Source organism: Hevea brasiliensis, chromosome 17 (assembly GCF_030052815.1).
Source record: "Hevea brasiliensis isolate MT/VB/25A 57/8 chromosome 17, ASM3005281v1, whole genome shotgun sequence".
NCBI classification, from domain to species: domain Eukaryota; kingdom Viridiplantae; phylum Streptophyta; class Magnoliopsida; order Malpighiales; family Euphorbiaceae; genus Hevea; species Hevea brasiliensis.
Genome location: NC_079509.1, coordinates 6,693,331 through 6,820,208, shown reverse-complemented (window position 1 = coordinate 6,820,208; position 126,878 = coordinate 6,693,331). Strand labels below are relative to the sequence as shown.

Below are 126,878 nucleotides of genomic sequence, written 5' to 3'. Positions count from 1 at the left end.
TTGGGCCCATCCAAACAGTCATCAATCACAATATATAAAATTATAGTTTAGTCCTTATAATTGACCCTTTTGCAAAAACTACCCAAATGAGCTCTAAAAATTCTAAAACTTTGCCCCGTGGTCCTTAGCAATATTACTAAACTAATGCAAAATGAATTATAATTTTCTAAGCTATCACGAATATTTTATGGATTTTTAATCCCATTTAAGCACTAGATAATTAAGAAAAAGTAAGGTTTGGGTTTACCTATGCTGATTCCGACCTCAAGAACGCGCTCGGGACATCTGACAATGATGGGGTAGCCAAAATATCGACCCAATTCCAAGACTTTTTCGGTAGTCTGCCTGTCTAACTGGAAATTTACAAACTCGGGAAACTGTCGAATTTCTGCGAATTGAAGGTATCTACATAAAGCCCACAATACGAGAGTTAGTATATAATTTTTATGAAATTTTCTAAGCTCATTTAATGCTCGGAAAAACACTACGAAGTTTCATGGGACCCATCGAAAAACGGTGTCGAAAAATTTTGAAATTTATATTGCCGCGAAGCTCTCGATGAGTGGAGCTCTCTGGTACTCTCGGTTTTCTCTTGGGTTTCACGATTTGCTAGAAATCTAGCCCAAAAGTCGAAATGGGCTAAAACTTCTCGGGCAAAAATTGGGCAAACCGCTCAATGGATTTTAGTGTTCTTAGTGTCTATGGAAAGCTCTCGAGGTGTAGAAGGGTTTAAACACAAGACCCAGTCCGATCAGTGGTCGGATCGGCCGAATTTTGGGTGAGAAGCTGAAACGGCGCGGGCGGGCAGGTGGGTTTTCACGCGTCGTTTCCGGCAGCCTGGAGCGTCGGCCGACAGTGGGGAAGGGCTGGGGTGGGATGTCGGCAAGGTGGGGAGGCTGAGGTGTTACATTCTTTCCTCCTTACAAAAAATTCGTCCTCGAATTTTATACAAGGGAGAATAAAGTACATAATTACATATGGAATAGATAAGGGTACTTGCTACGCATGTCCCGCTCTGACTCCCAGGTGCACTCTTCCACTGACTGACTCCTCCACAAAACCTTAATCCTAGGGATCTGTTTTGATCTTAGTTGCCTCACTTGATAGTCCACTATGGCTACAGGTTGCTCCTCAAACGTTAAGTTTTCTTTCATCTCTACTACATCCGGCTGTAGCACATGAGAAGGATCAGGAATGTATTTCCTGAGCATGGAGATGTGAAATACAGGATGAACATGAGAAAGGTTGGGTGGTAACTCCAACCAGTAGGCAACTGCTCTAATTCTATCAGTAACCTCAAAAGGTCTAATATACCGAGGTGCCAACTTGCCCTTTTTTCCAAATCTTATGACTCCCTTCATCCGAGAAACCTTCAGGAATACGTAATCGCCTACTGCAAACTCTACATCCCTCCGTCTAGGATCTGCATAGCTCTTCTACCTACTGAAAGCTGTTTTCAATCGTTCCCTGAGTAAAGGAACTATCTCTGAAGTGTACTGCACTAGGTCTATATCATACACCTTCGCTTCTCTCATTTCCATCCAACACAGAGGAGACCTACACTTTCTGCCATATAGTGCCTCATAGGGTGCCATCCCTATGCTGGAATGATAACTGTTATTGTAGGCAAACTCCACCAAGGGTAGCTGATCATCCTATTGACCTCCAAAGTCCAAAACAGACATGCGAAGCATGTCTTCCAGTGTTTGGATTGTCCTTTCGGACTGTTTGTCTGTCTGAGGGTGGAAAGCGGTACTAAAGTTCAACTGTGTGCCAAGTGCCTCCTGCAACTTCCTCCAAAATCGAGAAGTGAACTGGGGCCCTCTGTCAAATATTGTGGAAGCAGAAACTCCATGCAATCTGACTATTTCTGGAATATATAGCCGAGCATACTGTGCAACAGAATATGTGGTCTTCACAGGTAAGAAATGAGCTGATTTAGTTAGACGGTCTACAATTACCCATATCGAATCATATCCCCGTGTGGTATGAGGCAACCCAGTCACAAAATCCATAGTAATCACTTCCCGCTTCCATTATCGGATAGGGAGCTCTTACAGCTTCCCTGACGGCCTCTGGTATTCAAACTTCACCTTCTGACAAGTCAAGCACTTGGACACAAAGTTTGCTATGTCTCTCTTTATGCCATTCCACCAATAGTTATCCTTCACATCATGGTACATTTTGGTGGAGCCTGGGTGGATATTTGATCTTAATCAGCTCAGAGAGTGCGCATATTTGATCTTCTTTCTCCCATAACACTCCCTCGGCTATTACCTTAGAGAAATATGTTGCATATTCAATAAGACTTTTCTGTCCACCAGCACGGTATTTCTTCTGTGCGAACAACTTAGAACTCTCTCTATCCTAGTGTAGCTTTCGGCTTACTTCTGCATTCACGATCTCACCAGAGTACTTGAATTGAGGTCACTGCGGCGGTTGGGTGGAAGAAGAAGGCTGTCCCGACTCACCTAACAATTTTATTATAATTATTTAATATATTTGTCTCTATACAAGTTTAGAAAACACCAAAGACACCCTAAGTTATGCTGAAAATCTGGCAGAGTCTCCAATATACCTATGACCTACCCAACCTGCAAAATGATTCAAACAACACTTTTAAACTCAATCCATATCTCATCATCGTTAAATGGCCCCTTCTGGGCCCTCCAAACCAAGCAATAATCACAACATCAGACAACTCAATTATAAGACTTCAAAACTAATATTTTTTAAAAACTATCCAAACTAACTTTAAAAATTCTATAAACCTGCCCCGTGATCCTTAACAATATTAGAAGGCTATTGCAATAGGAATCGTAATTTTCTTATCATCCACGAATATTTTATAAATTTTATTCTAACTCAGTACAAGTCAAAAATTGAGTAATGTAGAGTTCGAGTTTACCTATGCCAAATCTGACAACTGAAACGCGTCCAAAACGTCTGAAAACTATGGGGTAGCCTATAATCTTGACCCTGGTTCTGAAATGGTTCCAGCAGCTTATCTGCTCGGCTCGAAACTACAGATCCGGGCGACAATCGAATTTTCACGAAATAAAAGTACATACGCGAAGTCCACAATACCAGGGTTAGAATTATATATATATATATATTGAAAATTAGGAATGTTACATTCTTCCCCCCTTATAGAAAATTTGTCCTCAAATTTTACACAAGGCAGAACAATGACACATAGTTGTATATCAAATTTATGAGTACTTGCTACGCATATCCCACTCTAACTTCCAAGTGCATTCCTCCATAGATTAACTCCTCCACAGGACTAACCATAGGGATTTACCTTGACCAAAGTTGTCTCATCTGATAGTTTACTCTGGCTATTAGTTGCTCCTCAAAGATCAAATTCTCATTTAACTCCACTGTGTCTGGTCATAGCATATGAGAAGGATCGGGAACATACTTTCTAAGCATGAAAATGTAGAATACTGGGTGGACATGAGAAAGGTTTGGTGGCAACTCTAACTGATAGGCAACTGCTCCCACTCTTTCCATGATCTTAAAAGGTCCTATAAAACGGAGTGCCAATTTGCCTTTTCTTTCCAAATCTTACAACCCTTTTCATAGGAGAAACCTTCAAGACAAAGGTCACCTATTGCAAATTTTATATCTTTCTGCCTTAGATCTGCATGGATGGTCAAAAATTTTTATGTCTATCTGCCCTTGTCATAGTATGCCAGCTACCATCCTCCTTCTGAGTCTAAACCATCACATCTGACTACTCGTTTACCCCTCTTTTTTTTTGTCATCTCTAGCACTCATTATAACTCCACTACTCTCGACTTGATATCTGATAACATTAATCAACTTTGAAGCTTACCTCACTTTTATTATCCCCTAACGTGTCTCTTGGTGACTTCAGTCCTCATTTCTTTGTTTTCAATAATATCTGTTTCCCAAAAACATGACTTATGTTTCTTACCCTATAGTATCATATGAAATGCTTTCTTGTAGCACCTATCATATACATCTCGTTCGAAACCTTTACTTGTCCTATGACCTCAATGGTCAATATAAATCTTCTCACTCCCATGATACTTCAAATTTTCAATCTCTTTTGTGTTATTACTAAGGTCCTTAGACCAGCTCTTGTCCATCTTATGTAACTAGTTATGTAGAGCTCTATCCAAGTGTCAAGTGTACCCTACACCACTTATCAATATTGAAAAGTGAACTGGGTCTCTTCTCTTATAGGACAAATGTATTTGAATTCCTTGACAACCCAGTTAATGCAACTTTATCGTTTCCCACTCCTTCTCTGGAATGAAAATATCTAGACTTCTTCCTAAAGCTTCTTAGTATGTGGCCTACTTCTAACACATTGGCACTCAGATCGAGGCTCTACTACTCCTTTAATCTATTATCTCATAATAACTTGTTTCAAACATCTCTTAGTGTGATCCTAGCATACCTATTCCTTCTTATCCTCATCATTATAACTAGCTCTACCGAGCTTTCTTCCTGTCCTTTGGATCTTATCCACTTTCTTTTCCTATTTCTGCTATCATTGATATCTTTTCAACATGTTGTTCTTATTCCTTAATCTTAGTCCTATCTCACCCTTACACCTTTTCCTCTAAGGATGTCCATCCCATCATCAACTTTAACTTTTTTTATTTTTTAGTCTTATCTTGATTACTAGTTCCATTACTTCGAGAATTCTAACTTTACGATTGACTCCTACCAGCACATTCTTCACATTACATAACACTTGTAATTAACCATAGAAAATTCTTTTTGTATCCCCTTTCCCAACTTACCTATCAGAACATTATCATTCCCTACCAGCCTTAGTAGGAAATTGCTCATTCTGGATAGATAAGAGCCCTAGAAATTATAAGTTCCATCTGAACTAACACGGCTGTGAGAAATATATGCCATGCCTTAATTCTGAACAAGATACTTCACATGTTCATTCTCCTTAATATAAACACATATACTACCCATAGCTTTCCAAACTTTAGCCTCAACTTTTCCCATTAGCAATAATTTCATTCGCTGTAACTCATTAGAAAATAGCACTTCCTCTAGCTTATAGTTCAAAAGGGTTGTAAGCCCTAGTAACTAGCTCGATTTAACTCCTATCACCTCTCTGATCATTCTTTCATACTTAACATCAGGTACACCATTTTCGCCTCAAAAGATTGGATATGTACTAACGCCCATCAAATTTTCAATTAATTGGGTCACTTTAACACGATCTCTCTTCTTAACATAATCTCCTAGAATCAAAATACGAGCCAATTTGAAAAGAAGGAAAAATATTCTCCCACCATTTATGGTATACCATTGTTTGATAAACAAGATTTAGCTCATACCCCTTAGTCTCCCTTTTTAGTTTTATTATTTCTTTGTAGTTATTGTGCATTATTACAAGATATCAGTTGTATCTACCATTTGTTATATTGTTGTCATGCCTGACATATCATCTTAGAATTTACTATTTCCTTTTTACTCTCCATTTATCTTCCATACTTATAATTATTTGTTCAATGCTCCTTATACTTAGTTATATTCTAGAAAGTAAAAGCACTCACAGATTCTTTCAGATCTACTCCAATCTTATCAACAATCACTCCTCTAATCCATGTACTTCTCAATATCTTATAATTACACCTATACCTATATTGTCCTATTCTAACCGTTATTAGCATTCTGCTACATATTATCATACTATTCTTTATTTATTTATTTATTATTACTCTTTTTTTTTACATAATTATTCTATCAATCACACTAAAAATATATGTCTAACTCTAATTTTTGACTCTAGGTCTCACCACTCTAAATTTTAATATCAAGCCTCTGTGACATTATCCCTCATCTTGCATATTTATATCCCTTATGCTGACTTTTATCCAACTTACTCCTACTGATCTTGCTTCTTTATCTGACAATAAAATTCAAGTTACCACAGCACGCTCAACACTTACTACCTACTTTGGTCGCACACCTCACCTAATTTCCATTATACTGTCAACAACCAAAAGGGTTCTTATGTCATTGCCCCATTATCCTAACTTGGGGGTAGAAAACAGATAAGGTCTAATCCAGATCCTGTAACTCTAAGCTCTAAGCTCAGGCTCCTAACGCTACATCAATTATGACCTGCTCTAAGTCCTATACTTATGAGTTTCATAACTTAACAATGTTCTTCCTAATGCCATCCTTTTCTACGCTCTCTATCCTTTTTTTTTTGTTTATCTCGTTTACCCTTCCTAGAACCACATTCACCTCCTTGGTATTTTGGCTCTATTCTTCCTAATCTTATCCTAATATGTTTTTCCAGTTTATTCTTTAGCCAACTCTTTTTATCTTACCCAAATTCGAACTTTCACTCTTCCATCCTTTAGCTCTATTTTCTTTTTGAACCTGGTTATCATATCAGAAACTTATACCTTTCCACTATCCCTACCACGTCATCTATACCTCAATGTTACTCAGAATTGATCCTCTAACTACCCTAGCTAGATTTCTACTAGCATTCAGGCTATCTCTCCTACTGCATTTAAACTACACTCCATCTATATATATATATATATATATATATATACATATTCTATGATTTATCAATGCTAACTTTTATCCTTTTTCTTTTACTTTATTTGGAGTATACTTTAGTCTTAAGCATTAAGAAGCTAAGGATGAACTTAGGGAATAGCAGTCACACTTCTCCTGCGTGATCTTTATTCTTACCCTTTTGGACTACATACTACCCCCTACTACCTTAGGGAGGGGATCTGTAGCAACTTTAATTTTTCATATCCATTTAATTAGCTGAAACTTAAAATACTAGGTATCCAAACCCGTCATTTAATGTAAAGGCTTACATACATCTTGATCTTACATCTTATAATTCCTACATGGAACTTGTACCCTCTCCAGAACACCTAAGCTAACAACTCTCTATCTCACACTACAATCCCATCTGGGACACTAATCCATAAGTCATTATTATCAGTAACAACCTTCGATCCCTTCTGAAAAGATAGGACTATATCCTAACTTACTGTAACAAAGCTATTATATTTACCACCTTGCCAAAATCAGGTCAAATTAATGACTCTCTTATCATATCATAGCTCTGTAAATCATCAATTCATAGTTTCGACCTTCCCTAGGCAGTAGGGTTGTACTTTACACCTTGCTGATACATACAAGATATACTATTCTCACTAAGCTCTAAGCAAAATATCTGTCGTACTGCAAAAACCATCCAAAATTTCATACCGAAGACCAGATGGTCTTACTCTATAGATGTCATCTTTACTTTGCAACTAATTTGTAACCTCTGGTCTGATGGCAACTCTTGATATAACTCGAGCTCATGCTAGGGTAACCGAGTTACTCACTCTAGTTACCACCCAACTGTGACCTTTCGATATTCTAGCTCTACATCTCTAACCAGGAGTTCCTAACTCCTCTGCAGATATAGAACTCTGTTATGGCATAATTGTACCAAAACAGAGGCCATTCGCAAACACCCTCATTGTGGAGCACCACGGGGATGCACGCAGCTCTACACAATAATCTCATGTCGGTACTGTAATCTGCAGCTTAAAGAGCATACATCAAGAACATTGTATAGTTACTACGATACGTCCTAAAAGACTAGGTCTCCTAATCTCTTATCTCTCTTGAATCTACTATTATCATAAACTTACTCTGACTGGGTCATCCACTGACGACTGCCAGCAGTGGTATCATCACTCTTATCTAGTGCAATTATACTATCAAAACTCACCTTTATGTACTCGTGCCTAGCACCAGATAGGCACAACACTTAGACCCATACTGATAGAAATATAGTGTTTCTTGGAGAACGTATTTCCATGGCAGACCTCAACATGTCTGCTAACTCTATTTCACACTTCTATGTACTTCACAAAACTGAGGTACTAAACAAAAGCACTCTTATATTAACCGAGGAATAACGTAGAATCTAGAAACGAAGAATTACAGAAAAAAGACGAAACAGAATCTTATACTCTGCATGTGACAACTCTAGGTGCACACTTTCCCATGAATCTAAAGCCTAAGCTTTGATACCACTTTTGTCACAACCCAACCTATGGGCCGGATCGGCACTAGGACCTGGGCCAGTTTAAAGCCCCTGAGGTCCATAGTAAGCTTAACTATTCCTCAACCCAACTCTAAGGCCCATTTGGGCCCAATTTTCAGAATTCAACCAGACAGAGTCCGACCATAAAATGGACCATTCAAAGGAGAGTTTTTGACTCGCCCGACCTGTAAACACAATATATAATAAATTGGGGAGCTCAGCTTATCCTCCACATAATCAAAATGTCATAACTCAAATAGGAGCTCAGCTCCCTCATCCAATTCCATCGTGCATACAGTTAATAATTTTACAGGTCCAACATAACTTTTATAATACAGGCCCAAAATAAAAATAAGTGCTTCTAACACATGCGGAGTCTAAAATTTAACTCAATTATACAAAATACATTAAATACTATTAATGGACCTGCGAAGAAGAAGAACAGGTTAGCCACAACAAATAATCCTCCTGTAACCTAGAAAAATATATGAACAGGAGTGAGCGTTTAACTCAGAGAGTAAAATACTAATTTTAATCATAATCTCTATAAATATCTAAAACTAATACACCCTGTGGAGTGAAATACAATATTGTCATAATTTTCATATCATAACAGCAAAAAGACAATTTGGAGCACTCACACACCCAACACTGTCAAGCAATACATATATGGGAGCTGATCCCTTATACAGCCCTCTTAATCCAACCTCTGCCAATGAGTGTCTCTCAAGCTGGACTTTCACTTAATAAACCAAATGCGAGGTCTCAGCGAGTGTCTCTCAAGCCGTGTCTACCCCGAAGGATCGGGTCCCAGCGAGTGTCTCTCAAGCCGTGTCTGCCCGTCCTATCAATATCCAATACCATACCACACGCACGCCATGCACACACACTGCTCCAAATTACCACAAATAACATCCATGGCACTTCAACAATTATGAATGCAATATAAAACATGCCTAGTGTTTAACTACATATATACATATTTATAAGTGATGCATGGGCATGCTTGAACATATAATAATATCGAAATTATAATTAAAATTAATGTTTTACTCACAAACTTGAACTGAGATCACTGCGGCGGCTGGGCGGAGGAGGAAGGCTGTCTCGACTCACCTGACAATTTCATTACAATTATTTAATATATTTATCTCGATACAAGTTTAGAAAAGACTAAAGACACCCTAAGTTGTGATGAAAATCCGGCAGAGTTTCCCCTATACTTATGACCTACCCAACCTGCAAAATGGTTCAAATAACATTTTTAAACTCAACCCATATCTCATCATTATTATATGGCCCCTCCTGGATCCTCCAAATCAAGCAATAATCACAACATCAGACAACTCAATTATAAGACTTCAAAACTAATATTTTTCGAAGACTATCCAAACTAACTTTAAAAATTCTATAAACTTGCCCCGCGGTCCTTTACAATATTATAAGGCTATTGCAATAGGAATCGTAATTTTCTTATCATCCATGAATATTTTATAAATTTTATTGTAACCCAGTATAAGGCAAAAATTGAGTAATATAGAGTTCGAGTTTACCTATGTCAAATCTGACAACTGGAAAGTGTCCAGAACGTCTGAAAATGGTGGGGTAGCCTATAATCTTGACCCGATTCTGAAATAGTTTCAACAACTTATCTGGTCGGCCCGAAATTACAAATCCAAGAGACGATCGAATTTTTACGAAATAAAAGTACAGACGCGAAGTCCACAATACCAAGATTAGAATAAAAAAAATTATATATATATATAATTATTTAAAAATTATGGATGCTACGATATGTATTTATAAGAATTTGGGAAGCAAGTACAATGTTTTGCGGGAGCTTACGAAATTTTGATTGAAGGGGTGTTTTTTTGCTAGGTAGGACGAGAAGCAAGTGCTTTACACACGCAAACAGTTTGAATTCACATAAATAAAAATGTTAAAAAAAACTTGGACGCTAAATTACTTATAGTAGCGTTAAAATTACTTTTCTATCTTTACTTCATAACACACGGTAAAAAAACACCTCCTTTAATAAATATTTTATAAATCATTATTGTGAGTTTATTTTTCATCAAACACACCTATTGTTTTTTTTAAAAAAAAAAAAAAAAAAAAAAAGACCTGACTTGCAAACCTGGTTATTAGTATGACATGGGTTGTAATCTCCTTTTCTTTCAATCAACTGTAAAGGGATTTTCTTTCTCCTTTTTCCTTGTCAAAGAAAGGATTTTTTTTTTTTTTAGATAGTCTTTTCCCTTTAAATTCTCCCTCCATTTCAGGCCACGGCACCATACTAGACCTATATATAAAGAATCCTATCTCTTTTCTTCTGAAGCACATCCAGCCCTTCATCTCCTCCTTTCTCTCTCTCTCTATCTATATTGCATCTCTTTTGTGCATTATAGATACGTGGGTTAAGCTTGCAGGCACTTAGCTTGGTTAGAGAGGGAATGATGAAATTGCCTCCAGGTTTTCGTTTCCAGCCAACAGATGAAGAGCTTGTCTTTGAGTACCTCAAACGTAAGGTTCTTTCATGGCCGTTGCCTGCTTCAATTATCCCTGAGATCAATGTATGCAAGTACGACCCCTGGGATTTGCCTGGTTAGTAGGATAATACTTCTTGTGCTTTTGTTTTCTATATATAAATACTTCAATGTACTAGTGTCCCGCGGAGTACATTATGATTCTGTATTAAATTTATTGACATTTTTTTTCTCTTTCCAGGTGATATAAAGCAAGAGGGGTACTTCTTCAGCAACAAGGAAGTCAAGTATCCAAATGGAAACAGAATCAACCGAGCAACTGCTTCTGGATATTGGAAGGCGACTGGCTTAGACAGACAAATTGGTTCTTCACACAAGAACCAGTGGGGATGAAAAAGACTCTGGTTTTCTATAGAGGCAAGACTCCCCATGCTACTAGAACTGATTGGATCATGCATGAATATCGTCTTGTTAGCGTAGGTACTGTAGCTTGCAATAATAATTTTCCATTGACAAAGAACTGCCCAGGCAAGTTAGTTATCATTATACACAAATAGATGGTTTTAGATGAATATATATACATGTTTTCTTTGATTATGTAACTCAATGCCAAGCTTTTGGTTTCTGCAGAATTCTTCTGATCAAATAGAGAAGTGGGTTCTATGTCGAATATTTTTGAAGAAAAGAAATAGTGAGATAGATCAGGCTTGTAAGTTGTAAGGATGATAGAGTAGAGAATGTGGCGGTGAAGTCTCATTTTTTTATTTTACGAGGAAGGACAATATTGTTTTTGATTTTGTTTCGTCCTCTTCGTCATCTTCAAGCTCCAGTGTTATCACTGAGGTCTCTTCAAATGGAGAGGATCTTGATGAAGAAAGCAATAGTAGTAGTAGTAGTCTCAATATCTTCTGACCTTCTGTAATTGCAAAGAGAGCTATGGAAGTATCGAGTTTTTTTCATGTTACTTGGATTGGCTGTTGTGTGCTAAGGAAATGTATATTATATTGACAGGAAAATATATCCATAGACAATTGAGTTTGGATATATGATCATGTGAGTAGCAGTTTTCTTTGCAATTAATTGAGGATTAATTGTCTAGCTCAAGACTTGCTCAGCCTTTAAAAAAAGAGAAAAAAGGAAATTGAGGTATTGATAGAGATGAAAGAGAGAATCGGAATACTGTGTAAAAAAAAGGTAAGAAAGATTAAATTGAAGCTTAAAAGTTTTTGCCATGCAAATTAAATTTACAATAAAATTAAAATAATTTATGAATTAAGGGATAATGAATAAATATTTGCCATAAAAATAATATAAGTATTAAGATGAATTTAGCGACGGATTAAAATTTTATTGCAAATAATATTGATTAGCGACAGAATTATCACTATTCTATCACTAATACTTCACTAATTCATCCTGAATGCTTTAGAAATGATGATTTTAGTGACGGATTAAAATTCATTACTAAAAGTCAATTATTAAATTAGTGATGAAATATAGTTGCTGTTGAAAACCTTATCACTAATAGACTTTAGATACAATTAATTTATTAATTCATCACTAAAATTTTTTTTAATAATTAGTTTTGGATTAGAGTATTAAATCATTAATGTATGTTAAGAACTAAAATTGTTAACTTTAATAATGAGAGCCAAAGTGCAAGTTTGAAAAAAATTTAAGCAGAACTTTTGTCAACATCTGTTTTTTTTTTTTTTTTTTTTCTGAACTTCCTTCATGTGCTTGACTTTATATATATGTATAATGCTACAAGAAGAGCGACGGCCTGAATAATCTTGTAATTAAAAAAAAAAGGCATTTAAAAAAAAAAAAAAGATAGTGACAAGGAAAGAAAAAAGAAAAATAGGCGAGCATATATGTCAACTTTGCGTAAAGAAATTTGCTTTACTCAAAGCACCAGCCACCATATATCTCGAATATATGAAGAGTATATATATATATATATATATATATATATATATATATATATATATATACATGCACGTTGTATTCACTCGATTTCTTTTGTTTGTGGTTTGTAAAAGTGAAATTCCTTTAAATATGGATGCCCATGAAGTGTTTTGGTAGGTATCTTTGCCTTTTTGTTTGTAAAAGTTGATATTCATGCGTAGGATAAGCATAACTCTGCTTCTTTTATCCCTTTAATAATTATGAAGTAGAAATCAAAATTCTGGTGACACTATAGGGGGATGCGTGCCTACCCATGCATTAAATTAATTAAGCGTAAGTTTCATTGCTACTTTTCTTTCAGGGCACAGCAAAATGCTCACCAGTAGTGTTATTTCTATTAGACCTCATATGGATTAGATCAAAAATTTAAGTGAAATGGTAGCAATAAATCTGAGATGTTTTGATGCAAATACAAGTGATGCAAACTTGCAATCTAATTCTGAACTTAGGACCTCTTTCCAGTTTTTTTTTTTTTTTTTAAAAAAAACATGTGCTAATTTTTCGGCCTCGAGTGAGTTGTTTATGCCTATCTTTGCAGCTCCTTAGGTGCCTAAAATGAGAAGGGTCCAAATTCCTCACCACAAAACCAATTGGAAAAATGGAAATATTCTATCTTAGATTAATTAAAATTAACAATGATGTGTCCCAACCGCAAGTTCACGGGTCGTTCAAGTAGTATAGAAAAAGATATCGTTCTTGTGTAAAATAAAATATGTTAAAATTGTATTTTAATCAAATTAATAAAAGAAATCTAAGAATTTGAAGCATAAGGTATGAAAATGCAAAACTAAATTCAAACAATGACTAATTTAATAATTCACAAAATAAAAAAATTGATAATAATGAAAATTAATAAAATGAGATTAAACTAAACACTCAAAAGTAAAATTCCAAGCAATAATTGATGAAAGACAATTCTTGAGTTAAGGGTTCATATTTAAGTTATTTTGAAAATTTTCCCTAGCTAGCCCAATCTATGAAATTTATGGGTTTAAAGGAGATTAATTCTAAAATCTTTTGAAAACTCTTTCGAGTGAGACAAAGAGTGCCTTAATTAACTTAACTTACTTTAAATCAACCAAACCATTAGGTTCTTTAATCAATCTATTAAAACCCTATTAACCCTTAGTCTATTTCTAGATCTTTTCTTGATTAACTATCACCAACCAAGGATTAAGAACATAACTTAATGGCATGTGACCTAGCTAGCCCAATCTATGAAATTTAATTCTAAAATCAACCACCATTAGGTTCTTTAATCAATCTATTAAAACCCTATTAACCCTTAGTCTATTTCTAGATCTAAGTTAATTAAGTTCAATTTCTTGATTAACTATCACTTGGTTTTCTTTTGCTTCAACCAAGGATTAAACATAACAGCCCTTCATTAAGCATGTGAATAAGCACACAAGAAATGGATTAAACCTCATAAATTCATTAAATTGGGACTAACCCAGTTCAAATCCACAAAAATAATTAAAATATTACATCCCTTACTCCAGAATCAAAGGAAACTACTCACAATCCATAATATTTACAAGATATTCTAAGTTAATATGGAAATAAAGTTTTAATCTAAGCTAAGAAACAAGCAACCCAATACTAGAAAGGTAGGAAATATGTAAGAAAAGAAGGAAAATTCCAAATCTGGTTGGAAATGGTGTGGGAGACGTTTTTGACTCTTCAGCTGCTGCCCTCTTCCCTTTCCTTTTCTTCCTCTCCTCTTCTAAAATGAGATAAGGGTCTATTTATAACTTTTTCTGATAAGAAGCCCTAAAGTGGTGTGTTTTAGGTGTGATTTTCTAAGGGAATCTTTAGTCTTTGTGGGTATAAGTTATAAGTTACGATGCCCTTATGCATTTCTCTAGCTTTCTTATGCAAGGGCAAGATGCAAGGTGCATAAGTTGCATGCATAGTGGAGGTTGCATAAGGAGGAATGCATAAGTTATGCAACTTATGCAAATTTTCAAGTAGGGACAGATTTCTTCTCCTTATCTGCAAGCATAACTTATGCGACAAGTTATGCTTTGATATTTCAACTTTGAAACTTTTTTTTTATCTTTGGGTTGTAAAATCACTCCTCATCACATGGCAAAATTCTTTCTTTTAGTCCTTCAAAATACCATTTTTAAATACAAAACAAAGTAAAATTACAAATTAATCCAAAAAATTAGTAATTAAAAAAACTATCTAAATAACTAACTAATAATCAAATAATAATCAAATAAAATGGTCATGAAATTAAACCTAAATGATTATGCAAAATGTATGTTTCAAACGAACATTTTGACTGTTTCAATATGTCATAATGTGGAAGCGAAGCATCAGATTAAGCAAAAAGATTTTCTTTTAATAATGAAAACTCAGGCACAACTAGAAAACTGCTTGTTAAGATGACTATGGCTATTTAGGGTGAAGAACAACTGTGACAAAAAAAAATAGACTGTTTACATCATTACCCAGCACTCCATGGCTAACCTTACTGCCTTTCAACCTCTTCTTTTTTCCTTTCAAATTCTCAACTCTCACGTTCATATTCTCTGCTCATCTTATTCTCACCCATTTCTATCCTTTCTTTTTCTCTTTCTCCATCACCATCTCCATCTTCCTTTTCCATCAATATGGGTTGTTCGGGTTCAAAATTCGGCTCTGAAACAGAATCTGTGCCCGCCAAGCTGAGGCCGCTTCTGCTTCTAAGGTTTGAGGAGAAGATTGAGGCATGGAGTTTCTTTCAAAGACAACGACTCAGCCACCCTTTCCAAGGAAGAGCTGCTCAAAGATGATTTAATTTCTGACAGCGATAATTCCTCTCATCCTTATGATTTTGATCATAAGAGCATTTCTTCGCAAGAGGATCATAGTCTCAAGATAGCACCTGCCCCGGAGTCTGATGAAACTGCTCCTAAGAATAAGATTGACCCTAATAAGGTTGCAAAAACGGCGCCATTGCTGCTGATGTCACCACATAAAGATGTGAATCACAAGGCCGTGGAAGCACCTTTGCCAGCAGGGTCTCCAAGGGGTTAATTACCAAAAAGGGGTAATCAAAAATGAAAATTTACCAAAATAAGTGAGTTTGAAATTAATTACCAAAAAGGAGTGAATTGTGACTGGCTGAGTATGAGACGCTAACTCTAATAGCGTTTTTAAGGTCCGGACGCTATTATAAATAGCATCCGGATGCAAAGTTTGAAAGGAAAGCTGGACGCTATTCAAAATAGCGTCCAGCTTTCCATTAGATAATAAAAAATTAATTAAAAAAAATTTAAAGGTTGGACGCTATTTATAGTAGCGTCCAACCTTTTTTTTTAATTTTTAATTATCTTATTTTATATTTTAAATAAAATATAAATATTATTTTAATAAATAAAATTATAATATTTAATAATATATATTATAATATTTTTATTATAAATATTATTTTTAATTTAAAATTAAATTAAAATGTAATAAAATAAAAAATAAAAAAATAAAATAATTAAAAAGTTTAAGAAAAATTGGACGCTATAGTAGCGTCCGATTTTTCTTTAAATTTTTAATTATTTTATTTATATTTTAAATAAATTAAAAATATTATTTTAATAAATAAAATTATAATATTTAATAATATATATTTTAAATTTTTATTATAAATATTATTTTTTAATTTAAAATTAAATTAAAATTTAATAAAATTAAATTAAAATTAAAAAAATAAATAATTAAAAAAATTTTAAAAAAAGTTTAACGCTTTTTTAAATTTTTAAATATTTTATTAATAATAATAATAATTATTTATTATTTATTTTTTTAATTTTAATTTTTTATTTCATTAAATTTTAATTTAATTATAAATTAAAAAAATAATATTTATAATAAAAATATTATAATATATATTATTAAATATTATAAATTTATTTATTAAAATAATATTTTTATTTTATTTAAAATATAAAATAAAATAACTAAAAATTAAAAAAAAATTAGACGATACTTATAGTAGTGTCCAATTTTTCTTAAATTTTTTAATTATTTATTTTTTTAATTTTAATTTTTTATTTCATTAAATTTTAATTTAATTTTAAATTAAAAAATAATATTTATAATAAAAATATTATAATATATAATATTAAATATTATAAATTTATTTATTAAAATAATATTTATATTTTATTTAAAATATAAAATAAAATAATTAAAAATTAAAAAAAAATTAGACGCTACTTTCCAATTTTTCTTAAACTTTTTAATTATTTATTTATTTTTAATTTTAATTTTAATTTTATTAAATTTTAATTTAATTTTAAATTAAAAAAATAATATTTTATAATAAAAATATTATAATATATAATATTAAATATTATGATTTTATTTATTAAAATAAAATTTAATTAAATAAAAAATTAAAATTATTTTTCAATTAAAAATTAAATTAAATTAAATTAAAAATTAAAATTAAATTACATTACAAATTTTTATATTTTTTTAATTTAATTTAATTTTAAATTGAAAAATAATTTTTTATGATAAAAAATTATAATATATAATTTTAATTATTATACTATTATTTATTAAAATAATATTTTTATTTTTATTTAAAATATAAAAATAAAATAATTAAAAAATTAAATAAGAAGTTGGAGGCGCATCCTGATTTTTATTTAATTTTTTTTTATTTTTTTATTATAAAAATTAAATTAAAAATTAAAATTAAATTACATATAAATTTTTTTATATTGAGTTGAGTATATAATTTTAATTATTATATTATTATTTATTAAAATAATATTTTTATTTTTATTTAAAATATTAAAAAAATTAAAACAAAAGCCGGATGTTACCTATAGTAGCGTCTAATTTTTTTCTTTTTTTTAATTTAAATTCCATCTGCACGTTTAGCGTTTTATTTGAACGATATTATTAATAATATTTTAAACATTAAAACATTATTATTACTAATATTTTTAGTCTATTAACTTTTCTCATCCTCATCTCGTAAATTTTTTACGCTACATCCAATTTTAGCAATTTTTGTTTCTGACTTACACTTATACGGTCAATTTCCCGTCTCCAAGGGTGTCTGAAAAAACAAGGAAAGAGAAAAATATCCAACAAGATTGTAAAGATGAAAATAAAGAGAAGGAAGCCGAAGTCAAGGCGGTGGAGGCAATGCCCGACGTCGAAGAGATGGAAGCAACAGAAACAGCCGGAGATGAGAACGGAGAAGAAGAGGATGGAACGCTCAGCAGCTTGACCCAAAAATGCGACGGTCCTGGATCCCCAAGTTTCAGAGTTTATTTTATCGAATCATTAGACAATATCAAGGAAGATGGCATTGGTAAGTATATATTATCTTCAAAGCTTCAAACAAGATTTCTGGATTTAATTATAGGGTAAATCAATTTGTTGGGGTGGCTTTGGTTCATGCAGTTAAGGATGATGATGGTGATGGTGATGATGAGGGATCGGACAAAAAATCAGAGTGCGAGGACAGTCCCGCCACCATTGAATTTACAAATGCGGTATGTGTCTGTTCTCCTTTTGTTGCCTTTATTAATTGTTTGACTTTGTGACCAATCCAAATGGAAATGTCTAAAATAATTTAATATGTAATAGAAGTTTTCCTTTTTACTTATTAAATAATAATTTATGCAAAAAATTTATTCTTTAAATTTAATTTATCGTGACTGAAAATACAGTATAATGAAAAAATAGATCGAATTCACATGTTTTTATCTTTTGAAATACACGAGTATTGCTCATGGAAATGCCTCATGGAAAACTCTTTTTCAAACGAATGAATGTGGAATTTCTCTTACGTCAGGGTTCTGAGACCAAGACAAAGAACAAAGGAAAGAAAGGGATCAGATTATGGAGGGTGATACCCAAGGGAAGATCAGGAGTTGTAATGAATCTGTTGAATGTTAGATCATGCTATACAGCCTGCACTCGCCACGATAATGCTAATCTACTTGCGGAAAAAGCAGCCTCTTAATTTTGTTAGAATTTTTTTTTTTTGGTTATAATCTTTTTCACTAGACCACGGTCCTGTTCCTTTGCAAAAAGATGGTAAGTTTTATGTAATCAAGGGTTCTGTGTCTATAATCTGTAATCAGTGAATGGAATACTACCATGTTTCTCATGTAATTAGTGACGATGATATGCAAAGTATTCCTGTTCTTAATCGTCTTCGCATCAACTCAATTCATAATGGCTATAATGTCACCTGGAAATGACCCTGCAAGTTGCCAAGAGATTACAACAACGAATATTATAATGAGAATGATTGGCAAATTCAACTCAACTGAACAATGTGACCGATGCTTTTGATTGGTAGCTTCCTAATCCATGCTCATCAATTTTAACATTACTAGCTGTCCTATGAACATCCCTCGCGAGACCGGAGCAGGTGCAATTACGCTGGGATTGGCACAAATTGCACAATGCAGTAAAAAATTCACGATATAATAAATACAAGAATGTTGAATACATTTTGCCAATTCCCTGCAGTTCCTCAGATAAAAAAAAAAAATTCCCTGCAATTCAGTTAAGCCAAGGCTCTGACAAAACACCACAACATACATGTAAGGTCAAGCAAGAGAAAAGGCATTGAGAAACTGGTCCATATATTACATATTACATAACATTTTTCACTCCAATAATTACCATGCTCCTATATATATATGCAGAGCAAACAAAGATCTAAAAGTGCAAAGTTGCAAACACTATGGTTTACAAATCAGACACATACCTCAAATCGATTGCACTCAATATGAAACACGCACACGCGCAAACAATGCAAACTTTATATTACATATGCACCACTCATCATGCAAGGGGAATTGCTGCCTAAAGAAGCAAAAGAAGAACGATGCAAATATTTAAGGATTCATGATGGACCTAGCCAGACGGGAACGCAGCTGACAAGAACGTCTCATCCTCCATGAAAATTTGCAGATTCTTGGACTTCATCAAGTATTGAACAGCTGCTTCATCGAAATTCAGCAGGAAAGCCAACTTAATCAGCTCAGAGAGTGCGCATATTTGATCTTCTTTCTCCCATAACACTCCCTCGGCTATTACCTTAGAGAAATATGTTGCATATTCAATAAGACTTTTCTGTCCACCAGCACGGTCTTTCTTCTGTGCGAACAACTTAGAACTCTCTCTATCCCAGCGTAGCTTTCGGCTTACTTCTGCATTCACGATCTCACCAGAGTAGAGTGATAAACTATAGCTTACATTTATCGGCTCCAAAGTCTCCAAGACAGTGAGATTGAAGAGGCACTGCACAGCTTCATGCCTCCTCCTCGCTTCCATATTAAAAGAAGGATCCGCTAGAAAGCCAAGAATTAGTCTAACTAGCCCTTTTCCAATCAAAATGTCACTTGGATTTGCCCGCTTAAGTTCCACACTATCTTCTAAAGAGAGTTCTTTCATTTGAACGGATTCAGAAATTGTTCGGACGCCAATTGCTCTGTACAAATCAAGCAATTTACTCTGGGGCAAAGAAGGCAAGCTTGGCTGAGGATACCAGACAAAAATTGGGCGGGGTGAAATCTTCTCAAAGAGGTCCTTCAGAAGAAGGTCATCAGCTATAAAAACACCACGCTTGTCAAACAATAAGATTTCACCAGAGCCCGAAACAACAGGCAGCTTTACCAATTCGTCGGGCAGAGTGTCCTCCATTTTTGAGTTCCTGTGCTTCACGACCCACCTCCAGAATGCACAGCATTCAGCAGGTGTCAATTTGCTTCTTGTCCTTTCCCAAGCCTTCCAAAGCTTGCAGTAATCATCAAGTGAAGGACTCGATTTAACATCAAATGCCCTGGAAAAGAAACTCAGTAATTTCGGATCGTAGTATTTCTCTAGAACATTCAACTGCAAACCAAAGAGATTGTCTTTGTCATACAGAACACACTCTCTTGGATCAGCCCATTTTCCTTTACCAAGTTCATCTTGACTTCCTAATGGAACCCATATTGTGCCAGTTGCTTCATCCTCTGACTTCCACTGGTACACACTCAAGAAATCATATATTCGAACAATTGCAGCAAATTCAGAATGAGAAGCTAGGTGATTGGCAAGCAATGAGCATCCCTTTTCTGAATCAACAATAACTCCGACTATACTAAGCTCTTTTTTGTAGGACTGGATGTCAAAGCCATAAAACTCTTCATCAATGAAAGGGCCATCAGTCTGCTTCACATATAAACCCCACTCGGAACCAAACAAGCAACATTTATCTGGAGCTCTGTAACCAGCTTGGGTCTTTATCCATTTTTGAGAAGCTTTTTGCAGAAAATCATCTGCAAATGAGTGTCCCTCCTGCAATAGAAGCCGAATGCATCCCAGTAGTGAAAGCACATTCTTAGGAGTTATACATCTAGGATTCTGAGGAAAACGAAGACCAGCAACCACAAACTTTAAACCATGTTTCAATTCAACAACAACACCCATACCCTTCAGTTCATTTTTATATCCATGAATGCTCATCCCATAACCATTGTCACTATCATCAATATGGGGAAGGAGAGTAATGGGAGAGATCGACTCCCAGTCTCGTCCAAACAGAATGCAGTCTCGTGGAGATCTATAATCACCGAGTCGAGTCTTTAACCACCTTTCTTCACGGATGCATTTCATTAGATCTGAAGGAAATTTACCAGTTCCATTAAGCTGTCTGCAGCATGACAGTAACGAATATACATTTTCTGTTGTAATGGAAGACGATGATGCCCGCCGCTTAAAAGTGGGCACAAAGACTTTGACAGCCTCCTCAATATCTACCTTTACTCCCAGTTGCTTCAACTCCATTTTATACAAAGAGATTCTAGATCCATAGAAATTACCATCAATCAATGGAAAACCTCCAAAAATCTCTAGAAGGCAACCCCATTCAGGATCAAACAAAAAACATTCAGCCGGGGACTTATAACCAAGGTTAGTCTTCAGGCATCTTGTACTTCTACATGCGTTAACCAGTTTTTCAGCCAATCCAGAATAACGCATGCAGTCCAGTACTAAAAGAAGAGCTTCAGCGGTTAGACATGTTAAAGGAGATCTCAGGTATTCACCAACCAAATGGTAACTTCCGTTGAAACCAACTATGACGCCCAGCAGCTTAAGCTCTTCTTTGAAACGCAGAATTCCTTCGCCATAATATTGTTTATCAATGAAGGGGATATCACTTATTTGCTCAGCAATTCTCCACTCCTGATCATATAGTACAGACCCAACCGGAGATCTCAGACCACGGGATGTCCGTAGCCAACTTCCTTTTTTAATACTGCAGATGAATTTATCTGGAGAAAGCAACTTTTCCCTTAGAAATTTGACAAAATTCAGTACTGAAATCACATTGCTTCTGGTCAAGGTAGATGAAGTTGCAATAGACATGAGATGCTTCCCGACAAATTCACATGCCTCTCCATAGTCAAACATGACCCCAATGGTTTTCAGCACCTCTGTGTACTTGAAAATTTCATCGCCATAAAAGCTCTGATCAATTAATGGAATATCAACAAACACAGATACATTCTGCATGACGTCAAGGCAGCCTGACTTCATTGTGTTTGAGCTGAGAAGGAATGACTGTGAAGGTGGTCTATAACCAGTAGAGCCATTCATAGTGATTCTCAGCCAGCTACCCTCCATTATGCAAGTTAAGAACCTTTTAGGAATGTTAATTCCTCTGTATTTCAGGTTTTGAAGCCAATCCAACAGCAAGAATGCATTTCTCTTGGTAAGTGGTCCAGACACAGTAGGGATTCCATCATTGGGAGGAGTTATAAGAGGAATATCAGAAGCATCAAGATAAGTTTTCAGGAACGCTATGAGCTCGTTTCCAGCTGTGCTGTGACCAGCATAACATCCATCGTAAGAGTAGTCTTCCCCTAACTCAATATAGCCATCTTTTACCCAGGGATTTGCCCAGCATAACTGTACCCATTTGCTTACTCTGGCTGGTACAAGAACCACACTCCACTTGGTGATCACACTCCCATAGTTATCTACCAGAGGCATACAACCACAAAAACGTTTAACCTCCGACTCTGAGAGATACCCCTGTAAAAAGGAGTTATATAAAAAGTGAACGTAGGCAATGACAAGCTTCCGATCGCCACCAACATGATTACAGAGTACATTTGCATACTCAAATACATTGTAAGCAGTGAGTTTAGCATGATTGATAAGCCAGTTCCATACCACATGCAATTTGGAAAATGACCAAAGAGCTTGTTGGGTACTCCTTGGCATAAAAAACCACTTTGCCACACATCGGAATTCTCTGTTCCAATCTATCAACCATGATGCATGATCAATTTTTTCGGACAAGCACAATGAAACTCTATTTCTTGCTGATTCATTAACACTGCACAAACGCACACTCCCGTCAACACCCACATATTTTATAAGTGGAATGTTTAACATGTCAGTGTTGCAAAACTTGGACTGCCAATTCTCAGCAAGGAAAATGAGAAGCCCTGAATAAGTTTCCTCTGAGACTCCCATAACAAGATTAGAGCCCCTAATACACTTTGCATACCATTCATTGTTCACTGTTCCCACTCCTAGGAAATTCAGTATTTGATCATACACCGGTTGGTCAAATGAAGAATTCAGAACATACCAACCATGGGATGAAAGATTAAGCAAGCTCACTCCTTCATCCCTTGCATTGTTTAGTATATTCCAAAATTCAGGCATTATTCTACCAATTTCACACGGTCTACGGAAGATCTTCTGCTCCATGCATGATTCACTTGGAACAATGTTTTCTTCAGCCAGCTTTGCTTTGATTGATTCCCTCACAGCATTCAATCTTGGATAGGGAGAGCTGCTGACAGGAAGGAACTCAAACATTCGAGCCAAATTAAATACTGGTGCTTCTTCTGTTGTTCTGACTAGTGAGATCAATGCTTCAACAAAGGCAAAGGGTACACAATTAAGAATTCCTTGATTCCACACGTTGTCCAAAAGTATCGTTTCCCTTGATGATGCTAAAATAAAATCTGCTTGGATTATGAATGGAAAGTTTGTGACCATCTCCGTAGGAAGAAATGCATAAACCCCAGGTGCGTTCATTCCTCTATGCAGACGCTCTCCATTAGGAAAAGCCAAAGTGATCACCCACTCCTCGACTTCCATTCTCCTTTCAACTCTGTTTTCCTGTCTCACAGGAAACTTCTGTTTCCAAATGTAGTAGCTGCATTCTCCTATGGAGTCATTACCATTTCCCTCCGCAGAAAGATGGAGTGTGAAGGATTCAGCATCAATATTCTTCCTTGTCACCCAATTGGTCTCCTTGGTAATTGCTATTGCACTGACAGTATTGAGTCCGGGATCCTCATTATCCTCCCTGACAGAAAGCCGCTTTATCTTTGAAAGGAATAACAGAACTTCAGGATGAATGCTTGAAAGTTGCTGCTTCACAGCTTTCATCTTGTCAGGCTTCAGAGGCAAGATTATTACCGTAGTAGGAAGGGAGGAACCGGGACCATATATTTGCTTTATATCATCAAGAGATGGACTCTCCTCAACCCATTCGGGAACTATGAATCCAAGCTTGCACTGTGGACAAGGCTTTTCATTGAAGCGTATCTGATAGCCATTACTGAATATGTAAGGTTGAGCACTAATGAGAAACACACTCTTGAACCCAATTCCTGCACATCAACCAAAAGGAAGGTCTGTTAGTATCGATGTATGTGTAATTAGATGCGTATAGTGATCATAACTCCTCTAAGTACTCAGGTTCATGCACAAACATGCCCTTCATCACTGAAATAACTGAGTTCCCAATTTTTTTTAATTGCCATTTTTTCTCTGGACTAATCAGTACTCAAGTAAACAAATAAATAAACAAAAATATGTGTAATTAATAAAGAAATCCACTTCAACAATTAAATCAAGGTCTCCATACTTATCCTGTTTTCATAATATTATACAAACACAGAGGACAGGCATGTTACAGCACTTTTTTTCCACAAATATGCTTTGTGGTGGTTGACGTTGCACAAGCAGTGAAACTATAACTAGCAGCCACATAACCCAGAAACTAACAAAACATGCAACGTAGTAATATGGAAGACTATACATCTAATCTAAAACCCCTTGCAAATCGAGTAAGATCTAAAATAAAGTACTGATATTTCTATGGCTCTGCTCACGCTTAGAGTAAGGTCTCCACAGTGAACATGAAAGTTGACCCAGCCTACTCTTGGAAGAGTACTTTCATACAAGAGAGCACAGATTATACAAATTCTTAGATGAGAAAATAATAAAGGAAAGGAAAGGAGGGGGGCACCTTTCTCCCCAATATAACCGCGTTTCCTGTTGCCTTTCTTAGTGGAATTTCCAACGTTGCAAATAGCCTCAATATTTTTGCTAGAAAAACCGTTTTCGTTGTTGAATATGAGCAACGTGGCAGGGGCACCAATAGCTGTAATATCACGAGATGTTATGACAAACTCAAGCGAAGGATCCACCCCTTCCGGGTAATCGTTATCTTCTGCATTCTGTGGAAGAAAAATTCATTTCATCGCTTTGTAAATGATACAGTCAATATTAAGTATAAAAAATAAAAATAATAAAATAAAAAAACATAACAGAGCAGGCATCTGAATTCGGAAGTCCAATTATTTTTCTCCATTTTCCCGTTAAACAAACATGACAAGTAACATTTTCTCATATTTACAAATACAGATAGAGAGGAAAGAGGAGAAGCCTAAGAAACCTGGATGATTTCCATGAGAAAGTGGACATCCTTAGTGTAGAGTTCAGCAGAGAGAAACTCGACGGCATTGGAAAGCATGGGAGCCAGATGATTGGTTTCTCCTCCGATGGAGAACCAAGTTTTCCTAAGATACTCAATGTGATCTCGAGGAGTCGCCATAGCAAACAAAACCAGACACAATTGCACAGAGATAGAAAGAAAGAACGAGAGAGAGAGACAGAGAGAGAGAAAGGGCCTTGAAGAAAAGAAAATGGTGGTTCTTGAAGAAGCAGAGAATGTTTAAGCGGAGTGAGGTAGTGAAGTGAGAGACTACTTCTTGAAGAAGGCAAGGAGTTAAAAGTGGAAAAGTACGTAATTGACGAAGACCATAAGAAAGTTAGTGGAAAGTTCAATTAATTACGATGGAATTTGGAAAACAAACGGCCATGATCTCGGAACACTAGTCCTCATCTTTAAATCAGCAACATTTGCTCCGTTGCTTGGAGTAAAGGGGCTTTTGGTGATCCTTGGAGCAGAGATGAACGAATTGATTTAGAGCATGTAAATAAACAGATTCTCAAACTAAAATAAATTGAAATTGACAATCTATCAAGCTAGTTAGTGAAGTGAGAGACTACTTCAAGAAGAAGGTAACTCGCTAATTTGCTATTGGCTTAAGGAAGGAGACAAGTAATTGACGAAGACCAAAAGAAAAGTTGAGGAAAGTTCACAGCATACGAACAAACATTATTGGGTGCATTATAAAAAAATATATAATATAATTCAAGCAGTTCTGATTCTCCAAGTAGCTTTTGGTGATCGGAGAGAATTAGCATCTCTGCTGCCACATAGGTGCCTGATATCGGAGAAATTATAGAGGGAATTCATGATTCTATATTAGAATCATTAGTTAAAATGACTAACTAATTATACAATGATGAATAAATAATAATAAGTTTCATAAAGTTTAATTTTATTTATATGTTAAAAAATTTTATTTTTTAAAAATTATAATAATTTTTTATTTAATTCACTTTATAATTAATTTATTATTTCATATATTAATTCTAATGTAGCACGTAATTTCTTTGTCCAAGTATTAGAGGAATTGTTTAGTGCACAGAGATTTTATACTCTGTCTCTCACTCATAAATTAGGTGGCCCTACTCTCTAAATTTAAAAAAATATATTTATAAAAAATAATATTTTTTAATATTTTCAATAACTAGTGAATGAATGTGGAAAATAATGCAGATTCCTGCATTATTTTTCAAGCTATTGATTTCCCAACACACACATATATTTGGTCAGATTTAATATTTGGCTTTTTAATTATATTAATCTTTTATAATATTTATTTATTTGACTTATTATAAATTTTTTATAGTATTTATTTTAGAAATATTTTAGCCACATTTATATATGAAATTCTTTGAAAGCATATCTCCTTGTAATTATTATAAATTTCTTCCATTCTCTCATCCAAATGAATTGTTAGAGTGGAGAAATATAGAGATAAAGAAAATATATTAATCTTTTTTTTATTTTATTTGTTTTATAAAAAATATTTTTTTAAATAATATTTTTTATATTTTTTAATTTTTGAGACACTTAAAAAAATATATAAAAATTATTTTCATAATCAAATGAAAAATTAAGATATTTTTTTAAAAAATAATTTTTTTTTTTAAATTGAAAAAGTTATTTATTAAAATTTGATAATCTTATTAAAATGTGAAAATATTTATACGTAAAATATATAAATATAAACTATTAATTTAACATTGTAATCAAATAATAAAAAATATTTTTTAAAAAAATATTTAAAAAAATTAATTTATATAAAAAATATTTATTATGTATAAATTATTTTTATAAAATAAAAAAATTAATTTAAAATTTTCCCTATGCTTTGCTTGGGAGCATCAACTGCTTGGTAAATTATGATATAAAGTATTATATTATAAAGTATTGGGAGCATCAACGGCTTGGTAAATTATAATATAAAGTATTATATTATAAAGTATTGGGAGCATCAACGGCTTGGTAAATTATAATATATACTCAGCTGCATTAAATAATAAGTTTTTACTTTAATTATAAAGAGTGCAAACACATGATGATGATTTGGTGCACTGAATAATTTCCCCTGCGATTTATGTTATGATGGTTCATGGTACCTAATTGGTGGATTTCATTCGTGTTGATGATATGGACTCTACATGTATACAAGTCGCATTAACTAATAAAGTGATAAGTAAAATATAATTTTTATGAGAATTAAAGTTTAAATACTGAATTATGAATGAAGAGATTATTTAAGTTGATGATAATAAAAGTAAAGAATAAATATGAATAAACTTGGTAAAATTAATGAATTTAAACAAAGTAGACAAATATGAAAGCAAGTAAACTCTTAAAACTAGATGAAATTAAACTAAAATAATAATGAGTAATTAAAATTAAATACTAAGTGATGGTGAAAATGATTTCAAGTTTGAGATTTATGTATAAATTAATTGTGATTTATCTTGATTTATCCAATTTTAAGAGAAAATATAGTTTAAAAGTGATCGATTTTGAAATCATTTGATATCTTTTTTAAGCAAACCAAAGAGTATTTTAAGAAAAACTAAACCTACTTTCGTAAGATATTTGATTTACTTAAAACTCATTAAGTTTTATAATCAATTAATGAATCATGTTGAATCCCTATTTTATTTATAAATCAAGGTATTTTTAAGCTTAAATCATTAATTATTTATCAATTATTTTCATCTTTTTTTTCTTCAATCAAAGATTAAAAAATAGACCAATGGAATTAACATTAAGTAAGTCATAAAGCACACAAGAAAAATAATTAAAACTCATATTTATATAAAATTTGGTATAAATCAGTCCAAATCTATAAATTAATTTAAAACATAATTCTCAATTTTGAAATCTAGACTTTTTACTCAGTCATGGTAATATATACAGAAGAAAATGATAAAAAAACATGAAAGAAACATGTAAATAAGTTAAAAATGAAATAATCCAAAATCTTTGAGCTTTGTAGCATCTAAACGTCTCCGGCAGCCACTGATGCCCAAAAAAATTAATGGCATCATTCTTTCATTTTCTTTTCTTTCATTTCTCTCTCTTTCTCCTTAGGGTAAAAACTAAAAAATGATCTTTTTATATAGTCTCCAAAGTTACCCTAAAATAGGTCAAAATGGATAAGGATAACTAAATGTATAGGAAATAAGGTGTAAAAAAATTATAGGTCAGCATGCCTTTTCTTGCTTCTAAGATACCCTCTGGTAGATTTGCTCACCCTACGCAACATCTCAAGCGAGGATCTAAACGCTGAGCTGTCTAGTGGTGTCACGACCCAATCTATGGGCCGGACCGGTACTAGGACCTGGGCTCGCCTAAAGCCCCCGAGGCCCGTAGTAAGCCTAACTATTCCTCAACCCAACTCTAAGGTCCATTTGGGCCCAATTTCAAGCATTCAACCGAACAAAGTCCGGCCATAAAATGGATCATTTAGCGAGGAGCTTTTGACTCGTCCGACCTGTAAACACAATATATAATCATCTGGGGAGCTCAGCTCACCCTCCACATAATCAAATGTCATGAAAATAAATGGGAGCTCAGCTGCCTCATCCAATCCAACATACATGCTTTTAATAAGTTTATAGGTCCAACATGGCAATTATATTACAGACCCAAATCAAATAAATATTTCTAACACATGCGGAGTCTAAGAATTTTAACTCAATAGAACAAAACGCATTAAAAACTATCAATAGACCTACGAAGAAGAAAAGCAGGTTAACCACAACAATAATCCTCCTATAGCCTGGAAAAAAAAATGAACAGGAGTGAGCATTCGACTCAGAGAGTAAAATATCAATTTTAACCATAATCTTTATAGCTATCTAAAGCTAATGCACCTTGTGGAGTGAAATGCAACATCGTCATAAATTTCATACAAATCACATCAAAAAGGCAATTTGGAGCACTCACACACCCGATAATGTCAAACAATACATATACGGGAGCTGATCCCCTATACAACCCTCTTAATCCAACCTCTACCAACAAAGATCTCAAGCCGGACTTTTGCTTAATAAACCAAATACGGGGTCCCAGCGAAGATCTCAAGCCATGTCTACCCCGAAGGACCGGGTCCCAGCGAAGATCTCAAGCCGTGTCTACCCGTCCTGTCCATATCCAACACCATACCACACGCACGCCAACGCACGCACACTGCTCCAAATTACCCCAAACAATATCCATGGCAATTCATCAATTTAAAATGCAATATAAAATGTGCCTAGTATTTAACTACATAGATATATACATATAAGTGGAGCATGAGCATACCTGAACATATAATAATATTGAAATTATAATTAAAATTAATATTCTACTCACAGACTCAACCGAAGTCACTGTGGCGGCTGGGCGGAGGAGGAAGGCTGTCTCGGCTTATCTGACAATTTTATTATAATTATTTAATACATTTTACTCAATACAAACTGAGAAAAGACTAAAGATGTCCTAAGTCATGCTGAAAATTCGGCAGAGTCTCTCCTATACTTAGGACCTACCCAACCTGTAAAAAGACTTAAAACGCATTTCTATATCTACAAACCATACACCCACAACTCAATCACATCACGCAGCCCCTCCTGGGCCCATCCAAACAGTCATCAATCACAATATATAAAATTATAGTTTAGTCCTTATAATTGACTTTTTTGCAAAAACTACCCAAATGAGCTCTAAAAATTCTAAAACTTTGCCCTGTGGTCCTTAGCAATATTACTAAACTAATGCAAAAGGAATTATAATTTTCTAAGCTACCACGAATATTTTATGGATTTTTAATCTCATTCAAGCACTAGATAATTAAGAAAAAGTAAGGTTTGGGTTTACCTATGCTGATTCCGACCTCGGGAACGCGCTCGGGACGTCTGACAATGGTGGATAGCCAAAATATAAACCCAATTCTAAGACTTTTTCGGTAGCCTATCTATCTGGCCGAAAATTCACAGATCCGGGAAACTGTCGAATTTCTACGAATTGAAGGTACCTACACGAAGCCCACAATACGAGGGTTAGTATATAATTTTTATGAAATTTTCTAAGCTCATTTAATGCTCGGAAAAACACTACGAAGTTTCATGGGACCCACCAAAAAACGGTGTCGAAAAATTTTGAAATTTATATTGCCGCGAAGCTCTCGATGAGTGGAGAGCTTTGGTACTCTCGGTTTTCTCGTGGGGTTCACGGTTTGCTAGAAATCTAGCTCAAAAGTCAAAATGAGCTAAAACTTCCCGGACAAAAATTGGGCAAACCGCTCGATGGATTTTAGTGTTCTTGGTGTCTATGGAAAGCTCTCGAGGTGTAGAAGGGTTTAGACATAAGACCCGGTCTGATCGGTGGCCAGATCGGCTGAATTTTGGCCGAGAAGCCGAAACGGCGCGAGCGCAGAGGTGGGTCTTCGCGCGTCTTTTCTGGCAACCTGGAGCGTCGGCCGACAGTGGGGAAGGGCTGGGGCGGCGTGTCGATGAGGTGGGGAGGCTGGGGTGTTACATTCTTCCCCTCTTATAAAAAATTAGTCCTCGAATTTTATACAAAGCAGAATAAAGTATAGAATTACATATGGAATAGATAAGGGTACTTGCTACGCATGTCCCGCTCTGACTCCCAGGTGCACTCTTCCACTGACTGACTCCTCCACAAAACTTTAACTATATGGATCTATTTTGATCTTAGTTGTCTCACTTGGTAGTCCACTATGGCTACAGGTTGCTCCTCAAATGTTAAGTTTTCTTTCAGCTCTCCTACATCCTGCTGTAGCACATGAGAAGGATCAGGAATGTATTTCCTGAGCATGGAGATGTGAAATACAGGATGAACATGAGAAAGGTTGGGTGGTAACTCCAACCGGTAGGCAACTGCTCCAACTCTATCAGTAACCTCAAAAGGTCCAATATACCGAGGTGCCAACTTGCCCTTCTTTTCAAATCTCATGACTCCCTTCATCGGAGAAACCTTCAGGAATACGTAATCGCCTACTGCAAACTCTACATCCCTCCGTCTGGGATCTGCATAACTCTTCTACCTACTGAAAGCTGTTTTCAATCGTTCCCTGATTAAAGGAACTATCTCTGAAGTGTACTGCACTAGGTCTATATCATGCACCTTCGCTTCTCCCATTTCCATCCAACACAGAGGAGACCTACACTTTCTGCCATATAGTGCCTCATAGGGTGCCATCCCTATGCTGGAATGATAACTGTTGTTGTAGGCAAACTCCACCAAGGGTAGCTGATCATCCCATTGACCTCCAAAGTCCAAAACAGACATGCGAAGCATGTCTTCCAGTGTTTGGATTGTCCTTTCGGACTGTCTGTCTGTCTGAGGGTGAAAGCGGTACTAAAGTTCAACTGTGTGCCAAGTGCCTTCTGCAACTTCCTCTAAAATCGAGAAGTGAACTGGGGCCCTCAGTCAGATATTGTGAAAGCAGTAACTCTATGCAATCTGACTATTTCTCGAATATAGAATCGGGCATACTGTGCAACGGAATATGTGGTCTTCACAGGCAAGAAATGAGCTGATTTAGTTAAACGGTCTACAATTACCCATATCGAATCATATCCCCGCGTGGTACGAGGCAAACCAGTCACAAAATCCATAGTAATCATTTCCCACTTCCATACTCGGATAGGGAGCTCTTGCAGCTTTCCTGACGGCCTCTGGTGTTCAAACTTCACCTTCTGACAAGTCAAGCACTTAGACACAAAGTTTGCTATGTCTCTCTTCATGCCATTCCACCAATAGTTATCCTTCACATCATGGTACATCTTGGTGGAGCCTTGGTGGACATTGTATAGTGTATAGTGTGCCTCTCGCATGATTTCATTTCTGAGATTGTCCACGTCGGGCACACATATCCTGGAACCTTGCATAAGGGCGCTATTATTGGCAAATCCAAACTCACCACCTTCACCCTGCTGTACTCTTTCTATGATCTTTATCAATTGTTGGTCTCTGTGCTAGGAAACTCTGACGCTGTCTTGCAAGTCTGGCCTCACTGAAAAATGAGCCAATAATACCCCCTCATCTGAAAGATCTAAGATCAGACCTTGATCCATCAACTCATGTACTTTCTGAATCAACGGTCTCTTCTCCGCTGATATGTGTGCCAAGCTGCCAGAAGATTTTCTGCTTAAAGCATTTGCTACTACATTGGCCTTCCCAAGGTGATAGTAGATGGTACAATTATAGTCCTTCAGAAGCTCCATCCATCTCCTCTGTCTTAAATTTAAATCTCTCTGTTGGAAGATGTACTTCAAACTCTTGTGGTCGGTGTATATCTCGCACACTTCACCATACAGGTAGTGTCTCCAGATCTTTAGTGCAAAGACTACAGCCGCCATTTTCAAATCATGGGTGGGGTAGTTCTGCTCATGCCTCTTTAGCTGCCTTGAAGCATAAGCCACTACTTTTCCATTCTGCATCAAAACACACCCTAAGCCAACTCTGGAGGCATCACAGTACACGGTATATCCTTCACCACTCATCGGTAATGTCAACACAGGGGCGGTGGTTAGACATTCCTTAAGCTTCTAAAAACTCTCCTCACAATCATCTGTCCAAATGAATGGAACATTCTTCCGAGTTAACTTAGTTAGGGGAGCTGCTATCCTGGAAAAATCCTGCACAAAACGCTTATAGTAGCCAGCTAGACCCAGAAAACTTCGCACCTCAGTGACTATTATAGGCCTAAGCCAATCAGTTATAGTCTCAATTTTCTTGGGATCCACTTGAATACCTTCACTAGAAACCATGTGTCCTAAGAATGAGATGCTTTCTAGCCAAAATTCACATTTTGAAAATTTGGCATATAACTGGTGCTCCCTCAAAGTTTGCAACACCATCCTCAAGTGCCACACGTGTTCTTCCTCGATCCGAGAGTATACCAAAATGTCATCTATGAATACAATGATAAAACGGTCCAGGAATAGCCTGAACACCCTGTTCATCAAGTCCATGAAGGCTGCTGGTACATTAGTGAGTCCAAAAGACATCACCAAGAACTCATAATGACTATATCTTGTCCTGAATGCTGTTTTGGACACATCCTCATTCCTGATTCTCAACTGATGGTAGCCTGATCATAGGTCTATTTTGGAAAAGAATCTAGCCCCTTGGAGCTGATCAAACAGATCATCGATCCGAGGAAATGGATACTTGTTCTTCACAGTCACCTTGTTCAACTGTCTATAATCAATACACAACCTCAAGGACCCATCTTTCTTTCTGACAAATAGAACATGAGTGCCCCAGGGTAAAGTTCTCGGATGTATGAAACCCTTGTCCAAAAGCTCCTGTAGTTACTCCTTTAACTCTTTCAATTCTGCTGGTGCCATCCTGTAAGGAGGCATTGATATGGGGTTTGCACCCAGTACAATATCAATGCAGAACTCTATTTTCCTTCCTGGTGGCAACTCTGGAAGCTCCTCAAGGAAGACATCCATGAATTCTCTGAAAACAGGAATATTTTCTATGTTGATACCTTCTACAGATGTATCTCTCACCAATGCCAAATACCCTTGACATCCATGCCTTAACATTTTTCTAGCACTAATTACTGACACCAAATTATATGGAGCCACACTCCTGTCACCATTAAAGCTAAACTCTTCCACACCAAGTATGTGAAATACACCTTTTTGTTCCTGCAGTCTAAAGTGGCATAATGAGTTGTCAACCAATCCATTCCCAAAATTACATCAAAATCTATTACTGGTAAAGGAACCAAGTCTGCTGGGAGGATTCTTCCATCCACTACTACTGGGCTACCCGAAAAAATCATGTCTACATCTATATTGTCACTAAGCAGGGTAGCTACAGACAAAGGGCAGTCTAAAATTGTAAGGTTCCTTCCCAATCTCATGGCAAACACTGGGGAGGCAAATGAGTGCATAGCACCCAGATCTATCAAAACACGAGCCTCAGAGGAATAGACTAGAAGAATACCTACCACAACTACATTGGAAGCCTGAGCATCCTGGTGGGTCAGGGTGAAAACCCGAGCTTGACCCCTACCCTGCATTGCAGAACCCTGATACTGACTTCTACCTCCTGATCTGCCTCCAAATCCACGTCCTCCTTGTCCTCAGCCCTGTTGGCCACTGAACTGACTGCCTACCATGTTGGAAGCACCTGGTCTGAATCCTCGAGATTTGTGTCTAAAACCACTCTTCTTATTCCTACTACTTCCTCTGTAATTACTTTGGCTTCTGCTATCCGTAGTACCCATATGGGGAACACCTGAAGAACCCTCTGCTCTATTTTTCTTTGCTCTTCCACTGTTATCTCCTGCATAGCTAATCTCAATCTGTCATGCTCAATCAACTACCATATCAAAAGACTGATCCGACATCAAGGCCAAGTTTGCATATACCTCCTGTCCAGCCCCTTTAGGAACCTTTTCACCTTCATACTTCCTATAGTTATTGCTGTAGGGACATATCTGTTCAGTTCCAGAAATTCTATAGCATATTCATCTACAGACCTGCCATTCTGCCTTAAGGCCTCAAAGGCCCACTACTTTTGATCTCTAAAACTTTCTGGCACAAACCTGTTGATAAACAGTTCCACAAACTGGGTCCATGACAAACCTTCCATCCTAGGTAATATATAGTCATTCATCCATTATCTAGGCATAGGCCCCATGACATGCTACACACACTTTATAAGTCTTCTATCAGTCAACTGCAACTCCATTCCTGCCTGTTTGCAGGAATCTAAAAATCGATAGGCATTATCTGACACATCATAAGTATCAGGCACCAACTTCTTGAAATTTATTATTTGTTTATAGAGTTCCCCTCTTGGTGCATCATATCGATGGTTCTTCCATGGGACCCGAGGCCCGTGGTAGCTCTTCTGCTTCTGCGCATTTTCCTGAAATTCAGCAGCATTAGCCCACAAAAATTCAAAACGACATGTTATACAGCTCTATAGACTCATATTTGCACACAGTTATACAAAGCAGAAACTAGAAATAAATATAACAATGCAAGACGAATGTGGACCCTATATTCCGCATGTGACTCCTATTAGACTCTTCCTAACACTTTAGATAATTTTTCCCTATGAATCTGGAGCCTAAGCTCTGATACCATATTTATCACGACCCAACCTATTGGCCGGACCAGCACTAGGACCTGGGCCAGCCTAAAGCCCCCGAGGGCCGTAGTAAGCCTAACTATTCCTCAACCCAATTCTAAAGCCCATTTGGGCCCAATTTCAAGCATTCAACCGGACAGAGTCCGGCCATAAAATGGACCATTTAATGGGGAGTTTTTGACTTGCTCGACCTGTAAACACAATATACAATCATCTGGGGAGCTCAGCTCACCCTCCACATAATCAAATGTCATGAAAATAAATGGGAGCTCGACTCCCTCATCCAATCCAACATACATGCTTTTAATAAGTTTACAGGTCCAACATGGCAATTATATTACAGACCCAAATCAAATAAATATTTCTAACACATGGAGTCTAAGAATTTTAACCCAATAGAACAAAACACATTAAAAACTATCAATAGACCTGCGAAGAAGAAAAGCAGGTTAACCACAATAATAATCCTCCTGTAACCTGGAAAAAATATGAACAGGAGTGAGCGTTTGACTCAGAGAGTAAAATATCAATTTTAACCATAATCTCTATAGCTATCTAAAGCTAATGCACTCTGTGGAGTGAAATACAACATCGTCATAAATTTCATACAAATCACATCAAAAAGGCAATTTGGAGCACTCACACACTCGATAATGTCAAACAATACATATACAGGAGCTGATCCCCTATACAGCCCTTTTAATCCAACCTCTGCCAGTAAAGATCTCAAGCCGGACTTTCGCTTAATAAATTAAATACGGGGTCTCAGCGAAGATCTCAAGCCGTGTCTACCCCAAAGGACCGGATCCCAGCGAAGATCTCAAGCCATGTCTACCCGTCCTGTCCATATCCAACACCATACCACACGGACGCCAACGCACGCACATTGCTCCAAATTACCCCAAACAACACCCATGGCAATTCATCAATTTAGAATATAATATAAAACGTGCTTAGTATTTAGATATATACATATAAGTGATGTATGAGCATACCTGAACATATAATAATATTGAAATTATAATTAAAATTAATATTCTACTCACAGACTCAACCGAAGTCACTGTGGCAGCTGGGCGGAGGAGGAAGGCTGTCACGGCTCACCTGACAATTTTATTACAATTATTTAATACATTTTACTCAATACAAACTGAGAAAAGATCAAAAATGTCCTAAGTCGTGCCAAAAATCCGGTAGAGTCTCCCCTATACCTAGGACCTACCCAACCTGCAAAAGGACTTAAAACGCACTTCTATATCTACAAACCATACACCCACAACTCAATCACATCACACAGCCCCTCCTGGGTCCATCCAAACAGTCATCAATCATAATATGTAAAATTATAATTTAATCCTTATAATTGACCCTTTTGTAAAAACTACCCAAATGAGCTCTAAAAATTCTAAAACTTTGCCTTGCGGTCCTTAGAAATATTACTAAACTAATGCAAAAGGAATTATAATTTTCTAAGCTACAAAAAATATTTTATGGATTTTTAATCCCATTCAAGCGCTAGATAATTAAGAAAAAGTAATGTTTGGGTTTACCTATGCCAATTCCGACCTAGGGAACTCGCTCGGGACGTCTAACAACGGTGGGGTAGCCAAAATCTCGACCCAATTCCAAGACTTTTTTGGTAGCCTATCTGTCTGGCCGGAAATTCACAAACCCAGGCAACTGTTGAATTTTCGCGAATTGTAGGTAACACAAAGCCCACAACACGGAGGTTAGTATATAATTTTTACGAAATTTTCTAAGCTCATTTAATGTTTGGAAAAAAACTACGAATTTTTATCGGACCCACCGAAAAACGGTGTCGAAAAATTTTGAAATTTATATTGCCGTGAAGCTCTCGACGAGTGGAGCGCTCTGATACTCTCGGTTTTCTCGTGGGGTTCACGGTTTGCGAGAAATTTAGCCCAAAAGTCGAATTTGGCTAAAATTTCTCTGACAAAAATTGGGCAAATCGCTCAATAGATTTTGGTGTTTTTGGTGTCTATGAAAAACTCTCAAGGTGTAGAAGGGTTTAGATACAAGACCCACCGTCGGTCAATCAATCGGTGATCGATCAAGTCGAAAAGCAGTGTGCGCAGGTGGGTCTTCGCGTGTCGTTTTCGACCGCCTCGAGCGTCGGCCCCAGCAGTGGGAAAGGGTTACGGCGGCGCGCCGGCGATGTAGGGAGGCTGGGGTGTTACAAGTGGGGTAAGCAAATTTTTTTAACAAATCTTATCATATTTGTGTTTCAATTGACTTACGACTTAACCCATGTTACATCTTAAATGTCGCGACATGTATTAAGCAGGATCTAAAGCAACTTCTTAAGAAAATCTCAGCAAGATTTGTGTTATAAATTCTGAAGATGCTAAAATTTAACTGTGCTCCCCTTGTAACTTATCCAATAGCATAGGCTAAGCAATGTGGCATTCTATAAGTAAATTTTCAAGTAATATCTCAAGCAATTCTCGACAAGTGTTAATTTCAAAACATCATTTCTTCAACAATTTCTATTTTCCCAGATTCCAAATCTCTTTAAATTATCTTCTAATGCATTATTGACCTTTAAATCACTTCAAAACCTATTAAAAATATAAAAAATTTAAAAATCAAATATCAACTAACTAAAATTAACAATTTAATTAAAATTAAACTAAAAACATAAAAAATAACTTAATTATAAAGACAAAATGGATGTAAAACTATTTTAAAATGTATATATAAAATAAATGTATCAATTGATGAAATAAAAAGTTGGCCTTAATGGGATAACTACGGGAATTTTGCAATTGCTGTGGCACGGCAACTGAATCTGACGTATTTCCTGCTTGGAGTAAAGCAACCCGTAACTTTCGTTTTAAATCTTCGTTTCAAGTTGGCCTCTCTAATTTTAAGCTGTTATTTTCTCCTCCGCGGAATCTTGCACACAAACATTCGATTTTGAAATTAAGCAGAAAATCTCAGCCAATAAAAGCCTACCTCTGAACAAGATGCTCCATGAAAAAAGCAGTGTGAATACAGCAAGAAACCCAAGCAGGAATCTCTTCACTGATAGCTTTGATGGTCGTAAAATGGGCATTTTAACTCGAAAACTACTCTTTATCTTTTATGAAATACCTCAATGTATACCTTGTGAAAACCTTAAATTTTCCCCTTTTTTTTTCTATGTACTTAACTTTTCACCCTGGAAAAATTAAGAAATGACCTTAATTAAATGTAAGTTGATATTTTCCAACTCCATAGCTTCAGAAATGACATAATACTGGCGCATTAATTCTACGTATCACCTGCATGTGCGATGATGACTGCCCCGATTAACTTAATCACTACACCAATTTACAAACTGTAAAACTTCTGAATATGATGGCAAAATTATCACAACTCGCCCACCAAGCCCCAAGGTGAAAAATACCTGACATTTCTATCGTAAAGTTTAGGCTGTACTTGAATAATTGACAAGGTGCAATACACTTGATATTTCACAATTGGACTTCAAGACCTGCCAGTCAATGTCTGTCTACAGCTAAGACCAGTCAGGATAACTATTAATGGATGGCCCGAAGCCTCGTACAGATAATTGGGCTTCTTGTCGATGAGAAAAGCAATCCAAGCCTTGAGTCCCCATTAGCACGAAAGTCTACTCGTACGAGCAGAGACCATAGACCAATCTGCACTAAACTCAGCTCTCCCGAGTTCTCTAGAGGTACAGAATGGCCATACATAAAAAAAAAAAATTCGTAAAAAAGCTAGAGAAAACCACTTTCATTCTCAATTGAGAAAGCAATCGCTTCTTCCAAAAACTGTACATGAACGGTGGGATTACATTTGCAGATTATACAGTCACTGGGGCTTCTGTTATGTGGATTGTACACCAAATAGTTATTTGATGAGCCATATAACAAATGGAAACTCTAATTAAAAAGAAAAACAAAAACGCATTGAAGCCCCAAGGTGAAAATTTGAGCACCTAATTCATAAAACACAGCAATTCATTAATCTCTTTATCTACCTGTGGCCGCCTAAAACTTCAGATTTACCCTTGAATGATAGATCCATGGATAGTCCTATTGTGGATGGATTGAAGGGGTGGTATAAACTTCCAAGGAGGAGCCATCTGGGGGTCTTCTTTATTGGTTTTCTTCCTTCTGGAAGAGGCCCCGATGGTCCCAACACTTCTAATGGATGTCGATGACTTTGAAGTGAATATTGATGAGCTGAAAGAAGTATTGGGAGCATCAAATGATACAGGGCCTTTATGTGATGCATCTATAGGATGTCCAACTGCTGCATCCTGATGGGGAGGTGGAAATTTCTCACTCTTGCTCTTAGGATTTGATTGTGCCATGACTCTCAATCTCTGGAAATTATTTAGAAAAACAAGAATTACAAAAACACACAGTAGGAAATTTAACACATCTATAGATAATAAATCAGTAACAGAACCTAACCAGTGGATGTTACAATTCTATCTACTTGATTTATTAATTATTAACCTAAGACATACAGTTCAAAGTTCAGTTTTACCTCTGATTGAGGACATTTTGTAATCACAGTGAAATAGTAACTCGACATAGCCCACAGAGTATAGCAAAAGAAATATCAAACTGACACGCATTCCTATTGATGATATTAAAAGAACCTAAAGTCTAAAGAGTACACTAAGTCAACAGACTGCTATTCACCTTTCATTGGTGAAGGATGTAGATGAGACAAATATGGATTGGTTTAATTGGGTTAAATTTCTGCCACCATCTTGCATGATAATTACTAAACTGAAAATCAAAAAAGAAAGTCATCTACATACATCTAAGTTTGATGGAATCTCTGCATTGGCTTCAGGAGCTGGAATTGCCCTGCCAAACCGATCACGAATTCTAACTCTTCTAGCACCATCAACCATATTTGCTTTTCCACTAAGGCCTCTTTGCCTGAGAAATAAAAAAGAAAATTATCAGCAGTCACAAATAGTCAAGACCGGCACAAAACAAATACAGAAGGCATGAAGAGAAAATAAGCAAACCGTCTTGCTTCCTCTTCTCTCAACTTCACATCCATTTCTTTGCTGGGAGGATACTTTGGCAAACTTGATGGCTCACAAGCACAAGGTTCGGCGGTAAAGAACTGTGGTCAGAAAAAAAAAATTACATGATTACACTTGCAAAATGTATTCAACATACTAGTGGTAACGAACTGTTGTCAGGAAAAAAAAATTACATGATTACACTTGCAAAATGTATTCAACAGACTAGTTTGAGGATATCTACATCATGCTATTTTGAGTAAATAACACAGACTTGTTTAGTAATTTCAAAAGACCACCATGCGTTGCAAGACATGTCACAGTGAGATAAATATCGAATAATTAGCTTGTCAAATTTTGCATATAAAGCTATCTTCAGATGTATGTATAGTTTTGCACGTTCAATATCACTTACTTCACTATTTAGAGCAGTAGTGGCTGTTCCGCGACTATCAGGGTCAACTGAAAGAAGAGTTTCAATTAAAGGCATAGAAGAAGGTGGGAAATCCTTGAAGGTTTCAGTTATACAGCATTTGTATGGCTGCTGAGGTTTAAAAAGTGTTGCATTAGGCAGTTTTGATTTCTTCCAGTATTCCTCAGATGGGGAGCCACATAACTTAAATATCTTGTGCAGTTGTTCTACCTAAACAGTAGAAGAAATAAGCGACAAGTCAAAGGTGAACCTACCAACTATAAGACACAACAACAAAAAATAGCATCAATAGAAAGACAAACAGGATATAGTGTCAACTCAAATTAAAAGCAACGTAAATTCTAAAACCAATAGAAATACAATTTCGTGTGGTTAAAAGGTTTCCATATTTACATGAATGACTGGAGACATTATGTTTATTTGGCTTGAGACTAGGAGTTCCATGGCAATGCTCAACATTGGAATAGAATAACCTGTCACTATTTACAATAATTTGATCCAATGTAAGTATGCTAGCCATTTGATAATCGATGAACAAGCCAAATCATTCAGAACTTTGATCTTCCTTTTCCTCCTGCCTCACCTAGCTGCACGTTTGAGAATAACTCCTCGTATTACATCAAAACCACAAGCCAATTAGCTTATCAATGTGATCATCTTCATAAATGTATATAGTGAAGCGACTGAATTTTTTAACAAGCAAGACATGAGACAGGACCATGGATTTCAAAGAGCAGAATAGTCAGACTAGACAATGTGTACTCAAGACTCATGTTGCAGTAGTAAGTAACATCATTTAAGCATGTGGAATAAATTTGAATAGAAATCATTGAATGTGATAAAACAAAACCAAAACAATACCTCAGTACGCCCCGGCATTATTGGCTTCCCAGCAAGTAGCTCTGCCAAAATACAGCCAGCACTCCAAAGGTCAACACCAACACCATAATAAGTAGCCCCAAGAAGAAGCTCAGGAGGACGGTACCAGAGGGTGACAACTCGACTGGTCATGGGAACCCTTCGCTCAGGGTCAAAGAAAGTAGCCAGCCCAAAATCAGCAATTTTTAGAACTCCTTCATTGTCAATAAGCAGATTGGAACCCTTGATATCACGGTGCAAGACACCATGACTGTGGCAATGCTCAAGGCCACATAGCAGTTGCTTCATATAGCATTTGACCTAAAAACGAGAAGAAATCAAGACCTTGATTTTGACCTAGAAACAAGAATAAATCAAGAACTTGATTATGTTATACCATAAAAGGATTAATATGAAGACGATTGTTTTCTTTTCATCAAGACACTATTTAAGGTCACAGACCTATAATCTGAGTTAAACAATTCATTTGGGCAGACTTTCTCATATTGAAAAATCCCGAATGCAATGTACCAAAAAAATAGTATCCCAAATGCAGCTCCATCAATCTTCCTATATGTGGATTGAAGCTAAGATGTTTTCCCACGAAGATTAGGGGCACATATCGGATATGAAAGGTGGACTTCATTCGTAGAAATAAATCATCTCCAACAAGCATGGACTTATCACCACTTACAGATGAGTCTAGTTCCACAATTAATCTGATGGAGCTTGATACAGAAATGAAACTACAGGCAAACAAATTTGTCTATAGTTGCATGCAGGGATCACTTAATTTTTATAAACAGAACTCCAGAAAGCTTCCTTGTGCTGCTTATAAAAACTTCACTGGCATAACTTAAAATTATTATTAAGAAAACTAAAAAGCAGGCAAGCAATCACATTCTCTTCATCGTAAGCTAATAATGGTTCTATTTAATTAGTTAAAACAAATGAGAAAAGGAAAAATTAACTCAATTGAGAAAGTATATTTTATATCCTTGTGCAATAAAATTTCAACTTTTCAATCAAAATCAGAATAAACAGTCAGGAATTAATAGAGTTACTGTTTGCTACCAAAAATAAATAATAATAATGCACAAGTTTGCATCACTCTACTTGGGATAGATGGACCAGAGCTAAGGACACAAAAACAAACATTCTGTCATTTGTAATCTCAATAGGAAAAGAAATCACAGGCATATTTTGCATGGAAGGTTCTAGAACCCTTCAGGATTAATATTCACAGTTTTGCATTAGCACAGTCAGAATGACAAGTGAATGAACATGTATGCTTATGTCCACCCTTGTATTCTTCTTTCAGAAACGAAAATTTTAATTCAACTAGATAAAAGGCCAAACATTAATCAAATGAATAAAATATCAGTTCCTTTCAGGCCACAGAAACTAGTATCTTGAAGTTTAACCTCTTTTTCTTTCTACATATATTCAATAGAAAGCTATTTGAAATTGGCAGAGAGAGAGAGAGAGAGGGGCTGCAATTTTTATGATACAAGTAAGCAATAAGGATACAAAAGCGATGCCTCCAATGCTATGTATCCACATGTTGAGATGTAAGATTTGAAAGTTCGGTGAATTTTCAGGCCCAAACTAATACAAAACTTAATATGCTCCTATGAAAGCCCCATACATCATAGCACCACTAAATACACAAAATGGGTATACAAAGTACCACGCGTGGGGCCCAATAGCCTTGGAGAGGTCATATAATAACATCAAAATTCTCAACAAGAAAAACAAAAAAGGACATACATAGCCGCATAAACTCAAAAGGCCTAGCTAGGCAAACAAGAGTAGAAATGCACTACGCATCCAAAAGCTAAAACAACCCTGAAAAGCACATGCCCAAAGACATCCACACCACCAAAAAGTCTACCTTAGTCACATACCCCAATTAAATCAAAACTACCAGCGAGGAAACATATTTAATCCATCAACTAGTGAAAAAAATGTACCTGAGCCTCAGTAAACTTGACTTCCTGGCGAGCTGCTAGCCCAGCAAGATCATGGTCCAGGTACTCAAACACCAAGTAAAGGCTACATGACATTCTTGAGGTAACCAAACCCTCAATCTTAAGCACATTGGGGTGATCTAACCTCCTTAAAACAAGAATTTCTCTTGCCATGAATTTTACGCTCTCCGGCTCTAAATTATCAAATCTTACTTTCTTCAGAGCTACTATTTTTCCTGTCATGAGATCCCTCGCTTTATATACATTGCTGTATGTTCCTTGCCCAATCTAATCAAAGCAAGATAATAACAATTATCAATGTTAATGACACTGCTAAAAAAATTGGTTAACACCTCTCTCTCTCTCTCTCTCTCTCTCTCTCTCTCTCTCTCTCTCTCTCTATATATATATATATATATATATATATCATTTTACCTTATCAAGCTTCTCGAAGGTGTTCGCCCGGCGAGGAGTCCAGTCACCGATAGCATCCCCGGCGACAGCCATTAGCCACGAAGGCCAACCTTGCTGGTTCCTCAGGAAAGGCTCCAGACGTGGCCGCCGGCGTTCAGTCGTCAGAACATCGGCCTGCAAATCATCAGTACGTCTAGCCTTTTGTCTCTGCGTAACCCCCTTCTTAACCCTGACAGCGTTAACGGTGACAGAAGGTTCGTCGGAGCTCCGGTCACGGTCGGGAGATCCGGCGAGGCTCCGGCGCCGTCCGGATATCATCTTGCCAATAACGCAGCCCATTTTTCAAGCGTTTGATCGGTGCGCATACATGGGAGAGATGAGTAGTATTCCGGCGCGGGTAAAGGCGTTATAACTGAACCAAGGGGCGATGTTGGTTCTGCTTGAAACGACAGCGTTGAGGACAAATGAATGACAAAAAGCAAGGTAAGAAAAAAAAAGTGCGATGCAGAGGCTGAGAGAGAGAGAGAGAGAGCTGCTTAACGGGGAGACGACGAAAGAAGAAGACAGATTTTATAGTTGCTGGGAATCGACTTAATTAGCGGCAATGTTTTTAGAGAGAGAATTTCTAGCCCGCACAGGTAGCTTAGCTTAGTCTTTGTTGAGCAAGCCACTGAGGAGGACAGTGAGTAAGCTCTGGCTTTAGGAGACGAGGCATTCATTTACAGAATAATAACAATATTGCCACTTGATGAGCTGTCGAGTGTCTATTGTCCCGGTTCAAGATGGGCAGGATTTTTTTCACTCTGCTTCAGCAATGTTGCAGACTTTATTAATAATATTATAATATAATTTATAGCATTGAGTATATAATAAAAAAGTAAAATAAAAAATAAACTAAATAAAATTATAAAATAGAATTTAAAATTTAATCACTTATATAATAACTAACAAATATAAATATTTACTGTCAAACAATAAAATATAAACATTTATATCATATCTCTAACCATAAATTCAAAGATGAATAATAATTTATATTTATTTTATTAAATTTCTTATAATGATTCAATATACTATTTTTTTTAATTTTTGTATATATTATATAATACGACATTGGATGAGTTACTGAAAAAGTCAAAAAGGGGTGAAAAAGAAAAAGTAACTTTCGGGGTCGAGGTTGACTTTGTTTCACCGCAGTTCACAGTTCTGGTTCACAGGGTTATAATAAAAGGAGTCTTAAAAGGATGAGATCTTTCCGGCTGCGTTCGCTACAGTAGCGTACCATTTAGAATCCACTCCCGTGCCCTGGCTCTGGCTGGGCATGGCAATTTCAAGGCACAGAAATTGGAGTCTTTCTTAAGAGGTTTAATTTTATACACGATGAATAAACACGATATGAATATAATACGAAAATATAAAATTTGAATTAAGTTTAATCGTATTCGTGTTGATTCATTCATGATATTATTATAATCGTATAGTATCACAAGTTGACCTGTTAATCTGACTTGGCACTTTTATAATATTTATAATATGATTTAATATTCATGTCACGTGTTGACTCATGACTGACAAACTCATTCGACTAACTATGATCCATGACTCACTTATATAACGTGTTAAATGAGTTAAGTCGTATTAAACTATGTTAAATAGGTCATTCTATGTTAAATGAATCATATATAATTTAATTAATCGTATCGTATTAATCGTCTTAATCGTATTCAGTATTGACACAAAATGAACACAGCCCATTGACCCGAATTGCCACCATTAATCTTTCTTTGCAATTTTTTAATGTTAGGTATGACTAATTATATATTAGATAGATCATAATGTTATATACATAAAAATTAAGCATAATTACTCCTTTAGTAAAATTGCAGTTTTTTTTTATTTTACCATTAAGCCTTCAAACTGTTACAGTTTTTATTTTTGATTGTTGGACTATGGCCATGCCATTTGCATTAATTTATTTATCGAAATTTCATGCTCATATATTAGGGACCACAATGTTTCGGTCAAAATTTTTTATACAATATAGAACAAAAGCATGCCTTGCTCATTTAAATGAGCTAAACCTTTTATAGATTTACAAACATGTAGTGCTACTCAGTAACACTCGATGAGTCATTAACTTTACACCATCCAATCATTTGTATTATTATAATTAATAATTTAATATGAATATAATATATATATATATATATATATAAGTTTGGTGCTTGTTATTAACTTATGTTAGCATTGTTGTTTTAACTGTTATTTTAACTGTTGAGGAGAATATTTTTTTAAATATATCAGTTAGAAAATATTAAAAAATAATTTTAAAAAATAAAATTAATAAAATTTAATAAGTAAAATTAATAAATTTTAATTTAAAAATATTAAAATAATAAAATTATTTTTTAAAATTATTTTTTTAATGATATGTAAGATAATTTTTTTATTTAAAAATAATTTTAACCTTTCAATTTTAATATCAAACAGGCACGCACGTAGTTACCATTCATGCATGATGCATGTCCGTCATCCTTAGCAATGGATAAATTCCAAGGGTAAAAGTTGTGATCCTTTACTTGAACCCACCACCGTAAGGAACCTTAATATTGCAAGCAAATCGGCAATTAGTCTAGATAAAGTGGGTCAAATCTGTATTTGTATGCGAAAAGAAATTTGGTGATGAGAAAGCGGCGGATATATGCGAAAGGACACGGTGTAAGTGACAAAAAGGAATTAGCTAAACAATTTTTAAAGTAATTTTTTGTGTTTTAATCACAATTAAAATAAATATTATTTTTATTTATACTATTTAGTGACATAATATTTATATTAACTTTTTGATATTAAAAAAGTAATTTATGAAAAATTATTCCTCATAAGTTTTAGAGATTATGAGAATATTTTAATTATAATTAATAACATTTTATCATTATTTTTATATTTAACAGTTAATCTAATAACTATTTTTACGTAATATTTTTACTTTAATAGTTATATAAACAATTAAATTATATTCAATAATTTTAATTTATATAAGCTATAAATAATAAATAAATAACTAATAATAATAATAATAAAATATAATTAATAAATTAAATAAATAATAAAAATTAAATATAAATATAATATATAATAATTAATATTTAATTAATATTATCAATATTTTTATTAAAAATTTTAAAATTTTATTTTTTAATTTTATTTTATTTAATTTTATCATTTGAATTTTATGATTTTTTATATTTTTTAGTCAATAAAATCAATTTTTTTTTATTTTTTTATATTTTCTAGTCAATCAAATATAATTATTGTTTAAGTTTCAATAGTAAAAGACAATGATTATTGGAATTCGCCTTTAAATCTGCAATATTGATTTTGCTCAATTTTTTTTTTTGATTTTTAATTTGCTGTTTATATATTGCTCGGGACTTTGTTTTTTTTTTTTTTTTTTTTTTTTTTTTTATTTTGTTTTTTTTTTTTTTTTGTTTTTTTTTTTTTTTTTTTTTTTTTGATTTTTTTATCTTGTGAAAATATTTTTAAACAAATTAAATCTTTATTTTTTTCAATTTTTTATTGAAATGATGTGTTTTTCTTTAAATCTAATATTTTCATTTTTTTTTCTAAACTTTTGAATTTTTATGCATTTTTTTAAATCTTTGTATTATTTAATTTTAATCTTCTAATAATTTATATTTTATCTGACTTTATATTTTTATCAAGATTTCATTTAACTTTTATTCAAAATTTATTCTTAGCTTTCAAACATAAATTTTGGTTTCACCCGTGCGAGTGTAAGTGGGGATAGTAATAGATACGGTACTCACAAAAATTATCATACTCAAATCTGAATTTGAGTCCAATTAATATTATCAATACTCAAATTAGTCTTAAATGTGATTAAAATTTATTTTTAATTATTTAAAATTGTCACAAATTTAATTATTATTACTTATAAATGCTTGAACCTATTTAATTTTATATATTTTAATTAAAAATGTACATAAAATTTTATTTTTATTAATAATTTATATTTTACAATTTTAATAATTCTAAAAGTATTTTAATTTTATTTTATATAAAATAAAATATATAAAAATTTATAAATATTATTTTAAAAAATATATTTTATATTTAATTAAATATTTATATAAATAAATTTAAGTAAGAGATACCTAATATATGAAATTAAACCCATTACATAAATATTAAATTTTAAATTTAAATTTATTTAAAATTTAATTATATATTATTTAAATTTATCATATTAAAATTTGATTAAATCAAATATATGTAAAAGTAAAATCTTACTTGTCGTTATCTCTAAGTGTAAACATACATCGTTAGGCTAAAGTCAAGGAATAATAGAAATAAGAAGAGTTTGGAATTTAGGCTAGGGATCGGCAATGTGTCAAAGCATTCAAACGCTCTAGTTTGAACGTGTTGAATATGCAAAATCCTGTCACCATTTATTTCACTTATTCGATGCCCACATCCATCCACTCTCTCAATTTCTTTTTCTCCCTCATTATCATGGGTAACCTCTAATCATTCCAAATTTCATTTATTACCCACCAAAATTCTAATTCTAATTTCTATTATATATATGTATTATTGACTATTAATTCATTAGTTAAATGACTATATCACAACGTAAAGAAGTTAAATATTTATATTTTGATAATTTATTTTCCATATAAAAATTTCAGATTTCATATTTATAATTTTTTATTGAAAAATTTGCCCAACAAATTTCACTTTATTCGTTTTTAAATTATATTATTTTTTGTAATAATCACATCCCAAATTATTGATAATTATGTAATACCCTATCATTAATCATATAATTAGAAATTAACAGAATCGTTATCTAAGTTATACCAATCTCCTAAATTAAACTTAAACTCTCATAATTTAACCTAATTATGTTTTATGCAAAAAGAAAATTTTAAATTATCCTGTCTCAAAATAAAAAAGGGGAAAAAGTCCAAATGAACCCCAAAATGAAAATAAATGCGATTAGGATTTAGGATGCGGCTAATTTGCAATTTGTTAAAATATTTATGCAAATATGAAAAAAAAAAAAAGAAAAATAAATTAACAATCAGACGGCGTCGTTGCAATCCCTTCTCCAGCCCTACTCTCCGATCCATAACTTGGCCAAGAAGACAGAAACCGATCAAAGATAAAAAAAAAAATTGCTTTGGCAGTATTAGGTTAAGCACTCGCTAAATCGTTCTCTCTCGCTCACTACTTTATTGGCAACTCATTCTCTCAAAATATCAGGTAAAGCATTACTACTCTCTGGATATGGTTTCTTTTACTTTAATCGGTGAAATGGTTCATTTCACGAAACGCTTTTGTGATTCATCCCCTTTCTTGTAATCTCATACTTAATCTGGACATCAATATTTCCAATTCGATAATCAATGTAGTTCTTTTCTTGTTTTGAATGTGATTCAATTTTCATTTGGCTTCTAGGTTCTATTGCAAGCAGATCTGCGAACGAACCCTATATTTTTATTTTTTTCCTTTTCTTTTTTATTTTTATTATTATATAATAATCTATTAATCCTTAAGAGGGCACTGCATAGGCCTTTGGCGTAATTATTTAATTGATTTAGGATTGTTTTCTTGTTTTGGAAAGCCGAAAAGCGATGGAATTCTTCGTTTCCAAGACAAGCTAAATGTTCTTCAAGAGGCCTTTTTTTTTTTGGTGACTTCCTTGAAATTGCAATGCAAGTTACGAATATTGATGGGTCTGATTTAGACAGTGATTCTGTTGCCCATGAAGAGTTTAGGTTGTACATTTTATATAAAGCATGTAATCGGTTATCTGTTTTATCTGATTTTTCATCTCTTGGAATTTGTTTCACTGAAAAATTCTGTTTGTCTTAGGATCACGAATTGAAGCAGCTTTTTGAGTGTGTTTCTTGGATTAATTCTGTTACAGTGACAGATGTTCTGGTTATGAGAAAATTTCTCTCAAAGCTAAAGAATCATTCCCATTAGATTTGTTTGGTTGACCTACCATGAGAAAGTAGAATCGTCTGATGGGATGGTTCTAGTAAATATTCCTGAGTTTTGGGGAACTGAATTTACATGTATTAAATGTTGACGTGGTCATGCAGCATATGCACTGATAGTAACTGATATTGAGCCATTTAATGTATTAATCCTGGCCAACTATACTCGAAGTGCACTGCACTGTGAAATTGTTCATCAACTAACTTTGTTTCCAATTTATAAAGTTTGTTTTAGGATGATTTTAACAGGTGGAAAATATTATGGTACCTGCACAAAATTGCGTCCATATTGCATACCTATTGTGCTTATGGTATTGCTGTGCTTTAAAGTGCTAAAGTTGGTTCATTAATACAATCATATTATCAGAAATGTTTTCATGGATGAAAATTCGTGTTTCTCATGTGATAAGCTATGAAGTCCTTTTTTAAAATTTAAATTTTCATAATTGTTGCAATAATCTTATTTAAATTCTGCAAGTTGCTTTTGTGATGATAAATAATAGAGCATATTTGATTACATTGGTCTGGTACATGCAGTGAACATCTATTCCACCATTTGTTGGTATGGCATGATTATTTATTAACAGCCTTGAGCAGTTAGTGGCACACTGATTGCTTAGATTTTCATCCTGAAAGGAAATAAGTATGTCGTTTTTATTCAGTCTTTACCCTGGTCCTATTATATTTCTTTGATCATTTTGAAACATGTCATCTGTGTTTCTGTGCAAATGCTATTATATCTTCTCTAGCTGATTTAACTTTTTGCTTTATATTTAGTGTGATACAAAATGTCTCGAAGATATGATAGCCGCACAACAATCTTCTCCCCCGAAGGTCGCCTATACCAAGTAGAGTATGCAATGGAGGCCATTGGAAATGCAGGAACTGCAATTGGGATATTGGCAAAAGATGGAGTTGTCTTGGTTGGTGAAAAGAAGGTCACTTCTAAACTCCTGCAGACTTCAACATCAACTGAGAAGATGTACAAGATAGATGACCACGTAGCATGTGCTGTGGCTGGCATAATGTCTGATGCCAACATCCTTATCAACACTGCTAGAGTTCAAGCCCAACGCTATACTTATGCCTACCAGGAACCAATGCCTGTTGAACAACTTGTGCAATCTCTTTGTGATACCAAGCAAGGTTACACACAGTTTGGTGGGCTCCGCCCTTTTGGTGTCTCGTTTCTCTTCGCAGGGTGGGACAAAAATTTTGGTTTCCAGCTTTACATGAGTGATCCTAGTGGAAATTATGGTGGTTGGAAGGCTGGAGCCATTGGGGCAAACAACCAGGCTGCACAGTCAATGTTGAAGCAGGACTACAAGGATGAAATTACAAGAGAAGAAGCAGTTCAGCTGGCACTAAAGGTGCTCAGCAAGACAATGGACAGTACAAGTCTCACTTCTGATAAGCTTGAATTGGCTGAGGTCTTCCTCCTGCCCTCTGGAGAAGTGAAGTACCAGGTTCGTTCACCAGACTCCCTCAGCAAGTTATTGGTGAAGTTTGGAGTGACTCAAGCTCCTGCTGAGGCCTCTTAAGTTACTGCACTTTTATTTCAGATGTGATTTCGGGAGTAGTTTGGGATATGTATGGCAAATTGTGTGATGGATGCAACTTTTTCCCAAAATATATTCATGCTTTGATAGGACTAAATTAATATTGATGCCCATGTGTTGGACCTGGTGTATGAGGTTGATGTCTTGATGGCATCTAACCTGAAGGCATTTCTGTGGAGCAAATGTTATTTCATAGCCAGGCGCTCTCTTCTATGAGCTCATCCTTCAGTTCACTAGCCTTAAATTTCATTCCCTTGATAATTGAGGAATGCTTTTTCTAGTTTACTTTCATTTCAGCTGCGTTGGTAATTGCACTAAAAATTCCTGTCATTTGAGATGTGTTGCATGTGCATTGAGTTTTACTTTTATGCATAGATCACTAGTATACTTAAAAATGAAACACTTTATCACTTTTGCTTATGCCTTGGAACTTTTTCTACATTTTGGTGTTATACACATGGATGGCAACGGTACTGTGACATTGAAGCAAGGATAGTTTAACCTATGGGTGCCCGTTGTTTTTAATTTTAAGAAATTATTGCTATTTTTTCTTACAAATTTTGGGGGAAAAGTTTTGGTGATTATAAAAGGATAAGAACTATGAGTGGTTGCTAAGTTTTTACAATGTATTGTTAGTTTTCTCTCTTCTCGTTTATTATCTTTAGCCCCCCCTTTTTTTTTTCCTTAAAGATATTATGTTATTGATCAACCCCAAATTTGAAGATGTGTAAGCGTAAAGGAAAGGATGGAGTAAAACAAATGGGACATAAATTGCTGCGTAGAATTGTAGAGGTCAAAGTGACAAATCTAGAAAAAGATTTTTGGACGGGATCATGCCCACTTGCCCAGTAATTTTCTAACTGGATTCTATAGAATAGATGTCATCCCTGATCCCTATCTGTTAGCACGCACTTAGCGTACATCACGCTGTAGCTGGCTAATCCTCTCGGGACATTACAGTTTGCAACCGCGTTAAACAACAGCTCAATTGTGGAAAAATTTCAAAAAAGATTGAAAAGGTCTCTGTCTGATATATGTTCAATTCTTCAATTCCTCTAGCTTTCTATTATAAAACACATTCATACAAGGGAAAAGTTTAAAATTGGAAAACTTGGTAGGGTACATAGGAAAAAGACAACCATATGAAAAACGGTAAAGGTGTTGACGCACTGTGTTTTTTTTTCATGAAGTATTGGGTTAAGATAATGTGATGAATTTTTTTGACAAAGTGAAAATGGAAATGTTTTTTTTTATAAAAATATTACAATGATTAAGAGCATAGTAAAACGAGTCTGAAGTCTATGAAAAATATCTTAAGCTAAATATCTTAAGCTATCTAATTAATATTTTGCAAGATTGAAGAGAAAGAAAAGGCAGGGGCCAGGCCATGATGATAAAGAGAGTCTTGATTTAGCGGGCAAAAAACAATGCAACACCCAGTGAATGTGCCAAAACATTTTAAAGCTGAAAATCGCATGAGATGAGATAGATGGTAAGACACTTGATAAATGTGCAGTCGGCCTCCTTCAGTTTTTAATGGGTTGTTTCTTTCACTTTCACTTGCACTTGGCAGTTGGTAGTCATAAACAATGCAACTAATGCTATATTGCTTCCTTCACCGTCTCTTTTCTTGTCCATCTCACATCTCTAAGAAACAACCCAAGTTAAAGGCTAATAAATTTCTAGACACTCTCCCTTGCAAACTAATTTTTAAGGGTGAATTCTATCTAGATGGTCTACTCCTCACCTGGTTCAACCTCAGCAACTTCTAGTGCATAGCAATTTATGTGAATTTGGTAGCAGAGCCAACCTCATCTTGCAAACCCGATACCCGAAGGGGAGTGGTGACTTATGGAATGTTAGCCTAGACCCATTAAGTAAGGACACGTGTTTCGATATATCGAGTGCTAGCCATAACTAAAGTAACCATAACCAATATGACCATGACGAACTTATTAACCTCTAACCAAAATTATTCCTTAGTAATGTGAGTCCATAACAAACCTTGTTTTGGTTTGAGTTTTATATGATCGATTACGTCGTTTGATGACCGTCATTATAACTATAATGGTCTCCTACTGAAAAATAGACGACCCGTCGTTCTCTACTAGTCAGCAATACTCCAGTTTTGGACAAAAAAACAATAGATATAGAATTCCCTAACCAAATACCCCACAAAATTCATTAACCAAGTAGCCCAGGTCTAATAAAGACAACTGAGCCAGGTTTTCGCTGGGCTTTAGTTACCATCTAATTAGCCTGCTAGCCAGCAACTGTAAATGAATAAATTATCCACATTGAAGAGATGCGTTATCGAAAATTACTTGGTGCCATATCATCATTAATATTAAACAGTATGTGAATGAATATAAAACAATGAAATAAAGCACTAGATCGCAGTTTTAAATTTTAATGCTAGATGAAAACTAAATTAAGCCTCGCTAGAACATAAATAATTTTTCATTTAGTTTAAGAGCTACTAACAACATAATTCAGCTTTGGCAACTCCATCCATATGGTGTGAGATTTCCACCAATTAATGTGATCAGGTATCATCCGCATTCAACAGTGATGTTCAACAGAGTATGGCAAAGGTAGAACAATCCAAGAGGGAAAAGTAAGGAAAATCTACAAGAGGAAAGAAGACTAAATTACGAAACTCTATACTCAGTATGAACATTTTGTATCTTTGATAAGACGATCAGCGTTGGCATCTAATCCTTTCTTAGCCAGAACAAAGCTTTTCAAGTGCCAAATTTTCGTCACCACCAACGGCATCCAGCGTACTCCTGACTATAGCTTCATGGAAGCCCATCTCAACAAGTTTCTGCACCTATACGAATCCAAAACTAGCTTCTCAAGTTTTCTACTCACATTAAATCATTCATTCTAGATATAAGTAAAAGACAATACAAATATTGTTCTGCTATAAGGCAAGCATCCAATTCTTACTGGCATAACTCCAATGAATTTGCTGAAAATATTGTAGACACAAACAAAAAGAAAACTGATACTCTCAATACCTTTTCCTCTACCCCAAGAGATGAGGTCTTGGCAAAAGTTTCTGTCCAGTAGCGGGCTGTGCCAGAAAAAGTCTGATAGTCTTTAAGGTACTGCAATGTCCACATAAACTAAGTTAAAAGGTGATGAAGAAATTTAAGTTGATTACAAACAGACCCTCATTGAAACAAGATAAATAGCAAATCCCAGAAAAATAAGTTTATATGGCATTGCATGAGGGTGTCCACCAGAAATCTGGTACAGATTTCATTATTTTGCAAATACCCAGTTATTGCCAAAGTTTATAACCAGTTTTTCCTTGAAAAAGATATCACATGCAAACCATGAAAGGCAACAGAAGTAACACAAAATAGACACATTTTATACATGATACAATCAAATATGAAAAATACATAGTAGATTTTTTAAAGTTATTAGCACTGATTTATGCATGCAGTCCACGGTTTTAGAAAACCACAACTTAGTTCCCCACCTCCTTTTTTTCTTGCAGTAAATGCACGACACAATTTCAAGAAATTAGATATTTGTTCAAGCTCAGACCTTCAGCAAAAAATAAACAAATTTCATAAATAAATATTATGCCAAGTCTTCCAAACAAAACAATTGCATAAATCCATCATTGAAAACTCAAACCTGCAGCCAAACATGAAATCTCAAGTGAAAAGCTACAAGAAATCAAGACAAAGAAAGGTGATACAAGACAAGGAAGAAACCAAGGAGAGTGAAGTTAAAAGGGCACTTGATTGCGATTTTTTTCTGCAGTCCAAATACTCAATAAAAGCTCTCATAGTCAATGAGGAAAGGGTAAATAGAAGAGAGAGAGAGAGAGAGGGAGAGAGAGGAGAAAGAAAAACCTAGAATGGTCTATTGACTTACAAAGTTATTACCAAAACCCAATTAAAGCAAAAAGTATATGAAACATTGTCACGTATTATAGAAGGAGATAATGGAACAAGAATAGAACAGGGAATGAGATAGAAAAGTCAACAACGGTGGCTGAGTGTTAGAGGGAAAATCAGTTACTAGTTTGTTAAGGGAGTTAACTGTTGTAACAACTCTATTAGTGGGAATAGAGTAATAAATAGAGATGAATAGCTTCCGTATAGATCATTCAAGATCTGAATCAATAATATTCTCATATTCTCTCTCCCTAATTTATCTATTCTCTATTTCTGCTCTTCTGTTCTGTAACTGCCAAGTTAGGGTTTCTATCCTAACAAACATAAATAGAGATACCAGAGCCAAGAATTGCAGCAAACAACACCTGTTGTGCTACTACAGCATCTTGAGGGTCATCAGGTTGAGGAGCAGAGAGTAATGCTTGGACAGAAAGTAGTGCCGTCTTTAGAGTGAGTGCTGGGCTCCATTGATCTTTCAAGATGTCCAGGCAAATTGCCCCACTCTGGCTGCTAATATTGGGGTGCCTTAAGTAGGCAGATCACAACACAAAAAATGATTGCAGTGTTAATCATCTCAAACATCAACTGAACCCCTAACATGTATCCACTATATAATTTGAAACCAATATGATATATTTTAAAAGCTTAAGAGAGCATATGCAGTTGAGAATGAAAATCGTAATCCAATAATTAAAATTCATCCAGGAAACCACAAAACCTAACATGAGCTTCATATTATGATAGAAATTTCAAGTGGCTTATGCATTCAAACATCATTTGTAAGATGCATTGCAGATGGCAGTGTCAACATAAAGATCGAATATTTTAGATCTGAAAGCACCACGCAAAGATCTGCATCTCCACTGGATATATAATATAGGAAAAGGAAAGAGGATAATTGGGGCAAAAGATTAATGATGTAGCATGCAATAGGATGCATACCTGCAAAATTGAGCATACAGGCCAAATTAAGCTGAAGGCCTATGTTTCAGCAAGCATTAACAAGAAAAGATATAAAAAGTGAAACATGCCCATTAGGTTGGCCACTTGAAACGCTATTTTTACCAGGAATTCTAAAATCATCCTACATGAAGTGAAAAAAGAACTTGCAGCATCCAGTTTAACATGTCCATGATGTACAGGCAACAGAAGGCTGCATTATTCATGCAGAAGCTCACATGCATGGACACGAACAGCTGCACACCCTTGAAAAGCATGATTATAACCCCTTAACCATTTATCAATAAATGAATTCTTAAACTCTGATTGCATCTCCTTTCTAGTCTCTTATCTCCATTATGTATTTGGGCTTGGTCCACCTAAGTCATGGGCAATTAAAATCCTCAGCCAGATTACAAAGAATTTTGTGATCTACTGAATTTTATGATAGTTCATCAGAACCAAGTTAAAAGAATTAACAAATAAACAACATACTGCTTATAAATTGAGTCCATGACATGCATAAACCAATTTCATCCCTAATTTTAAGATGATCAAAGGCACCAATTCTGTAGCCTTTTTTTTCAATAATTCCACACCACCAGATACCAATTAGGAAGATATAGAGAATAAAAAATAATACACATGACAAGCTAAAATCAAATAAAGAAAATCAAACAAACATCCAGAAAATGAGAACACTAGGAATTGAAGAATACAAAATACATTGTTGGTGTATATTTAGTCCACCAATCAACATTAAATACATAAAAATGACTTTTTAGGCTATATATATATATATATATATATATATATATATATATATAACTCCCAAAGATATACCCATCTCGTATTAAGCATGCAGAGACTACCATATACATCACAATTATGTATAATATGCTACCATTTTTGCAAGTCAAACCATGCAAATAATAGCAGATTACAACAAATATTTCCTACCAGACTTTTGTTGCGAACTGCATTTTGGGAGGCTCGAAAGGATATCCATCTACAAAAAGAGTCACGCATCATAAATGCAAGTTAATAGAAGATTTTTTCAACTTTTTATTTTTTAGCCTTCTACAGTCCTACTCTGTAAATATATCAATCAATCAGACGAACAATTAGCTAGTAGTAATGCTAATTTCTGGTGGAAAATAAAAGTGCCCACTGCCCAGTATTTGGCCAATTCTATAGTTCCTTCTCCTGAATTCTATCAACCAAGCAATTAATACCCACTTGAAACACATGCATTCAAAAGTCAACAGATTGCAAAACCATTATCTAATACAGCACAAAATCTAAACCCACTTGAAACCCTAAACCCATATAAAAAATTTTTACCCAGTATCTAAGAGTAACAGTAACATATAAACAGTCAAATGCAACTCAATTAAGAGAAAACCCAACAAATTAGCATAAAAACAAACTCTAAATAAGCAGAATAACTCAATCCTAGAGGCATAAAAAAAAAATGGTGAAGGAGCGAGTGTGTATACATACCAGGCAGTGAAATATCAATTTGGAAAGTGCCACCCTCATAAGGAGTGCCGATTGGTCCAGGAATGGTGCCAGTCAAGCGAGCAAGATTCTCGGATTTGGGGGTGACTTTGATGCCAGAGGCTTCTATGTCTCTGCTGCATTCTTGAAGCTCTTTTTGTACGCGAGCAAAATCGATCATTTCTGGATTAAATGATGAAAGATAGAGAAGCCCTAATAGAGAGACAGCGAAGGAAAATAAACAAAGGTAAATTGCAGTATGAAGGGAAAGGAATAAAGGCTCTTCCTTTGCCTTTCTCTCTCCAATAGATGCCACTTTTAAAGATAGAGAGAGAGAGATATTAAATATTTATTTTATTATAATTTTTTGAAAATTTCAATTACTATTTTAAAAATGTAAAACCTTTATTTTTTTTTTTCGATAATCTCATATATGATTTATTTGTATAGTTAGTCATATTTATTATAGGAATGATGAAATAGTTATTTTTGTGCTATTAGATAAAATTCATTTTTATTTATGATAAAATAATAATTAAAATTTTATTATATTTAAATAAATAAGAGTAAAAAATTATGTAGTCACATTATATTTCATAAGAAACTTAAAAAAAAAAGTGCAGAAGTAAAAGAAAGTATAAATAGAGTGAATCATTCATGAGATTTGTTATAATTAGAAAATGAATTGACATTTACCATATGGTTATAATGGTTCTTTTATAATTTAGAAACAATGAAAGTGTTCCATCTTTTTTAAGTATATAACAATATTAATTCAATTTAATTTTAACATGTTAGCTAAATATTTTTTAAAATTCATTTTTAAACAAAAAAATATTTATTAAAATTTAATGATATTAATTTCATAAAATAAAATAAAATTATATATTTTTTAGCCATAATATATTAAAATCAAGTGATGGCATTGAAATTTAATAATAAATTAAATAATCACATATGAATTTAATATATTATTTTTATCCATCTCATTCTTTTTTTTTAATTTGGTTAAAGTTTGAACTTATTAAAATTAAAATTTTTAATTTTTATAATTAGAAAATATATATATATATTAAAAAAATTATTATAATATCATCTATTTTTATTTTTTATAGTTCACATCTTTTTGACTAAAAATTAATTCATAAACTAAAAAAAAAAGGCATATTTGAATGTATAAATAAATTATAATATAAAAAAAAAAAAGCCAAGTGTAACTTAGAAGTGGTTCAAGTTGATGGCAAAACATTTTGCCACGTATGGACTAAAGTTTATGTACCTAAATATTATTATTCATATCAGGAAATTGGGTAGACAGTGAATTGAAAATTTAAAAGAATGGGAGGATAAAAATGCACTTTGACTATACCTAGAAACAATAAAAGTGTGTTCTATTTTTGTCATATATAATAATTTTATCCGGATGGCTTTTTTTTTTTTTGAAAATGTCAAAGTCATAGTATTAATCAAGCCCCAAGGGCATCATCATACAAAATAGATAGGAGAACCTGCGATTCATTTACCATCAAATTACATGGCAGATTACTTTGTGAACTCATTTTTGCTGTATAATCAGCCGCTACATTAGCAGTCATCTGAACAAGGGAAAACACAACAGAAGAAAAAGTCTCCCAATACTCGTTCTTTTTGTGGCCAATAAGAGTGAAAATGAGAACCTCTGAGTCAAACCTCAAATACAACTGAATCAATGCCCATCTGCCTAGCAAGCTTTAAAGCTTCCAACAATGCCATTGCTTTCCCTGCAATTGGAGAGCCACACCTTAACTGTTTTACCACGTCACAATCCCAATTCTGGGCTGGACTGGTACTAGAATTTGAGTTAGCATAAGATTTTTAATACTCATATTAAGTCTAATTGTTTCCAGCTGAACTATAAGGCTCATCACTATAGTCCAATTTTAAGAAAATAACCGAATAGAGTCTGGCTATAATTTGGACTATCCAACATAGAGTTTTTAGCTTATTCGATCTGTAATCACAATATATTAATATCTGAAGAGCTCAACTAACCCTCACAATCCTTAAACAAATATATATCAAATGGGAGTTCAGCTCCCTCATCCAAAGTGTATACTCAACACATACATTCCAACACAACCATATGATGGATTTACAACTTCAAAGGAATTAATTATTACAGTCTCAACAAGATTAAAACATTTCTAACACATGCAGAGCTTCTAGATTAAAACAAGAAAAAGAAAAATACAATTAAATGGCTATTAGTAAACCTGCAAGAAAGGAAGCATATTAATCTCAAAGGATCCTCCTGTCACCCGATGAAAAATAGTTGAACAAGAATGAGTGTTCAACTCATAGAGTAAGATATTGATTTTAAATACAATTTTTATAACTATATAAAATTAATGCATCCCTAAGTATGAAATACGATATATACAAATATTCAACCAAATTCAAACAATACTCACATAAAAGATAATTTGAAGCACTCACACACTTGTGTATCACATCATTGTATATAAATATGGGAGTTGATCTCCTATGCAGCTCCCTTAATCCAATAACTGCTAGCGAGATCAACTGGAATTGGACTTTCTCTTAATACTCTAAATGCGATGGTTAGCGAGATCAACTTAAAGTCATACTCATCTCGACTTATCCACAAAAAAGATTAGGTCCCAGCGAGTCAAGCTCCAACCATTCTACCTGTCTTACCCATATCCAATATCACACCTCACACATGCTGACACACGTACACAGCTTTAAATTACCTTAAGGTAACACCCACAATAATTTCATCAAATAAAAATGCAATACAAATTGTGCCTAATATTTAGCTATATACATATATTTATAAGTGAATATATGAGCATATCTTGAACATATAATAATATTGAAATTATAAATAAAATTAATATCTACTCACTGATCAATCAGGGACTACTGTGGTGGCTAGGTGGAGGAAGATGGTTGACTCTCATCACCTAAATAATTATATTATGAATTTATTAGTACTAATTCAAATCAATAATTTAAAGAGGTAAAGACAACCTAATTTATACTAGAAATTTGACAGAATTTTTTCTATGCCTAAAATCTACCAAACCTGCAAAATAGTTCAAACAATACTTCTAAAACCATAAGCCTCAACCCCATATATTATCAACATCATATGGCCTCTCCTGGGCTCGTCAAACCATATCAAACTCAGGCATTCAGATAATTTAGCTATAATTTTTAAAACTAATATTATGCAAAAATCATCTAAACTAGCTGTAAAAAAATTATAAATTATACCCCACGGTCCACAACAATGCTATAAATTACAATTTTCTAACTACCCATTAATTTTTTATGAATTTTATTCTAAATCAGGCATTAGGTAAATAAGATAATTTAGAGTTTGGGTTTACTTACACTAATTCTGATACTTAGAATGCATTCGGGGCATTTGAAAATGGTGGCAAGGACTGTAATATAGACCCACTTCTTAAGTGAATCCGGCAGCTCATCTATTCGGCCCGAAAATGCATATCCGGGCACTAGTGAAATTTTCGCGAAATGAAAATATCTACGCGAAACCAACAATACCAGGAGTTAGAATATAATTTTTATTTAATTAAAAACACTCAATAAAGGCCGGAAAAAAAATATTGCAAAGCTCTCGTCGAGTAGAGTGTGTTGGTGGTCTCAGAATTCTCATGGAGTTTCCCGTTTGAGATAAATTTAACCCAAAAATCATGATAGGCTAAAACTTCTTAGGCTTTATTCGGACAAAATGTTTGATGAAAATTTGTGTTCTTTGTGTATTTGGAAAGCTCTCGAAGAATATAGCATAATTGGGACTGGACCCGGTCCAATTGATGGTCGGATTGGCCGGAATCAACCCTGAAAGTCGAAAAGTCGTACGATGAGGGAGGGAGTTTGTAGCACGTTTTCCAGCAATCTAGACGGCAGCCGGCAGCAGGGAAGGGTCCTGGTGGGGTGCTGGCTTGTGGGGAAGGGCTGGGAGTGGTCGGCTGGCGATGAGGAGCAGAGATGAGAGAAAAGAAGAGAAAGAAGGAAGGAAGGACACACTCCTGGGGAAGAGGAAGGGAAAGAAAAAGGGGACCGCTCCGATTTAATCGATCCGATTCGATTCAGTTTGATTTAAAATATTCGAAATTTGATTTTTATTTCGTTTTGAAACTCAAAATGATGCCTTGAAATTTTAAAAAAATTATCTAAAATTTAAAAAATTTTGTGAAGTTTAAATATATTTTTAAATTTACTAATTTTTAATTTACTTTTTTAAAAATTAATGAAATTAATTATCTCAAAAAATCAAAACCTAATTTTAAAAATATAAAAAATTTCAATTTAATTTTTATAATATTTATTAAAATAAAATATTATAATTTATATATAAAATAATTATTTAAAAATCCAAAATATTACACTTGCCATCAACCAATTTACCATTGCAATTTCTGACGGTAACAGCTGCTGCAGCTACCTTGTTTCTGACAAAGCTTCCAGATGGCTTAATTCAGTACACGGTTTATATCAAACGGTATTAGACTCGGACACAGTGTACAAAATTCCACATTTGAAGTGGTGACCCCACATGGTAATGGCATTGGGCAGAATTTTGGAGATGAAATAGGAAAAAAGAAAATGATTTGGTGGGGATAAGGCCCATCTTATTTGACATTGTCTACATTTCTGGGCCTTTATTTACTACTATTGTATTCTACATATTACTTCTGTGGCTCCAAATTTAAAAATAATAATAATTATTATTTTATTATTATTATTATTATTATTATTATTATTATTATTATTTACTACTATTTTATTCTATAAAATTAACTTTGTTGTGGATTGATTTTATTAGCTAAAAATGTAATTATATATGTATAGATGATTTAAAAATAAAAAGGTGACCAAATCATTGAATGAAAGAGGCGTGACATAGCAGTTTAGGATATTTAAAAAATTTTATAAAGATCATTGGAGAAAATTAAATAGAAAGATGAGACACGACATCTTAAAAACTATGCATCAAATCCATAAATGAGCGGGGTGTGGTGTGCCTAATCTATTCAAGTTTGGATGAAATGTGTGGAGTTCTCCACTGCTGAAAATAAAAGATATCTAACTGTTGTGTATCAGTTTTCATCCTTTTTAATTTCAAAGTAATCATAATTATAATTTTTTGTTCATATTAATTTAATTTATATTAAAATAATTTAATTTTTAACCAAATTTTGACATTCTAGACATGATAAATAATTTTGAATAAAAGAATAAAATGAACGGAGGGGCAATTTATAAATGGAAAAAATGAAAAAGGCAAAGCAAATAGGCATTTCGCATGGGGGCCAGGGGCATTAAAGAATGAAGGTGGACAAAGACTGACTGCTGACGAGCGAGGGGAAAGATAAAAGGATAGAGCCGCAAGCCCTCAACTTGAACACACGCACATCGAGAGAGAGAGAGAGAGAGAGACAGAGACAGAGAGAGAGCTCAAGCCCTCAACCTCAGGCCTGTGGTTTTATATGCAAGTTGTGGTCTTAAAAAAAGAAGCGTAGGACACTAAAAATTCGGCCAACCAGAAAATTCTGGTTAAGCAATGGCTCTCAATTGCTCTCTGGCCTCTGCTTTCCAGTTGGTGGGCCTACAAAAATATTGAGTCAGACACATAATAATTCACCACAGTTCCATAGAGAGAGAGAGAGAGAGAGAGAGAGAGAGAGACCGGGCCATACATGTATGGGAACGCCAGGACCCGCTGTTAAGAGAAGAGAAAAGCCTCCAAGGAGAAGAAAGAAGAAGAAGATTTAAGAACAATAAAGATTTCATTTCTTTCTTTTTTTCCCCTTCAATTTTCCGTCTAATTGACTTTAAGATTTTTCCTTTTTTTTTCTGGGTTTGATCGATTGATGGATTTTAGGCTGGCCAGTGCTTGCATCAGTTTATTTCTTTGGGTTTATAGGATTGCAGGTTTCACTGGTGCGTCTTGTGATTGCTTGTTCATTTTTGTAGGTTCTGTTTGTTTATTGGAGTTGAAATGTTGCAACTTTTGTTAATTGTATAAGAAAATCGAGGTGGAAAATGGAATCACAAAATGGGTTTTATGGCTTTTTTTTAATTAGTCTACACTTTCAACTGAAAACCATTATTTTTTTGTAGGCTCAGCTAAGTGCAGGTTTAGTTTCATCAGGGCGTTAATGATGCTTCAAAAAGTATATATGTTTCTCATTTTCTTAGCTTTTGGTTCCTGCAATTTTCGTTCATTTCTTTCACTTGTTGATTGTATAGGAAGAGTGGGTTGGATTCTACTGTATCTGTCCATACTTCTAGCAAAACCCTCACGAAGAATTTGTATTACTTTAAGAACTCTGCGTGGCTGATAGAGCAATTTTTAGTTGTGAATCTAATTTCTGCAGTTTTGACTCATTAACCTTACACCTGAGTATTTACAAGGGTTCTGCAGACGTAATTTTGATGCTTTTGTATAATTTTAATATAGAACTGATATAGATTTGTATGCCGTTCCAGGGTAATGCATCGCTTTCTTCCAGTTCAGCTTGGATATCTGGTATGTTGTAGTTTATCTACACAATCAGATGGGAAAACTGTAGTTAAATTGGAGTTGCAATAGATTGGTGGATTTTAGCAGCCTCTGCCTGTAAAGATTCCAAGTTTAATATTCTTCATTGCACTGAAAATCCGAAACTTGAATCCAATCGGTTCATTGCAAATATGATTGTGGATTCTGGTGTTTTTTTTATTGATTGGGATTTAGTAATTAAGTGACAGAGAGCATACGAGTGGATAAGGTAACAGACAGAGGATTCCTCTTTAAAAAGGATGATATACTAAACTCTAGGGATGGGCTTGCCTCAAGTATCCTCTGGCGGCATTGCTGAGGAAGTGGCAGTATCTCTGAGCACATTGGTGCCAACTCCACCCCGGATTGTTGGTGTAAGCAGCTGTGATTTGAGTGGGATGCGGGGAGGAAATCTTGGTAATAGAATGCAGATGGATTTTCAGTACTTTTCTTTTGGAGATATCCAAAATAAAACCATTGCGGATCATAAGAATGGTTGGTTAACTCATAAAAGTGGAGAGGATATTCAGACACTTATTCCTAGGATTGTGGGTTTTGAATCAAGGGGTTTGAATTCTCCTTTTAATTTATTTAATGAAAACCAATCTGTGTGTACGGCAGTTAGTAGTACTGATGATGCATTTGAGTCTACTGGGTCGCTAGTCAGGAAGCGGTTGCTATCTCCCTTGAGTGGAATGCTTCACCCAGAGCAATTTAATGGTAATTCCCTAGACATTGGTGACGGCACTTACAAGACTAACTTCTGGAGTGGCAAAGACAATTATAAAGTTTCTGTATCACAAGAGCATAAGAAAGCTCATATTGGTGGTTCTAATTATTTCGATTCTCCAAACTTGTGTACAACTTATCTTCCAGAGTGGAAGAATTCACAGGATGATAACTATGGGGCAAATTCACAGGATGATAACTATGGGGCAAACTCCATTTTCTTTTTTGATGGTCCTGTGCTTGAGAACAAAGAGCTGACTTCTTACAATCAAGTTGTTTCACCACCTGGACTTAATAATCCTGAAGAAACAACAAAGGTAAGGTCCCAAACTGGGGCAATTGCAATATCTGTGAAAAAGGCAGTATCATCCTCCTTGTCATTGTCTCCTCTTGGTCCAAAACTTCCTGAAAGAATAAATTCTGCAGGATTGTGCAGCAACGTCTCAAAAAAGTTAAATGATGATGAATACTTGACCTTCAAGGACATAGAACAGTCACTTGATGGAACTTTCCCTGGCATTTTATCTTCCAAGAAGCGTGAAGACTCTAGGATGCTGCATGAATCATTGCAAGATTTTGATAATTTGCAAAAGTTAGATGTTCTTACTTCAGAGATTACTACTGATGTGTTGCAATCATGGAATGAGGATTCAAACCTTACTCCTCCACGTGTCAAATTGAGTAAAACTCTTAGTGGATTGCCCATTAGAAGGTCCTTGGTTGGTTCATTTGAGGAGTCCCTGTTATCTGGTCGGTTATTATCTGGTAAAGCTTGTCAGGTTAGCTCGTATCTTATGATAGAAGGTGCTTTTCATGTTTTCTATAAATACTGAATTATAGATTTTACTAGTGTGTGTGATTTTTCTAATTCCTTTTTTTTTACTTTTATCATTTCTTGTACTTAGAGAATTGATGGCTTCCTTGCTGTTCTTAATGTCACTGGAGGGAATTTCTCGCCACAATCACAGAAACTTCCCTTTACAGTAACTAGTGTAGATGGAGATAACTATTTGCTATACTATTCATCAATAGATCTAGCAGGGAATATGCCATCAAATAAAGGTAGTGGCTCGAAAATGAGAAGGAGCCTAAGCATTGATGATTCGCAAGCAGAACAAACCAGGCTGCGCATTCCTGTGAAAGGGCGAATACAGTTGGTAATTTAATCCCTTTTTCTCTAAATCGGTATGCTGTTGAGTTGTCCTGCCACCCCAATCAAAATTAGAAGAGGAAAGATCAGTGCATTTTATCTAATGGAAGTTTTATTGCATCAAAGAATTTGCTTTTGTCACTTCTTGCCTTTGTTGGAGATAAAGATGTTGAAACTCATGGTTGATTAATTGATTTGCCAGTGGACTTGATCTCATGGGTCAAGTGGGTTACTCAAGAGCATGCAAGAAAAAAGGAATGAGTATTAGAATTGTGAGGAAAGGAAAACTGAATCAAATTGAATTAACAGAGCTGAGCTCAATGTCTTAAATACAGGCAACTAAGCTAACCAACTAAAGTGGCCAGAAATAACAAACTTCCTAACCGAGCTGATTGAACTACAACTGAGCTGCTAACTAACTAACCAACACAGTAACAATCTAAGCTGAAATAAGTTACAATAAACTGTAAATGCCATTCATTCTCTGCATGCTGTGGTAAAAATGAGGGAAAAAAAAAAGCTAAGAGTTTTCACTTCTTGATGCCATTTTCAACGAGAGATTTGGGGAAAATGTGTGCATTTGTCTGTCTGGTGGTGAATTTTGGCACGTACTTCACTAGCAGTTGTTCTATACATTTTCATCTACATTTATGTATTAGTGTATCTGATGGTGCTTTAGCTCAAGGGACATACTGACAGACTGGATTGGTTTTGGCAGGTTCTCAGTAATCCAGAAAAGACACCTATCCACACTTTCTTTTGCAACTATGACTTAAGTGAGATGCCAGCTGGTACCAAGGTAAGTTGGAATGAAAAAAAATTTATGTAATTATGCAAGTGGAACTTAGTTTCACTGAAAGACTTTAGAAAATTTACTTCATAGCTTGACTATAAGGTACATGTTCTGCAGCTATAAGAGTTGATGGCTATGTGATTCTTTTATGTCATTCTTTGCATTTGCTTCTACTCAACTCAACTCAACTAAGCCTTTATCCCAAAAATTTGGGGTTGGCTATATAGATTCACTTTCTCCACTCTAAACGATTTTGGGTTAAATCCTCAGAAATTTGTAAATTCTTTGCATTTGCTTGTTTCATTAAAATTCTTAGCATTTGGATGCTTGATAACTTTCATTCTTCATGGGATATATAGATGAATTGTGAACATTGATTTTCTTTCTTGGGGAGAAAAATCTGTCTGGTGAAAGAGAAGCATTTTCTTTAACATCTTTGACATTGCACTTTTATGATAAGGAGGGAGAGTATAAGGAAATCTGCACGATTTATGGAATCAAGAATCAAGCAGCTGAGACCTGACTAAATGAATCTCTTGTTCGTATTAGTTTTAACTTTTCAGTCAGACTGTACATTAGATACATTATGAGCTCTGCAATTTTTTTGGCATTGTTATGGTTCAGAAAAAAAAATCTAAAATATTCAACAAAAATGCTTTATGTGATATTATGTATAAAATTATTAAGGTGTTTTCTCTATGTTGAAATGGATCAGTTGCATAATTTAAAGTGCATTGATTGAAAAATAGTGTCATATTAAGAGATGAAATCATCTTATATTTTTTCTGTACGTTGATTTATTTTCTTCCGTTGTTTGATATTTAACTAAAACTTGTTGAGATTCCAAAGTAACTTTTTTTGTTTCTTCTTTTCTGTTTCCCCCATGCATTTTTTCAACAGACATTTTTGCGCCAAAAGATCACCTTATCCTCGTCTGGACTGAATGGGAGGAACAGAGATTATGACATGAAAAGTGAAGTTGAGCAATCTTCAATCCCACACAGTAGTCATTCTTCAAAGTGTGGGAGGGAGACTTCAGACTCAAAGGGACTTGATGCTGAACATACAATAAGATCTCCCAACCACAGTAGTAATTGTATAAATACTGGTGCGGAGACCAACAGCCCTCCAAATTCAACCAGTGTATTTGTAAGCAAATCTGTACATAGCCCTTCTAAGGCCAATGAAAACACCGCTGGAGCTGGTGTTCTGCGTTATGCTCTTCATCTCCGGTTTTTATGCCCTTTTCCCAAGAAAAGTCCAAGGTCAGTCCGAAGGTGCAAATCTGACCCTTTATCTGCACCCACAGGAAACAAGGTGGACATAGAAGGGGATCGCCGCTTCTACTTGTGTAGCAATATGAAGGTGGTGTTCCCACAACGCCATTCAGATGCTGATGAGGGCAAGGTAAGTTTTGCGTTTCCTTAAGAACTTATGCTATAGAAATGCATGCTTCAATCTGATTATTGATGTCTTCAATGATGCTTATTTATGGCTGAGAATTTGTGGACAGCTGGCATATGCATGAGTTATCGTGTTCATATAATGAACCACCAAAAAGAAGGAATTAATAGATGGCTTCTTCTGTCATGTATCATATAGTAATGATGCTTAATTTTTTGGCTGAGCATTCATGGATATATGGCATATGCATGACTTGCAGTTTCTTTATCATGTTCATGTTATCACATAAAAAAAAAAAAAAAAAGAAAAGAAGAAGAAGAAGAATCAATAGATGGTTACTTTTCCCTGAATGCTATCACAATCTTTTTGGTTTTTGAATTGTATTAAGGGCTCTTTCCAGCTTGATGAGTAGCTGAAATCGTTTTCGCCTGATACAGCCTAGCTAAATTAAAGTATCTAGGTTCTTTTTATGGCCAAATGCATCTTTCACTACTAAATTTGTACTTCGGAAAAAAAAAAATTTATCGCACACCTAAATTTGTAATTTCATAACAATTCAACACAATTTTACCCTGTTAGTAATGCATTCTATGCACGCTTTATTGAACATGTGAAGATGAGTAAGCCCATCTGGTGTTGCATAAAATTACGTCATTTTTATCGTCCCTATATAAATGATCATTCTTTCAAGCCCTAAACCTAAAGTAGCAACTGCCTCCCTCTTCCTCTCTCATTCCATCTCAACCTTTCCTCTATTTCTCGTCTCTGGCCTCTCCCCTTCCCCTCATCCAGCAAGCACAACATCTTCCCTTCCCTTTCCTTTCCCTTCTTTTTTTGTTCAGTAAGTCCAAAGAAGAAGCCTGACCAGCCCCAAATTGAGCATATTTAGACATCACATTTGTTTTTCAGTGGCAGAATTTCTCTTACCAACAGCAACAGTGACAACTCTTAAAGTCTCTCACTGGAAATCTATGTCGATTCAAAACTTGAAGCCAAAACCCAAGAACATGACAACAACATCTATGCACCAATAGTCTACAAAGGAGAGAGGAAAAGAAGAGGGATTTTAGTGTTTTGTTTTGGGATTGGAGAAAGAAAAATGAAGTGATTTTCAGTGTAAAACTGTACTTGGGGATTTCTTTTTTCTGATTTCTTTCTTATGATTTTTGGTGTGTTTATGATTTTAGTGTTTCCTAATTTCTTTCTTGTGATTTTTTTCTTTCTTTCATTTCAGTATTGAGTGAAATAAAATGTCCTACTTAGAAATGTGACTCTTCATTGTTGATCAATTGTGATTATATTGAATGAAAAAAAATGTTGATATGCTATAATTTGTCTACCTTTTTTGTGTTTGTGATTTTGCAATTTGGATTGTGATTTGCATGTTTTGGGAGCTTCATTATTTTGGCAGAAAGAGAGAGACCAGAGAGAACATGTAGATGGGAAGAGAGCACAAGGTAAGATGAGAGACACTGAAAGCACTAAAATCATAGAGGGAGGGACGGAGGGAGGGAGGGAGGGGAGAGAGATGGAGGGCGAGGTGAATGAGATACTTAGAGGTTTAGAGAAGAGTAAGTACACAAGTAAAGTTGCAAAATCGGCATAAAAAGAGTCCACTTGTCAGATTTTTGACAAGTCAAATGCATAAAACACATTGCTGATAGGGCAAAATTATATATAATTGTTATGAAATTTACAAATTTAGTGGTGTGATAGGTTTCATGAAAAGTTTAGGGGTGTGATAAGTTTGTCAAAAAATTTTGGTGTATGATAGATTGAAACTTACAAGTTTAAGGGTCAAAAGTACCTTATTTTTGTTCTAATGGTATCCCTATAATAATAAGGAAGACTTTAGAGTTAAAAAAAAAAAAATGAAGAAGAAGAAGCAAACTACTTCTGGACTTAGTGGTTGATGTTTCTGGGTCTTGCTAGGGAAAGCCATTTTTCATTCATTTGTACAATTTGAGGCATCAATTATTGTGCTCCGGTCAAGAAAATATCAGAATCTTAACCCTCAACACTGTTTGAAGGCATTCATTAATTACTTATTTACCTACTATTGATGAAGTTCTGGATGCTACATTCCGCCGCCTTCCTGACTGATGAAACATCTCCTTTTTTTTTATTCACATTGCAGCTACATGTAGAATATGATTATCCATCGGATCCCAAGTACTTTGACTTTTAAAAGGTATCCTCTCAATTCTCAAAAGTTGGTTATACAAATATAACTCTTGTACAGATGTGTACATACAATTTATTGTCATCCTCTGATGGGGCAAAAGCTCCCATTTTATTTGTACATATTTTTCTTTTTTTCTTTCAAATAAATCAGATGATCTAATTTGATAATCATCATGTTTCATTGGCCTTTCTTTACCGATTACTTTCAGACAAATTCATTACTTTCTCTGGACTGCATTCTTCTTTATTGTTATTATTATTGTATCAGAGCTGAAAAGAAAATTGGCTCCTAAGTAACATAAACACGTAAAGAAATGAAAAATTAATATAACAAATTAAGGCATACCTGAAAACAAAAATAGCTATAAATGACGTTCCATACATCAACCTGGAACAAATTACAACAGGGAGACTAATTAATAACGAATGACTGCATCTTCTTGCTGATAAAACACTATTCCTTGCACTGTTCTACGCTAGTTAGTTTCTCAAGGATGTGTGAAATATGTTTGGTTGATCTTACACTAAATTCCTGCAAATGCATGCTTACTTTTCATAGGGAAGCTTTTCTATATCTACTCATTAAAATGGCTAAAAAAAATGGACACAAATTTAAATTCCAGCCATAAGAATAATAATCTCAGTTAGTCAGTGCTATTAAGCCGTCTGCCTCGTCAAAAATACTTGAATATTAGACTGAAATTGAATCATTGTGGCTTCTTTTTCGTGCTCTTTCCTTTTCACTATCCACTTCCCTTCTGGTGTCTCCTTCTTCTTTGAGCAAAGTTGTCATTTTCGTCAAGTTATGATGATTTAGACATTTCCTTATTGGACTATCAGAACTTGTACAAGTTGAATTGGTTATTGCAGTTGGTTGTTGATCATTATTTATGCCCTATCCACCATGGAAATCAATGCATTTTATATTCAAAAATATATAAAATTTATCTGAAAGAAATCTCCATTTTTATAGGGAAAATAAAAAGGATAAGAAAGAAGGGTAGGACAAGGATTGCTTGAGAAAGTGACAAAGAAATTTGTCACATTCATATTGGTAACTAAAAGAGTGTAATTACACATGAGGAAGTTGGGAGCCACGTGAGATTGAAAAGGAAACCCCATGGCCAAGCAAAAGGCCAAGAAATCGATCATAAGCTCTTGGAAGACAAGCCGTGTCAAACTCCTTTCACTTGCCCTGATTGCCATTTCCAGCATTATCTCATAGCTAAAGAATTTTGCAGAAGTTCTACCAATTCAAGGAAAGAAATGAAATAGTTGGATATCCTTATTGAGAGTTCATTGGTACCACAAGATTAATAAAGATGAAAGGCGAGGCAAATGGGTAGATGTGGAATTTAACGGCTTCAGGCACATGGTCTTTCTTTTCAGTTCTTGTCCTACCTAGCTACTGTGGGTGCCATAAGATTTGAACTCATGATTGGTCCAAACAAACATGCATCTAATACAAGTGATGGGTTCTAAGTAGGCACTCATGCATCACTGGTAAACTTTTTGTTTTGGGGGGCAAGACTCGAACTTGAGTATATTGATATATCTTCGGCCACTAAATTAAACTGCACAATTGTTCAACAAACTTAGTATTCAATTATTCATGGCACTTAAGAAGAAGACACTTTAAAAAATTCGTTTCTATACTCAAAATATTATATTAAAAAAAATGATTAATTGTCGCATATCATAAATGTTGACTAAACGTATATATAAACCTTTGGAAAGTTGAGAATTCGGATTTTATATTTGTTATAGTCTAATATATATAATAAAGTTTTTGATATTGAAATACGTAGAAGAAAATATAAGCATGAATCTGAACAGTAGGGAAAAATGGAGCCACAGCCTCTTTATTATGCTGTGGCAGTAGTGCTGGCAAGCAAGTTCAAATGCCATTAATGACCTTTGTTTCAATGTTAATGGGAAACATGTACAATTCAAGAGCTTTAGTTATAGCATTAAATTCTCTACCAAGAAACAAAAATATTATTATTATAGAAATAAATGAAAGAAAGAACGAAGAATCCATAAAAACCTAGCCTACAGCATTTAACGGAATGTTAAGCCTAATTCCAATATCTTATTGTAACAGGCTTTTTTCTATTACCACCAAGCAGGAAACTACTGTTGTTATTTTAGATCTTCTCTGGTCCAAGAATTTAGCAAGAAATCTATAATTTAGTGTTGTAAATTGAAAGCAGAGATTTCTGTTTTTGCGCTTGAAAAGCTTCATCACGTCATCACTGTGGCCTTGAAAGATTCCTTGCTCGTCTCTTCTATAAATACCCCTATAACCTCACACTCTTTTCATCTACCCTTTCCCATAGCCTTTTTCTTATATCTTTCCCCTGTTTCTGAGCTCTGCTTTCTACTGTCTTTTTTCTTTGAAACGTCTCTAAAAATGGAAAACGGTGAGGACAAGTTTCCAACAAGCTTGCCTTTCAAAACCCAAAAACTATTCATTGCTGCTCAGATTTGTTTGAGAAGTTTCGCTATTGCAGCCACATTTGCCGCAGCTTGGCTGACGCTCACTAACAAGGAATCCATTCATGTTGGTATCTTCGTCGTAGATGCTAGATATAGCTACTCCTCAGCTTTCAGGTAAGAAATTAAAAGATCATACACAACTTATTATGGAAGCCCACCAACGTACAAAATTTATAACACTACAATTTTTTTCTCTTCTCTTGTCCTTTGGAATCATTAATCCTATGCATTGCAGGTTCTTTGCTTTTGCAAATGTTGTTGTATGTGCCTTCTCTGTGCTGTCCTTGATGTTCCTCTTCGTTGTTTGTCGTTATGGCTCGAACCCTGCCTACTTTTTCTTCATGTTCCTCAATGATTTGGTAAACTTGGGTTCTTATTAGTTGATCACTCTTATGCCAATTCTGTAATCTTAACTTTAAAGAAAAAGTGAATATTTGCATAATATTTTCTTGCGTTTTGATTGTGACAGATGATGATGTGCTTGGTTCTTGCTGGATGCGCAGCTGCCACTGCAGTAGGTTTCGTTGGGAAGTATGGGAATAGCCGCTCAGGTTGGATGCCCGTCTGCGACCACTTTGGCAGATTCTGTCACAGAGGAACAATTTCTGTGACACTCTCTTACTTGTCCTTGATTTTCTTGTTGATGCTTACAATCACTTCTGCAAGCAACTCTAGGCAAATTCAGAAGTAGAGCTTGAATATAATGTTGCTGATCATGCAATGAAATAAAAAGCATGAAACCAAAAAAGGGGAAGATTATGGTGAAATGTGTTTCTCTTGTAAACTTGTAATGGCTGCTTAATTTTCAATATGAAAGGGAACCGACTTAGTGCTCTCTCCATCTTTTTCTATTTGTCTCTTCTTTTCTGCTGCTGCCTCCATTCCCATTTCTGGTTTCCATGCTCGGAGAAGGGGAGAATTAAATGCAGTACCTACTTGTCTGACATCTAAACAAATTAGATGCTTATTGATGAAGCTTATGCTTTACTGACTTTTGTCATCTGAAGAATTTTCCTAGTTATGTTTATTATTATTGTTGGTGAAATAGATAAATATGTTCTAAATATAATAGTAATTGAATGATATTAAAAATTAGTTTCAAATTATACTTGATATATAAAAACATTATGTCACGATTTAATCTTTATTACATAAAATAATAAATTATTAGTAATTTAATTTAAAGGTGAACCGTTATAATTTTTTTAAGAAAAATAAATTTCAGATTCCTCTCTAATAAATCCATTATTCGGCATCAATTTTAATTTGAGCTAAATCGGACCGTGGACGACACTGCACACCTATGGGCTGTTTCTGCAGGGAATTAAGAATACAAAGCCCAGTTCTCGTTTCTAGATGGACCCGCCCCTTGGGAATGGATTAAAAGATAAGCACTCCCTTTGTTTTTTTTAAGATAGGAGAGATAAGGGGGGCGTCAGCTATGGATTCGAGCGTTGTTCAACAAAGCCCAGTTTCAGTAATTGGACAAGCCTAGTTAGGTCTGCCAACAAATAACTATATTTCTTCCCAATTTTTTTCCCCTTTGTGCATTACATCACAAATTTTCAAGAAGAGAGAAAGCAAAAAATAATCTCTAATATTTTAAAAATATTCATCTACATATTAATTAAAGGTAAGGATAGCTTCTACCTTGCTGGAATCTACCTTGATCGCTGACACAACATGTCCCAAAAAGGAGATTTCTTTCAGCCAAAATTCACATTTCGACAATTTGGTGTATAGTTGTTTCTCCCTTAAAGTTTGCAGTACAATCCGCAGATATTTGTCATGCTCCTCTGCATTCCTTGAATATATCGAAATGTCATCAATAAACACCACCACAAATTGATTAAGATATGGTCTGAAGATAGTGTTCATCAGATCCATAAAAGCAGCTGGAGCATTTGTCAACCCGAATGGCATTACTAGAAATTCATAGTGGCCATACCGAGTTCTGAAAGCAGTTTTTGGAATACTCTGCTCTTGCACCTTCAACTGATAATAACCAGATCGCAAATCAATTTTGGAGAATACAGCTGCACCCTTCAACTGATCAAACATATCATCAATGCGAGGCAATAGATATCTGTTCTTTATTGTCACCTTATTCAACTGCCGATAATCTATACATAAGCGGAGAGTACCATCATTCTTTTTAACAAACAACACTGGTACTCCCCAAGGTGACACACTAGGGCGGATGAAGCCCTTTTCAAGTAGTAGTATAATGATTGAATGTATATTATTCATCTCATAGATTCAAAATTGAGTCTCTACTTCTCCAATTTCTTATTAAAAAAAAATAATTTAACTTTTTTTTAACAAAATGTAGAAAATAAAGAAATTTTGAGTGAGTCTAATTATTTATTCAAAAATTTATCATAAAGTTATTAGTGGACCATGAAATCGAATTACTATGGTAATGTAACATTAACTCAAGCCTGTCGATGATCTCTCAAGGTTCTTACTCGGAAACAAAATGGTTTCCAATTTGAAATTTTAGATTTGCATTGGGACAATCACATCAAATCCCTAGGTGGACTCAAAAGTCAAAATTATCGTATTCTTTCAGGTTCCACTAATAACAATTCTCTGAATAATGCAAGGGCTCGCTGGAAAGAGCAAACAAATTTAGGTAGGTCCTTAAACGCTTCCATTCCATGCTTAGGTAACTACCGACACAAGAGGGCTGAGTATGGCATAGAACAAATGCACATGGTCTACACCCGCTATTACACGAATCTCACGTGGAGTCTATCTACCAAACTCTACCACTCTAAATAGAATAACACAGGAATATCTATCAAAATATATTTTGAAAGTATTTCACGAAATTGACACTAGAAAATGCCCATTCAAGTATACATCAGTGTTATTAAAGGCGTGGGAGGTGTCCAGGCGAGGCGAGGCTCCCCTCTGCCACCTCGACTGAGTCGTCCCTCTTGGCACCTCCAGAGTCGACGCCTCATGCTGGCGAGGCAAAAAACTAGGCGAGTGAGAGGTGTCGCCTCTTTAAAACAGAGCAGAATCTTTTTTTTTTTTAAGATAAAAATATAAAACCCTACACACTTATCTGTTGCCGACAGAGAAAAAGAAGACAGTATCGCCTCCACCTCTAGAGCTGCGAGTCCAGGTATGTCTGTCTGTCTGTTTCTCTCACCCTCTCTCTCCCTCTCTCTTCTATTTCTGCTATCTTCTTCCTCCTCTGTCATCTTATCTTCCTCCCTCTCCTACACTTTTCTTTGGAAAACGCGACAGCACTGCAAATTTTTTTTTTCCTTTCCTTCCCCTCCTTCTTCTTTTCCTTTTTCCTGGTTGGGTTCTACAGTTCTTCCTACCCTGTTATGTTGTCCGTGTATAGCAGTCTGCCCTCTCTTTTTTTTTTCCTTTCCTTCTCCTTATCTGTGCTTGGTTTTATTAATAAGTTAATTACTTGCTATTAATTTAATTATTTTACCTTTTATTTTTATTAATTAATTATTTAAATTTTATAGATATTATTAAATTAATTATTTTACTTGTTAATTATTTAATTATTTAACATGGATATTATTAAATTAATTATTTTACTTATTGATTGGTTGATTATTTAATAGAGGTATTGTTAATTTATGGTAATTAATTTACTTTTTACTTATTATTCTTGTTAATTTGATAATTTTACTTTTTATCTTGTTAATTAGACATTAATTCTCATTAGTTGTTTATTTTATATAGTAATTATTATTCTATTGTTAATGTGATTATTTCACTTTTTATTCTTATTAATTTATTGTTTAATTAATATGAGTATTGTCAATTTATTTATAATTAATTTACTTTTTAATTGTTATTCTTGTTAATTTAATTAGTTTTACATTTTTTTGTTAATTAGTTGTTAATTTTATATAGGAATTATTAATTTAATTATTTTACTTTTTATTTTTGTTAATTAATTATTTAATTTATATAGTCATTGTTATAAGTACATATATATATATATATATATATATATAATTTTGACAATTAAGATTATAGCGCCCTGCTTCAAAAAGACTCTCGCCTCGTTTCTGGCTTAAAGCCATAAGGTGCTATGTCGCCTTTCGCCTTGATAACACTGGTATACATCAACACGTGTCCTCAGAGATGGACACTGGATCAGCAACAACATCTCTGCAAACAACTTTCAATAATGGAATTTATATTTACTTAGCTAGTTCAGGTAATAAAGGGAGTGGAATGAGAAGCCTGAGGCAATGGAGCACAACAAAACACTAATTTTCCATTAAGCAGCCGACACATTCATTTTTCAAACAACTCAAAAAGGGCAAAGGAGACCTACCTACAGAGTTGATAGTGCTATGCCTTAATTTTAACAGAGAATTTGGTAACCATAAGAGTCAGTAATAGATAAAGCAGAAGTGCTGTCTTAGACACAATACAGTACAATCAATTATTGAATTTACGATAATGGACATGGACTCCAATCTAGTTAGGTCAACAAAACAAGATTTCGGCTCTACAAGAGTTTCTCCAACGGCAGTTAAGCTACCGATGTTTACTCCTACAGCAACTTGACAATGGTATGAGCAAAAAAGAGAGAATAAAAATCAAGTAAAATTGAACACAGATAATGTACATACAGATGAACCAATAATCTTCGAATCCATGTTTCTTTGATGCAGCAATTCAAGACTTCTATGGCTGCTATGGCCTGGCAAAGACGCCCCAAAACTTACCACGGCCGAGACCGTCCAAAAGCTTCTTTGCTCCGTCTATATCCATCTCAACAAGTTTCTTCAAATGTACACAGGCACCAGCAGCGATTATTTGTTTTCTACACTTTTTAGAATGCACAACCGAGGCCAATATTGAAACAGGGTATTTCTTGTCCAAATTCTGTATCAAAGGATCTAATAGCTGAACTGTACTCACTATCCCCCTCTCATCTTTTCTAAAAATCCTTTTGTTTCCTGCATATAATACAAGACGTGACAATGCCTTTCCTGCCGCTTCTCTATCTTCGACAGCTTTACCATCTAACATCTCAATCAATGGAATAATTACTCCACATTCACCCATTTCCTTTCTTGTCTTGGTGTTGAAACCAAGTTCGTAGACAGCCATTGCAGCTGCAATTCTCACAGCCAAAACTCCACAATTCAACACTTCCACAAGCCTGACAATAAATAAATCAGAAACAAGCTTTTCTGCAATAACTTGGCTCGAAGCCAGGTGCCTCAATAAATCAACAGCAACTTCAAGACTTCTTACAGGAGGAGCTGAATCCCAGAAGTTTCTCAAGCACTCGATGCCCCCTTCCTTCACAATCACAAGCTTCAAATTCTCATCGCCTTTCACCAAATTACATAAACACCCGATTGCGTTCTCTTGGGCCAACGCAGTCCCGGAAGCTGCAAGCCCAACAAGAACTAAAATCGCATTCTCTTCTATAAAATTCTCCCCAATTTCTTCAAATACGGCGAGATTTCTCAAAACACCAGCCGCAAAAGCCTGTGAACCCGGCGTGCCCGCCTGGCAAATTTCTAATAGCGAAGAAATTCCGCCTCTAGACCCAATTGCCCTAGCGTTCTCCTTCGAAAAGCTTAAAGCTTGAAGTGCAACGCATGCTTTTTCCTTCGCAAACCCACTTCCCGATTCTAGAACCCGAAGCAAATGATTCAAAAGCAATAGACCCTCCGCAATTAAAACATGCTTGCTACTATCCACCATCGAAACCCTCGAAATTGCTGCTACAGTCTTCTCTTTCATCTCCAGGGAGCTCGAATCCAGTAAACGAACAAGCACGGGAACAACACCCTGTGCCACTGCAATCATTACATTCTTATCATCCTCTTGAAGCAACACGAGAAGGGAGTCCATGGCCGAATTCTTCCCCTCATTGCTACCAATCTGCAAGCGGGTTATTAAGTTCCTCGACTCGGCCCGCACTGCCTCCCTCTTCGAAGAAGAACCCCCTGAAACGACACTGCCTTGAAGAACCCCACTTTTAATCAAAATGTCACTGTCCTTGACATGCCGATCCAACTTGGCCAAAACGGAATCGACATCGCTCTGTGTCCGGAGCTTACCTTCTGTCAAATTAGGAGTCTGACATTTTCTAGCCAAAAATACGGCATCGCTTAAAGAATGGGAAATGGAGTGAAGTAGGTCAAGACATAGCGGGTTGCAGGTGGAAGCCGGGAAGTCTGCGAAATCGGCGAGTTGAGAATGGAGATCGGAGAGCTTGGCTCTGATAAGAGCCCATTTGCCTTTAAAGGCCTGGACTTGAATGATTTCTTCCAAAAGAGACTGTAGAAGCTGGTTTGAGACATTGATAGGATCGTTTTCTGCAATTTTCATGGCGCTCTACCGGCGTTTTAGGGATTCCAGAGAAAGAAAAGAAAGAAAGAGAATGAGGGAGACTAGGGTTTAGAGTCCGCGCTTAGAAAGAGAGAGAGGCAGTAAGATAATGGCGATGAATAGCCAGTGCCGGGTAACGACGGAGCAAAGAGCAAATACTGTGCGCACTAGTGGATGAAGAAATAATAATGTAACTACTGCAAATGCCGAGGTTCTATTTGAGACGCAACTTTCGAGCGTGGATGTCACCTGCGCATTGGTTAAAAAACATAATTTTCCCGCCAGTGATTTTTTTTTTTTGACAAAAATTGTGTTTAACTACGTGTCACTTCTCACCCACAGCCGTGAATTTTAAATGATCATTTTTTTTTAACGTTTAGCAACTCTATAATTAAGATTTGCAATAAAGAGTGTTTTGTTTCTTTCATTATTTCATTAAATTTATATAAATAGTTTAAAATAAAAATTTAGTTGTTGAGATTTTAGATAAAATCTCTTTTATGTTAATTTTAATTTTTAATTTTTTAATTCATTCTATTATTTTTATTATTAAGTGAATTATTCTTAACTCAATTAAAGTGATATTTACAAAATATTATTTATTTTATTAAAAATTATTTTAGAAATTTCTTATAAATAAAGTAAATTTCATTTCTTTTATTTACTTAAAAAATGGTAGATTATTTAAATTTTTATCAGTAAAATTTGATGCAAAATTTATATTTATTGATTAATTGCTTTTCTTTTATTTGGGATTTCTCAATAATAGAATTTAAAAAAAAATTCCTGCTGTTAATTAATTATAAAATGAGAAAATATATAATATAACGTAGCGATTATATGTAAAATATTTTATATAAAATGATAATTTAATAATGAATAAGAATGTATATAAGTCTAAGTTATAATAAATGAATATATATGCATAATAAATTTAAAAAATTTATAATCAATTTACAATTTTTTTTTTAAACATTAACTATATTTATATACGAATTTTTTTTGTGAATATTTATATACGAATTTAATTATTATTTATTTACCATTTGACATTAAAATCTGACATAGAATTTGCGGATATTATAGTAGGTTGGTGGTTAACACACTGAACCTACGCGGGTAGAAAAATAGACTTGTTAGGAAACGAGCCGAAATCGCCAGCTATCAGAATTCGGAATCGGAGGGCTAAGAATTAATAAGTGTGCGGGGTCCATTTCTTTGCAATAAAATGGCTAGTGACAGGTAGGATAGCGAAAGTTCCAAGCCTCCTCGTCATCGTGTGAGATTTTGTTAAAATTCGCATTTGCATCTACTTCATCAAAGTCACAGCTTCCCTCGAATCGCCGGATACAAGTCAGTGCGAATCACATGAATGGTGAGATGAAATTTGATAAGAGTTATTGGGCTGTGAGAGAATAATTAGTCAACGCACGGCTACTGTAACTCTATCTCTTCTTTTCCCTACCTAGCGTTTGTGAGATTTGAGATTTCCGTTTCGGGTCAAGTTCAGGAGAGAAGACTTGATTAATGTTGATAATTATAACGGAAAGGCAATAAAACCGCGAAAGCCAACAGATAGAGCTTCCACACGTTAGACCGAATTGGTACAATTTACCTTCATCAAACTAATATTAAATTAATGATGTCAATGAATTAGTAGTGTAATGATCACAAAATTAATAACATAAATATTAAAAAAAGACAATAGTAAAATAAGGGTTTGGCAGAATTGTTAATCAGCAATGAGTATTGGTTTAGCTTGGAGAATAATTTTCTCAAATCATGGAGTTTCCATATAACTACTACTTGAATTTGACTTCTCTCTGCACGCTTATTCATTACTGCCATCACCATCCTCTTGCTATATGCATTATGCATCAACACATTAGATATTGTCCAATCACAAGCAAACTACGTACATGGTCATTAACTTCATCGCTTTCGTATCCATGACCCATAATGAACTTGATTAACGTTGAAATCATGTGATGATTAACATGCATATACGTAGTGCAGCGCAAGTATAGGCTGCATAAACGTAGAAGTCGTCAAGTTGATTAGCAAATAGCTTACGATATTGATGTGTGGGTCAATCCCTTACTAGTTTAGAACTTGGAAATTTGTGATATTTATTTGTGTAGAGTGAAACCTACCTTTTATTGCCATTTCTTTTTAGAAGATTCATGCAATTTTTAATTTAACACATTCAATCCGTTGACTTTCTCTATATAGTATAGACGTATATGGTCACTTTTATTATTTTAGGACAAGATGATAACAACTAATCAACAACTAAATGCACATATGCATGTTTCTTAATTAACTTGACAATGATTTGAAAGAGCAAAGGGTACATATCGCATGCCATTAGTTTTCAATATTAAAGTTGCAATAAACTGATTTTTGAATTTGATATTGAATGTGTTAGAAGAAAGAATACAAGTAATGAAGAAAAGGATTGTGTATTTGTCAGTGTCTCATTTACAGAGATATTACATCTATTTATACATGAAAATATGAACTAATTTGGACAAGAATAATAATTGCTATAATTATGCTACACAAATCTCCTATAATCATGCTAATTGCTGTAATTATGCTACACAAATCTCCTATAATCATGCTAATTGCTGTAATTATGCTAACACCCCCCCTCAAACTCAAGGTGGTAGCACAGGTGCCAACTTGAGTTTGCTTAAGAGATCCTGAAAGCGAGCGAGAGGATGCGTTTTGGTGAATATATCAGCGGTTTGACTGACAGAGGAGACAGGAATCAAACATATGGTGCCATGAGCAACATGATGACGTACAAAATGACAATCAATTTCGATGTGTTTGGTACGCTCATGAAATACATCATTATGAGAAATATGTATGGTACTTCTATTATCGCAATGAAGCATTGTGGCAGAAGAATGAGTGACACCCAAATCAGTTAATAACCACCATAACCAAAGTAATTCAGATGTAGCATCAGCAAGAGCACGATATTCAGATTCTGTGCTAGAACGTGCAACAACAGTTTGCTTTTTGCTACGCCAAGAGATAAGAGAATTACCCAAGAAGAAACAATAACCAGTTGTAGAGCGACGATCTCCGGATCACCAGCCCAATCAGCATCAGAGTAGCCAGATAATACTAGGGAGGAGGTAGCGGAAAAGTGCAAACCATGAAAAAGAGTGCCTTTGATATAACGAAGGATTCGAAGTACTGCAGAGAAATGAGTTGAGCGAGGAGCAGACATAAACTGGCTGACCAGATGAACAGCATATGAAATATCAGGTCGAGTAACTGTGAGATAAACAAGACTCCCGACAAGCTGTCGATATAAAGTAGGATCATCAAGAGGAGTGCCATCAAGAGGTGTAAATTTGCAATTGAGCTCCAATGGGGTTGATACTGTTTTGCTATCAGTGATGCCTGCTCGAGAAAGTAAGTCGGATGCATACTTAGCTTGAGATAGATAATAGCCATCAGAATTTTGAGAAACTTCAAGACCCAAAAAATAGCTGAGAGAACCCAGGTCTTTCATTTCAAAATGTTGATTGAGATAATGTTGTAACTCTAGAATACCAGATGAATCATCTCCTGTTATTATCATATCATCAACATAAAGCAACAGAAGAACAATACCACTGTCAGTTCGGCGAGTGAATAATGCAGAATCATGTGGACTAGAGAGAAAACCAAGTTGAGCAAGAGTGGAACTAAATTTGGCAAACCAGGCCCTGGGAGCTTGTTTTAATCCATATAAGGCTCGTCGAAGTTTGCAAACCTTATGAGGAGAATGATAACCAGGTGGAGGATGCATATAAACCTCTTCTGTTAAATCACCATGAAGAAAAGCATTTTTGACATCCATCTGGAAAAGTTTCCATTTACGAACTGCAGCAATAGCTAAGAGACTGCGAATAGATGTTAATCGGGCCACTAGAGCAAAAGTTTCTTCATAGTCGATACCATACTCTTGAGTGTACCCTTTGGCTACTAAGCGAGCTTTATAGCGTTCAATAGTTCCATCAGAACGGGTCTTGATTTTGTAAATCCATTTGCAACCAATAGGGGTCTTGTTTGGTGGAAGATCAACTACATCCCAAGTATGAGTTTTCTCTAAAGCCCAAGTTAAATCGATCATAGCTTGCTGCCAAAGAGGGTCAGTACTTGCCTCACGATAAGAACGAGGCTCATGAAGGGTTGCAATAGTAGAGTAACAGTGAAAATCAGAAAGATAATGAGGAGTTTCTCTTACACGGGTAGAACGACGAAGAGTAGTGCTAGGAGGAGATGCAGCGCAGTCTTTGGATCAACAAGCGGTGCCGATTCAACAGGCGGTGTAGTTGGGCTAATATTGAGCACATCACTATCACTTGGATAAGGACTTAGAAACAGCTCTTTGGAAGAGTCGGTGAAAAATAGAGAGTCGATGTTGAGTGATGAAATTTGGAAAGAGAAGAGAACATAGTATTTTCCCAAAAGGTAACATGACGAGAGATGCGTAACTTATTAGAAACAGGATCCCAACAACGATACCCTTTGTGTTCAATGCCATAACCAAGAAAACAACATAGACGAGCACGGGGTTCTAATTTGGTATGTTCATGAGATTGTAAAAGAACAAAAGAAACACATCCAAAAGGTTTAAGGATGGAATAGTCAGGAGGTTGTCCAAACAACTTTTCAAAAGGAGATAAATTATGAAGAACCAAGGTACGAAGACGATTAATAATATAAATAGCATGAAAAGCTGCTTCTCCCCAAAATTTTTCTGGACATGAGGCAGAAAGAAGAAGAGTACGTACAGAATCAAGAATATGGCGATGCTTGCGTTCGGCTCGCCCATTCTGTTGAGAGGTGTGAGGACAAGAACGTTGAACAACGGTGCCTTGTTGACTAAGAAACTGAAGTAAAGAAGAATCCCGATATTCCATGGCATTGTCTGTTCGGAGAATTTTAATGTCACAAGAGAACTGAGTTTTAATCATTTTTGCAAATGTGATGTAAATTTGTGATAACTCAGATCGATGTTTCAAAAATATATCCAAGTAAACCGAGAATAATCATCAATAAATATTACAAAATAACGAAAACCATTTATTGAAGAAATAGGAGAAGGACCCCAAATGTCAGAATGAATTAAACCAAAAGGAGTGTCTGAAGTAGTATTATTATGAGAAAAAGATAATGCAGGTTGTTTTGCAAGCTGACAATTTAAACAATTAAATGACTCAAACTTAGTAGATCCTAATAATCCACGAGAAATTAAAGGTTGAATTTTACTGGCAGAAGCATGACCAAGACGAAGATGCCATTGGTGAATGGAGGAATTAGGGATTGTAACTGCAGATACAAATCTCTGAGGAAGATGTAAAGATGCAAGCTCAAATAATCGACCCACTCTGCGACCCTCCCCGAGAATTTGTCCAGTTTGTGGATCCTGCACTGACACCATGGTGAGAAAAAATAACATTTAGTCCTTTTTCACACAACTGACCAACAGAAATAAGATTGAGTGCCAAATTAGGGATATAATAGGTGTCAGGGAGATGAAGATTTGAGGTAGACACATGACCAGTATGTGTGATGTTCATTTTAGTACCATTTGCAGTATGGATTGGTGGTAAGGAAGATACAGGTTTTGCAGAAGACAATAATTTAAGATTAGTGGTCATATGATTACAACATGCAGAGTCAAAAAGCCAATAAGAATTACCCGGAGTGGCAGACATGGCAGTAGGAGAATTAGAAGAGATAACCTGTTTGAATAGTGCCTCAAGATCACTTATGGTGATGGCAGTAGAACCCTCGATGAGCAAGAATGATGAGGAAGATCCAGGCTTTGAGACATTCTTGAATTTAGACTACCCTCCTTTTGGTCTTGGAGGACGTGTGGGACAATATTCAAGAATATGACCGTAACCATGACAATATTTGCATTTTATAGTAGGACAATATGCAAAAGCATGACCAATTTGATTACAATTCTTACAGAGTTGATTGCCAGATTTCTGATGTGGGGATCGAGTAGTTGCAAGAGCAGCTTCAAATTGAGGAGTTTTATCCAAACTGAGACGAGTCTCTTCAAAAATAATCTCTTGAATAGCAGTTTCCAATGATGGGAGTGGATTTCGATGTAGCAGGGACGCTCGAACGGCCTCATATTCTGATCGAAGAGCCATTAGAACTTGAATGAGATGAAGATGATCTTCACTGATTTTGGCCTGAGATATTTGATTCCAAATAGGTTGGACCTGGGCAAGAAAATCATTCACAGATTGACCTGCTTCTTGTTTCAGATTATGAAGAGTAGTCCACAACTGATAATAGTGGGCAAGTTCAGTGGTCTAATATCAATTAGCCAAAAAATCCCAGATTTCTTTTGCAGAGTCATAATTAGCAAACTGGATGTGGATGGATGAGACAGAGGTATTGCGAAACCAGGTGATGATCTGATGATTTTTACTATCCCAATCCTCAAGACGGTCAGCAAATTTTGCATCAGTTTCATCGTTCTCTCTTGTCGGCGCAGTGATATCTCCGGTAACAATACGCCAAAGCTTACGACCTATCAAAAAACTTTTCATTCCTTGAACCCAAAGATTATAGTTGGAACCAGTCAGAACTGTTGCAATAGGTCTTGAAATATCAGATTTCTCCATTGATAACAAGATGAGGAGAAAAAAAAAATGGTATAATAATAGGTATGAAAGAATGAACCAGAACAGGTTGTAGAGAGAGCATAGAGACCCAAAAACTAGAAATAAAAGCTTTATGGCTCTAATACCACTTGAACTGAAAAGGATATCCTGTCCAGTCAGCGCACCAAATATCTCTTTAGTCCCGTCCACAGGCCCAAACCCACTACGACTCCACTTGCACAGACTCTGGGTTCGCCAGGCCCACTCTTAGCGCAAAGCTGTTTTTTACGCAGGGGTGAGACTCGAACCCGGGATCGCACAGACCGTTACGAGGCTCTGATATCATGTTAGAAGAAAGAATACAAGTAATGAAGAAAAGGATTGTGTATTTGTCTGTGTTTCATTTACAGAGATATTACATCTATTTATACATGAAAATATGAACTAATTTGGACAAGAATAATAATTGCTATAATCATGTTAATTGCTGTAATTATGCTACACAAATCTCCTATAATCATGCTAATTGCTGTAATTATGCTACATAAATCTCCTATAATCATGCTAATTGCTGTAATTATGCTAACAGGATGGATGAGGCCGATCAAGTAGTTTGATTTCATTTTTCATTTTCAATTAATTAATCATAATTATAATGATATTTGTTGGGTTTATTCATATAAATAATACTATGTTCTATGCAGGTCGGCAATGGATAAAGTGTCACTTTGAGCCACATATGTTGAAATGAAATGAGAACACTAGTTGTTATATTGCCTCGATGACTCTGTAATGGTAAAGTGCAAACTCAGCGTGTGGGGATATATTATACCTCTTATTCAGGAGTTTACGAGGATGAAAGCCAAGTATATTATTAAACATTGCATTATATCATTCGATTGGCTTAGCTTTTATATTTGTTCTGATTCCCTTTTGTAATGAAGAATATGGTGTCGATCCTTTGAAAATTGGGTACCTTATGCAGAGCGAACCCAGTTTCAAGCCCAAGTTAATGATCCAAATCCAATCCCATTTGGTGGTTTTGGGTATGCAGTCTTTTCGATGAACACTTGTAGGCTAGGACTTGGCTATACAAGCCTTGGTACATATTTTGTGGGCTAACCTAAAGCTTTACTGTAAGATTTTAAAGTGTAGTTTCTTCGGCCCAACGCTCATTGCAGAAGACCATGAAAGAAACTAGGCAAAGCGGTAGCCCTGCCAAGCGCCAAGAGCCAAGAGCCAAGTGGGGGCATCCATTCACCGTCCACCAATATGCCAGATACAGAAGCGTCGTTTTTATTCCATTAGTAGAAGAATCAAGGAGGAGATAAAGTGGAACCAAGTGAGAGATTATTGGGGCTACTTTTTAACTGAAGAAGCTTGGAATAACTCATAAATATGCAATGCTCTATCAAGTCTTTGACATATATCTTCGTTGAAAAACATTACTCTTTCGGGTCAAATAGAATATAACCAAAATGGTTGGTTGATAGGAGGAATTGACAATCTTTTCTTGCCTACTGGCTTGGCTACGACATTTGTTTGATGGTGATTAGTGATCCTACCACTGCATAAAGAATAATCAATAATGCAATATAAAGTCATTAAAAAGACGTCAAAATCTGACTCTAATCTATCAATTCTTCTTGTTACAGTTTATTGATAAAACCTATCTGGTTTATGTTGAAAGAATCCAAGACCATGGACTTTACTTTTCCATTGCTCTCTTTTTTACTATACTGATTAGAGTTCATCATGATATTTATTCTACTAATTAATTAATTAATTAATTAATGAGAATATCAGGTGTGGCAGCCAGAAATTTGGCTCAGGTTCCTCAAGATAAACATGCATGCACGCGTATTACCTTTTGCAGCACATCAACGAACAAATTTACCAAAGGAGGTGTCTCTTCAATTTGGTTTAAATAATAATTCTTATGACATTTGTTGGAGCCAAAAATCCAAAATCTGCTTGTGGGATGTCAATGCCCAAACAAGTACATGCATTAGACATAACAAAATGGTTAATAAAGATGAATAGATATACTTGCTGCCAGGAGAATCATACAGCACCCTTTCAAGGAATCATTTATAGGTCAAATGAACTGACTCAATGCAAGTTGCTAATTGCTACGTGTCATGACTCAATTCCACGGGCTGGATTGACACTAATACTTGGATTAGCTTATAGTCTCTGAGACTCGTAGTAAGTTTTACTATACCCAAATCTATAACTAGGATCAAAATCAAGGCCCAATATACAGACAAAACAAAATAAAATAAAATATTATAAATTTATTTAGACTAACCTAACTCGACAGTTATAAAAAATTATCTATTAAGGGAGTCTAGCTTAACCCTAAAACACAGCATGTATAAATCATTTAATATAATTAATTAATACAATATATTCATAAACTAATATCACAGCGGAGTTCTAGTAATTAGACAATTAGATAAATAAATAAACGAATAAATAGACACAATAAAAACTATTAAACTAAGAAGCACCGCAACCTGATGAGGAAAATGCAGGTTAGACTCGAAAATAAACTTGTTCCTCTTTCACTCTGAGCAAAATATTTAAATAGAAATAAACGTTCGACTCAGAGGGTAAAATATTAATTTTAAATACAATTTCTATAACTATCTAAGTTTAATATGTTCCTATGTATGAAATGAAACATGTTCACATGGTTCAAACAACTCAACCAATATTTGTACAAAAGATAATTTGAAGCGCACACACAACTATGTGTCACATTAATATATGTATAAGAGCTAATCCCCTATATAACTCTCTTAATCTAATACCTGCCAGCGGGATCAACTTAAGCCGGACTTTCACTTAATAATCTAAGTGCAGGGGCTAGTGAGATCAACTTGAAACTATGCTTACCCCAACTTATCCATATATAAGGATCGGGTCTCAGCGAGTCAAGCTCCAGCCGTAACTACCAATCCTACATATATCCATATTCACACCATACTCACGCCAATATACACACAGTTCTAAGTTATCTTAAGATGACATTCACAAACAAATTCAATAATATATGCAACAAAGGAGCGTGCCTAGTATTTAACTAATTATATACATATATAGAAGTGAATGCATGAGCATGTGTCGACACCATATTTTGGCCGATCCCTAAAATCAATAAAACTTTGAAACCGATCCCCGGTACTAAGTCTCCTTTGGACAGCTAATCACATTTCCGATCCCTCTTTGATAGGCAGTCACAATTCCGATCTCTCCTCACAAAGAATTAAATCAAATTGTTAAGTTCTCGCATCAGTCAAAGCTTTACCAGTCTATCGCTCACCGATCTCTCAAACCCATTGTCGAAACTCAGGACCCGTCAAGTATATTCCTGATAAACGAAATGAACTGGCACTAGATCTTTTCTTACCAGTTTTATTGCCGATCTCCCTTTCGAAAGTTTAAGAGCTAAGGTTTTGGTTCGGTTTAATGAGGATTCCGATCTTAAGTGTTCGAGTTAAATTTTCAATTTTAATCAAGTCCCATTCAGCATTTCTTCCCCACCGATCTCATGCTTATTGTGCTTTCCGATCTCTTATACTTAGATTAATAATTGCATTTAGTTCTTGTTTCGCTATGCTCATACAATCAAATACTTAGGCAATTCAGAGATTTTCCAATCACATCCATTCATTGAACAAAAGAGACATTCCATTTCATTTCATTTTTTTGTACAAGTTATTCAGCTGGAGGATCACCCCCAGCCTGATTTACATTTTGCTCACTCTCTCTCTCACCCTCGGCTTCCTCCTCACTGTCCTCACCGTCGCCCCCAGGAGCCAGGTCGGCCATCCAAGAGAAGTCCTCCTCTGGGTAACGCTTCTGGAGTTCGACCAAGAGGTCCTTGTGAGCATTCACATAGGCTCCGGCTATTCCCGTCACCATCTCTTCATCTTTCTCCTTAAGCTCCTCGTCTTTCTCCTTAAGCTCCTCGATGAGTTGAGCAACCTGAGCAGTTTCGTTGGCCTATAGCACCTGGACTTCTCCGAGAACCCGATTCCTTTCAGCCAGGACATGAGACTGTTCGGCCAGCTTGTCTTCATAAAACTTCGCCCGCCCCTCAACTTGAGATATATAATCCTGAGCGGATGAGAGTTGGGATCGGAGGGAAGCCACTTCCTGATTTTTCTTCCCGATCTCCTTACCTGCAGACCGAACCTTTTCCCGAACCATGGTCTGATTCACCAGGCACTCCACGTTCAGGCTCATGGATTGAGTCAAGATATCATCAAGGCTGTTCGGGGATAGCCTGTCCCGATCCTCCCGAAGGAAGATGGAAGACCCCAAGACTTTGGCAAAACCGGGGTTCTCCCGAACAGTCCGGTTATTCTTCAGGGAATCGATCAGTACCTGAGCGCCATGAGAAGAGGCCCTCGCAGAAGATTGAGAAGGACCCCTTTTTGTGCTTGGAACAATTGGAAGAGGTGGAGGCTGCTCTTCCGATCTAGGAGGAGATCGGACAGCTTCTGCGGTCGGCGGACCCGAGGGTTGAGGCAGGTCTCCTTGTACTTCCCCAGGTTCATGACCAGGTGTTCGAAACATTTCCGAACGCTTCATCTCCTTTATTTTCCGGGAGATCTCTTTGTCCTTCTTCCGCTTCCTAGAACCCTCACCACCCGCCATACCTGCACAAAGAAAAGGTCAGTGAGATCGCTAAGGTCCTGAGATCTGAGATATAGAAAATACCAATGCCGAGGTCAGAGAGCGGAAGTTCGCGGTCTTGGCCGGTGAGCAGTTGAATAGTCCAATGGTGCAGCTCGGCAGTCACCGCATCCAAACAAGAATACTTTTGAGTGGTAGCCTGACTCTTCAGATCTATCACTATTAAGCTATCCTCCTGGTTTAGGGTAATGAGCTTCGGAAGCAAGGGCCCCTGGTGCCACCAGCCACGGGGGAAGTCCTCAAAGCAGCTCGGATCTTTGCTCCTCAGAATGAAGAAACGGTTCTTCCAATTCTTAAGGGACGAGGGCAGATCTGAAAAGAGCCCGCAATGAGGCTTCGCCTGAAAGAACCAGTGTTCGTCATCCTTTCGGCGAGTTAGCCTATGCAGTTCGGCGAACACCTTAGCCGTAGGTCTGATTCCCTTAGCTCGGCACAGGCCTCGGAAGGCTACTAAGATCCTCCACGAGTTAGGGTGAACTTGAGCAATGCACACTCGGTGAAGTTTTAGGACCTCCTTGTAGAAGTCATCTAGAGGGAACCGAAGACCGGCCTTTAATTGTTCCTCGTATACCATAACTCTGTCATTCTCCTCAAAAAAGTAATCGCCTCGGTGATAGCCATGACATCGGATAAGTTCATACGAATCAGGACGAATACTGTACTCCTGGCCAAACGATTCCAGATCGGATTCTCGAAGAACCGACGGTAGCTCGTCTATAGGGAGAGTCTCCCTCCCTGAAGAAGGTGCACGCCTTGATGGCGCTATCCGCCCCCGAGCTGGAACGGAGACCCTAGGGGGTTCAGGTTGCGTGCTTGGCCCGACCACCTCTTCTTCATCAGACGACCACGAGAACTAAATGGAAGGAGGGCTCGCCGCTCTCTGACCTTCAGCGCCGCTCATTTTCAAAAGAAACAAAGAACTTAAACTAAAAAGAAGATCAAAGCCCTTACCGGAGTCTGATCGGCGTCGGAAGAAACTTGAGAAAATGAGAGAACTTTGGAGTTGTGAGCAAGAGACTGAAAATGGAATGAAAGAACAACTGGCTAACCCTTCACCCCTATTTATACTAGTCCGAGCATTTAATGCTCACGAGGTTCCAGGCAGTGCATCGGTTAACGGGATTCGCCAGCTGTTCTGACACGTCTCTCGAACATTCCGAGATCGGTTAATTGGAGATCGGCATAATAAGTTGAATATTTTGAATAAAGGATCAGTTAAGAGTCGTTTTGTTAGGAACCAGATCGGACAAATATATCAGAGATCGGAAAGTAATCAATAAGATAATAATTGGAGAAACAAGATTTTTATTTCCAAAAGATTGGATTACATCATTAGGGCGATCTCTAGGGATCGGATTACAATAAAGGTCTAACTACATCATTTGGGCGATCTCTAGAGATCTGATTACATTGACAGATTACATCATTTGGGCGATCTCTAAGGATCGGAATACACTAGAGATCTGATTATATCAAAAGGCTGATCTAAGGATCAGTTTATAACTGATCCCAAGGATATTGCCGACCGGATGCTTCATCCGCTGTCGGAACACCCAATGTGGGAGCAAACCGCTGTCGGAACACCCAATGTGATGAGAAGCCGAATGAACTCAGTTGAGCGACTCGAGATCGGTACAACCGAGGTCCGCAATACAGATCGGTCAAATCCAGTTCTCTCACCATCGTCAGTTAAGGTCATTCGATCACCGGGATCGTAAATTTTCAGTCGGTGAGTAAAGAAGTCCATCGGAAAAAGATCAAAGCCACAGTTGTAGCCGGAACTTCCGCCGGAGCAGCTAGAACAGGAAAAGTAAGAAGGAAGAGAGGAAAATCAGATGAAGGAAATGTCTCTGTCGACAGGGGTATATATAGGGGAAAATGAGCATTTATTGTCGAAGCGTAAAACGGCTTAACGCCGGGAATCGAGGCAATTAATGCTTTGACCGGACTGAGGAAGGAAAGATCGGAATAATAGATCGGAAGATAGGAGACCAGCATGAAAGATCGGAAAGAGCATGTGAAAGAGATCGAAGAGGAGGGATCGGAAGGCAAAAGAATAAGACAAATCCCAATAACCGTCGTCGAATCGGTAGAGGTAGTTAAAGCGTGGCAGACGAGATCTCCACCGCACGCCTAAGAATCGCCCACAATGCTGACAGGTGCCAGGTATGTCATGACAGTCCTGTACACCCTAATCTCCACCGTTGATCTCACTTGTAAGGACAAACCCGGAACCCTTGGATCAAGAGAGAAGACGACAATACCAGTGCCTTTCGCTCTTAGCCCTCAGATCGTTCCGGACAAGAAGATTTGGGACCGTTAGATCGAAAGAAGAAAAGGACAAATATTCTGAAGAGAGATCTCAGCCATTCATTTTGATTCTCTTTAGTTCCTGAACATCCGATCATGTCCTTCAAAATCTTGACCCTCCATCTCCCTCCAAATAAATCCTGACCCTTCATGAGGAGCACCCGATTCCTATAAATACCAGCATGAAAAACTGTTCAAGGGACGGGCAAAAAGAGAGGCTGTTATTATAGCGGAGGAACTCTGAAACTTCATTCAGTTTGTTACTCTGCTACTTAGAAGTGTTGATTAAAAAGACTTTCGAAACTAGTTTTCTGAAGTGTTTTCTTGAAAAGGATTCTGAATACTGGAACTCTACATTTTCAGTTTGTTCATTATCTGGTCATACTCTCATTTTCAGCCCTTTATCATCTCTGTTTTTATTCCCATTGTCCAAGCTCAACTTCATCCCACTCGGTTTTTATCTTAATCTGACGGCATTTTAGCTAAGCACCCTCCAGTTCACGGTGAACATCAGCTCTCAGGCTAATCAGTCCACTGTCTTATCTCTATTTGCCACCCCGTCATTATTCCTATAGATTTGGCTCCTCACAGGTAAGAGCTCATATTACTGTTTTATTAAGTGTTTACGTTTACTTTTCGCAGTTTCTCTGTCCTTCTTACGTATGCGATTTTCTCCAAGTTCATTTTGTGCATAAAGGACCCCAAAGAATGTTACTCTCGAGTTGTCTCTTTAGTGATTAGTCCATCATTTTATTAATCTTCGTCATTTCTGAATGCAAGTTCTCTAGCTCCTAGTAGCGTGTAAATGGTCAGGTAAGACGTAGGTAACCGCAACTTAAGGGTCTCTTTTAAAAGAGAGAACCTGAATAACACGTCAGGAAAATAGCCAAACCATTAGGCTGATGTAAACAACAATTTGGCAAGATGCTATAAAGTGGAATAAAAACAAAGTAAACGAAACAGAATAGATCGGTCATTAATAGGTATTGGTAAAATGACCACATGGAAGGTCGGTAAATCGAGTCTAAGTATTCCTCATTTAGTCACAAGGTATCAAGAAGCCTTATCCCCAGCATCTTTGAATGCCAGAATCCTTAGTTTTAGGCTTTTATAATATGTAGCTGAAATGAAAATTCGGGAGATCGGAAAAGTCCTTTTCAGGCTCCTGTCAATCTGAAAGAGATCGGAGGAGAGTTCTTATCCGGTCTCAACTCAAAATTTTAATAAACATTAAATAGGGATCGGAGGAGAGTTCTTATCCGGTCTCAACTCAAAAATTTTAATAAACGTCTAGAGGAGATCGGAGGAGGGTTCTTATCCGATCTCCCCTCAAAATTTTAATAAACATTAAAAAGAGATCGGAGGAGAGTTCTTATCCGGTCTCAACTCAAAAATTTTAATAAACGTCTAGAGGAGATCGGAGGAGGGTTCTTATCCGATCTCCCCCCAAAATTTTAATAAATAACTTAAAAGAGATCGGAGGAGAGTTCTTATCCGATTCTCACACCAAATCTTAACCTGTACGTAAAATAATCCCAAAACCAAGATGATTCGCGACACCAACTCACTAAGGTTGTCTCATTTACTTATGTATCTGGGTAATCCGAATTTAGTGAAAGATCAAATATTCCTTTTACTAAAAGGACTAACATTCCCATTCAAGCCCTCCTAACCAATTTATAAAGAACGCCAAAATTAAATCTACTTACCCTTATTAATGGACGAGGTGGGGTGCCTAACACCTTCCCCACCCGTTTACGGACCCCGAACCTAGAATCTCTGTCTTGAAGTGGTTTCATTTTTCCTCAAAATGGTTTTCTTTAGTTTCCCTCAAAACTAAGGTGGCGACTCCTCACTCCTTCCCACTTCGGTGAGTGATCGTCCAGGCGACCGCAAAATCCCTTGCGACAGCATGCATTGAATATAAATGAATGCTATTGAAATTACAAATAAAATTAATATAAAACTTAGACTGATCGACTTATCTGCAACTGGTTCGGCTGAAAGGAGAAGAAAGTTTAGCCAGCACCAATTACCTAGACAAACACATTGACCTCTATCAAATTTACTGACAGAATTAATTAATTAATTTAATCAAAGAAGTAAGAATAATTTCTAAGGTCTTACCAAAACTTTGGCAGAGTTTCTCCTATAACTGGATCTAATCCTCCTACAAGATAAAAGAAACAACAGCAACACACAGAGCCTCAAGCCCACAACAACAATTATAATGCCTATCTGGGGCATACAAAAAACCTTATCTAGGTCCAATCTTTCAAACTATAGCGCTGATCCCTAACTCCTCTATAGTTCAAATAATTATTTTTCATCACTTTAAAAATTATAAAAAATATTCTTGGAGGTCATTTACATCGTCCTTATATTAATTAAAGTTATTTTACTTAATTTTTCTAAGCCAAGAATATTTTACAGGTTCAACCAGCTTGCTTAAATCAAAGCAAAAACTACATAACTTGAGTTGGGAATTACCTTTATAAATTCTACTACCTGCAACACATCCGGGACGTTTGAAAAGGCTGAAAGCGATTGTAAACATTACCACTTTTCAAAACAGCCTGTCCAGCACCAGGACCGGCCTAAAAACTTAGTCCTGAGTGCAAGTGAGCTATTACTAATCTGATCACACTTAAATAAAGCCCAAAAATTATTACTCGTTATCATATAATTGTTTTTAATTTATGAGAATTAAAAAGGCTCTAAAATCTCACCGTGCAATCTGGACCATTCGATGATTGCCTTTTTTCAACTGTGTCTGCTCAAAGTGGAGTAAGTCCCATCTCAAAATTTTTGTTGCGCTGATATCAACGATGGTCTCGGATCGCAAATTCGACGGTTGGATCATTGGAAAACTCATCGGAAAGCCTTGGAGAGACTCATTTTCGCTCTCCTTGATTCTCTCTCCTCCAGCTACCATTGGAGCTGCTGCTAGTCGGAAAATGAAGCTCACGGGTAGCTGAAGCAGTTGCCACATTCCTTTTGCTGGAATGTCATCGAAAACGGCTGGAATCGCCACTTGAAACTTGCGTGCGTCATACACATTCTTCCTCCCTTCTACGGCATTTCACGGTTAGTCTTCGTCGTTCTTGCCACTTGGGGTGCTGGCCGGCATCGCCTGAGGCTGGAAGATGGGCTGGCCAGGTTTGGTCGGCCTTTGGCCGAAGGAAAAGAGATGGAAGTGGGAAGAAGGGAAAGAGAAGAGGAGGGGGGGGGGGTGTTGCTGACTAGGTATTAAAAAGAAATTTGGTTGTATTATCCTTTCAGTCCTTAAACTTTTTAGATATGTTCAAATAGGTCCAAAATTATTTTTATTATATTTAAATTAAATAAAACTTTAATAATAATAATAATAATACTCTAAAGAAATTTAATTATTTTTACATATAATATAGTTTAATCTTAAACAACTCTAATTGATTTTGATAATAACAATATTATAAATAAAAATTTAAAATAATAATAGAAATAATAATACATGTAAAATAATATTCATAAAATAATAAAAAATATATTATTAATGTAAAAATACTAATTTAACACCATAAATAAAATAGTAATAAATTAATAATATAATTAAAAATACTCTCTCTATATATATAAAATCAGGTTGTTACACCACGTGGATACATTTGCACTTTAATTTCATTTCATAGCAAGTTGTTTTTCACCTTACAAAGTCAATTTTCCCTCAATGTTTACTTGAGGGCGATGAAAACAATAATACCTAGCATAATGAACATTGTTGTAAGGTGTTGATCCTGACTAATCTCTAGAATATATTCTATTTTTAGTTATATTTACAATTTAAAAAATTGTATATAGGTGTGCTCTCCATATATGGACCGAGATAAAAATAAAAAGAATATCGGCTGCTATATATATATATATATCAATTGTGGGGACAGTGGAGGCTATGACTGTAAATGTGTGTGCCAATTGGGATATAGTAATCTTCACTCATTTTAGCTATAAATATGGGGCTTCCAAATGGAGTATGCAGATCAGTGGGCGGGTTACGCGCATTTAGGTAGAAGAGGAAGAGAGGCCTTGTATGAAGATGAAGAGCTACGTATGATAGCCAAGGATGACTTGCCTATCTCCTGCCATGGATGAAAAATGCACAAGAATGCGGTAGGAAATTAATATATCATGGGTTTGGAGCTCTTTCGTGTGGATGGTTGCTAGGCAGTCTCCTTCGGCTAGTCTCACTGGCTCTTATCTTTCATGCTAGGCCTGCATCTCTTCCATGCTCATAATGCTCATTGTCGTTTTGCTTGGCTGGATAAGATTGCGATTGCGACATGCACGGCAGATCAACAAGGTAAATTAAATATATACTTTTGGAATGTATATTATTGGAAGCAATTTGATTACTTTATTAAGATTCTTATATCAGCATATATATATGTATAGTCTGTCACATTCATCAAGTTGACTGTCATATTCATCAAGTTGACGCATACATGTGCATACACAGCATCTCAATATCAAAATCTTTTTAGGTATGTAATATTGGGGATTAACCCATTAAACACTTAATTAAAATTGTAACTTATTGAATATTTAAATTTATAAAAATTAAAAAAAAATTAAAAATAGTCTCATTTATTATCAATTATACTCTAAATTTTAGTAAATATACTCTAAATTTTTATAAAATCAAAAAAGTTACTCTCTTTTCCATTTTCTCTAAATTAAAATACAATCAATAAAATTTAAAGAATAATAAGCAAAATTTAGATTACAGTTAGCAATAAATCTAATCATTTCTAATTTTTTTTATACCAATTATTATAATAAGACTAATTTATATTTAATTATTATGATTTTTTATAAATTCAACCGTTCAGTAAGTTATGATTTATAATTCAAATATTTAATAAATTAATCTTAAATAATAGAAGAGTGGAAATATGTATTTGACCAAATTTTTTTATGAGAATTAACCATTCTCACAATCTACAAGTATGGTATGCTTAGTGTATTTAATTACCTTTTAACGAACTCTAGAAATTAAAATATTATATTAAAAAAGGGTATATATCAATATATTAAATTTATATATTTGGGTCAGTCGACTTAATCTTATAAACCCAACTCCAAAAGGGCTTGAATTGCTGTTGGGTTCCAACGAAGCCCGCATACGTTGTAGAGATTCCGGAAAAGGTTCTCTTTGTTGTTGAAGTTGTAGAAATTTGAAAAATCAAACCGAACGGGAATGGAATCGAATCGATAGATAATTTTTTCAATTGGAACGCAAATTGGAATTCTGTGGCGTTGGATTGTGTTTCCAATTTCATTTGAAACCTTTCAATCCGGATCTAACATTTCGCCTCGAAGCAATGATAACGATTCCCTATCTGACTGCTTTGACTACATATTTCAGCTATGGATTGCTCTTCGCTTTTGGCCAATTCCGAGATTTTTTCAGGAAAATTTTCGATCGGTGGCATGCCAGCAATCTTCAGGTCTTTCATGCTTTTCATTTCTATTCATACTTAATTTCGACAGTCTTTTCCTTGAAAATAAAAAATCGACAGCTGCCTTTCTCATAATGACTCGTTTCTCTTCGGATTCTAGGGTTACGCGCCGATCTGTTTAGGGCTTGAAGACTTCTACATTCGACGTCTCTATCTTCGAATTCAGGTTTATTTTTATTTTTTATTTTTTGCGATTCTTTTTTCTTTTCTAATTCGACATTTTTTTTCTTAAGTTTCTTGCAATATGATGTAAAGTTTCAAGTGTGAGATGATTTCTGACTCGGTAATGAGAATTGTGCAAAAAATTGTTTCGAAAAATCATCTAGCAATTGTGAATTTTTGCTGAAGTGAATCTATTTGTGATTTTAGATTAGACCTGGAATAGCAAATTGTTTTGTTTGACGTATTTTATGTTAAGCTGGATGGCTGTAATTTTGGGGTGTTTTAGTTTAGAAGTTGCTGTGTACTACATTGCAAGGTTTGTGACATGGATCTCACATTAGATGTATGGGATTCTGCTGAGGGGTTTATAAGGACTCGGGCTCTCCCATCCCAGTGAGTAGCATTTGGGGTGTGGTTCTGTCTTGTATCAATATTATGGCACGAGGTTCATTTCTATGCATGCATTGTATGCATGGATGTATCATCCATTCTCTAGAGTTCTCATGGCATCAATTGTATGAATTCTTGGACTTCTTATGTTGAATTTTACGATTACAGGTTATGTGTGGTTGTAACTACGATATGGTTTTATCTTGTGCTTAAGAACAATGGTTAACTGCAACTAGCTTAATAGTTGGCGTTTCTTATAATTTCCTCCCATGCAGGACTGTTTTGGACGACCTATATCAAGTGCGCCTGATGCTTGGTTTGATGTGGTGGAACGTTACTCCAATGACAATAATAAGACATTAAAGCGAGTCCTTTAATTATTATGCTCAGAATTTTATACCCTCGGCATTTGGAAGCACTTTTAATTTCTTGCGTAATTATTAGCTTCAGTGAAAATTTAGGTACTGGCTAAGTTGTAAACAGTTAGTAAATTAATTTTCATAATTGTATCTTGTGCAGACGAACTACGAAGATAACTAGGTGTCTTAACTTGGGATCGTACAATTACCTTGGCTTTGCCGCGGCTGATGAATATTGCACACCACATGTTATTGAATCATTGCATAAGTTTTCCCCAAGTACTTGTAGTTCTCGTGTTGATGGAGGTATGCATATTACTTGCCAGTAAGTTGTACCCTCATTATGTTCCAGTGTTTGGTATCGACAAAGACAGTTTTTTTTATCAGGAACTACAACAGTCCACACTGAATTGGAGGAGTGTGTTGCAAACTTTGTTGGAAAGCCAGCTGCCGTTGTATTTGGCATGGGCTATGTGACAAACTCTGCCATCCTTCCTATCTTTATTGGGAAAGTATGCGCATGATCTTTGTTGCAGGTATCTTAACCTGTGACTATCATGTATGAATTACTTATTTCCATCATGTTTCTCAACAGGGAGGGTTGATAATTAGTGACTCATTGAACCACAACTCTATTGTAAATGGTGCTCGAGGATCTGGAGCAACAGTTCGAGTTTTCCAACATAATAGTAAGTTGTGTATGGCCACCTATTTTCGTTTCTAAGAGGAATATTTCGGTGTTTTCATGCCTATGTATCTATTTGCTATCTTTGTTTTAGCACCATCTCACTTGGAGAAAGTTTTGAGAGAACAAATTGCTGAGGGACAGCCTAGGACGCATAGGCCTTGGAAGAAGATAATTGTCATTGTTGAGGGTATCTATAGTATGGAAGGGGAACTCTGCAAACTTCCAGAGATTGTTGCACTGTGCAAGAAATATAAGGTTATGCATTTGAGATAACGATAAATTATACGTTTTGAATCTTTTCAGTCTATGCTTTCTCACATCGAAGAACTAATGAAAAGCACAACATGCTGTTATCAGTAGTAATTTGTGAACAATTTCATACTTGAAAAAATACTTTCTATAGCCAAACTCCTTCATTTCTACTTAAAAAAATATATAAAATAAATTTTCTTTCTGTTTGTTTTAGGCATATGTTTACTTGGATGAGGCTCACAGCATTGGAGCTGTTGGAAAAACAGGAAGAGGTGTTTGTGAATTGTTAGGAGTGGATACTGCTGATGTGGATATTATGATGGGAACTTTTACAAAATCATTTGGATCATGTGGTGGTTATATTGCTGGGTCCAAGGTTTGTTGCTCATGTGTTTATCCTCAATCCTAGTACAAGCATGGTGTAATGCAATTCCGTGTCATTAAGGAGAATATGTTACCATGGCATTTTTTGTAGCAATATTTCATTCACCTTTCCTTAATATTAAATTGTTTTGCCCAAAATCATAATCAGTGTTTTATTTTACTAGTTTATTTACATTCTTTAATGTAAAGAATTTCAATATTATGCAAGGTTTGGATGGATTGAAAATTGTGACTGCAAAAGGTAACAGCAAGATTTTTTGCATCAGGATTTTGCCTTTAGTTATATGTAAAACAAAATGCAATCCTTTGATTACAAAAAAAAAAGGCAATAATTTGGTCATTCCCTTGTCCACTGTAAGCATGTCTTTCACCGTGTTTGGTTTTTCCTGTATTTATCCTGTGAGTCTAGTATCTATTAAGAGCTTATCATGATTGATCCTTGATTCCTTGTTGGTCCTTTCAAATTTTTAACAAAATATCATCAGTGTTATGATTTGGTTATTTCCACTACTTTTAGATATTGTGAAGTATGTCAACTGTGGACGTCAAGCTTTCATAATTTTCTAATTTCCTTTTTCCCATATTGCAGAATATATAAGCTTGGTTCCAGTTGATTGATGGAGTTGTGAATATTATGTGTTTGCCTGATGGCTGATGTTTGCTTGTTCTTTTAGGAGGTTATACAATATCTCAAGTACTCTTGTCCTGCTCATCTATATGCAACATCGATATCACCGCCCGCTGCACAACAAATTATATCTTCCATACAGGTCATTCTTGGAGAAGATGGTTCTAGTAGAGGTATTTGAAAAATAATTCCTTCGTTCTCTTCTTTGAAGGGCAGTTTTTCCAATTGTGCTAATCATTTGGATTCATGTTGAATGCTAATTTTGTTTTATTATGACTTTTGAGTGTCTTTTCTGTCACTTTAGGGGCTCAAAAACTTGCAAGAATACGTGAAAACAGTAACTTTTTCAGGTCAGAGCTGCAGAAGATGGGTTTTGAGGTTCTTGGAGATAATGATTCTCCAGTAATGCCCATAATGCTGTACAATCCTGCAAAAATCCCTGCATTTTCTCGGGAGTGCTTAAAACAGAATGTGAGTGAATTTTTTTTTCTGTTATTTTCACGCTGATTATGGATTCATCTACTGTTATGTTTTATTATATTATTAATTTCACCCACTGCTTCTTCATCATTTGATAGTTCTTATGGTTGCTGCTAATTATTAAGATCAATTGATATCATTACAGGTAGCTGTTGTTACTGTCGCTTTTCCAGCTACTCCTCTACTTTTAGCCAGGGCACGTATTTGCATATCTGCCTCTCATACCAAGGAAGACCTTGTCAAAGCTTTAGAGGTAAATAACCCTGTTAGTATAACTTCACTTCCTGTATCCTTTAGCCATAAAAGACCGAAGGTTTATGTACATGAACAAATTCTGATTGGGGATATATGGTTATTAGACAGACATTAATGTTAGGTTTAGGTATTCGATGGGCGCAAACTTAGAATCTGGTGATGGGAAAGCTACGACTTTGATATTGTAAATTTTGATTCTTTCAGCTGTCAGATTTCTTGAATGGCTACTTTTTTGGCCTTTTCTTTGGCTAGTGCCCAACGATCAACCCAGAGAGTTAGCCAAGCAGAATATGACAGCCAAATTCGAGTACGTGACACGTTAATGCTTTTAGATTCCAGGCAAGTAATGGTAATTCTTCTCTTCTTTTGGCAGGTTATCAGTCGGGTAGGTGACCTGGTGGGCATAAAGTACTTCCCTGCTGAACCAAACAAGCAGCATCAGGAGCAAAGCATGATGAAGTTGGAGTGAGCATTTTGAATGTCATTATAATGAAAAATGTGTAGCGTCTAGAAGTTGTAGGCTTGATGTGAGTGTGACGTAGTTCACTGGTCCAGTGTCTCCAAATCTTCTATGAGAATTAGGGAATGTTGCAGTTCTCTAGCCGTTTGTGATCATTCAGAATTCTCTGCCTTGTTTCTGTATCTCTCTCATATGTAGTCTTCTATTGGATTTGGATTTTGCCAAACTCAGTGTACAGATACAAATGAAATTCATTCAATTCATAAGTGATTTTTTTCCACTTAAACCATAATAAAGCGTTTATGTCCTTTATTATGTTGTATGCAATACAGGACGAGTTGAGCCGTGTTAGATGTTCCAAAATATATTGTGCTTTAATGGTCAATTATGTTGGTCAAACGGGATGACAATAAAAAAACTCTGCTCTTCACCTGTATAATAGGCTGGCATTGTCTCAACTCAAAACCTCCAAAACCAAACCCAACATGATATTTGCGTTAACAATTATTGTTTTGATGAGAAATGCTGATACATATTATGGTGTGTGAACATAGCTACTGAACCTCAAACCTAAGCCTAAAACCAGCCAGATGGAAGAATTTTTGCCAGAAAAAACGAATCACACTCATTGGACTGCCAGAACTTGCAATGGCTGCCTTTGAACAGCCAAAAGAACGCGAGAAAATAACTCTCACTGCATTATTGTGGAGAGGTACGCCAACACGTACAAATGTTTGATATATAAATGCAAGTTTACATTAAAGATTAGCAGAGCATTTACAACAGGATGGCATGACCTCTAATTGGCCTTTCTCTAAATCATGTGCATCTAAGCTACGCTCACACGCAAATTGGAGCAATAAAACCTTTGGAAAGAAACCACCACACTAACTTCCTGTCAGCTTAAAATCCTCAAATCCATTTTCAATCAAGAGTGTCCTAACAAAGAAGCCTTAATCCCTCATTGACCTTTAAATGAAGAATGAATTCACAAACAATTCAAAAGCATCTTTACATGCTAAATTCTGCAAGACACTTAATAAAAGAAATAATAACAACGAAACAAAAAAACAATAACTTCTGACAGTATGAGCACACCATAGAAAGATGGTTTGCACTGCCGACCACATAGAGAGAGCATTAAATTTGATATGCACAAAAAGTCCACCTGATTCATCTCCCGTCAGAAAAGGCACTGTGCGAAAATTTTTTCAACATATTCTGTGCATAACAAGTACTTTTCAAGACTTCAATCCCATGAAAGTTAATGCATATCAGTGACCAAATGCACCATGAGAAAAAAAAAAACACAAATCCACCAGTTCTCACTTCCCAGGGTAAGTTTAGGATAGATATGATACCATCAGCTAAGGAAAACACAATTATTGACATAGAAGATATTAAGCATTCCCTTTTCACTCACATAAAGGACAAACCAAGGCAAAATGCTTAAATTTGGATTATGAATTATTTTCTTGAGCATATCAAAATCATTTCTTTGGTCATTCTAAGAATCAAAATTAGAGCTTTAGGCTCATGAATCTAACTACTACATCAACTAAATCATAAGAATTCCATGTATTAGAAAATTGCACTGAATTAAAAATGCATTCATATAGTGCAATAAGAAACACTATGCCAAAATATCCTACTCATACCAAAAAACTATTGCTACTGCTACTACTAGATAGAAACAAAATGACTCAGATTAAGTTCAGACATGATGCAGCTTAAATTACCATGACTGAGACATAAATCCTCCATTGAATACCAAAACTACTTGCGCCGAAGACATCAAGAAAACCCTTTGCCAAGCTTTTGAATTGCACAAAACATCTTTCTTCTTGATCCAACTGCATTAATCCCCATATCCTTCAAATCCTCCAGTGTCAACATTGGCAAAACCTCATCATCCACCTCATGGATTTCAAAAACTGGTGCATATCGCCCTAACCCTATACTATTGAGCCAAATCCTCACCCCATCCTCTCCTCCACCACCATACCTCCCATTGTTCCTGTAATCTCTGGCGTCAGTATCCGATGGACCCGATAATTCAACCCCATCGTGATGATGATTGTGATTATCCCTTGCTCTGATTGTCCGTCTATTGTAATAAATTTCCCTCTCATTTCTCTCGTTCCCATCTCCCAAATTCTCGAGGGAGTGAATAGGAGACTGTTCCTTTAACGGACTTTCAGAATTTTCCATATCGAATCCACGATAAGCATCATCCACATCTTCACCACCGCTGTACTTCTCATCTCCTTCGACATTGTTGTTGGCACCGCCACCGCCAGCATCCTCGATTTTGGAGACCCAATTGGATCTGACTCGCTTGGTGGTGGCAGTGGAAGCCCGCTTTTTCGAATCCTTGACTCTCCAGCTTCCAATTGCGACGGTATCCAAATTGACCTCTTTGTCCTCATCTAGGGTTTCAGCGAACTCACCGCTAGTAGTTAAATTGGTTAAAGCCCGGGTCTTTGAGCCTTTATTAGAAGTACTGGGGTCCTTTTTGTGATCAACAGACAGGAGCTGATGATGCTTCCATTGCTTATTATTGGCGGTCCTCCGCGAATGAGCATCGTAGAGCTGTTCGCCGCCGATTTCGCCTAGACGGACACTGGGCCTTCGCTGGCGCTTGGAGCCGACGGTTTCAAATGACGTAACTGCAATTGGAGGTCCTACTCTTTCTACTGCAGAGCTTCCGCCGTTTAGCTGGCCCTCCGGTGGAGGCAAGTCAGCCATTTTCGAAGACGAAAGTTTTCAGATCCCCAGGCAATATTCCCGGTGGCTCAATAACTTTGGTCCACTTTATCTGTTTCCGTCTAGGGTTAGTTAATATGCGCCCGCGAGCATTTTTCTCTTATTAATAGGAGAGGGAGCGAGAAACGAAACAATAGAGGGAAAAATATAGACAATGTTTGATTGGGCTAAGTAGGAGACGAATGAATCCCCAGAGCTGAGTGGAACTGATTTCTTCTTTTTTTTTTAATTTTTTTATTATTATTTAATGCTCGACGCGTGTCCTTTTCCAATTTGGTTTAGTTTTTTTCCCCACTCATCTTCACACGCTCATTACGTGTGTCTCTATCCATTGGAAATCAAGGACAAATGAGCAAGGCCGTTCAATTTTTAATTGAAAAAAAAAAATTCAGAACGAGGCTGACTCAGCAGAGCTCCTCTCTCTCTCTCTCTCTCTCTCCTCTCTTCTTTCACTCTGACTCGACTCCGCCATACCCATTCCAAAAAAAGTCATTTTATTTTATTTTTTTTTAAATCAATTATACAGATGATCATCACTGTATCTGGCAAAATCCAATTATAAAATGATTACCGAGTTTTAACATATTAAACATTTGTTTAAATTTTCTGTTTTGAAATTCTAATGTACATATGCTTATTTCTATGTGAAAATTTTAATTTCAGTTCAGTTGGTACAAATATTATTCTCCATATCATTTTGCGCTTTAAGATCTTGCCTGCATCATTTTATTACCCAGATGGGATAGGTCAACTAAGCCCTACCAAGCCCATAAACAGATCCAAAACACTCACAACATTTGCAGCAACACTAACGTCAAGGTGAATTTGATCAACACTGCTGTTACTCAGAATGATTAAACTACACTTGAAATCTGTGAAAAAAAATTGATTTCTTCACCAACATTTGCCTTTTAACTATGAAAAAACAAAATTCTGTGAAACAAAACAGAGCCAGAAGAGTATACAAAGTTATTCAGCAAGAAAATTTTCAACATGTGCAGGTCAATTCTCTGTGCTTCCAAGATAATTCTCAGACGCCTACCTCCCTGATGGTAGCTATCATGTGGTGCACATGAAACAATAATTTAATGATCAATCAGCTGGCTCAATGCCAGACAGCTCAGTTTCAATCTGTTGGAAATGTGCAAAGCAGACCATGTCCAAGACTCTGCTCCAAAGGATACATTGTTGTGCCTTTAACAAATTTTTGATGATCAACAGCTGCTTTTCTGAGATTTAAAATAGCTGTAGACCTTTTAATTTGCTTCTTTCTAATGGAACATGTGGCCAGTGGGACTACAGATCCTGCTCCAACCCTCCTGCAACATAAATAAGCAATTGCTGCTCAAGAAAGGAGCATTTTAACTAACCAGATCTAAATTCTTTATAATGAGAAGCATACATCGAGAACAAAGGAGAATTTTACGATGGAAGCCAAGGATATATGAACATAAATATCCTAGGACTAGGAGAAAGTAGAAACATAATAATCCTTTGATAATCAGGCCGACCCAAAGGCAAGAGTTCCCTTGCAAGTAACCAGGAAGTAACAAATCTTTTCTCTGCTAAACATTCTCATCTTTGTAAGGTTGAAAATTTAATAAAACCAACACTCTTGAAATATACATAAACAGGGATTATTGAAAGTTTAACGCACCAACACTGAGTCAATCCATTTTTTCAAAGGACATTTAATCAGTGGATTTTGCAATTTTCAAGCATTCAAAAAGTTATGTGGATTAAACCGATGAAAATATCAAACCATCTTCTCTAGACTCTAGAGATAGGAAAACGTAATTATATCACTCAAAAGCTCTCTTATATTTTTGCCTCAAAATAATAATAAAGGGAGAGAGGGATCGGTAAAAGAACACTTTTCCTACTTATCCTAGAGCATCTACCCCTCCAAGCCCAATTCTCATCCACAACCAAAGCATCAAACCACCACCACACAACCGCCACCACCCCCGGCGGCCCCCCCCCCAAAACCAAAAACAACAAAACCAACCAAAACTATACTCATATGACAGCACACAAACTCTTGCAGTTCTGTTGCGCAAAAACAATGCAATAAAAGACGTTCAGTATCCTCAATATTGACCAGGATATTCCCCACCATTTGGAAATTATCGGCTGTTAGAAGTCCTATCCTATCTTTCTTCCTTCAAAACAAACCATCTTAGAAAGCTCAACGGTCTTCTATAACACTTCCCAAGGAAAATGATTATTTTTTTTTACTGCCGTCACTATATATCTCTTTTGGTAAGGCCCTAATAATACCAATAACACCCCCCCCCCCCTCCCCAAAAAAAAAAAAAAAGAAAAAACTATACTCATATGACAGTACACCAACTCTTACAGTTCTGTTGTGCAAAAAAAATGCAATAAAAGACGTTCAGTATCCTCTCACAAAATAAGCATCTGTTGACCAGGATATTCCCCACCATTTGGAAATTATCAGCTGTTAGAAGTCCTATCCTATCTTTCTTCCTTCAAAACAAACCATCTTAGAAAGCTCAACAGTCTTCTATAACACTTCCCAAGGAAAATGATTTTTTTTTACTGCCGTCACTATATTTCTCTTTGGTAAGGCCCTAATAATAAGATTAACACCAAAGCATCCATCTTTGACATACCTCCACAAAGAAGAAAACCACTAACAGAAGTTAACGATCAATGAAAAAGTTTAATAATTTACAAGACCATTTCATTAAAAATGCGTCCCAAGAACAATTCTGATGAATGCACTGCTTGAAATTGTCAAAATGATCATTTACCTAATAGCAACCTAGATTCTCCAAGCATCATACATAGGAGTTTGCATTGCAGGACTAATAATTGTGCATCTGGATCAGATCATAAGGAAAAAAACTCAACTCAACTAAGCCTTTATCCTAAGAATTTGGAGTCGGCTATATGGATTCTCTTTCTCCATTCTAATGATTTTGGGTTAAATCTTCAGAAATGTGTAATACTTCTAGATAATGTTGTACTACTCTTCTCCAAGTCAGTTTAGGCCTAACCCTTCTTTTCTTTCTATCCTTTAACCTAATGTGCTCTACTTGTCTAACTGGAGCCTCCATATGTCTACGTTTCATAAGACCAAACCACCTCAATCTCCCTTCTCTCAACTTATCCTCAATTGGCACCACTCCTGCCTTTTCTCTAATATTCTCATTACGGATTTTATCTAGTATAGTATGACCACTTATCCACCTTAACATTCTCATCTTCGCAACTCTTATCTTAGACACATACGACTCCTTCAGTGCCCAACACTCACTACCATATAACATGGCCAGTCGTATGGCTGTACGGTAAAATTTTTCTTTCAACTTATTGGGAATCTTGCGATCACATAAAACTCCCGTGGCACTTCTCCACTTCAACCATCTAGCTTTAATCCTATGACTAACATCCTCCTCACATCCCCCATCTATTCGAAGGATTGAGCTGAGATATTTAAAGTAATTACTTTGAGGTAGTACCACTTCATCCAAACTAACTCCTTCCCTATCACCAGTTCGGCCTTCACTGAACTTGTAATGTATGTATTCTGTCTTCGTTCTACTTAACTTAAAACCCTTTAACTCTAAAGTACTTCTTAAAAACTCTAGCTTTCTTTTGACTTCTTCTCGCATCTCATCTATTATCATAAGGGAAAGAAAAAAAAACAAATTACATAATTCATCCGTAATACATTTCTAACTATTTGATAGAAAATATTCTATATATATATATATATATATATATATATATATATATATATATATATATAAGTAACAGATTACCTCAACAATTTCTCTGACGCAACTCTAGCAGCTCTAATTGTGCTTGAGCTTGGTACCCATTGGACAACATGGTCCACATCAGCTCGCATTGGAGAATGGATTTTAATAAGCTTAACAAAACCAAAAGTAAAAAATACAAAACAACATTACTGAATGCATACAGCAGCTAATACGATGATTCATTTCAATTGTGGAGAGAAGCGTAGAAAGTTTGCTTAATAGGAAAAAAAATTATTTGAGATTCTAATAGCATAAGCTAGTAACCTTAGAAGTGAACATAATTTAGGTCCAAGCCCTTTCATATAGTACAATCATCTAGGACAATAAACAATGGTTTTACATCCTTATGATTTTGAGATTAACAGAAGTTAAAAGGTTTTAGCCCAGAAAAAAAATGGTGAGCATTCTCTTAGACTTACACCCAAACACTCCATCATCTGGTAATAAGCCCTTCCATGCAGAGGAGTATGACCTTGTCGAGACTCTGAGAAATATCTGGTCCTGAAATAATGTTTTGAAGTTCATTGGTCAGATATGTTATATTAAAAATGAGCATAATAATTCTATTGGAATACTAATTGTTGAAGATTTTATACCATTCCTTGTATCCAGGATCCACAGTAAAACCATACATATCAACAGACTCACAAATAGAAAGTGCAAATTCAAGAGCCTTGAGGCCAGTTCCCTTCGCTGCCGACCCAAAGGATGCACCTAACATGAGATACACGGGATTGTTTATCGGAACATCCTGCAGTAGACAAAAAGATAACGTTAAATTACATTAATTAGCCAAAAAAAGTAAAGACAGTGAGAAAGAGCAGAAGGAAAAGGTCTGAATTAGTCATAATTGTAAATACAAATGCTATGCAAAACATCTGATATAGAGGAAATTTGGTTCAGGGAAATCTACATAACCACACTAAACCCTTGATTTTGAAGGCACTTCAAAATCCAGACAATATGAACATTTCAAAATCCTTAGTAGTCAATGATTTAGAAGTTCTATGACTGCAAGTAAGGTCACTTTGAGCAAATCATATTCAAAAGATGTGCACGCAAAAAGAAACACAAAACATAAAACAAAAAAAGAAAAGAAAAGAAAAGAAAAAAGAAATTGCTACAGCATCATTCAACAAAAAGTAATATAGACTCAATGAAGTTACACAGGATGCATGATAAAATCTAACTAGCTAAGGATGCTTTTCATAATCTAAGGGAAATGCTAAGGAATTCTGTTTCCAGGACTTGATTTATATTTCTGTTAAGTGAAAACCCAAAATTCATTAACCAATTCCAAGTTTCTAAATTACATGTAACTGTAAATTTTCAAAAATACAAGAGGCATAGCTTTTACAGTTGAGTAACACAATTGCCCCAGGCAATTGACTTGGAAAAAAAATAAAATAAAACTCACACAAAGGAAATGCCAGAGAAGAATACAAACCCGAATCATCTTGTTCATAATGTCATGTATTGTTGTTTTGATTATCAGGGCCTCCTTCTTTGTTTCTGCAGGATCCATACAATCAGCATTATTACAATAATATGAGATAACTGATTACATTGTAAGAAGCAGGGTGCATCATACCATCTAACTCCACAACTTTATCAAGGGCTTTGGCAGATCCTCTGTTAAGAAGACGAAATGTACTTTTCTTGCCAACATACTCTGTATAGTTCTGCCACAAAACAGAAAAGAAAAAGTTAGAAAGATCCTTAAAGTGAAAATGATAACAGTTAGGATTCAACACAACAAATATAAAGCTCTACCTGTATGGGGGCGCCATTTTCTCTAACAACAGCATCATAACCATCTATTTCCTTCCCAAATCTTGTCTTTAAAAGATCACCCGAATTGCCAATAACGGCACATCGGTCAAACTGTCTTGGAACATATGGTGGTGTTTCAGGGAGCACCAATGATAGTTTCTCCATGCATAAAGTTTTATTCTGACAGTGGTTACTGCAGTACACAAAAGGTCCACATTAAAACTTCAACTAACTGTTGATAGTCCCCAACAATCCAATTTTAAGAATCAAAGTACAAAAACCAAACAAAATAACAACTTCTTGAGAATTTCCATCAAATATAGGATAATGAAAAAGATTTCCCTGCTTACTTGGTAGTTTATACTCTTAGTTTATCAAAAGTATATTTAGACTAAAGATTATATCTGCTACCAATACAAACTTTTAATCTCAGAAAATCTCAAAAAATAAGATTATTTCTTTGCCTTATTCCTTCAGCTGTTATTCATCCACTCAAAGATAATCATATATTTTACTAATGAGTTGCCAGGAAATACATACAGAAGTATTCCCTTATTAATCCTGCGCCATGCATAGTCCTCCCATCCATTTGGTAGAGCATCAATGAACTCCCTTGTGAGTATAGTAGTGCTATTCCGCACCTGACAATCAACTCACTGAATAATAAATCAATTGTAAAGCATAAGAAAACAGGGGGAAAATGATGGACTTAGCAATCAATTTATGCAAAGAGAAAGAGGGAGTCAATCATATCACTTTCAGTGTTCAATAAAAGAAAGCATGGAGATTAGCCCAGCTGATACACCTGTGGGAAATTTTGGTGGAGGTCATGTGTTAAAAATCTAGACCCCTTCTTCAAGAACCACATACAGTAATAATTAGTAAGCTTCCAACCAAATATAATAAGATCACCGAACCAGAAAACAGCAACCTCACCTGTTCCCACGTAGCCACAGCCTCACACAGATTAAATTCAAACGATAATCCTTCAAGTTCTCCAGTTTTTGGATCTCTCTGTTTTCAAGTAAAATGTAAAACAAAATTAAATCACAGGGAAAAATGTCATGAAAAAGAAAGTCAAATCAAAAGAGATATGTCCATGTTTCTTAAATTCTCTAAAATATGAAACTCATGCATCTCAATAGGCATACCACTAACAACCAACTAGAATATAAATAGTAAACCCATTAAATGCTTGAAGCAGGAACATACCCATTTAGGGACAGTGTCACTAGGAAAGTTTATTATGACTTGGCAATGATCGCTACCACTAACAGCTCGTAAACCTAATCCATTTGCATTCTGCACAATTAACAAAATGCAAATACAAAAGGCATGGCTTACTGTATAGCACTGAAGATGCATTAGGAATTATACAATAGTTTAGAGCTCAAGAGCACCAAAAAATTACCACGCACTTCCGGAAACTACTCTGCAGAGATTCTAATGCTTCTACATCTTCATGCGATAGCTGGTGGATCGCATCTATTGAGTTGCACAAACCAAAAAAAGAATCAATCAATTAACAACAACAATTGATAATACATAGATATGTGCATTCATAGAAAAAAGAAACGTACTTAGATTGGAGGAGACGCCGGTGATATAGATGAGGATCGCCGATAGGCCAGATGCCAAAGCAACTAAAAAACCAAACTGCAAGAGCCTCATCTAATTGAAATTTGGAATCTCAAAACTCGAAAAAGAAGAAGAGAGTGAGCGAGGAATCGATCTAGACTCCACAGACCAATAGTACTAGCTGAGTCCTGCGCTTCTAGCCGTGCAAAGACAGCTGAGACAAGTTGGAACTGAGAAGCAACCATAATTTCTGGAAAATCATTTGCGCGTTATTTTACATAAAAATAAACGACGTCATTTTATGTGATCCGGGCCCATCTATTTTGGTCACTGGATCGGCGAGCCCATCTATTTTCAAGACCCAGAAGGAGCCCAATTTTAGTCGGCCAAGGCCGATTTAATTTTCTGGTCAATTGGACACTGTCTCTCTAACTCTCTATTGGGCTAAGAATTTGTAAATTTTTTTAAATCTTAAAATTAGAATAATTTAAACTTTTATAATCGGTTTAAACTCTCCTTTTTTCCGAAAGATTTGGGGATGAGAACAAAGAAGAAATGAACAATTGAATGCTGACATGTGAGTGAAGATTTTTCAGCGACAATAGAGGAATGATTAGACCATATAGAGATGATGGTCGCAGGACCACTAAACCAGAGTTCCTCTGGTATCAATATCAAGTCTTAAAGATGAAATTGTACCGATTCTATTTTGGTGCATGCATGCTAATCGAGCTTTTAGACGGAATGGGTAGTCTTGAGAGGCGATGACACTGCTCTTTCAGTGGTCTCTTTCACAATAAATTTTTCATTTTCAAACCTTAATTAGGTCTGGAAACACTCGAAATTTCCCAGTTATATTAAAGCACCCTCCATGACTCTATTCCAAGGCCAGGGCCAGTTGATTTAGGCCATGGAGGGGACCATTTTCAAATTTTTGCATTTTGTACGTGGATGTTTGTTGTCCCAAGCAAGAAGTATGGTTTTCACTTCACATTTGCCCTCCAATAATGTCTTTTTTCCCCCTTGGAATTGTTGCGTTCAGAAATGAAAAAAACAAAAAAAAAAAAAAAACAACCCATGATACTATGTTCTATGTCTAAAGCAGACAGTTGCTGAGGTTATGGACCCATGATTCTTGTTGCAGTAGGGAGCTTGAATTTGCTCCTTGTAGGTACTGCTGGGGTCGACATTATTCTGTGTTGAGCTAACTAGTTGCCTAACTGGATAAAGTTGGCTAAAAAACCATTTCGAGGTACAACTTGTGGTGGCTTTCAAAGGTACCAATAATGCATAGTTTCTTTCTATCTCTTTTGGTCATTAACATTAAATTTCTGATTAGTGACAATTCATGACTTGATAAGAATCAATGTCATGTTGCATTACATACTCATTAATAATAGCATGGTTATAGTGGGCACCCAAATGCAGGACTCTCAAGAGGCTACAACTTGAACTTCCATTAATATAGCAATAAAAAAATGGCGAAGCAAGCAATATTTAGAGTAGAGAATGCTAAAAATAATTAAACAGCACTAATTTTTTGTACAATGGACAACCCATATGCCTGAGCAACAAACAGATGAGGACACCAGCAAATTAAATCAATTGCCGTCTTCCATCTCTCAGATATCTAATACACAAAAGGGACAAGGCAATTCAATAGGCCAAGAGGCCTTGCCCAATTTGCCATGCGGGCTTGCTCCTCTATCGCCAAGCGGACCCTGGTGGGACCTTGTCCTCAATGGACGGAGAAACATCTACCCGACGTGGTCTCTGTCGTCCCTGTGATGCTTCCTGGAACACGGCCACCAACTTGCTAATAAATTAATCTCAAAACCAATGCAAGTGAAATTAATTAGATTAAGAAAACCACAAATTCAAATTTTAATAATGCTTTATATTTTATGAGAGAGATAGAGAGAGGTGCATGGGTTACGTTGAAGTCAACCATTGATGGTGGTATTTCATAGTCAGGGAAGGACAGGCCAAACAGAAAGCCAAGATGACCATACATAGATATCGGGCCACCCCTACACCGATTAACCAAACCTTTATTCAATAAACATACCAGCAGATAGAGACTCTCCATTTATATAAATTCGTCTTTGTGTTTTTAGGACTAGAAGTTACGATTGCTATAGCTAATTTTCACTAGCCAGCTCACTATCTCTTCCAATGTTGATGTTTAATTTAAATTTTAGTCAAAATTAAATAAAGAAAAAATAATAATGTTCAAAACAAATAAAAAGAAGGGTAAGGTCTTGACTTTGAAAGGTGATATCTTTTTACTGTAAATTGGCATATCAAGTAAGTTTCAGATATTAATTAATTAATAAAAATATATTGTAGTACCAGGGTAACAATTCAAGGAAGGATCAATTAAATATTCATTAGAAATTGAAAAAAGAAAGAAAGCACTGTACTTATAATCAATATATAGCATCAGTGGGATAAGAAAATAGATTAATTATTTAATGAAGGGATTGGAAGTGTCTCTCGAACAATCAACATAGACACCCCAAATATAATTAAATAAATAAAAGAACTGAGAGAAACTCCAAGCAGAGGGGACCTGGAAGAGGAAAATTGATCAGTTGGTACTGGTGAGCTGCAAGCATTTCTGATCTCCAGCTGCTAATTTCATCCACTTGTCAACATCTACTTTTGAAATCAAATTTTGAGAGTTTTAATCGAAAAATTAGTAGCATTGTCCTCTCACATCTAGGTTTAAAAGCCAAGTGGCTAGCGTACAAATGTCAAACCAAATTGGGCCACAATCTTCCATTGATTGGCCATCATTGGTTGCAATTACCATGTGTTTATATGAGTTCGATCTGATCAACTTTTGAGAGCACTTCCTTTAACATATGCATGATTGTCGGTGGACACCGCTCGAAGCTGCTGGAAGATTATAGGGAGACTAGAAAGCCAACTACTGCATGAGATCGATGGGACTAGAAGCGATAAAGGAAATATTGAACTTTCTGCTTGGGCCATGGATGCAAGAAGAGCCAGTTATTATGCAAGAAATCAACTTGCGGGTCAGCACTAAAAACAGCCGCATCCACATGGATTGTCTGTAACTACTGTTTAAACAAGCTGAAAATTATGACAAATGAAAAATTAATCTAAGGGTAATTATTAGTTTGCGTGTCCACCAGCTATGTAAATGTAGAGCTAGCTAATCCCTCTTTCGTCTTCAATCATTCCATATCATATTGCAATCATTTGAAGTAATCAAGAAATGTCATTAGATTTGTCTTTTCATAATGATGTGATTAGCCTTTCATTACATTGTTAATTAATTTGAGGTTATCATCTTTAGGTAATCAAGCTAGGAGATTGACAAGTGGCTGTATTGAAGGGCCTTCCAGCATATTGCCCACTTTAATTAATTGTCTTTTGATTTGATACAAGAACTTGATTACGTATATAAAAATTTGTGTATAAAATTGTATAAATAAGGTAATTTAATAAATTTTCAGCACTCTTTAAACGTGAAGTTTTTATTTAGTTATTGATGAAATTTTCAGATTTAAATTTTACAATTTCTCTTTATTTTGTTATTGGTTATCTAATCAAATACTACTAACCCTTTAACTTATCATCTTTCACCAATTATCCAATCAATCACAGACCATCTCATTTTCCCTTTAACCTATCAAAGTCTGTCATTCCTTTAACGTATCAAAGCCATCATTACTCTAACTAATAATGACCCGTCTTAACCTTTAGCTCCATAATTCTTCTTGAGCAAGAGACTTCATAAGTCATCTCAAGTATCTTCTTCATGTATCCATTTTCTTTTTTTTTTTTTAAATCAGTTTTATATTTTCCATCTCATACGCCCTTCAACTTCTACAACAATGAAAAGCGATCTGATTTTCACAAGAGCAAAGACAAAAAAGGAAAAGTTGTTTCTAAAATCGAAACGAATAAACTGAAAAATTTAAAAATAAAAATTGAATCAAATTGAATTTTTAAATTAAATCGGTTCGGTCGATTATTTTAATTTGAACTGAATAATGCTCACCCTTATTTAATTTATTAATTAATTACAATGTACTTTATTATAATTATTTAATTTATTATTCAATTGACTATGATCTACTTGATTAATTGATAAAATACTTAACAATACTTGATTATAAAGTAATTAATGATGATTACTTTATTTATGATCTAACTTATTATGATCTACTTGATTAATTGACAAAATATTGTAATTGATTATGATATAATTTATCAAAGTTAGTTGATTTACCATCTAATTGATTAACATACATTAGATTAATTAAAAAAAACCCCGATTGTACTTAATTGTGATGTAATTGATCATAGTTACTCGATTTATCATCTAATTGATTATGATCTACCTGGTTAATTGATAAAATACCCTATTGTACTTGATTATAATATAATTGGTCATAGTTGATTTGTGATCTACTTAATTAATTTATAAAATACACTATTGTACCTGATTATGATTTAATTGATCATACTTACTTAATTTATGATTTACTTGATTAATTGAAGAAAAAAAAATACTTAATTGCAATTGATTATGATCCAATTAGTTATAATTAGTTGATTTATAATCTATTGATTAAGATCTACTAGTTTAATTTAAAAAATACTCGATTATACTTGATTATGATATAATTAATCATGATTACTTGATTTATGATCTAATTGATTGTAATCTACTTGATTAATTGAAAAAATACTTGACTATAGTTGATTATGATCCAATTAATCATAATTGGTTGATTTATAATCTAATTGATTAAGAACTACTAGATTAGTAGAAAAAATACCCAATTATTCATAATTGTGTTATAATTTATCATAGTTACTTGATTTATTATCAATTAATTATGATCTACTTGATCAATTGATAAAATACTCTATTGTACTTAATTATGATCTAATTGATCATATTTACTTGATTTATGATATACTTGAATAATTGATAAAATATCCAATTATACTTGATTATGATATAATTGATCATAATTACTTGATTTATGATCTACTTGATTAATTGATAAAATACATAATCGTAGTTGATCATTATCTACTTGATCATAGTTGATTGATTTATAATCTAATTAATTAAAATCAACTAAATTAATTGAAAAAAATAAATTGTAATTAATTGTAATGTAATTAATCATAATTACTTGATTTATAATTTAATTGATTATAGCCTACTTGATTAATTGATAAAATACCATATTGTAATTGATTATAATATACTTGATCAAAATTAATTGATTTATGATCTAATTAATTATAATCTACTTCATTAATTTATAAATTACCATATCGTACTTATTATAATGTAATTGATTATAATTACTTGATTTATGATCTAATTGATTATGATCTACTTGATTAATTATGACTTGATTAATTTATAAATTACTTAATACTACTTGATTAATATATAATTGATTATAGTTATCTGATTAGTTGATCTAATTAATTGTGATATAATTAATTATAGTTATTTAATTAATTGATTTAATTGATCATTGTCACTTAATTTATATTATAATTGGTTTACCGGTTACTCAACCAGTTTAGACGAGTCAACTCCTGTTAACTAAATAAAGAGTTTGAAGTTTGAATCAAACCGGTTAAAACGAAAGAATCATTAGTCCCATTATAGCTTAAATCGAATCAACCAATTGGTTCGGTTCGATTCTAATAATACTATATGAAATTAATTGTGATTGGTTAAATTTTTTATATGGTTAGATAAATTTAATTGAATTTTTAGTTGGCTATAATTAATTGAGAGATTAATAGAAATTATTGATTAGTTGAAATTTTGATGGATGTGATTGGTCAAAAAAGATGAGGACTATAATTGATTGAGAAATTAGTAAGAAGTGATCGGTGTGTTTCATTCCCAAGTAGACTTATCATGAAGTTGTGAGTAAGATGTCAAATTCCTGCTATCTCAAGGGTACTCCATAGGTAGACATGCTTTGGCTATTTCCAATGAAAATTGTCTAAAAAATAATAATTTTTTGTCCATATTTTAATTTTGTGTACAATAATATTTATGTTCCTTCTCTTCTAAAACTGGAAACCAGAAAGGGCAATTATTGATTAGTACTGTTAAGATGCAACTTGTAAGTCAACATTAAAATTATTATGTTAAAATTATTTATATTTTCTATATATATAATTATTTAAATATATTATATTAAAATTATAAGCAAAGAGACATTATATATAAAATTTTATATCTATATTAAAATGTGTAAACAGTAAGCCTATTTGACATTGAATTTTGAAAATTAAAATTATTTTTTTAAATAAAAATATAATTTCAGAAGTTATTAAAAAAATAATTTAAAAAAATTACTTTATTTTTAATATTAATATAATTAAAATTAATTAAATTTATTTTTAATTATTTTTTAATACTTTATAATTAATATATTTAAAAAAATAATTTTCCCAACAATAATATTAACAGTAATGTTAAATTGGTCTCTGCATAGCGTTGTAGTTAAAAAAAAAAAAAAAAAAGCTTATATTTAGATGGTTTGTCCACAGCCCTCAAGACAAAGGTGGGTAGAAACTAAAACACAGAAGATTCCATTGAAAAAATGAGCCAAAAATACCCAAAAAAAGTTGCATAACCAGTCATGTCAATTAAAGTAACAGCATCTCAAACCCCTTCTCTCCAACTCAAGAGGCAGGAGCAACAGTAAAAATAACTGTAATAACGGAATAACGGTAACCACAAATGCTTCATTTCCAATACCATTACAGGAACATAAATATACTATGCTAGCTTTTTTACATGTAAAATAGTTCCTAGAGCTAGGATTAACTACCAAACAGCAGGGTCTTGGTATTTGTGCATGGGAGGGGGAGAGTTGGGTTGTTGAAAATGGACAGGAACAAGGGATCTAGAAAAAGATCTGTGGTCTTATTTGGTTGGTTGTATTATATCCTCTGTGATCTTCATCCATTGATTTTGCTGCCCTTTTTAGATGCCACTTTTTTTACTGTTATAGAACTTGGAATCAGACTTTTGATTGACAAGAAGCAGAAGCCGTCTCCATGGGAACTTGATTACAGAAGCTTCGTACGTTTTGTCTTTCATCATGTCTTTGTGTTTCTTATCTTTATTTCTCTCTGTCTTGGACATCGATCCCCATTGCTGGAAATCAAGATTAAATCCATGAAAAGGGCAAATAATAATTTTTATTTGGTAGTTATTATAATATTTGTATGAGACAGGACATGAGGGCTTAGGGCTTACCAGATGTTTGTAGGGCAGCTCTCTGATATTATTTAATGGAAAGAACACAAGTTGTTGCTGAACCCAGATGGATTAAGAAACTTTTGTCTTTGTTCATCTACACCCCACAATAGACTACCACTATCCTGAAAATGATGTTTTTGTCGTTGTTACAAAAATGGTCAGGCAATTAATTAAATTAATTATCTCAACACCTGGAGCCTGGAAGCTATACCTGATGAATGAAGTCACTAGACATTTGCCCTTGAACTAAAAGTGATGCTGATGAACTATCAAAGAGAGGATACGCAAAGGTGGCCGTGGCGGTGGCTGTGGCAGTGGTGTTGTTGGCGGAAGCTGCATTGGCAAAATCAGCGGGCTGGGTCTGGGTGCATTGTTGCCTAGGTGGCAGTGATGATGCCAAGCGACTCAATCCCTGGGTAAATTCGTGTCAGAGACAAAGATCTCTCATCAGCTTTAATCATAAACGCAGTTTTTGAAGTTGGACCGCATATAACAATAATAAAAATATAATTTATAGCTTTTGTTTTTTAACTGATTAATTTTTTTTACCTCCGATCTGACCATCAATGCATCTAGATCCATTCCAAAGTCATAGAACAAAGGATTGACAGAAGCAAGCTTCATGGAGAGGAACTGGGGAAATGAAAGAAGCAATCTCCATCATAATTAAGCATAATTAATTACAGCTACAACATAGTGTTTCTTAATTAATTTGTATGATTAGTATTTACCTCCACTTGATTCTGTAGAGACTGGACATAATTAATAATTTCATCCAACATGAGGGCCTTTCCAGTTACCTATTTTTAAACCATACCACATGAAGCTATCAGATATATACATGTTCTAAAGGAGAATATAGAAGACATTATTTTTCTAAGAAAGACAAGAAACTGCACATTTCTTCACCTTGTCACAGCCGGGAACAAGACGCTGCAAAATCTTCATCCTCTCACTGATTTTTTCTCTTCTGACCTGAAATGCAGAAATTAATTCATTTTATGTGTACGGAAAAATTGCAATGTTAAATGAAATTGTATTTGTGTCTAGGAAGATTTTGGGTAGGGAATTAATGGGGTACCCTCTCTGCAAGACTATGGCTGTCTGTTGCTTGGCCCCTCCTTGCTCTTACATGAATGTAGCCTGTTGGGGGCCCTTCAGGAACTTTTTTCTCAGCTTTAGGCCTCTTATCTTCTTCTTTTAATTCACTATTGCGTTTCTTTTGTTTCATGCTTCTTCCATCTCTAGCATCCTGATCCATAATCAAAATTAATGACCATGTGAGCTAACGAGGTTGATAGTTATGAATCAGTAAAATTTCTGCTAATCCAAGAAAATCCCTCTTTTTAAATGAACTTGTGACATGGTCTACCTTTGATTGAGCAGAATTCAAAGATGAACCATTTGCATGCTTCCTCTTCTTTTCCATAGGAGGCAGATTCTGGGTAACTTGCTCACCGCTTTCAAGCTTGTCCACAACAGTAGAGGAGTCTGTGCCCTGTTTCTTGGTCACAGAAGGTTCATTATCACTAGGAGCAAGCATAGAGCTATGATCAAGAAGACTAGTGTCATGAAATCTAACATCAAGAGGAGTCTGAAGGGGAAGTTTAGAAGGGTAAAATTGGGAAAAACAATTGGTATTGATGTTCCCTTCCTCCATAAAACCAGACAGATTCTTAATGGGAGTGTTTGGCAAGAAAACCGAGTCAAGACGAAAAGGGTGGTGTTGGTATGAAAAAGCTGCCATTTGAAAGAGCGAGAGAGAGATGGAGAGAGCTTTGGAATTGAAAATTGCAAGTGTTCAAGAAAGTGATGGAAGAGAGCTGAGATTATGATATTTCGAGGAAGCCAGAAGTAGCAGTCGAGAAAAGCGGGTCTGTAACAAACTAAGAGGCCCCCAGGCTTATATAAAGATCAGGACACATAATTAAAAAAAAAAAATTCCATATGCAATGTTTTTGTTCATTTGACTGGTCTTATCTTATCTCTCTCCATAACAGACACTGTAATAACTAATAAATACCCCAGAAATAAATTGAGAAAGAAATGAATTAATAAAATTTTTTATCTCCATCTCAGTATGATAAGCCCTCACAACTGCCGCTCCATTATTTCCTTCAAGGATCAAATATCACATGATTCAACAATTCAAAGAAACAGCTTAAAACCTATGTATGCATCTTCTGACTGGTTTTATAGGTGATGTTCCATGACAGTTCTTTTTCTTTCTTTTTATCATTAAAAAATAGTACTCGTTCCATTGTAAAATCATGGTACCTTTCATAAGCTACTTTTTCAGTCTCTGATAAATGGGATGGTTTGACCTGTAAGAGACTGAGGGTGGCGAAAGAAATGAGCTTTAAGCTCTGCGTATTTATTGGAAATTATATGTATTTTCAAGGGTAATTTGAAAATTTGCTCTTGTAAATGAACATTTAGCTTATATTGTGATTGTAATTCACAGCGGCCGATATGTACCATCAATGGGGAAAAGGTCGCCATCATAGGAAAAGAACAGAATTTAATTGGTATACAGAGAGAGAAGATGAAGACTGATAGAGTGTGGTAATTTTCTACTTTGGTCATCACTAGTTGACAAATTTCCACTGTGTTTTGAAACAAGGTTAACTATATTTCTGTTACACATTTTTGCATATTATAGGGAGAGGAACAAAAGGAAAATTGTCCACTTATATATGTTGTATCCTTATTTGAAAATTATAATTTCATAAAAACTTAATTCAATTATTTTTTTTATTTTCATATTTAAAATTAAAAAATTATTTTTTAAATTAAAAAAATATTTTAAAAAATATAAAAATTAAGTATAATTTTATGAGAATCCAATTATTTTTTTTTTATAATTGATTCATTTCTTATGGAGTTGATTTTTTTCTTTGTAATAAAATTCTTCTTTTCTTGAAAAAAAAGAAAGAGCTTAATGCTTGATGATAAAGTTAATTTGATTTTTACATGAAAAGTTCACATGATAGGAAAACTAAGCGCCTGTTTGATATTATGTTTGGAGGTCCAAAACTGTTTCTTTAATAAAAGCACTATTTTATACGCTATTGAAAAAAAGTAATTTGAAAAATACTACTTTATAATTTTAATATTTTTATGATTAAAATTTATTAAATTTAATTTTAAATTATTTTTTTATACTCTCTAATTTGTATATCTAAAAAAATAATTTTCTTAGCAGCAATTTCAATAATGATATCAAACGAGTCCTAAGTGAAAAACCATAATAATGATAAAAGATTTTTAGAGTCCTCGGTCACTCAAAACACATTAAATTAAAATGAAAATATTATCAAATAAATCAAATCAAATTGAATTAAATCATTTTAATAAAAGTAATTTTAATTTCGAAATTCACATGGTATCAAAATATGCCACAATTCAGTATTCGAAAAAGCATGATGAGTATTAAGCCAAACCTAAATGAATTCATGAGCTAATAAAATTAAATAGGCTCATAGAGTCAGGCCAGAAATACAAAAAAGAGTTCAAACTCTAGATGAGCCATCCTAGATAGTTCAAGTGACAACTAAAATCCACTCTAATTACATTACCTCGAGTCTAGTGTTTTTGGACTCTCACATGGGACAGTTAGAGAAAATTTTACAAACAGCTGTTAATTAAATTTTTTTTCCCAGCTTTTAGTACAATTGAAATTGTGTTTATTAATTTCTAAAACAATTATATTTATTAAATCTTCAATTAAAAAGTTATCTTAAGAAAGATCATAAATAAATGAAATTTCAAAAATATTTGGATTAATATTTAATTTACATGGAATTTAATAACATATATAATCTAAACATAAATTGTAAATAAATTCATAAAATCATGTAGAAAATATTTATTTAACTTACATGAATGCGTGTCAATTAAAAGATAATTTGATTTATCTTTCTCCAATTTTAAGAGATTTTGAATTTAAATCTTCTGAGTTATCATTTTTATGATAAGAGTTATTTAAAATAATTTATCCATTATTACTCATCAGCGTGCCTTTAATGAATACTAATAATAAAATAATAAAAAAAAACTTACATCAATCTATATGTTCGATATGAAATAGGGTGAACAGATTTCGGTTTAAATCGAAAAATCGAATCAAATTGAATCAATTTAGTTCAATCAATTCGGTTTTAAAATTCAATTGATTCGGTTTGGTTCGGTTTTAAATTATAAAAATTTTGGTTATTTCGGTTCGGTTTTGAAGGAAAAAAAATCAGTTAAACCGAACCGAACTAAATAATAATTTTATATATTCAAATCAAACCAAATTGAATAGAATTGATTTATTTTTATGGGAAATTTATGAATTATATTTAATTTTTTATATACAGATTGTTTAATTTTATTGATTAATGGTTATTAGATTCAAACCAAAATCAAAATCATATCAAATAACTTGAAAATCAAGTTTAAATTAAAAAATCAATAAAAAATCAAAACTGATTGGTTTGAATAAAATCAAATCAAAATAGAGCGATTCGGTTCGATTCAATTTTTCATCTATTTTAATTTAATTTAATTTCTAAAATATATAATTCAATTTTATAATTTAATTCGATTCGATTCTATTTGATTTGAATCGAATGCTCACCTCTAATTCTTACTGACATTATGAATTCCTTAGAAAGAACAAGTGCATGAATTCATTTTCAAAGCTTAACATGGAACTTAAATTCTCATTACCGAAGCACGAAAACAAAGTGGGCTAACTGGAGAAGATAGAGGCCAGAGATAAGCCTGATCCAATTGAATATACACGCGTCATTAAGGTACAGCTGAGTTTGGCCCACATTTTTGGAATTCTCGCGCGTGCTAGTCAAACAGTATTTCCATATATACTTTGGGAATATTTGAAGAAGTAATTGCCATGTTTGGATTCTTGATGTTGGTGGTTTGGTGGTAAACGAATCAAAATGTTATGATAAAGAAGGGGACATGAAGCAATATCAAAAGAATTAAGGTTTTAGTTGTTGTTATTATAATAATTAAATTTTAATTAAGATTGTGAAAAATTATTATGCGGATATGGTGTTTATCTGTTAGTGAGAGATGAAAGGGTATCTAGTAGCTACAATGATGTGATTGAAGAAGAGGAGCGTGTAAATGCAGCAGATGATTATAGACACATGCATGGCACTTTCTTTACAAAACTATGAAACTTCGCTTCTTCTGAGATTTGATGAGATGGACCAAAGCCAGCCCTCCGGCCACCTCTGAGACATAATTAAAGATCATTGTTCCAAGTGGAATTGACTGAAGCACCTAAAGAACTCTTGCACATATACAGAAACAGAGATAAGATGGCTGTAGAGACGGCAAGGATAGGGTATTTTATAGAATTTTTAATTTTTAATTTTTTATAAAATCATAGAATTATTAATTATTTTAATATAATTATTATTTTATTTAATTATAAAATAAAAATATAAGTGATATAATTAATATAATATTATTTTATGTTAATATTTAATTTATTTATAATTATAATTAGACAATTAGAAAAGTTTTAAATTTTAATATTTGTAATTTGAAAAACTTTTGTAACGATTCAATATTTTATAAGTATAGTTTTGAATATAAAATTATTATCTGATCTTCACGTGTAAATATAAGTTTTAGGTAGATTAATATTTATTAATATAGTGGACCATTAAAATAAATTATTCTTCAGAGTCAAATATGTATAGCTGAATTCCTTGTAAGTTGTATCCCACTACCCTCAATAGATTAGGAAAATTTTTTATTATCTAAATTTATTTTATTATAAATTTAAAATATTATATATATTATAAAATTATTTATTAAATATATAAATTTTATATATTTATATTTTTAAGTAGTAAATGATTTCGGTGAGATCCATTCACTTTTACATATTATTAACTGCATCTTCCACACCAGATGCTGTCACCCACATATGCTCCATTAGTGTTTCAACCCTAACGTATTAGTTAGTACTCTAAATACTGCAATTGCAGGGCCCATGTTTATTCTATTTAAATGATTTATCTCCTCTTGCAGGTGCATTGCATCTCTGCAAAGTGTACGAATTTCCTATTATATATCTTTATTCACGTAAATAATTTAACAAAAATTTTAATTTAATTCAAAGTATTTAATTTTATCCATGAGATTCATTAAATTGTAAAGCCCACTGTGCTAGCTTTCTCCAAGCCTGGTAGAAATTCTAGCTCATTCCCGTTTCATGAGGCAGATGAAATTGCAAATAAAACAAGGAAATGCATAGAATAGAAGTTCCTAAACCCTAAATTGCAAGCTTACTTTTTTTGACTTGGCAATGAATAAGAGAAGCCATGACCAGATGCATAAATTAAATTAAATGTTCCTCTTCCATTTACCACCAAACAGGGTAAAAATTATAATGATGATGTTCTCTATCGACTGCGCGTGCGCCTGAAACTTAAATGCCTGCTGATTAGATTCCAGCGTAGAAAGGTCATTTTCTGATAAGATTACGATCCCTCACAGCAATCCGACACGTGCCCCTTATGCGCACGTGTAAGTAGGGGACGTAGCTACCCCCCGAGGGAAGGCCTCTCTCTTTCTGCATTATTAATTACTTTTCCTTGACTTTAAGCGCTTGATCAGAGATTGATGAGGAGCTTTTCCTTTGAAATTTCTCCGATGCGCGTGGTTAGATTCATCAATCGGAACTCGGAAGTTGATGTGTGCGCAGTA

General features: G+C 35.0%; 11 protein-coding genes and 2 pseudogenes across 21 annotated transcripts; 6 read left to right on the top strand and 7 right to left on the bottom strand.

Annotated features, from left to right (window-relative positions):
• Nucleotides 1–10,364: 10,364 nt before the first annotated feature.
• LOC110637689 (NAC domain-containing protein 83-like) lies at nucleotides 10,365–11,669 on the top strand (annotated as a pseudogene).
• Nucleotides 11,670–15,158: 3,489 nt separating this feature from the next.
• On the top strand, nucleotides 15,159–18,668 carry LOC131175504 (uncharacterized). Its single transcript, XM_058139944.1, has 5 exons — nucleotides 15,159–15,235; nucleotides 15,336–15,548; nucleotides 17,592–17,854; nucleotides 17,947–18,038; nucleotides 18,341–18,668. The coding sequence occupies exons 1-5, from the start codon at nucleotides 15,159–15,161 to the stop codon at nucleotides 18,509–18,511; spliced, it is 816 nt and encodes a 271-aa protein (XP_057995927.1). The 3' UTR covers nucleotides 18,512–18,668.
• A 489-nt stretch (nucleotides 18,669–19,157) lies between these two features.
• LOC110637688 (uncharacterized) lies at nucleotides 19,158–25,949 on the bottom strand. Its single transcript, XM_058139811.1, has 3 exons — nucleotides 25,256–25,949; nucleotides 24,827–25,037; nucleotides 19,158–24,185 (listed from the first exon to the last, which is right to left on the bottom strand). The coding sequence occupies exons 1-3, from the start codon at nucleotides 25,412–25,414 to the stop codon at nucleotides 19,417–19,419; spliced, it is 5,139 nt and encodes a 1,712-aa protein (XP_057995794.1). The 5' UTR covers nucleotides 25,415–25,949; the 3' UTR covers nucleotides 19,158–19,416.
• Nucleotides 25,950–39,172: 13,223 nt separating this feature from the next.
• On the bottom strand, nucleotides 39,173–44,807 carry LOC110637714 (probable serine/threonine-protein kinase At1g54610; annotated as a pseudogene).
• Nucleotides 44,808–49,237: 4,430 nt separating this feature from the next.
• LOC110637700 (proteasome subunit alpha type-4) lies at nucleotides 49,238–52,035 on the top strand. Its single transcript, XM_021787970.2, has 2 exons — nucleotides 49,238–49,406; nucleotides 50,924–52,035. The coding sequence occupies exon 2, from the start codon at nucleotides 50,935–50,937 to the stop codon at nucleotides 51,685–51,687; it is 753 nt and encodes a 250-aa protein (XP_021643662.1). The 5' UTR covers nucleotides 49,238–49,406; nucleotides 50,924–50,934; the 3' UTR covers nucleotides 51,688–52,035.
• Nucleotides 52,036–54,147: 2,112 nt separating this feature from the next.
• LOC110637701 (ubiquitin-conjugating enzyme E2 27) lies at nucleotides 54,148–58,389 on the bottom strand. The gene is made up of 5 exons (XM_021787973.2): nucleotides 58,068–58,389; nucleotides 57,525–57,573; nucleotides 55,991–56,150; nucleotides 54,729–54,818; nucleotides 54,148–54,538 (listed from the first exon to the last, which is right to left on the bottom strand). The coding sequence occupies exons 1-5, from the start codon at nucleotides 58,243–58,245 to the stop codon at nucleotides 54,431–54,433; spliced, it is 585 nt and encodes a 194-aa protein (XP_021643665.1). The 5' UTR covers nucleotides 58,246–58,389; the 3' UTR covers nucleotides 54,148–54,430.
• Nucleotides 58,390–63,474: 5,085 nt separating this feature from the next.
• On the top strand, nucleotides 63,475–72,478 carry LOC110637677 (uncharacterized). 5 transcript variants are annotated; one of them, XM_021787924.2, is made up of 7 exons: nucleotides 63,476–64,040; nucleotides 64,221–64,273; nucleotides 64,590–66,149; nucleotides 66,276–66,527; nucleotides 67,239–67,319; nucleotides 68,214–68,720; nucleotides 70,855–71,096. In XM_021787924.2, the coding sequence occupies exons 3-7, from the start codon at nucleotides 64,923–64,925 to the stop codon at nucleotides 70,903–70,905; spliced, it is 2,118 nt and encodes a 705-aa protein (XP_021643616.2). In that variant the 5' UTR covers nucleotides 63,476–64,040; nucleotides 64,221–64,273; nucleotides 64,590–64,922; the 3' UTR covers nucleotides 70,906–71,096. The 5 variants fall into 5 exon arrangements, with proteins under 5 accessions (XP_057996042.1, XP_021643616.2, XP_021643615.2 ...); XM_058140059.1 differs by adding an exon at nucleotides 71,875–72,478 and having other exon boundaries at nucleotides 63,475–66,149; nucleotides 70,855–70,908; XM_021787923.2 differs by lacking the exon at nucleotides 64,221–64,273.
• Nucleotides 72,479–72,994: 516 nt separating this feature from the next.
• LOC110637679 (CASP-like protein 1F1) lies at nucleotides 72,995–74,235 on the top strand. The gene is made up of 3 exons (XM_021787925.2): nucleotides 72,995–73,514; nucleotides 73,636–73,759; nucleotides 73,870–74,235. Exons 1-3 carry the CDS (start codon nucleotides 73,315–73,317, stop codon nucleotides 74,089–74,091), a joined length of 546 nt encoding a protein of 181 aa, XP_021643617.2. The 5' UTR covers nucleotides 72,995–73,314; the 3' UTR covers nucleotides 74,092–74,235.
• A 3,527-nt stretch (nucleotides 74,236–77,762) lies between these two features.
• On the bottom strand, nucleotides 77,763–79,934 carry LOC110637715 (uncharacterized). Its single transcript, XM_021788009.2, has one exon. It carries the CDS (start codon nucleotides 79,740–79,742, stop codon nucleotides 78,087–78,089), a length of 1,656 nt encoding a protein of 551 aa, XP_021643701.2. The 5' UTR covers nucleotides 79,743–79,934; the 3' UTR covers nucleotides 77,763–78,086.
• Nucleotides 79,935–98,531: 18,597 nt separating this feature from the next.
• On the top strand, nucleotides 98,532–103,236 carry LOC110637702 (long chain base biosynthesis protein 2a). 6 transcript variants are annotated; one of them, XR_002491561.2, is made up of 13 exons: nucleotides 98,533–98,880; nucleotides 98,993–99,058; nucleotides 99,720–99,808; nucleotides 99,964–100,109; nucleotides 100,191–100,315; nucleotides 100,399–100,492; nucleotides 100,583–100,746; nucleotides 100,958–101,119; nucleotides 101,802–101,928; nucleotides 102,060–102,226; nucleotides 102,381–102,488; nucleotides 102,695–102,797; nucleotides 102,864–103,105. XR_002491561.2 is itself a non-coding variant. In XM_058139762.1 (13 exons), the coding sequence occupies exons 3-13, from the start codon at nucleotides 99,161–99,163 to the stop codon at nucleotides 102,957–102,959; spliced, it is 1,293 nt and encodes a 430-aa protein (XP_057995745.1). In that variant the 5' UTR covers nucleotides 98,866–98,880; nucleotides 98,993–99,062; nucleotides 99,129–99,160; the 3' UTR covers nucleotides 102,960–103,236. The 6 variants fall into 6 exon arrangements, 5 of the variants coding, with proteins under 5 accessions (XP_057995744.1, XP_021643667.2, XP_021643666.2 ...); XM_058139762.1 differs by lacking the exon at nucleotides 102,695–102,797 and adding an exon at nucleotides 99,129–99,175 and having other exon boundaries at nucleotides 98,866–98,880; nucleotides 98,993–99,062; nucleotides 102,864–103,236; XM_021787975.2 differs by having other exon boundaries at nucleotides 102,695–103,105.
• A 1,293-nt stretch (nucleotides 103,237–104,529) lies between these two features.
• LOC110637704 (uncharacterized) lies at nucleotides 104,530–105,929 on the bottom strand. The gene has a single exon (XM_021787982.2). It carries the CDS (start codon nucleotides 105,696–105,698, stop codon nucleotides 104,745–104,747), a length of 954 nt encoding a protein of 317 aa, XP_021643674.2. The 5' UTR covers nucleotides 105,699–105,929; the 3' UTR covers nucleotides 104,530–104,744.
• Nucleotides 105,930–106,512: 583 nt separating this feature from the next.
• On the bottom strand, nucleotides 106,513–113,126 carry LOC110637703 (sialyltransferase-like protein 2). 2 transcript variants are annotated; one of them, XM_021787978.2, is made up of 12 exons: nucleotides 112,861–113,121; nucleotides 112,692–112,765; nucleotides 112,493–112,582; nucleotides 112,217–112,294; nucleotides 111,821–111,921; nucleotides 111,281–111,473; nucleotides 111,099–111,189; nucleotides 110,955–111,019; nucleotides 110,104–110,258; nucleotides 109,927–110,008; nucleotides 109,508–109,617; nucleotides 106,513–107,035 (listed from the first exon to the last, which is right to left on the bottom strand). In XM_021787978.2, the coding sequence occupies exons 1-12, from the start codon at nucleotides 112,949–112,951 to the stop codon at nucleotides 106,843–106,845; spliced, it is 1,323 nt and encodes a 440-aa protein (XP_021643670.2). In that variant the 5' UTR covers nucleotides 112,952–113,121; the 3' UTR covers nucleotides 106,513–106,842. The 2 variants fall into 2 exon arrangements, with proteins under 2 accessions (XP_021643670.2, XP_021643672.2); XM_021787980.2 differs by lacking the exon at nucleotides 109,508–109,617 and having other exon boundaries at nucleotides 106,839–107,035; nucleotides 112,861–113,126.
• Nucleotides 113,127–119,496: 6,370 nt separating this feature from the next.
• Nucleotides 119,497–122,215, bottom strand: LOC110637673 (transcription factor BC1). The gene is made up of 8 exons (XM_021787916.2): nucleotides 121,522–122,215; nucleotides 121,231–121,401; nucleotides 121,059–121,124; nucleotides 120,881–120,949; nucleotides 120,699–120,782; nucleotides 120,361–120,561; nucleotides 120,147–120,271; nucleotides 119,497–120,044 (listed from the first exon to the last, which is right to left on the bottom strand). Exons 1-7 carry the CDS (start codon nucleotides 121,894–121,896, stop codon nucleotides 120,179–120,181), a joined length of 1,059 nt encoding a protein of 352 aa, XP_021643608.2. The 5' UTR covers nucleotides 121,897–122,215; the 3' UTR covers nucleotides 119,497–120,044; nucleotides 120,147–120,178.
• Nucleotides 122,216–126,878: the final 4,663 nt, after the last annotated feature.

Bases quoted from the DNA above. Each gene is read 5' to 3' on its own strand.
- LOC131175504 (XM_058139944.1), top strand. From the start codon at position 15,159: ATGGGTTGTTCGGGTTCAAAATTCGGCTCTGAAACAGAATCTGTGCCC. The intron at 17,855-17,946 runs GTAAGTATATAT...TGGTTCATGCAG, and splicing joins TATCAAGGAAGATGGCATTG to TTAAGGATGATGATGGTGAT. The intron at 18,039-18,340 runs GTATGTGTCTGT...CTCTTACGTCAG, and splicing joins CCATTGAATTTACAAATGCG to GGTTCTGAGACCAAGACAAA.
- LOC110637688 (XM_058139811.1), bottom strand. From the start codon at position 25,414: ATGGCGACTCCTCGAGATCACATTGAGTATCTTAGGAAAACTTGGTTC. The intron at 25,038-25,255 runs GTTTCTTAGGCT...TTTCTTCCACAG, and splicing joins TTCTCATGGAAATCATCCAG to AATGCAGAAGATAACGATTA. The intron at 24,186-24,826 runs GTGCCCCCCTCC...GTTGATGTGCAG, and splicing joins CGGTTATATTGGGGAGAAAG to GAATTGGGTTCAAGAGTGTG.
- LOC110637700 (XM_021787970.2), top strand. From the start codon at position 50,935: ATGTCTCGAAGATATGATAGCCGCACAACAATCTTCTCCCCCGAAGGT.
- LOC110637701 (XM_021787973.2), bottom strand. From the start codon at position 58,245: ATGATCGATTTTGCTCGCGTACAAAAAGAGCTTCAAGAATGCAGCAGA. The intron at 56,151-57,524 runs GTAGGAAATATT...TGCCTACTTAAG, and splicing joins CAGTTCGCAACAAAAGTCTG to GCACCCCAATATTAGCAGCC. The intron at 54,819-55,990 runs GTGTTGTTTGCT...TGGACATTGCAG, and splicing joins ATGCTGTAGTAGCACAACAG to TACCTTAAAGACTATCAGAC.
- LOC110637677 (XM_058140059.1), top strand. From the start codon at position 64,923: ATGGGCTTGCCTCAAGTATCCTCTGGCGGCATTGCTGAGGAAGTGGCA. The intron at 67,320-68,213 runs GTAAGTTGGAAT...TTTTTTCAACAG, and splicing joins AGATGCCAGCTGGTACCAAG to ACATTTTTGCGCCAAAAGAT. The intron at 68,721-70,854 runs GTAAGTTTTGCG...TTCACATTGCAG, and splicing joins CAGATGCTGATGAGGGCAAG to CTACATGTAGAATATGATTA.
- LOC110637679 (XM_021787925.2), top strand. From the start codon at position 73,315: ATGGAAAACGGTGAGGACAAGTTTCCAACAAGCTTGCCTTTCAAAACC. The intron at 73,515-73,635 runs GTAAGAAATTAA...TATGCATTGCAG, and splicing joins AGCTACTCCTCAGCTTTCAG to GTTCTTTGCTTTTGCAAATG. The intron at 73,760-73,869 runs GTAAACTTGGGT...TGATTGTGACAG, and splicing joins TCATGTTCCTCAATGATTTG to ATGATGATGTGCTTGGTTCT.
- LOC110637715 (XM_021788009.2), bottom strand. From the start codon at position 79,742: ATGAAAATTGCAGAAAACGATCCTATCAATGTCTCAAACCAGCTTCTA.
- LOC110637702 (XM_058139761.1), top strand. From the start codon at position 98,755: ATGATAACGATTCCCTATCTGACTGCTTTGACTACATATTTCAGCTAT. The intron at 100,747-100,957 runs GTTATGCATTTG...TGTTTGTTTTAG, and splicing joins CACTGTGCAAGAAATATAAG to GCATATGTTTACTTGGATGA. The intron at 102,227-102,380 runs GTGAGTGAATTT...ATATCATTACAG, and splicing joins GGGAGTGCTTAAAACAGAAT to GTAGCTGTTGTTACTGTCGC.
- LOC110637704 (XM_021787982.2), bottom strand. From the start codon at position 105,698: ATGGCTGACTTGCCTCCACCGGAGGGCCAGCTAAACGGCGGAAGCTCT.
- LOC110637703 (XM_021787978.2), bottom strand. From the start codon at position 112,951: ATGAGGCTCTTGCAGTTTGGTTTTTTAGTTGCTTTGGCATCTGGCCTA. The intron at 111,922-112,216 runs GTGAGGTTGCTG...GTTGATTGTCAG, and splicing joins CTGTGGCTACGTGGGAACAG to GTGCGGAATAGCACTACTAT. The intron at 110,009-110,103 runs GTATAAAATCTT...ACATTATTTCAG, and splicing joins GATCCTGGATACAAGGAATG to GACCAGATATTTCTCAGAGT.
- LOC110637673 (XM_021787916.2), bottom strand. From the start codon at position 121,896: ATGGCAGCTTTTTCATACCAACACCACCCTTTTCGTCTTGACTCGGTT. The intron at 120,783-120,880 runs GTAAATACTAAT...TCATTTCCCCAG, and splicing joins CTCTACAGAATCAAGTGGAG to TTCCTCTCCATGAAGCTTGC. The intron at 120,272-120,360 runs GTATAGCTTCCA...CATCATTTTCAG, and splicing joins CTAGTGACTTCATTCATCAG to GATAGTGGTAGTCTATTGTG.